Source organism: Schistocerca americana, chromosome 11, assembly GCF_021461395.2.
Source record: "Schistocerca americana isolate TAMUIC-IGC-003095 chromosome 11, iqSchAmer2.1, whole genome shotgun sequence".
Taxonomy (NCBI): Eukaryota; Metazoa; Arthropoda; class Insecta; order Orthoptera; family Acrididae; genus Schistocerca; species Schistocerca americana.
In genome coordinates this window covers 148127510-148271688 of record NC_060129.1, presented here as the reverse complement: position 1 = coordinate 148271688, position 144179 = coordinate 148127510, and the positions used below count along the sequence as shown (strand labels likewise).

At 38.5% G+C, this 144179-nt stretch overlaps 1 protein-coding gene across 2 annotated transcripts; it reads left to right on the top strand.

The window, feature by feature from the left end:
* The first annotated feature begins 45612 nt into the window (after window positions 1–45612).
* Window positions 45613–104620, top strand: LOC124553944 (zinc finger protein 2-like). 2 transcript variants are annotated; one of them, XM_047127961.1, is made up of 6 exons: window positions 45613–45685; window positions 48162–48248; window positions 54455–54517; window positions 73896–73988; window positions 92346–92383; window positions 100883–104620. In XM_047127961.1, exons 2-6 carry the CDS (start codon window positions 48180–48182, stop codon window positions 102477–102479), a joined length of 1860 nt encoding a protein of 619 aa, XP_046983917.1. In that variant the 5' UTR covers window positions 45613–45685; window positions 48162–48179; the 3' UTR covers window positions 102480–104620. The 2 variants fall into 2 exon arrangements, with proteins under 2 accessions (XP_046983917.1, XP_046983918.1); XM_047127962.1 differs by having other exon boundaries at window positions 45662–45740.
* Window positions 104621–144179: the final 39559 nt, after the last annotated feature.

Sequence of the window (144179 nt, the reverse complement as noted above, 5' to 3'; positions counted from 1 at the left end):
ATTTCTTCAACTATTCGGACTTTTGGATGAAGTCATGAAGTGTTAAGTGTGTCGTGCAGAAATGCGGCTTACTAAAGTTCTGGAGTCTCGGACCAGGGACGGCTATATGTGGAGATGTCGTAAGGATAACAGGTCAAGGGAAGTGTTCGAATCCAATTAGTGGGATCGGGAGCTGCTGTTGAGCTATGTTGCTCAAGGGATGTATCTGATTCCAGAGTATATTGTGTTTAGTGGAATTTGGGGAGATTTGTGTTGTCGGGTTTTTGCGTCGTTTTGTGTGGTTTAGTATGGTGGTGTGTGTCTAAATTTGTTTATATTTATTTTGTCCCCACCCAAAAACCTCCAATTTCTCATACTTGTCCCGTTAGTTTCATTAGGTTTTCTGTGGAACGTGTTGGTTTTTAATTGTATTTCCATGTTAGTGGTCATGTTTACGGAATGACATCATAGGCGCCATATTGGAGTCATGGTGTATGGTCGTTTCCTCCATATTTGTGACATCATGGGTCGAAGCAGATGGGTGGAATCTGACGCTTCTGTATTTGTGACTGACAAGACAAGGCATGAGAGATCCGTTTCTGGGAAAAGGCTCTATAGGAAATTTTAGGCTGTGCAGGCCTCAGTGTGATCCCTAGCATATTCCTTCAAACCACATTGTTTCCCAATATTCTTAGCTGGTGGAGTCTCCTTACATTTCCTTTCCCCATAATACTCTGTATCAGAAAAATCTACCTTGCACACCTACAAATTCTTTCATCACCACCACTATAGTTTGTCGGTAAACTGAAGAGCGAGTGAGCGAGTCCCCACTCTGTCTACCCAGCTACGTCACAAGGCGTTTCTACAGGCTGTTTCACAACGTAGTACCGAACCTGCCGCGGCGCGCGCTTTAAATCTGTGGCGGTGCCGTGTACAGATGCATCTCGGCTGCGTTCAGTTTTAGACCATAAGAAATACAAAAAACGATACCTTCTTCCGAAACACAACATTATAGAGTAAATAATATTAAGATAAGAATGGAAAGCAGGGTTATGCTACAAACATAGAACTGAATGCCTGTTCATGTGAATGTATTGCATGTTCCTCTACTGCTATTCGTAAAACGAACCCCGTATAATGCAATCAATCTATAGAATTTGAGGCTTGTTCTTACTTTGTGTTTCTACTAAAAGGTACAAATTTTCTTTGAAGGACTGCATTGAAACTTAGCAATTTTTGCAACACCAAGAGTGTTTAAAAAATAAGTAGAAATTTACAATTTTGCGTGTTGTATTAGTCCGATTTGCACTACCTTTTTTGTCACTATCTTCGTAAACATGTCTCTAAAGTATGTGTACAATGTTATGCATATTGAGTATTTACACTGTCAGCTGTCAAAAAGGTTACATGTGTTTTGGTAGCATCAGCGAATATTTGTTTTGTATGAAAATAGATTAGAGAATCTGTATTTAATTTTGTTATCGGAATGGAATGAAGCGTATGAAACTTTTAGAAATGTTAAATATTGCTTTTGGTGAGCCTGTTATAAGTGAACCAAGGGCATACAAGTGGTATAAACATTTCAAAGCAGGCCTTAAAAAGCAGCGGTTTTACAAGCATGGATGAGATTAAAAATACACAGTTCAGAGACCTATTAACTACCCCGAAGAAACTGTTCCTAAATAATTTCGGGAATTGCAAAAAGCACTGGCACAAGTATATAGTATGTAATGGTGAATATTTTGAAGAGGATAACATTGCTGTAGATTAACAAATAAAGTTCTTATCAAAAAATAAAAATTAATACGTGAACGCATCTCACATGTCAAGCTATTTGGTTAGAAGTCCAGAATCGATGTACATGTTTCGAAGAAAATTTCAGCAGTGTTTAGAATAGCTATTGCCCACAAATTTCAAGCAATATGTCTCAGTGTCAAATGAATAGTGACCGAGATAGAGATTTAATGTTCCATAAGCATCAAAGGTTTTACGTGATTTTAAAACTGTCTATAACGATCGGTTTCCTCCCAAGGTTATTAGTTTTCCATCGTGGCGATTCCACTAAACAATGCCGCTTATTTTCGCGTTCCTTCCTTGTGCGTCCTATTGGACGAGGCTAACGTTTACATAAATTGCATCCCTTTGATTGTGACTGGTACTATTAGCCAACAGTTCTTCTTGGGTCGCCTCTTTAATGTACGATGTAATAACATTAGAGACGATCGAAGGCTCGTTACTCTGCAAATACCTCCTCTTCCTCATATTCTGCACATTTTCTTGCAATGCTAGACGATTATCCATTACTTCGAAGTATATCAGTAATTATACATAGTGAACTGACTGGGACTGGCAACTAAGATAATTCGAACAGAAACGACGTATATCCCTGCACGCCGATCTACACCTCTAGACAGATAACGGGCAACAGAGGTCCTACTTGTTGCAGACTTTCGCAGTTGATGCTAACAAAAACCTGTCAAGGCTACTTTTATAACATGACATCGTCTAGCGCGGGTATACATTTGTGTTTTCACTGCTTCTAGAGAAACTCTCAAGATGAATGATTCAGAGAAAATTACATTTTTTCAGTGTCACAGGAGTGTTTTGATCTAGCTAAACAAAAAAAAATTAATTACAGCACTTTGATGAAGAAAGAAATTAAGGATATATTTTCAAAACAAGCTCAATGAGGAGAGAATTTTCTGTAAAATGTTGATGGCCACACACTGGAAACTTCAAAATCCAGCTATTCTCAGAAAAACTGAATCAAGAAGTGAGCTCTACAGTAACTTTAGCATGTTTTAATTTGCCAGAAGCTGACAGTGACATTCGGCTATAATTACTTTTTTTATGAGCACCAAATCCATAGGCATATGTTGTGTGTTACAGATGTGTCATATTTGAGCCCACGCAGTATAACTCTGTGATTATATTAACATTTAAGTAATTTATGTGATACCAAATATTTGGAATGGTAATTTGAAGATCTACTGGTTAAAGAGTATTGCAAACATTCCATAGTTAAAACTGTAACACTCCTTTATTCTTTTAGTATCAGCATTACTACCATTTCCTTCTGAGGGTTGTAAATTATGCTACCAACTACACTTTCATTTAATAGTATTTAAGCTCCTCAAAAGATTTCAATAACAATTTTTGGTCTCATAGCAATTCCCTGTATTTAATAGATTCTGAATACCTACCGACAAAACAAAAACAGAACAAGAATGGTAATATTGCTAACAAGAACTCTGAGGGTATAAAACCAAAAAGTTGAGCAATAGCAAAAATAATACACCAGGAAAACAATATTGTAGGTCATGAGTTTAAATTTCTCCATCAGGCACCATGACAAATAGACTGCTAAATATTGTTTTTGCAATAAATCCACATATATATCCCTTTTGTCTGAGAAAGCAACTCTGGTCAACTTAAAAATTGACCACAATTATAGCATCTGATTAATTCGTCTAGCAAGCCATACAACTGATCTACAGCAGTAACTAAATCTGCCCTCTAGCAAGTAAAGTCCTACACATATATTACTATATCATATCCATTGATAATACCACTTTCTAAAAAAACGAACAAATCTAGACATTAACAACTCACCAAACCAAATCTCAAAGTAGACAGTTAATTCATAACAAGTGATTGCTAACGCCACAATAATTCAAGAACATGTGACAATTTGCTAGTAGATAACAAACCTGTAATCATTAACTACTAGCATGCCAACACCACACTACCAATAAGCTACAGAAAGTTTGAAACAAATTAAATATTAGAGAGCAGCATCATATACAAAACACCAATCCATTGCAAATATGTTGCACAGCCAAACGTTACAACTTCATTTGGTCAAGAATCAAAACCAACAGCCAGTACCAAATTTTTTCCGACAAACAACAGGACATGTCATCTGCGTGTTTACACACCACTTTGCACAGAGAAATTAATGAAACAATGGTAAAAATACAAAAACCTGTTTACCAAGGAGCCTGGTTCAGTATATACTTCATTCTTCTCTTTTTTCAGCCAACTAGTTCCCTTGCAGTCCATGATTGCCCTCCTAAGCCACCGAGAAACAAGAAAGCAGACGTGATTTGTTTACATTGTTACTATTGGACATAGTGCACAGGCAGTGTTATCTGGCTGCAGCAAATGAGTCAATGCATATGGAAAATTTAAAAATGGCTGAGGAACAAAGAACCTGATAAAAAACTGATTTACAACTTGTTGGTTATAAGGACTCTGAAGCCTCACTGTCATTAATGGAAAACAAAACTCTATTTGAGAGAAAACAAAAACCACACACAATGGAAACAAATGACTTTAAGTTACTGCTTTTACTTAGTAGCATTTGTTTGTTGTATACAATCCTATCCTGAATATAGTAGCTGACATATCGTGCTTTTTCCACATAAATTTCTAGCTGTCATGTGAAGCAACTAAGATGAAGTGAATTTACCAAACAAATCTATTTACTGTAGACAATTTTACGTATGAAGAATAAAAGATTAAACTGAGTCTCAAGCTATATCGAAGCTTGTCAATCTAGCCTACAAATTCCTTAATATATAGAATAATCTAAGAGGTTTATAATTATGTTCTCAGCAATATATGCAAGGACAGAAAAGAATTATTTCTCAATCATACTGGCTGCACTTTCAGTCAATCTATAAACCCATATTTGCCCACGGTATTTAGAAAAGCACAGCATGAAAATCCCTCTCTGCGGACAGTACTTTCTTTTTTTTCAGTCTGTTTAGTATGTATTTTTAACAATTGTTTCCTTATACAGTCATCTATATTCAACGTTAGCAACCCAGTATAGAGCAACGCTGGAATCTTTACCCAGTCACTTAAAAACACGCACTGCTGCCTACACGTTGCATAGCAAAATAAATGATTCTTGACTGTCAAGATTTAACATCGATTAAATTCGTCTAACAAGACTTACCGAAATTACTTTCTCATAAGAGTACCTATGACAATGTTCTGTGGTGCTGTGATGCTTTTGTCGGTGGCAATTACACATACCCTTTAGGCCTTATAGAGTGAATTATATTTCCCATATCTTTCCATAGACTGAAACTGTACATTACTACAAACAGCAGTTAACACTATTTACTAAACTACGGAGCACATAGGCACATTGAAAAAAATTCATGAAAAACAACACAATGAATCCTCTCTACAGCATTCTCTTTCATCCCAACGTAACCAATCCCTGGTACTCTGTATTAACATGTGCTTACGAATCTGATGTATCGGCAGTACAACTGTTTGCGCTACAACCCGGGCGAACCACAGATCAGATTACAGTAAACTCTTACTCTTCCTAGTCGTTCCTTTACAAATATTGTTACCGAACATCGCATGCACAACGCAAATCAATATAACGATATGAATGCAGAGGGTATGTGAAAATCATGAGGGTCTTTTTTCGTCAATCACAAAGTATTTCATTTGGACCTTCACTTTCTCTAACTACCACAGCATACAGACACTTTTCCGGTAATTACAGACAACCAAAAATATCAGGTGGTTCTTTTGCTAATTCACGGGAAGCATTTAGCAGTTTTATCGGACGGGATGAGAACAGCAAGCACATTACATACACGTCGATCTGGTATTTTTCGTAATTGACGAACAGCACAGGCACGTAATGTGCACTAATATGTTTGTCTAGTCACTAGTCACCTCCTGCTCACAATGCGGAAACACAAGCTCACTGAAAATAACAAGTGCTTGGTTCTGATACACATAACCTGAAATAATTACTTATGAAATTCTAAGGTTACCTCAAATCATAACCAGAGGCGCCAATGTTGATACAACAATTAAATGTGGAATAAACTTATGGTTCAAATGTGTCCAATAAATGACATTAAACCAATGTAATAATTGTATGAACAGTTACTATAGCATTATTACAAGGCATTGGCAAACTACTTCATTCGAGGCAATTAGCTGTAATGATAATAAAAATTAAGTACTGACTTAGTACCAGACTCAATATGCGTCGTTACTTGATTACCTGCCTCTATCATCAAATCACTTAAATATTACAAGGAAAATGCAACGCAGTTCCCTACAAACGCGTGATGTGAAGTACTAAACTTTAGAAATTACAGCCATCTGCTGCTGTGGTCAAAGTCATTAAATGGCGAAGAAAGAACTTACCACAGAGGTCGTTCTAACATTCTTGGAATCAGAGCTGCATATCTGCTAGGAAGGGAAATGAAAGTCGTTTGTTGGTTAATTTGGGGGAGGGGACCAAACAGTGAGGTCATCAGTCCCATTCCATTAGGGAAGGTTGCTGAAGGAAGTCGGCCGTGACTTTTCAAAGGAACCATCCTGGCATTTGCGTGAAGTGATTTAGTGAAGTCACTGAAAACCCAACCAGGAGACCTGGACTCGCGTTTGAACCGTCGTCCTCCGGATTGCGAGTTCATTATGGTACAACTGTGCCACCTCGCTCGGTCATGAAAGTCATATGGGAAACTATATGTTTTTTATTACTTTTTCAATAGTAGCAAGTATCGTTTCAAAATCTATAAATAATTGTACATTATTTATGGCTACTATGGTCACACAAATTAAAAAAAACATTATTCATCCAATCGGCAATATAACAACTAAAACAATATTGTGAAAAATACATCCCATACTTACTAAATTTTAAAAATAATACTACTAACGAAAACAGAGACTCATGGCTTGACGTGTAATGTGGAGTGTATGATATGTCAGCTTAATACTGTATTAGGAACCATCTACCAGACTTTAAACAAATTCAAATAAAGCAATGCTTTATACAATTTTAGCATTCACAGAATCCCTCGTTCCTAACTTCATAGCAAATTTGAGAAAGGGAATTTTCGAGCTTTATCTTTAAAATATTGCCGGTAAATTGAGATTCAAGTACAGAATAAAAAACAGTTGAACGATTAATTAAAAATACAGAGAAAAACCAATCAAACAAGTTTGAATGGATGGTGTCCATCAATTAATGGATAGATTACCTGTAATTAATGGAGAAGGATTAGATGGGAATAAAAAGTATGATAATGAAAAACTAGGAATAATTTAAGTGATAACAAATAAATTTAGTGATTTAATTATTAAAAATCTAAGAAGAATTCCACTTTTAATTAGATTTTGAATGATCTTCCTCACACATTTTGGAAAAGTGAAAAATATGGAAAACGCTTAGTAAACAATTTGATTAACAAATTACCATTTGAAATGCATCTACTAAGCTATATGTACTGTGGTCCTGGACCCAAAGAGATGAAAGATTAGGTAGAGACAATCCAGGAATAAATGAATTAGATGAAACTTCCAAAGAGTATGACATCGCCCATCACAACTGTAAATATTTAGAAAAAAGACATGATGCTGATAAAGAACTTCATTTAAATGCAAAAGAAAAAATACACACTTCCAGCGCCTCATTAGGTCAAAAATTAGTTGCAACTGCATTTAAAGGGATAATGTATGAAAAAGTAATATTAGGTGTGAGCTTAGTTGTGGTTGAAAATGGTTGGCGAGTGTAAAAAATGTTGATCCTCATAAATTTTTATCTATATAGATGAATAAATTGAGCATTGATTATACTTTGCTGTCTAATGGCAAAACTAAACCGAAATCAGTTAAAGTTAAGCTAAATAATGAACAACTACATAGTATTGATCAACTTTTAACTGATCCTCAAGAAAGATAGATTAAAAAGCTGGTGGAAATTTACATATTACATTAGGTATTCCAGTTGTGAAAAATATTATCAAATAACTAAAAAAAAAGAAAAATGGCTCTGGAGAAACGAAACATGAAGTTGGATTATTACCATTTCTGCTTCCTGCATTACTGTATTTAGCTGCAGCTGGCTCAATAGGTGGAGGAACTGTTGCTATAGCAAACGCAGTAATAAATAAGAAGAAAGTTGAGAAACAATTGGAAGAACAAAAACATAATTTAGGAATGAAAAAGAAAGGGACAGGAGTAAAAAAATTGCAAAAAATGTCCCATATGTGGTCATAATGATTTAAGTAATTTCGATATCGAGGAATAAGTTAAACAATTAAAAATTAATCACTTTGTTGGTGTATTCATGACTGATGAATTACCAAGTTATCCTTGAGCATATGAAACTGGAATGGTTAATTTAGATACATCTGATCATGTTGGTATTCAACAGACCTTTTATTAGAAGAATAAAGGAATAAAATTTGTTTTTGATTCGTTTGGTGGTAATGTACCAAAACAATTAGTTAACTATTTGGAAAAAATGATCTACACAATATTAAAAGAAAACAAAATGTTAATGACGTAAAATGTGGTCATTTCTGTATATTTGTGATAAAACTATTAACAGACAATTATAAGTGTAATGACATTTTGGCTTTAATAAATGGACATTTTTGGAAATAAGTTACATCATATAGACAGTCGAGAATTTTAAAGCAATCAATGATTTTCAAACAAATATAGAAATGAAAATTATGGAACAATTAGCATCAGAATGACAAAAAATTAAAATCATCATTAGAGTTGTTACAAATCAAATTTAGAGATATTCAATAAGTAGACACAAAAATACATAATGATCAAACATCTTCACAAAGAATTACACATCATTTTTAAAGTAACTATAGGTTATGTTACTTTTAAAGGTAGAATAATTATGAATATAAGTGATACAAATGTTGTAACAGGTGTCGTGAACAAATAATATTTACAGGATGAGTTATCGAATCTTGTTGGAAAAACAGGATACACAAGTATTGTAATACACCTGAATAATTATATCAGTTAAACAGATTTTTATAAAAATATTAATCAACTTAATAAAACTGTTCTGTCAAATTACTTTACTAAGATGGAGACAAAGCTTTTTCAGATTATTTCCCAGAATCTCTATACATATATGAGTTAAGTAATGTTAATCACAAAGAAAATTATAAACAAATAACTGAATTTATATTTATACTGTAGGCGAACAAAGAATGCACAGATATGAAACTCACTGGCAGATTAAAACTTGGTGCCCGACCGAGACTCGAACTCGGGACCTTTGCCTTTCGTGGGCAAGTGCTCTACCATCAGAACTACCGAAGCACGACTCACGCCCAGTCCTCACAGCTTTACTTCTGCCAGTATCTCGTCTCCTACCTTCCAAACTTTACAGAAGCTCTCCTGCGAATCTTCCAGAACTAGCACTCCTGAAAGAAAGGATACTGTGGAGACATGGCTTAGCCACAGCCTAGGGGATGTTTCCAGAGTGAAATTTTCACTCTGCAGCGGAGTATGTGCTCATATGAAAAGCCTTTCTTTCAGGAGTGCTAGCTCTGCAAGGTTCGCAGGAGAGTTTCTGTAAAGTTTGGAAGGTAGGTGACGAGATATTGGCAGAAGTAAAGCTGTGAGGACCGGGCGTGAGTCCTGCTTCGGTAGCTCAGATGGTAGAGCACTTGCCCGCGAAAGGCATAGGTCCCGAGTTCGAGTCTCGGTCGGGCACACAGTTTTAATCTGCCAGGGAGTTTCATATCAGCACACACTCCGCTGCAGAGTGAAAACCTCATTCTGGAAACATCCCCCAGGCTGTGGCTAAGCCATGTCTCCACAGTATCCTTTCTTTCAGGAGTGCTAGTTCTGCAAGGTTCGCAGGAGAGCTTCTGTAAAGTTTGGAAGGTAGGAGACGAGATACTGGCAGAAGTAAAGCTGTGAGGACCGGGCGTGAGTCCTGCTTCGGTAGCTCAGATGGTAGAGCACTTGCCCGCGAAAGGCATAGGTCCCGAGTTCGAGTCTCGGTCGGGCACACAGTTTTAATCTGCCGGGGAGTTTCATATCAGCGCACAATCCGCTGCAGAGTGAAAATCTCATTCTGGAAACACCCCCTAGGCTGTGGCTAAGCCATGTGTCCACAGTATCCTTTCTTTCAGGAGTGCTAGTTCTGCAAGGTTCGTAGGAGAACTTCTGTAAAGTTTGCATGGTAGGATACGAGATACTGGCAGAAGTAAAGCTGTGAGGAACGGGCGTGAGTCGTGCTTCAGTATCTCAGGTGGTAGAGCACTTGCCCGCGAAAGGCAAAGGTCCCAAGTTCGAGTCTCGGTCGGGCACACAGAGAATTATTGTTGTTGGTAAGAATATTAACAAAGATCTGAAATTTGATGATTTTGATATCACTGTAAGTGTATCTGATAGGCTATATGAAATAGATAAAAGTAACCAATCAACAGTGGTGTTTAAGTGAAATTTTCTTATTGTAAAATTAACAAACAGTTATAACTGTTTCTGCAGATGTAAAATTAATAATATTTGCTGAAAGAATTTAAATCTTCTACCATTTGAAGTGTAAAAAATTCTCTAAAACACATGATCCTCACAGAGTCACCGCTAAAAATGTGAAACAGGGTTGAAGATCTTTGTACACTATATAACAGCAAAAAGAGTAAATTCCTTAAAAATTTTCGTAGGCGAAAGGGAGAATGAATCGATCACCCATGAAAACATTATCAATGAACTACAAAAGCCTATGAGAAAACAATTTAAATGAAGAAATGTAATTCATCGTGGTATTGATAGTTTATGGCAAGCTGATATAGGCGAAATGGATTCAAGTAATTTGGAAGGTATTTCAGAAATAAATGAAGGATATACATTTTTGTTAAGTATTATTTTCTAAATATGCTTGGTGTATTCCAATTAAAGATAAACACTTTTAAGACTATAATGGAGTCTTTTGAAAAAATATTTTCTCAAACATCAACAAAAAATTTACAAACAGATAACAGGAATGAAATCTATAATAAGAAAATATGAGGAAAAATTTGTTCTTACTAGTAACTATAAATGGATAGAAATGGTCTCCAAATCAGTTATTGAATGTGGTATCACAAAACATTTAACAGTAAAAATGAATCCGATAGAAGTTAATGAAGAGTATTATGAGCTGACTGTTGTTGCAGCTCATGAAAAGTCGAAATTTGAAAGAGGTGATAAAGTTAGAATCAGTAAACCTAAAGAAATATTTGAAAAAGGATACATTGCTATTTGGTCAACAAACCTTTTTCGAATTCAATCTGTTATTAATTCTAAATCAATCATATAGCAATCAAGAGAATTAAATGATGAAGATCCTAAAGGAAATTTTTATCAACAAGAATTGATGAAAACAAAATATAGAGATTTCTATCTTGTTGAAAAAGTTTTGTAAAAGGATGTAATAAAGTATATGTTAAATGGTTGGGATCTGATAATTCATACAATGGTTGGGTAAACAAAAATGATATTATCTAATAAAAATCTTTATTCATAAAATGGAGTTCCTTAAATATCATAGTAAGATATATAAAATTATATTGTTCAGTCTGTGAAGAATTAACATTAGAGTTTCTAATTGACAAATTGTTTGTTTGGCCTACTTTAAAATTATTAAATAAGAAATATCTTTTTGAGGTGACCTTTAAATATAACCATTTTTAGTTTTTTGTTTAACCTTGTCAGTAAAGAATATCATATTCATATTGAATTGCTCATGTTTTAATTTTTATTTATAATTCTTTCCTTACATTTTTTGATTGACAATTGACTTCTAAAATATATAGCTAGCTGTTCTTTATCTTTATATTTTCCCATATAGTCATTTGTAGTTTGTATTCATCATATTGTCTAATGAAGATAAAACTTCACTAGCTACCCATTTTATAACTTCTGGGCCTCTTCTTTCTCAGAAGATAAAATAAAAATGTAAACAAAATTAATTTATAAATAATTGATATCCTTTTAAGTCTGGCAAATCCCTGGTGCTGGAAATATCTTCACATTTTATTTTATCATAAACATCTATATGTTTACAGACTATTTAGTGAAAATACTTTCAATGCGTTCTGCAATTGCAGCAGTTAAACGTATTCTACAAAACAAAATATCACTCATTTGTAATGTAGTTTCAAAATAATGAGATTTTGATGTACAAAGTATTTCTTAAGTAGTAAACCCATAATGATCCTGAGTCGGCTGTTCTGTTAAATATAATACATTACTAGGTCGACTCACAAAATGGTTATTAGTCAGTATTCGTAATTTTCCTTCATCTTCAGTGTTAATAATAACATTTAAATAACAATTTGTACACAATACATTGTATAGAACAGGTTTACGCATATGATCATAATGTCTAAGATAGTAATTGTGTGGTTGGTTCAGTGATATTAATTTATAATTTACATTCATAATTTTAATTCTATATCGTAATTTATGTATTTTATCAAATCATGTCCAAGTGATGGCACTCCAATTAAAATGTCTTTCAAATTCTTTGTTTCTAGTAAATAATTTATAAGTGGTATTTGGTACAGATTTCATTACAGTGTTATCATATAAACAGCTTGGCCATCTCAAACCTTTTAATACTATTGTTTGTCCACCATACTGCAAGTCTCTTTTAGATACAGGTACTTTTTCGTCAATACATGCAGCTCGGTCTGCACAACGACGATTATATATTTCACTGTTCAGCCCAATGACTATAGCATTTGTTCATCAGGTAATGACTGCAATCGTTGTTCATTTCAACTGTCCCTTATACACCTACTCGCAACTAATCTCTTTATTTCAGCAATGTCTTTACCTTTAAACAAGGTTTCATTACATTTATCAACAATAACACACACTTGCTTGTTGTGGCATGCAATCTTGTTGTTCTGATTTAATTAAAAAACATTCATTGCAGCATTACACTTTCTTGCAATAGCTGCAATTCATTAAAAATAATTTTTATTAATTCATAAATATTATAAATATAAGTGGCTGCAATAATAATGAAGTAACTTGCACTTTCATTCTTTCTAAGTGTTATCCTAATGAAGATATATCTGTATTTAATAGTCAAGTAACTTAAAAAATTTGAATTCTTTAAATTATCTAAAAGGTAATGAAACCTGTATTGTTTATGAGTACTATAAGAAACAATTTAGTGTCTAAAGTAAGGATGTGGATTATAGGTTTATTGATTTAATTAGGTCTCCTTTCATTGATTTAAATATTTCAGAGTCCGCCATGCCAGACCTTGCAGTTCAATAATGAATTTATAGATAAAATTTCGTAAAATATTCCTTCCAAAACTATTTTCATATTTTTTACAAATTGAATACAACTTTTTCTATATAAATGGCGAGTCAAAATATTCTAAAAGTCAATGAATTCAAAGAAAGAGCTGAGGAGCTGGGAGTTGATGGTTTGTCTACATTAGAAATCGAAAAAATTATTCTATTGATTAATTATACTTTCGAAAATTTACGTTTTAAGGAATAATATAAATTGTATTCAACAACAACTTAAACATATAGTAACAATATCATTGATTATATTAAAAATGAAAATCCATCCAATGTATTTCAATGGAATTAGTATCAAATTATTACAAATTACTAGAAAACTTTTTGACAGAAGATCAACATAAATTCAATTGTCAAAATGCATTACAAATTATCAGAAGATTTTAATAGCGAATTTCAAGATGAATCAAAATTAACTTCTACATCAAGTGAAAAAAAGATCTTATAAGAGAATTTCAGGATTAATTAGATGGGGAAATTGAGTCATATCAAAAAGAAGTGTCAGAAAAATACATAAGAGAATTTCTAGTTAAATTGGATTGCATAATATATCAGATTTTCAGAGTTTACTTCAAGGTCTTATGATAGAATTTATGGATAAATTAGATTGAGACATTATATCACATCATTAAAAATTGTCTGAATATTTTATGAGAGAAGTTCAAGAAAAATCATAATGGAAAAGTTATATCACGTCACCAAAAATCTCCAAAGATTTTGTGAGGGGATTCGAAGAAAAAGGAGACTAGAATAATGTATCAACAAGACAATTACCTGTAGATTTTATAATAGAATCTCAAGATAAAGTTGTTTGGGATTTTTTTATCTGAATCATTCTTACAAATCAATAAAAAATCCTTATGAGATAATTGATCAGTCTGAAGATAGTGAATTTTCTTTAAGTTTAACTGTGGAAGGTTATCAGTCTATAAAAACTAAATGTAGTCGTGTGTTGCAGAAATAGTGTGTTGATGAATGTTGATGGGAAAAAATTCAAGTCTATTTTGTAGAAAAGTTATTAAAAAGATGAAATTAATTTTGACAGAGCAAGAGCTAAAGCTGTCTTTAGACTGCAGACAGCTAAAGCAGTATTCCGTTTGTCTCTTAATCAAGTTAATTCGTTCATAAATCAACTGTTATTGACGGTAACTATTAAAACAAGTCTGACAACAAATAATTGTTATTGTTTCATTCATTTGTTGATACAAATTTATTGAATTAGGATTATAATTAAGTTTTAAAATTTCTTCAAAATTTCGATGTTTACCTTCCATTCTGTACAACTGTTTGTGTAATTTTTATTAATTAAATTTTAAATGTAATAAATGGGTTGTTGTGGTTTGATAGCTTCATGCATTGTTAAAATTTTTGTTTTGTTGTTGTATGCATTGTCACTAACATTCATTATAATTATAATTCATATCTTTAATTAAATTAATTATAATGAAGTAATATGAGTAAATGGTACTGGTATATTGTTAGCAAAAGTAAATGGCTTCATAAGACAGTCCTTCGACTGCCCTATTGGTTGAGCATAAAATTTAAATCCTTTTTCTATATCTTCTAGTTTTTCTTGTATGGAAAGCATTTTTGATCTAGTTAGCAAACAATATGCTAAATGGAAGGTAGTTCACCATAATCCTGTGGCCTTGATCTGTATCTTCTCTAATTTTGCATTGGCAATTCAAACAATGTTATTGTATTTATTAAATAATAGTTTTAATTAAAATAATAAAAATTTACCTAAATAAATGAAACTTCCAAACAGTAAAAATGTTGTAAAGTGGATAAATCAACTGATAATTTTTATTCACACAAGTGTACAAAGGACAGGCATACACATATTTGTAAGGAATGTGATAAAATTCTGAAAAGAAATATATGTAAGAATGAGTAAGTTCTTCTTGAAGAAATTATATCTAACTATAAGAAACTTTCAAGTGACAAATATTCCAAAAATATTATTGTCAATGAAAAAATATGAAGAACCACAAAGAAGTTAAAAATTCTACTTGTTTTTACTTTAACATTACATCTAGGAACAAGCTCTCTAATGTAAGATTTGACAACAAGAAGATAATAATAAAAGAACAATGGTGTGTAAATGTGGATAAGAAATAATTAACAGCTATCTAAAAAAATCATTTGACAGCCAAACATAACAAATCAACTCAAGATTAAATTTAATTTTGCTAATCCCGTTTTTCACTAATTTAATGTTTCTTTATACTACATAAAAGGAGTGATTTATAGACACCCAAATATGTGATCATTACAAATGGAATAATTTGAGAGGATATATCAGGCTAAGGGAAGCTGTTTTAATCACCTTTATTAATGAAAATCACATACCTAAAGCAGGCTCTGCAATTAATGGCAATCTTTGGCAACAGCTGCTGTTTTATGAAATTGGAAATAATGATGAAATTTTTGGAAATGAAGAATCTAAATCACTGAAATATTTCCATTTTATAATAGTGAATTTAAGAAGTAGAGACAAAACAACAATTAGAGATCTAGTTGACACAGCATTTAAAAGCAGATTGCAAAGTATAAATTCTAAAAATAATATAATCTCAGTTGAGCCTAATCATTTCTTAAATGTGGCAATACCACAAATTATAAAAATAGTTAGAGAAAATTTAAAATTATTTAATGTTTTAAAAATAAATTTTAATTTATCTTGTGATGACAGACTGCAGACAAATGATAAACTTTAGCAACCTGAACAACAAAAACAAAGTAGTACTAGCATTATCAACAAGGATTTGCTTAAAAAATTGAATTACCAGAAAACATAAAAGAAAAATAAGCTTGCCTTAATGTACAAATAACGATCAAAAGTGTTTTCTGTGGTGTACGAAATCTGCATTATATCCTGTAAATAAATATTCGCAAACGGTTACAAAATATAAAAAAAGTCAGTCTTGATCTTGATCAAAACTAAAAAATTTTGAATTTCCTGTGGTGTTTCACAACACTAAAAAAACTGAGATTAGAAATAATTCATTTGATGGAAAATATCGAGTGTTTTCATTCAAAATTACAAAAATTAAGAAAGAAGAACAGGTAAATTTATTATATTTTAAAATCAATGGAAAGTGGGAAACTCATATTATTGTTGGATTAAAGATTTATCTCAACTCGTTTCGGCCCATATCTCAAAACATAAAGAACAAAATTTATTTGGAATATGTGCTTACCCCATTTCAGCAGTGAAGAATCCATTAGATGGAAACAAACCAAACTGCTTAGTTAACAAACCAATACATGTATAATTACCTTAGAAAGGATCATTTGTAATCGGAACACACTGAAAGTTCCAGTTGTTATCTAGGCAGATTATGAGAGTATATTAAAAAAGGTGATCAACTGTCAACGAAATCCAATAAACAAACTGAAGATTTCTATGAAGACACGAAATCGATGATTGATCACTTTGATACAAGTGACTATCGATCAGATAATATATGCAATATTCCACAACTCAACGAAAAAGTGTAGGAAAACTGAGAGATGAATGTAATGGAAAAATAATATAAGAATTTTTACAACTGAAAGCAAAACTGTAAGCATATAAAGTTGATGATAAAGAGAAAAAATCTAAGGGATTCTAGAAATGTGTTGTTAAAAATAAAACAAGTTTAGAAGAATATAAAAACTGTTTATTCAGCAGCAGAGAACAATACAAAAGATGAATTTGTCTGGAGCCAGACCAGAAATCTGTTCGGTTAAGGTAAACATTGAGCACTGAGTCCTCATGATTATAAAAATACGTTCTGGAAAATAGGATAGATACATTATCATATTTAAATTCTTCATTATTATCATCATCTGTATACTTTCCATATTCCTAATCATTATCTTCTTTCAAAAAAAAACCCCTTAATTCAGGTTTATTATATTTCATTTCTGCTACATATTCAACAATATGAAGTGGTGTAGAATTTTTATTGTTGTTTTCTGAGTCCATTTATAACATAAAATTAACAGTAAAAATATGAATAAAAATTTGTCTTCATAAATGGAGACTTTACTGAAGAAGCTAACAATAGAAAATTATTATACAGTGCCTTATGGAAACTGGAGTTGTTCTATCACTTCTAATATAAAATAAAAATCCTTAGTATATTGAAAATAGTATATTTATAAATGGTATAAATTTATTAGTAGATTTTTATTGTAATCTCTTTCATCAAAATCTCTAGCTATTTAGTGAGAAACTTTTAAAAATAAATAATTGACTTTAATATTATTTTGTAATATTTTTTATTGATAAATTATAATTTGCTATTTTTTTACAGTCGTAAAAAGAGAGAATCTGAAATTTCTATTTCTTCTCATATCTCTATATAAATCCCTTATAACTATCAAATCTAATTTTGTATTCTCCTTCTCCAAAAATTTGCTTCAATATATCAATACTGTTAGCATGGTCCTGACTTCTCAAACGTTCTATAATTAAAGGCGATTTAAAATATTTTTCTACAAATATTACATTCAACTTGTCTCTCTCCTGAATGATTTTTTCTCTCAACAAAAATGTCAAATTACAATTTCTCCCTTACATTAGTCATGTTTGTAAGATTAAAAACTTATAAACTTACTAAATTTTTAATTTATAAAAATGAATATTCTACTGAAGAAGTTTAATGACGCAAGTTATTGCAATTTGTTTAAAAAGATAAGAGAGCAAGAAGTAAATGAGCTGTATTACTGTATGTTACAGTATATTTAAAAACTCAATATGGGGAAAAAATTGGTGTGAAGCTTAATAAAGGGTTTAAAATCATTTTGCCTGATAGATACTCAAAATTTATTACTGGTTGGAACTTCCAGTTCCTGATGATGCTACTATTAAACTGATGTATAAAGGAACGAAGAAGCCAAAAAATAATGATTATGAGTTCCATGATCTAAAATTTTTATTCAGAATCTGACTGTGCATTACTTTACTTCAAGTGTATTTGAAAGTACATTTTGAACTACCTTACTAAATTTATACCTGTGAATTTGCTCTCATATGATGGCATGAGCGCGTAAATTGCGTTTATGTGGTTTTTTAATATGAAAATGCCGTTTTCTGTGTGCATATTTGCCTTTTGTTTTATTTAAAAAATAGGGGCTTCTGATTTTTTACGTTATTTGTGTATAAAAGTCCCTATTTGTAAAACTGCGCTTGTGTCCCAATATACATCTATTCACAGGCGTTCATAACCAGTAACAAGAGTCTTGAGCTCTTCTGTGAATGACCTTGCAGCAAAACATTGCAGCAATCTATGGGAAGTATAAGTGTTTATACGAGCTCCTTTTTGGGGTGTAAGGGGAGATGAGGACATGGATACACAGTGATGCTCTCCTGCACACTGCATTTGGGTGCTCAGATTTTTGTGTTTTATTGCTCCTAGAATTTTTGCTGAGGCAGAGCAGTGGACATTTGAGACATTTAGGATTAGAAACGTTGAAGGTTTCCGATATTTCGTGTAATGAGCCCAGGAGACAGTCAGGACCACTTAGTTTTCATATGGGTTGAAGTTTAACCTTATATTCATTCAGTGTCCATTTTGAAAGTGCACGCATGTCGATATTTAAATTCTCCACAGCTGTTTTCTAGTTTACTAGTTTTGCACTTAGATATAATTGGAGGTCACCACCATACATGTGGTATTTACAGCATGACAAAAGTGATGATACATCATTGACATACAATGAAAAGAGTACATGACCTAACGCCGAACAGGCGGGGGAGGGCGGGGGGGAAGGGAAGGGATGGGGGGAATACATGTTATTGCCTAACACCATTGTCGCATTATAGTGCTGGACACAAGATTTTGGGTGTGAGTAATCACTGCACTGCACTGGGCCAGAAAATTAGACACTGAGTTTGCCAAGTAAAATATCGATGACAACATCGAGAAAGGCTTTACTGAAGTCTAATAAGCGCTTGAGAGTCGCCTCTTGTCTATCTTTGGCAAGCTTGATATCTAAGTGGGGTGACAAGCTGCGATATTTATGGGAACCTGATTGGTATTCCACTAGAAGGTTGTTTGTAATTATGTAGAGGGTTGGCTGGTTGCAGACTACGTACTGTGAGGTCTTGGACAATGTTAGAAGGATTGAAATTGGTCAGTAATAAGAGGGCGCTGTGGCAATGTACTTTTTAGGTGGTGCCTTTACTAGTCTCTGTTATGAAGCCTCAGGTGAAACACATGTGGTTAAGGAGTGGTTGAAAATACATAACGGGCAGTAGTGGCTAGTCATTTGGTGTGTGATACCATTGTGCCCAGTGGATGCTGTTCTAATACATTTGATTGCTCTTTTTGCAATATTGTAAATAACATGCTTTACACAGAATTTTTCATTACTACTGTCATTTATCCCCATGATTAATCAGTAAGTAACATTTTCGTTTGGGGTCAGCAAATCGTCATTCTCCTTTTCTACAACGCAATTTTCGATTTCATAAATAGTGACCGGTAGACAACTATTCGCTTTACCACGCACTCAAAACCAGTTGAGGTACTGGCGAGGTCTATATTTTCTCCAGCTGTCCAATTACTATGACTTTTCATCCATATATTTGAGGTTTCATTATGCTTTTACACCTCACAACTCACAAAATTATAAGTAAGCCACATTCAATGCACCAGCGCACATTTAAAACTCATTGTAGACGATGGAAAATCGAGATATACTTTTATTTACTGCCCACAACACTCTGACAGCGTACAAATTAGCTGAATTTCATGACAGTGCACAATAGAGACCTTCGAGCTCAAATGTAACACTTATTTCCAGTAATAATTAAAAAATTAAGTGAAGACAGCTGTAGTTTTAATGATGATGTCTTCTTACTTCTACTGAAAAGTACTCATGAGCTGCCACACAGTACAAATGAAGACCCCTTCAGCAGATGAAAAGAAATGTAACACAATATGCTACTTTCAGTGAGTGTGTATGAGTTGTAGGTAATTATTTGAATTTAGAAGAAGTAAGCTTTTGTCGAGTATGTTTTCTTGTGCAACTGCTTTATTCCATAAATAGCCATTTGACGTTTATGAATATGTCCATTACAAGTGATGTGGAAACTAGGGATTGACTTTTCCATTCCCTAGGAAGACATTTCCGAGACAGAAATCTCACCGCTGATGGGTTTTCAGGTGGATGGTGTACACGTATAGTCTAGTAGTTTCATCATTCACTCGATCAGTAGCTTCATCTCACTGCATTATAGCTTGTTAGTATCGCCCAGTGTTTGTCTTCCTTCCCTGGGAGCTATACAGTGTTCTTAAGCACTAAAATCTCTAATATTCTCGTCATAAAATATAAATTTAATTTTCGATTTTTCATGTTACTAACAAATTCTGCACTTCATTTAATTTTTCAAATTTCATGTCATTATGAAGATATTTCTTCATTTTATGCATATTTGTGCTTAACATCCGTTTACAATACAAGAATTCATTCTTTTAATGCTGGCAGTAACGAACGAAAAATGCAAGTGCCTTGAGATAAACCACAAGACTATATCAGTATATATAGTAAATAAATTCATGGTTTATCTGCTCAGCTCCGTTATAGCGTCACTTAATGTTGTTAACTTGTCCTTGTTATGGGACTTGAAATGAACATATCGATACTGTAAGAAATGGACCATTTATTTGTGAAATACCATGTGCTGATCGTTTGAATTCCTTTTTGAAACTAAAAGAAAATATCAAAGTGCAAACTCCAATTGTTTCAACAAATGCTAAAAGATTTCCTAAATACTAACATTTCAAGAACCTCTGAATCCTATCATCCACTGTTATAGCCCTAAGATGGTTATCCAACAGTTTTCGTACACAACGTGAAGGACAATTTAAAATCAGAGATGGTGACATAGTCTGTATTAAGCTGAGTGAAAGTCCAAATCCACACAAGCTGTTTATTGTGTTTTCCACTGTATGACGACCGTTTTCATATCATGAAGGTATACCTCCAGGTTATATCTGCATATAGAATGAAACTACAAAAGTAAAAGCGTTAATAGTCAACATAACCTATTGATCGAAGTAAACAGTAAAGCGATGTACTCACAAAACTAATAGTTCATGTGCACCAATTCCAAGGTACAAGTGCGCATAAAATCATGTGACTCCTTCGTAAAACCTTGGATGAAACAGCAGATGGGCATCCGATCCAAACCATACAAGATCAGTAATACACTCCAAAACACATTCAAAAGACGGGCAGCAGATGACGATCTTCATATGATAGGATGAAACCTATGAGCAAAAAACATTGCAGAATAAACGTAATGTAAATTAAAACACACCTCACAGTGTCAGTAGGGTATAAGGGAGGAGAAACCTGCGAACGTCAAAATGCTTGGGAGAAACAAACAATTGAGACACACATTCCTTAGAACTCGTCACCATACTAATATATGTTGGTAAATGTCAAATTAAACTACACGTTACAGCACTAGCCACACACTGAATACTGTGAAGCCAAGCACACGCCATCCCATTGCATCTTGAAGATTCCGACGTCTAGTGGTAGAAACCAAAATTAAAAGGACACACAGACTGGACCTTGGAAATCACAACAAAAGGGATCTCAGAATTAAATAACTATTCTCTACAACACACAGAGAATATTAACTATTACACTTATGAGAAGTAAGATACGCTTAAAATTGCTTAGAGCTAAGGAAACCCAAACACCTGGTTACAGCCACAACCCTACTGAAGTCCTAGCCCTGGATAGCAAAATATATTAAACCAATAAAAATATAAAAAATATGTATAAAATGCCTGAAAATATAAGAGATATAAAAATATAAAAAAACAAAATATCTAAAATGGTGTTAAGTAATACTACACCAGGTTAACATTAAAATCGACCTCTACCCTTTTTTAGTTTATGGGTGCTGTAAGAATGGATGATTTTTGGCATGGCTGACGTTAGACTACCAGAGACCGAATGGTTATCAATTTGAGTATCTTAAAATAACTCTGACAGGCCGAGTGACACCCATAGCCACAGGTATAAGATTATCAGTTCAGCACTACATGAGAGATTTAAACACCTGCACTGGAAAGATAGTGAAGACATGGAAGCCTAATTAACGTTCATGGATTTGTTCCATGTGATGGGTCCATTACTAGCGATGCCTATAACGCAACATAGGATACTAACAGGATAGAATACTCCAGAGCATAGGAAGTCACACAGCATCCAAAAGCATTTACAACCATTGATGGAGGAATTCACCTGCCAGCAGTTAGCCAATGTAATCATTGAACACAATGATATCCCTGAGGTGTGAGTATTTTCATCAATCTCAATTATCACCAGATGGTACCAAGAACTATAGATTCTGTTGCGAGTGTGACTACCTAAATGGAAGGACTGTCCATGATGCATATAACATCCCTAAAATTAAGCAACATTTCACAATTTGGGCCAATCTAGACACTTCTCAACCATGGGTTTGTAGAGTGACTACCACCAACCTAAAGCAGATCGAAAATATTGGCCAACAGCAGCCTTTTCATGTGGGCATTGGCAGCATCATAGGATCGCATGGCTGGCTACATCGAATCAGTCAGAAGATTCAAGGAAAAAAGATGCTATTTTGCCTAAAGAATGCGATGGCTAAATTGCTTAGACTCTCGGACAGAGTGTTTCAGAAACTGAAACATAAAAAGAAGTGTGGTCTCCCTTGATGACATAATTGTATTTTCAAAGGATATGGAAGAACACGAGTCAACTAGAAAAAGTTTTTAAAAGACTGCAGGTACCACATCTGACACTTAGTGCCCATTAGTGCCGTTTCACTAAAATGGAAGTAAACTATCTCAGTTATGTGATTAATCAGGAAGGAGTAAAACATGATCCACATCTAATATCAGCAGTCTGAGACTTTCTGGCTCTGCAAACTAAGAAACAAGTACAGTCATTCTTAGGTCTCTGCAATTATAGAAATTTTTGACGAATTTTGCACAAACATCCAAATCGTTGAATCGTGTATTGGGAAAGAAAGGAGTCAAATTCGAATGGTCAGCAGTGTCAAGCCGCATTTGAGAAACTGAAACAATCGTTGATATATGTCCTGCCTCAGTATTTTCTGAATTTGAACAAGTGTTCATCCTATCATGTGATGTGATCAGAACAGCAGTTGGTTGTGTTTTGAGCTAGATTGTGGATAAGACGATACTCCCAGTGGCTTATGTGTCAAGGCAGTAGAACAAGGAGAATGTAACTATTCCACTACAGAGAAGGAAATACTAGCTGTCATTTATTGCATTATCTACTTTCAGTGTTATTTGTATCGACAAACGTTTAAGGTAGTTACGGATCATACTTGCCTTTAGTGATTGTTGAGAGTGAAAGACACTTCCAATACGTTGACACAATGGGTGACGAAGCCAAGTGGATTCAGTTGTAAAGTGCTGCATATACATGGGAAAAAGCACACAAATGCAGACACACCAAGCAGGAAGACTGGAGCTCTGCAAGCACTAGATGAAAGTCTCTTACAATGGCAAAGGCACAACCAGCTGTAGTAGACTGTCAGGCATTTAGGTCGCACCACAGTTTGATACGCCTGAAGGTTTGTTATGCAGAAGAAGTACGAAATGCAGAGCACACATGGTGGTTCCCACACCAAAGAAATATAGTATTATGACAGGCACATGACCATGACTACCAAGGTGGACATATGACATCAGACAGGTGTGAAACTGACAAGGTTTGGTGGACCACCAGAAAACAAGATGCTCTACAGTAGATGAAAGACAGTGTGCAATGTGCACAAAGAGCAAAGATTGGTGGTGGTGTTAAAACCTTTTGAAATTCTGGGTTTGGATACCTGTGGATAATTTAATAGGACGGCAGCAGGAAATAAATATATTCTGACGATACTAGCCACTTTTCCCAGTTTGTAGCAATGGTAGTGATTCCAGACAAGTGTGCATGCACATTACGAAACGGATAGGTACCTACTGGATACAAACATTTGGCATTCCCAATGCTATAATTGCAGATCAGTGTACAAATTTTGTGTCAGGTCTGTTGAAGCAGTTGTGTTGCCAGCTTCATATCAGAAAACTGTGCACTAGCTCTTTTCATCCTCAACAAATGCGCCTACTGAGAGAGTTCATCGCATAGTTTTTAGAATTTTGAGTCATTATGTAAATAATCAGCAAGGTAATTGGGACATGTGTCTTCAATACGTCTTCTCTGCGTATAATTCTAAAGTACACACAGGAACATGTCTTTTACCATTCGAGGTGAAATGTAGTAGGAAGGTGCCATCTCCTTTAGAGATTTGGAAACTTAAATTAGGTTCTAATGAGGAATAGGTGGACATGGTCGGGAAACAGTTAAGAGAGGTTTGGCAGAAGATCAAATGAACAAAAAGAAAGGCACTTGAACATCAAGAATGGATGGGGAAACTTACTGCATAACTTCTGCCATATTGAATGGGCCAGTGGTGATTAGTGACAAACCGTTATACAACAAAGTGCAGAACAAAGAAGTTTTTAACTATCATACTTTATATCAAGTGATAGGGTTGGTATACCTGAAATGTGAAGATGCAGCTTCCAACGAAGACATCTATTATTTATGCCTGCCAAGTCGAACCCCTGAGTGGAGTGATAGATAATTTGTTGCAGATTCCATCACTGCAGGGGCTACACAACAAAATGTGTGTGAGGGCAAAGAAGCCACTATTTTAAAATGATCAGGTTACATGCAGCACATCAGATACACTAAGACTGCATGATAGGTAAACAGTATTTAATTTCTTTAGTCTCGATATGTATTTTTGTCTTCTTGCTTCTGAAAAACAATAACTTATCACTGCATCAAATTCCAGTTGAATGACTATAAAAATGCAGAGCATACACTGTACTACAAAAATGACTGTAGAGATAATTGTTGCTTGATACTTCATTGTATTGTTACGGATCGTCATTCTACCATATTTCTAACATTAATTCCGAAGATTTCTTAATACTGTTGTACTTCAAACCATTATGGAATGACAGTATTATATACTTTTCTTAGTGGGCTAAAGCTTCCACTTTGTTTTTGTTTCTTGTTTGTTAGTCATTTTTAGATGAACACAGGAGAAAATTCGAGGACAATTTTTTCTGGCTGGAGGGAATGTAGGCTGTATAATAATGATGTTTGATTTAAGGTTGTGTATAATAATTACGTATCATGGTATTATTTATGGTTATCCGGCATGCTCTGATGATCTGTGCCAGAAGACGCTGACCCTGAGGGTCGTTGGTTCGATTCTGAGATGGAGCATGCCACACCATGTTGTAGCCGCTTGTTAAGAACGCAGCGACGCGCTGCAGAGTGTCCCAAGCATGGCACTGATGGAAGAATACGCCACCTGGCGCTCTGCTGCAACACGAGCCATCGCCGTATCAGTGGTCACTGGAATCTGCGTGCTACAATCCTGTGCCGCTCTGCTGTCGCAAGGAATTGAGCGAGTCAGAACACATTGTATTACTCGGTTTGTTTAAAGGGTCTCATGTCTCAATAAATGACTGATAGTGGCACCACCAATGTTTCACTCACACCTCACCCACTGAGTCAAGGAAAGAGCGCATCCACCGCCCACAATGTGTCACTTTCCCTCCCGCCGTCCCCGACAAAATAATGACCTTTGCTCTCCTCTGTCACTGATGCTCAATATCTAGTGTCACAAAAGCCCAACCCACTACAGTAGAAAGGTCACGTAGTTTAACAGGTATGACCAGCCACCCATAATAAAAGATGATAAAAGTACACTACATGTATGAATATAATAGCTGTCACATGTTCATTATAACTGCCTATGTGTCATGAAGAAAAAAAGGCTGGAAGGATCCATAGGCAGAGAAGGCAGAGTATGTGTGTGGGAGAAAAATTTGTCTGAAGAAATCAATGGGGCATCTGAGCAGAGAACTGCAAATACCACAGTCAGCTGTCTGGTGTATTCTACAAGAACGTCTGCATGTAAAGGGGCATTAGAACATGATCCACCAGACAGCACATGTGACAACCATCTGGCAGTAGAACGAATGGAATTGAGAGAATTAGCAGACACATTATCTGCACTCAGAAAGAGATTGCAGTTCAAAACTCCTGTGAATTGTGCATGAACAAATTTGGACATGTACATTAGATGGCAACAACTTGCACGTACTCAGAAGGGAGTACTCCGAATATCAGTACGATTTCTGTTTGTTGTTGTTTATGGTCTGCTGTTGTTGACGTATGTGGTCAGCAGCAATAGTGAATTTAAAATTAGTTGCTACTTTAGACATTTGGCTGACCGGAGGGGAATGTGACATCCTTACCCAGTGCTGAGGTAACACCAATGGCGAGCTGGCTTTACCTACCACGCTGCCAGCGGTTCGGCTGGTAAGGTGTCCCTGTTGCCACACCATGAATAAACAGTACCACGTGATGTCATGCATTAGATCTATCAATGTTTGTCAGCTCTCGTTCTAAAGTCTTATTTCCTGGTGTGGAAGTATTCTGTAGTCGTGAGGTACTATATTGTTGCCACTGCATTAATAACAACAATGCAGTATATCTGAATACGTGATTTTAAGTAAAAGTATCACCCAATAACACGTTCACTGGCTGGGAAGATAACGTTCTGCTGGAAAACATTACTAGGAATTCGACAATAGTAATGGACGAAACGCCACACTGCTCAGCTGAGATGCATAAAGCTCCAACAATGCAGTGGAGACAAGTGTATATTTTGCTCTGGGTACAAACAACTGTTCCTTGAGATAAAACTAAACTTAGCATGTATAAGGCGAAGTTAGTGTAATTGTAATGCTGTAGAAGCCAAAATCTTGCACTACCAGGTCGACGAACTGGCTAATGGTAAAGGGAGTATTTTAATCAGACTTCCTCCTTATCATGCACATTTAAATCCGACAGAGAACATGGGCTTAAGTGAAAAGTAATGCGACAAAAACAAGAAGAAGTTTATGTTCACTGAGGTTGAAATACCAACAAAAGAACCCACTTCAAATGGTACATGGCAGGATTGATCTTGAGATGTCAGCCATACCAAGAAGTTGTGTTGAGGAGACATTGATTCATGAAGACTGTAATAAGTTTTGAGAAATGTGTGTCTTCTCTTGTTGCCATATTAAAATATTCTTCCTTTGAGAAAACACAGTAGACTTTAGAAATATTCATCTCACTAAGATTCTAATACATACCAGTAAACGCATCACAAAAAAGCCCTTTGTTTGAAAAAATTGAGGTTGTTGTTGTTGTTGTCTTCAGTCCTGAGACTGATTTGATGCAGCTCTCCATGCTACTCTATCCTGTGCGAGCTTCTTCATCTCCCAGTACTTACTGCAACCTACATCCGTATGAATCTGCTTAGTATATTCATCTCTTGGTCTCCCTCTACCATTTTTACCCTCCACGCTGCCCTCCAATTCTAGATTGGTGATCACTTGATGCCTCAGAACATGTCCTACCAACCGATCCCTTCTTCTAGTCACATTGTGCCATAAACTTCTCTTCTCCCCAATTCTATTCAATACCTCCTCATTAGTTATGTGATCTACCCATCTAATCTTCAGCATTCTTCTGTAGCACCACATTTCGAAAGCTTCTATTCTCTTCTTGTCTAAACTATTTATCATGCATGTTTCACTTCCATACATGGCTACACTCCATACAAATACTTTCAAAAACAACTTCCTGACACTTAAATCAATACTCGATGTTAACAAATTTCTTTTCTTCAGAAACGCTTTCCTTGCCATTGCCAGTCTACATTTTATTTCCTCTCTATTTCGACCATCATCAGTTATTTTGCTCCCCAAATAGCGAAACTCCTTTACTACTTTTAGTGACTCATTTCCTAATCTAACTCCCTCAGCATTACCCGACTTAATTCGACTACATTCCATTATCCTCGTTTTGCTTTGTTGATGTTCATCTTATACCCTCCTTTCAAGACACTGTCCATTCCGTTCAACTGCTCTTCCAAGTCCTTTGCTGTCTCTCACAACATTACAATGTCATCGGCGAATCTCAAAGTTTTTATTTCTTCTCCATGGATTTTAATACCTACTCCGAACTTTTCTTTTATTTCCTTTACTACTTGCTCAATATACAGACTGAATTGCATCGGGGACAGGCTACAACCCTGTATCACTCCCTTCACAACCACTGCTTCCCTTTTGTGTCCCTCGACTCTTGTAACTGTCATCTGGTTTCTGTACAAATTGTAAATAGCCTTTCGCTCCCTGTGTTTTACCCCTGCCACCTTAGGAATTTGAAAGAGAGTATTCCAGTCAACAGTGTCAAAAGCTTTCTCTAAGTCTACAAATGCTAGAAACGTAGGTTTGCCTTTCCTTAATCTTTCTTCTAAGATAAGTCATAGGGTCAGTATTGCCTCATGTGTTCCAAAATTTCTACGGAATCCAAACTGATCTTCCACGAGGTCGGCTTCTATCAGTTTTTCCATTCGTCTGTAAAGAATTCGTGTTAGTATTTTGCAGCTATGACTTATTAAACTGATAGTTCGGTAATTTTTACATCTGTCAACACCTGCTTTCCTTGGGCTTGGAATTATTATATTCTTCTTGAAATCTGAGGGAATTCCGCCTGTCTCATACATTTTGCTCACCAGATGGTAGAGTTTTGTCAGGACTGGCTCTCCCAAGGCTGTCAGTAGTTCTAATGGAATATTGTCTACTCCCGGGGCCTTGTTGTGGCTTAGGTCATTCAGTGCTCTGTCAAACTCTTCACGCAGTATCATATCTCCCATTTCATCTTCATCTGCATCCTCTTCCATTTCCATAATATTGTCCTCCAGGACATCGCCCCTGTATATACCCTCTATATACTCCTTCCACCTTTCTGCTTTCCCTTCTTTGCTTAGAACTGGATTTCCATCTGAGCTCTTGATATTCATGCAAGTGGTTCTCTTTTCTCCAAAGGTCTCTTTAATTTTCTTGTAGGCAGTATCTATCTTACCCCTAGTGAGATAAGCCTCTACATCCTTACATTTGTCCTCTAGCCATACCTGCTTAGCCAATTTTCGCTGCCTGCCGATCTCATTTTTGCAATTTTGTATTTTCTCCTTTTGTCAATTAAATTCAGTATCTCTTCTGTTACCCAAGGATTTCTACTAGCCCTCGTCTTTTTACCTACTTGATCCTCTGCTGCCTTCACTATTTCATTCCTCAAAGCTACCCATTCTTCTTCTACTCTATTTCTTTCCCCCATTCCTGTCATTTGTTCCCTTATGCTCTCCCTGTAACTCTGTACAACCTCTGGTTCTTTCAGTTTATCCAGGTCCCATCTCCTTAAATTCCCACGTTTTTGCGGATTCTTCAGTTTTAATCTACAGTTCACAACCAATAGATTGTGGTCAGAGTCCACATCTGCCCCTGGAAATGTCTTACAATTTAAAACCTTGTTCCTAAATCTCTGTCTTACCTTTATATAATCTATCTGAAACCTTCTAGTATCCCCAGGGTTCTTCCATGTACACAACCTTCTTTCATGATTCTTGAACCAAGTGTTAGGCTCTGTGTAAAATTCTACCAAACAGCTTCCTCTTTCATATCTTAGCCCCAATCCATATTCACCTACTACGTTTCCTTCTCTCTCTTTTCCTACTGTCGAATTCCAGTCACCCATGACTATTAAATTTTCGCCTCCCTTCACTACCTGGAATAATTTATTTTATCTCATCATACACTCCTGGAAATTGAAATAAGAACACCGTGAATTCATTGTCCCAGGAAGGGGAAACTTTATTGACACATTCCTGGGGTCAGATACATCACATGATCACACTGACAGAACCACAGGCACATAGACACAGGCAACAGAGCATGCACAATGTCGGCACTAGTACAGTGTATATCCACCTTTCGCAGCAATGCAGGCTGCTATTCTCCCATGGAGACGATCGTAGAGATGCTGGATGTAGTCCTGTGGAACGGCTTGCCATGCCATTTCCACCTGGCGCCTCAGTTGGACCAGCGTTCGTGCTGGACGTGCAGACCGCGTGAGACGACGCTTCATCCAGTCCCAAACATGCTCAATGGGGGACAGATCCGGAGATCTTGCTGGCCAGGGTAGTTGACTTACACCTTCTAGAGCACGTTGGGTGGCACGGGATACATGCGGACGTGCATTGTCCTGTTGGAACAGCAAGTTCCCTTGCCGGTCTAGGAATGGTAGAACGATGGGTTCGATGACGGTTTGGATGTACCGTGCACTATTCAGTGTCCCCACGACGATCACCAGTGGTGTACGGCCAGTGTAGGAGATCGCTCCCGACACCATGATGCCGGGTGTTGGCCCTGTGTGCCTCGGTCGTATGCAGTCCTGATTGTGGCGCTCACCTGCACGGCGCCAAACGCGCATACGACCATCATTGGCACCAAGGCAGAAGCGACTCTCATCGCTGAAGACGACACGTCTCCATTCGTCCCTCCATTCACGGTTGTCGCGACACCACTGGAGGCGGGCTGCACGATGTTGGGGCGTGAGCGGAAGACGGCCTAACGGTGTGCGGGACCGTAGCCCAGCTTCATGGAGACGATTGCGAATGGTCCTCGCCGATACCCCAGGAGCAACAGTGTCCCTAATTTGCTGGGAAGTGGCGGTGCGGTCCCCTACGGCACTGCGTAGGATCCTACGGTCTTGGCGTGCATCCGTGCGTCGCTGCGGTCCGGTCCCAGGTCGACGGGCACGTGCACCTTCCGCCGACCACTGGCGACAACATCGATGTACTGTGGAGACCTCACGCCCCACGTGTTGAGCAATTCGGCGGTACGTCCACCCGGCCTCCCGCATGCCCACTATACGCCCTCGCTCAAAGTCCGTCAATTGCACATACGGTTCACGTCCACGCTGTCGCGGCATGCTACCAGTGTTAAAGACTGCGATGGAGCTCCGTATGCCACGGCAAACTGGCTGACACTGACGGCGGCGGTGCACAAATGCTGCGCAGCTAGCGCCATTCGACGGCCAACACCGCGGTTCCTGGTGTGTCCGCTGTGCCGTGCGTGTGATCATTGCTTGTACAGCCCTCTCGCAGTGTCCGGAGCAAGTATGGTGGGTCTGACACACCGGTGTCAATGTGTTCTTTTTTCCATTTCCAGGAGTGTACATTTCATCAATTTCTTCATCATCTGCAGAGCTAGTTGGCATATAAACTTCTACTACTGTAGTAGGCATGGACTTCGTGTCTATCTTGGCCACAATAATGCGTTCACTATGCTGTTTGTAGTAGCTTACCCCCACTCCTATTTTTTTATTCATTATTAAACCTACTCCTGCATTACGCCTATTTCATTTTGTATTTATAACCCTGTATTCACCTAACCAGAAGTCTTGTTCCTCCTTCCACCGAACTTCACTAATTCCCACTATATCTAACTTTAACCTATCCATTTCCCTTTTTAAATTTTCTAACCTACTTGCCCGATTAAGGGATCTGACATTCCACGCTCTGATCCGTAGAACTACAGTTTTCTTTCTCCCAGTGGGCATCAATTTCCTCACCACAACAAAAGCAATGTTTATTAAAATCAAATACCTTCTTGTATGATCGGAGATTTGAAGCTAGCTGAAAGTGAAGTGCACTCTTGTCAGAGGAGCACAAGAATGCAAACATAATTAGATCTTCTTTGAAAATATAAATAAACAAAAGGCGCTGCGACATTACTCCCAAGAGATGCTCATATTGGAAGACAGAATGGATGCTGCTTAATTCAAAACATTTACAGCTGCAGGCTACTTCACCATTAGGTGGTTTTAAATTTTCGTGTGGCATATGGTCTGAAATGACGATAGAGCAAACTTTAATGAGGACAATGAAAGCGAAAGGTGGCTCAACTCACGGATGTCGGTTTTCAGATTCTTTGCTTTCAAACTCGACTTCAGGGATGGAATCCTTACAGGAGATTTGTAAAGAAATGAAAAATTCTCTGGTATATCATAAGGAAGAAGCGAGCAACATGTAGATTTAAGAGCTTCACGCACAGATGGAAATGTAGCAGACAATGACAATCTGAATAATTGGCTGTTATCCATCTTTTTCAAAATGTAATGTGATTACGTCAATAAACAGTGGAGTAATTGGTGATGAATGGGTAAACTTTCATGAGTTATTAGTAGAGGAAATCAAACGGATCACCTGAATTAAAAGAGAGAACTTGAAAAACATCTTATTTCAACGGAACACCAAGGTGCCTTACAACACTTGCGTCCTGCACTATGGCACTCAAGATAGGGAAGAGGAGGATTTATACCATAAACCCATTAACATTATTTTACAGACTATGTGTTACCAAGCAATCTGATAAAGATGTGAAGTTCTGTTCCTCATTTGAACTTTCCCCATACCCCATGTCGTTGTTCACAGAAGATGGTCTCAATAAGGGTACCAAATCATATTGCTATGATGCATTCATACTTCTCCAACAGAATGAAGTACACAAAATAGAAAGCCTTGTTGTGAATGGAGGTCACCTGCACCATAAGGTTGCTTGGCACGTCAAAGAAAAGATTGGAATCATCTATATGAAATATTTTGAGGATGGAGATATTAAAATGCAACAGGCAGAAGAAGATGTGGATTCATTAATTGTGAAAACGGCTATTTCCCAAGTTGCTGAGTCTGACAGTGTGGCAGTCGTGAGCTTGTACAGTGACTTGCTTGTTCTCCTAATGGGTCGACAAAACAACTACAACAACTTGTGCTTCCATAAACAGGGAAGAGGGAAATTAAGCAGGAGTGTGGTACTCCAGTAATTCTTTCACTTTGTACCCTGCATCTGCTTTTTCAGTTATGCCTTACAAGATGCGGTACCACACCTTCTACTGTTTTTGGCGAATGAAAAAGGAAATTAATAAGCCTTATGGAGCAACAGCCACACATCAAAGTGCAAGGTGCTGAATTCGTTAACACATTAGTCTCTCGAGACATTATAGCACAGGTAGGAGAACGGCTGACGTTAGCACTGTTTGTGAATTCCAACTGTGTGTCTTTCTATGAGCTTTTCGTAAAGTCTTCCCAGAGAAAATCTCCCAAACTTGAAAGGCTACTGGCAGCATCGGACGCAGCATGGCGGCACTCATTGTGATCCCACCATCAGGTTCAGTCTTGACTGGGGAAGAAAACCGATCCATGACAGCTGGGCTGGAAGGAAAACTTATCAGGCTTGTTTCCCATGGCGATGAGGAAAGATGCGGCAGCACTCGCGCTACTGAAGATGGTTTCCTACACTTGCAAAACAGGATGCACAGCAATACTTGGATGTCGCAAATATGGACAGAACTACTCCTCCAGATACAAATACTGTTTTGGTTTATCTTGCGTGAATGCCCCAAAAATTGCGTTCAACAGGGCTGAAGAAGAGGTCGAAGATAACTTACAGGACAAGGAAGTGGTGAACGTGTCGTAATGGATCCTGAAGATCGGACGCTGGACCGGTAACTGCTGCAGTCTCCCAAACGACCTCGATAGAACTGAAATTTGATGCAATGTGAACTTCTGTTATTTAAACTGTGCTTCTTTAAATACTCTCATGCCCTTTTATTTGTTCATTTGCACATACTTGTGTATTACTCGTATGTAAACAAAAACTGGCCATTACTACATACTTGGTTTTCATTTTAGGAACCCACTCTCACCAATAAAGTGATGGATAAAAATGAATAAAAATACACACGAATGAAGAAACATGAAAAGATGTACGTAGAAGCACATATGTGCTCATTAGAGAGCCGTCTTCCCACGGGAAATTCATTTCTTTGAATAACTTTGCTTATAAAAAAAAGAGATACCTTTGGGTTCAATATTATGAACACTTTATAGCGCCAAAAACAGCAAAACTAGATGCTTTCGTAATATGAGATTTCATGCTTTACTACTTTGGTGACGTTCTCCATTTGGAGTAGGCATTTTTGAGTTACAGGAGTTGAAGACGACTTTTTAGACCAGTTGCTGAAAATGAACGAACTTTGACAACTTACTGCAGCCAGATTGCTACACCGATATTGGCATTTACATAATCATTCGATGCAAAATTTAATGCTCCTTCATTTTGGTAATAGTAAAATTCTGAGTAGCATCCATAGTGACCGAGTAATAGGTGAAAACCCGAAAAAAGTACCAAAATTCCGTGGTTTTCTGTCCACAAAAATTGTCCAGAGGGTTTTAGAGGTCGAAAACTTGGATTATACATGCTCTCAACTATATGCACAAAATGGAAAAATTAAATATTCTATCCCAGCTTTTGCAAGCAAAAGCACCCGGTTACTGGACTAATACAGTTGAAATTGCGGCAGAATAATGACATAATGGATTATTAAACTAAAAACTAAGTGCAAGTCAGGTCAATAGTTTGTGGAACAGCCGAGTCCCAGTATAGAGATAAACTTGTAACGTCTTTACTTGTACTGTTACAAAACCTACGGCAGTTCTCGTTTCACAAGTTATCTATGGTTCTCAATAATTACATTATTTCATTCAAAAAGCCTGGAGTCGCTTGAATATCAAGGCAGAAATGGAAGTTTCACATATTAATCATATACTCTCGTGCTATGATTTGCCAAAATCTTGTTTCGATATCTCAGACCATTTGTGACGTACGAGGAAGTTTTCACTGACACACGAGGTCGTGATGGAGCTCTTTAAATACATTCTATTTTCTCGAGACGGGAAACAGACAGCGATATACTTCCAAGTTTAAAGAATGATTCAATATATTATCTACATTTAATACACAGCAACATGTAATCTGACAAGAATCAAACACAGATTCATAGCGGTACCTATTTTTCACTGCAAACTAAGAAATTCTTGCGTAGTTCACCTACTAGCGAAATATCACAATAAATATGACCATTAACGAAATGCTAGGTGTTTCATCTTGAAACTGGCGCATTAAGTTATAAGATACACGAGAACGAGCGTTTACTACCGAATAGTTTCTTTAAAATCGTTTCAGAAAGATCGCAGATTGTCTGGCTTGAGCGGCAGTTAAGGGAGCCTAACTGGTTCTGCGCAGAGTAGGTCTGTACTGGCATTACACTGGGGTCACCTGCTCACCCGCCCAGGACACACCGGCAAGCTGCACTTCTCTCCACTCGCTCCATACTGAACTGTTGAGGGTCGCAGCTTATTTTAAACGCACTTGAACTTCAGGTTTCCATAGTGTAAATTTACCACAGTTTTCAGCGATTAAATTTTCATAAATGTAATAATTAAACAAAAGCTATATTTTGCCAACAAACTTTCTTTTACACAAATTGTTACCGGAAAAGAGTCTTTGTACTGATTATTTCGTATCCTGCAAATAGAAAGAAATAAACAAGCATTTTGTGGTATAAATCATGTGTTTGGTAAGGAAACGTGTCTGTGTGGTCATCACAACCCACCGTATCATATTAAAGTCATCGGCAAACGTTTAGTTCTGAGTAATTAAGTATATAACATTATATCTGTACTTTCGATTTCTATGCGTAGTGCCATAATTGCTGAAAGGTCATGTTTGATTTGATTTCATCTTTTGCTATATTTCAACATGCCAGGAACGAGAAACTGGCAAGAGTAGGTGAGAGTGCTCGATTAAAAAATGTGAAAAAATGATTAAATGGTTTAAGTCTTACTTCTGACTAGATGAAGGTGTCTCTAACATTACTGTATCAAATGTTTTTTATTTCAGTCTCTGATCACAATATCAATTCTTTAGACGATCACCGGTTTCAGTCCGTAATGACCATCCTCAGATCTTTTTTACACCATGCCCTAAAGCGATAAGGCCATAACGGCATCATCAAAACATATAAATATAATCAGCACTGCATCATCACATGGATCTAAAATAAGGTGTAGAATAGGCCACATCGTCCACATAGTGATTATTGCAACTGGCTACTCATATTTATATGTTTATATGTTTTAACGACAGCATTATGGTCTTATCACTTTAGGACATGGTGTAAAAAAGATCTGAGAATGGTCATTACGGATGGTAACCAGTCATTGTCTAAAGAATTGATATTGTGATCAGAGACTGGGATAAAAAGCATTTGACATCATTGCATCACTGTTTGTGTACGCGATTATGTCACAATGGTGAAATTACTATATCAGTTGAGTGAATTACTTCCTGTATCATTGACAGCCGATGTCGAAATAAGCCGCCCCATTCTCACGAAGTTCCAGAATTCCTGCAGATCTGCGTCAGTTCCTTCATCAGTAGGGAATACATACCATCACCTTCCTCCCTTTTTCCCAGCCTGGTTTGAATCTAACAATATCTGGCTTGTGCTCATCATTATACTGCCCTAATCCTAAGAGTGACAAACACTGCCTGTCCAGTAGTTCCAAAAACAACTGCATCCTCCATGTGCATAATGCTGTAACAGCACAGTTCAGACAAACATGTTCTTGTGATGCCATATGTCATAACTTAAAACAAACAGTTAAGCCCATAATTGAGAACAGATATAGTTCCATGATTGTTACATAAGAGAACAACAATTACTTAATAAATAATAATGACGAGAAGTAGAAACAATTATTTAGTAAATAGAAACTTCGAGTTCTCAGACATTTTTAATTTGAATGAACACCTTTACAAGAAGTCAGACAGCCCACCTCAAGATTTGCGCATAATTACCATCTAGTGTGAATGCCTGGACTCACACCAGGACTATTCTGTCTGCATCATGTAATCAAGTGACGTTAACCAATGTACACTTGGGGCTCTGCTGCATAGGCCTAGGACTACATATTAGGTACATCATGTAATACAGGCTTAAAACAATACTAGCTACAAGTGACGACTTCAAGAGACTACAAGTGGAAGACACTTTTTGATAATGTTGGTTTTCAGTGATGAAGCCACATTTTGTGTGTCTTGAAAGGTCAATCAACCACACAACATTACAGAAGAAATTCGTGGTTCACCTAACATTAACGTCTTTTGTGCCATGTCCTCTTCAAAAGTTTACAGACTAATTTTATTCCTGGAGAAAACTGTGACTGGTTTCGTGTACCTACACACACTGCAGCTGTGGCTTATGCCAGAAGTACAGCAGGCAAGTGAAGAGTTCATTTTGCAGCTAGACAATGCTCCACCTTACTTTCGTGAAGACATTTATGGTTATCTCGATACCAAACTGCCTCAGTGTCGAAATGCACATCGTGACCCTCTTCTCCAGTGGTCCCCACGGTCACTTCTCTTAGCTTCATATGATATGTTCTTATGGGGTTAAGTCCAAGATCACGACGTTCCTGCTTCCATTGCCACTTAATTTGGAAGAGTTGAAAGGAAGGATTAATATGGTCGCTGACAATGTAATTGGTAATATACAGCGACACTGCCTTGGACAGATTTAGAAGCATAGAGAACGTAACATTATGGCATAAAATAGAAAATTCGGTTTAAAGTTCTTTAGAAGGATGAGAAATGCACTTAACTCTTCCTGAGACTAGCATGAAAGAACGTGAGAAACCAATTTTTGAAAAATTGGATTTGGCTTGTATGCTACACAGTGATAAAAAAATTTCTCTGTATTCCTGTCTGATAGTAAATACATAGCAGATAATGTGTATATCTGACACTGAAAAATTTCACAGGAGTATTAGTCATGAGCAGCATGACACCAGTAAATGATGTACTAGAGAACTAGACAGCCTTAAGGTACTGATAATTTTTTTGAGCAGCTCAAGCTAATATGAAGAGCCTAACACATTTTTATTCTTTCATTTTTCTACAGTGCGTTTGTGGAGAAAGACGTGTTGCCCTGAGAGGCATGTGGCAGAGACCAAGTGAACTAGTTGTGACATGTTTACCACAAGCAGCCAGAGATGCTAAACACCACTATGAATTTCGAGTCACAAGGTTCCAACAAGTCCTTCATTCTTTATGTAAATGTAAACAATGGCATAAGTGTGCACTTTTGCTATCCGTTATGACTTTTAACAACTGACAAGCATCAAAATAGTGCTGTGTTGGAAAGTTCCACAAGGTGCATTTTAGCTGTGTATGTTTTTACTTGTGACAAATCTATTTGTGATGAACTTTTTGACAAACCTGTGTGGAATGTGGAATCCGATTTCCACTCAAATGTGAATATCACATGAGTGATGAATGCACAATGGAACATGATGTAGACCCTAACAAGTTTTTAAAGATCTGAAGGTGACAAACTTAGCTGTTGAAACTGGTCAATAAAAAACAGTTGAGATTTAAATCTGGCCTATAGAACATTTTTTTAAAGTACATAGAGATCTCTGATTCTCATTTCTCATTATAAGAAACTTCAGAGAAGTTATGTGCCAGTTTAGGCTTAGGGAACAGATGTATAATGAGCAGGTTGCTGGAAATATGGGGTGAAGTATCACAAAGGTGCCATCAGAAAACAAATTTTGTGAACAAACAAAACAAAAATTTTGTACACCTGCTTGAGATGTATTTATGTAAAAACCGATAACTGGCTGTAGTACTTTTTCAATACAAGGAAACTTTTGAAAGTGGAGTCTTCTTAATTGACATTATCAAATTAGAATAAAAAGTGATTGATGAACTTTTGACATAGACTTTCTTCTACCAGTATAAAGCTTCCAGTAGACGCTCAAGTTAATAAAACACACAGACTCTGAGAGGAACAAAGCACAAACTGAGTGTGACTTTACCTTCTGGATTCCTTTTATTTCTAAACTAATTTGTAGTATAAATGTGAAAATGGACAGTTAAATATTCATCTAATGCACTTTGCACATTTCTTTAACACAATTATTTTCTTTCTACATTCTAACGTTTCCTGTCATTGTTAGCAGCTTTTTTAAAGAGGACATTTAAGTTTCATTTATCTTCATATTTTTTTCCCAAGGATCGAAGCTCCATGTGACTTTTCAATGTAAATACGTACATTACTTGTAACAATTATTAACAAAAGGTTTACATGAAGTAATTGTATTTTGAATGCTATTAATCGCTTCCTGAAGCAAAATTAAATCAATCGAAGAATAATTATAATTACCAACAGATGAAACTTCATACAGTTTCTGTTATGCCACTTGCAGTGGCGTCACTTTGGTTGCAAGTCACTCCTGCACCCCATATCAGTTAAATATGAGCCAATATTAAAGTTACTCTATAACGAATTTGGAATTATGCTTTGTGCAGGTGCACTTAAAGACACTCTGATACAATTCATTTGCACTGTTAAAAACTACACTTAATCTCTCTAATATCGTTCATTTTCTTTATTAAAAACTACACTTAATCTGAAGTTATACTGTCACTGCAACCTCCTTACGTCCTTCCCCAAATCCACTAGGTCAGTGTCTAACGCTTTGTACTCTGTAATGGAGACACAGGGCATCTGTTTACACTCATATTTAAATCGCCACCACCTTGGGGAGAACTAGCCATTTTACACCTACTTACTTGAACATGGTAATTACAACTTTTCTGTCAACATTATGGATATAGTTCGACAGGAGTTAACACAGACTTCCCTAAATGGGAAGCAGTCAGGTTCGAGAATGGCGTATGTAAGAGCTACAAAAAGTACTGGCCATTGGAGTGGGAAGGATTGAAAGCACTGGCCATTGGAGTGGGAAGGATTGAAAGCACTGAAACTACAAATCACCTTCCATTAACTATACAATAATATTTACTTACTTAGACAGAAATCTTAACTGTGCATCATATAATGGAACATCATAAACATTCTTTAATAAAAGAGAATATATCAACTGCAATATAATACTACAATGTTAACAACAAACCTGCGTTTCTTTCAAACTATTAACTGTATTTTAGTATGTATATGACGTTGTCATATCACACACATCACACACAAGACAAATTTACGAAATGGAAACCAAATTACAGCGATGGTGCTTTGAAATTCAGTCAAAAGGACGCTGCCAAGATTAGATTAGATTAGAATAGATTAATACTAGTTCCATGGATCATGAATACGATATTTCGTAATGATGTGGAACGAGTCGAATTTTCCAAAACATGACATAATTAGGTTAATTTAACAACATACTTAAGTTAATATAACAACTTTATTTTTTTGTGTTTTTTTGTTTTTCTTTATTTTTTATTTTATTTTTTATTTTTTTAATATTTTTGTTTTTTTTCTTTTTTTCTTAATTTATATCTAAAAATTCCTCTATGGAGTAGAAGGAGTTGTCATTCAGAAATTCTTTTAATTTCTTCTTAAATACTTGTTGGTTATCTGTCAGACTTTTGATACTATTTGGTAAGTGACCAAAGACTTTAGTGCCAGTATAATTCACCCCTTTCTGTGCCAAAGTTAGATTTAATCTTGAATAGTGAAGATTGTCCTTTCTCCTAGTATTGTAGTTATGCACACTGCTATTACTTTTGAATTGGGTTTGGTTGTTAATAACAAATTTCATGAGAGAGTATATATACTGAGAAGCTACTGTGAATATCCCTAGATCCTTAAATAAATGTCTGCAGGATGATCTTGGGTGGACTCCAGCTATTATTCTGATTACACGCTTTTGTGCAATAAATACTTTATTCCTCAGTGATGAATTACCCCAAAATATGATGCCATATGAAAGCAATGAGTGAAAATAGGCGTAGTAAGCTAATTTACTAAGATGTTTATCACCAAAATTTGCAATGACCCTTATTGCATAAGTAGCTGAACTCAAACGTTTCAGCAGATCATCAATGTGTTTCTTCCAATTTAATCTCTCATCAATGGACATACCTAAAAATTTGGAATATTCTACCCTAGCTATATGCTTCTGATTAAGATCTATATTTATTAATGGCGTCATACCATTCACTGTACGGAACTGTATGTACTGTGTCTTATCAAAATTCAGTGAGAGTCCGTTTACAAGGAACCACTTAGTAATTTTCTGAAAGACAGTACTGACAATTTCATCAGTTAATTCTTGTTTCTCAGGTGTGATTACTATACTTGTATCATCAGCGAAGAGAACTAACTTTGCCTCTTCATGAATATAGAATGGCAAGTCATTAATGTATAATAAGAACAACAAAGGACCCAAGACTGACCCTTGTGGAACCCCATTCTTGATAGTTCCCCAGTTTGAGGAATGTGCTGATCTTTGCATGTTACGAGAACTACTTATTTCAACTTTCTGCACTCTTCCAGTTAGGTACGAATTAAACCATTTGTGCACTGTCCCACTCATGCCACAATACTTGAGCTTGTCTAGTAGAATTTCATGATTTACACAATCAAAAGCCTTTGAGAGATCACAAAAAATCCCAATGGGTGGTGTTCGGTTATTCAGATCATTCAAAATTTGACTGGTGAAAGCATATATGGCATTTTCTGTTGAAAAACCTTTCTGGAAACCAAACTGACATTTTGTTAGTACTTCATTTTTACAGATATGTGAAGCTACTCTTGAATACATTACTTTCTCAAAAATTTTGGATAAAGCTGTTAGAAGGGAGATTGGACGGTAATTGTTGACATCAGATCTATCCCCCTTTTTATGCAAAGGTATAACAATAGCATATTTCAGTCTATCAGGGAAAATGCCCTGTTCCAGAGAGCTATTACACAGGTGGCTGAGAATCTTACTTATCTGTTGAGAACAAGCTTTTAGTATTTTGCTGGAAATGCCATCAATTCCATGTGAGTTTTTGCTTTTGAGCAAGTTTATTATTTTCCTAATTTCAGAGGGAGAAGTGGGTGAGATTTCAATTGTATCAAATTGCATAGGTATGGCCTCTTCCATTAACAGCCTAGCATCTTCTAATGAACACCTGGATCCTACTATATCCACAACATTTAGAAAATGATTATTAAAAATATTTTCAACTTCTGACTTTTTGTTTGTAAAGTTTTCATTCAATTTGATGCTAATACTGTCTTCCTCTGCTCTTGGTTGACCTGTTTCTCTTTTAATAATATTCCAAATTGTTTTAATTTTATTATCAGAGTTGCTGATTTCAGACATGATACACATACTCCTGGATTTTTTAATAACTTTTCTTAATAATACAGTAGTTTTTATAATTTTTGATAGTTTCTGGGTCACTACTCTTTCTTGCTGTCAGATACATTTCCCTTTTCCGGTTACAAGATATTTTTATACCCTTAGTAAGCCATGGTTTGTTACAAGGTTTCTTACGAGTATATTTAACTATTTTCTTGGGGAAGCAGTTTTCAAATGCATTTACAAAAATGTCATGAAATAAATTATATTTTAAATTGGCATCAGGTTCACGGTACACCTCATCCCAGTCTAACTGCTGTAGGCTTTCCCTGAAATTTGCAATTGTTAAATTGTTGACTGAACGTACTACTTTGGAGGACTGTTTAGTATTGCTGAATGGAGCTATGTCATATATTGTAACTAGCTGTGCACCATGATCAGAAAGACCATTCTCAACAGGCTGAGCATTTATCTGGTTAAACTTATCTTGGTGTATAAAGAAGTTATCTATCAGTGAGCTGCTATCCTTTACCACCCGAGTAGGAAAATCAATAACGGGTGTCAAATTGAAAGAACCGAGTAATACTTCAAGGTCATTTTTCCTATTACTCTCTTTCAGAGAATCTACATTGAAGTCCCCACAAATAATAATTTGCTTCCCCCTGTCTGTCAGATACCACAACAAGGAGTCCAAATTTTTCAGAAATAGATGAAAATTTCCTGATGGGGACCTATATACAGTTACAATTATAAATGTGCCTTTATTTAATTTAAGCTCACAGGCACATGCTTCTATATGTTTCTCTACACAAAACTTTTTTGTTTCTATACTATTTGCACAATGATAACTTTTGACATATATGGCAACTCCTCCTTTCTCCATATTTTCTCTCATTACATGTGCAGAGAGCTTATAACCACATACATTTACCTTATCCATATCAGTAACAATGTGATGCTCAGACAGGCATAGTATATCTATTTCATTCTCAGCTTCTAAATCTTCCAAACAAACCAGAAGCTCATCTACTTTATTCTTTAAACTCCCAATATTTTGATGAAATATACTTACATTATTTTTAATTATACTTTTATGAGAACCTTTCCTTATACTAACATTTGCAGTACTCTCCTGTCTGAGTTTCTCATTGTGCTTAGGCCTAGTTCCTATACCAGTGGTCACATGGTGTTCAGAGAGGCAGATTATGTCAGTTGGGTTGGGTGACTTTAGTTCATCAATGCAATTACCTAGGACTGAGATACAAATTGGTGGAGATAAAATTTCTGGCGATTGGTGAAAATTTATAATTGATAGCTGTGATTGGTGATCCAATGTGCTAGAATTGTGCTGTTGAATTTCTTTCCTAAACTGAAGATTTGTTTCAATCCTGACCTCTCGTAGAACTTGACATCTTTCTGTCTTACCTATCCTAAAAAAGGTGCTGCTCCAACACCTGTAACCACTGGTATTTTACCATTCATGGCAGTGCCTCCCCCCCTTAAATTTCCTGCTATTACCCCAGCCAGTTTCCCCTTCCCTTTCCTGTTGAGATGTAGGCCGTGCCTGGTATAGTCCCACCTACTGAGATAATCAACAGGAACCACACCAATATGAGCCCCCGCACCCGACACAAGCAGCCGTTCCAACTCCAAATTAACTCTCCCAACAGAAGAGTTCAAATGAGGCCGGTCATGGCGTCTCAGGACAGATACAAATTCAACATTGGTGTGTCTCGATGCCGACGCAATCTTTACCAGGTCACACTCTATACTGTACCCAGGATCTCTGTCGATGCTGTTCCCTGGCCCTCCCACAATAACCACGGTGTCTTCCCTGGTAAATCCTTTACAGAGTGAACCTAAATCCTCTGTCATCTGATCCAGACTAGCACTTGGTTTGAAAAAATTTGTGACCTGGTATTCTGGTCCTAATTCCTCCTGCAGAAGTTGGCCTACACCTCTGGCATGAGAACTGCCTAACAACAAAACTTTCTTCCTTTTCGATGACTTTCCTACATTCTTTTTCAATTTCCTATTGAAAGTTTGTTGTGTCCTGTCTACACTTACCTCTGCTTGAGGCTCATCAGTTTCTAACTGAAGCAACAGGTCAAACTTATTTTTGACATTCACCACAAAACTGTCAGACTTAGTTCTAGGCCTGTTCCTTCTGCTACCTGTTGCCACTTCCCACCTCTCTTTGCCCTTCTCCCTCCTTAACCTGTCCAGATCTTCCCAAGCCTGATCTAGCTCAGCCTGAAGGGCAGCAATTTTCCCCTCCTGTTCCACTATCTTCCTATCTCTGCTGCAAATCCTACATAACCACTGATGAGCCGGATCCACTTTCCCAACACCCACGCCACTGCAGTCCCCCCAGTGAAAAAAACTACTGCATCCATCACACCAAACCCCGGAACTAACAATTCTACGGCAAGTCAGGCACTTCTCACTCATGGCAAAAATAATACTTTAGCTAGAATAAATCAATTAAATTACCGAAAATCAGAAAATGACGCTAGTCAGTGGTGGGAATGGTAAGTGGAGTCACAAAGTAGAATGGAGTTGAACTTTTTGTTGCAAGATAAATGTTGCTTAATTTGTGTTGTGTAACTGAAAACTGTGTGTTTACACATGCAACTGCGGGGTCACTCCACTATTCCATCATCTGGGGTGTCATATTAGTTGCACATGTGCACTTGGCTTAGATCATGAACGATGATTTACTACGAACTATTTCACGTACAGCACTATTAACTTAAGAAAACTCTCAGACATGCACTTTTGTTCATGTTGATATGCTCTGAAGTTAGGAATGAGGGATTCTCTGAATGCTAAAATTGTATAAAGCATTGTTTTATTTTAATTTGTTTAAAATCTGGTAGATGGTTCCTAGTACAGCATTAAGCTGACATATCATACATTCCACATTACACTTCAAACCATGAGACTCTCTGTTTTCGTTAGTAGTATTATTTTTAAAATTTAGTAAGTATGGCATATTTTTCGGAATATTGTTTTAGTTGAAGTTTTGTTATATTGCCGATTGGGTGAATAATTTTTTTAAAAAATTGTGTAACCACAGTAGCCATAAACACTGTACACTTATTTATAATTTCGAAACCATACTCTCAACTATTAAAAAAATTAATGAAAAACATATAGTTTCCCATACGACTTTGATGACCGAGCGAGGTGGCGCAGTTATAGCACAATGAACTCGCATTCCGGAGGACGACGGTTCAAACCCGAGTCCAGGCCTCCTGATTGTGTTTCCAGTGACTTCCCTAAATCCCTTCACGCAGATGCTAGGACGGTTCCTTTGAAAAGTCACGGCCGACTTCCTTCAGCAACCTTCCCTTAATGCAATGGGACTGATGACCTTACTGTTTGGTCCCCTCCCCCAAATTAACCAACAAACGACTTTCATTTCTCTACGTAGCAGATATGCAGCTCTGATTCCAAGAATGTTAGAACGACTTCCGAGATAGGTTCTTTCTTCCGCATTTACTAACTTTGACCACAGTAGCGGATGGCGGTAGAGTTTAGCAGTTCGTATCATGCTTTTGTAGGGAATTGCGTTGCATTGTCCGTCTAATATGTAAGTGCTTTGATGAGAGTGACAGGAAATCAAAAAAAGGCGCATATTGAGTCTGGTACTAAGTCAGTACTTAATTTTTGTTATTATTACAGCTAACTGCCTCGAATGAAGTAGTTTGCCAATGCCTTGTAATGATGCTATAATAACTGTTCGTACAATTATTATATTGGTTTCGTGTCGTTTATTGGACACATTTGATCCATAAGTTTGTTCCGCATTTAATTGTATGAACTTTGGCGCCTCTGGTTATGGTTTGAGATAGCCTTAGAATTTCATAAGTAATTATTTCAGGTTATGTGTATCAGAACCAAGCACTTGTTACTTTCAGTGAGCTTGTGTATCCGCATTGCGAGCAGGAGGTGACTAGTGCCTAGACAAACGTATTAGTGCACACATTACGTACCTGTGCTGTTCGTCAATTACGAAAAAGACCAGATCGACGTGTGTGTATGTATGGTGCTTGCTGTTTTCGTCCTGTCCGGTAAAATTGCTAAATGTTTCCCGTGATTTAGCTAAAGAACCGCCTGAAAGTTTGTGTTTTCTGTAACTACCGGAAAAGTGTCTGTATGCTGTGGTAGTTAGAGAAAGTGAAGGTCCATGTAAAATACTTTGATTGACGAAAAAAGGCCCTCGTGAATTTCACACACCCTCTGCATTCATATCGTTATATTGATTTGCGTTGTGCATGCGACCTTCGCTAGCAATATTTGTAAAGGAACGATTAGGAACAGTAAGAGTTTACTGTAATCTGATCTGTAGTTCGCCCGGGTTGTAGCGCAAACAGTTGTACCGCCGATACACGAGATTTGTTAGCACACGTTAATACAGAGTATCAGAGATTTTTAATGTTGGGATGAAAGAGAATGCTGTAGAGAGAATTCATTGTGTTGTTTTCCATGGATTTTCAATGTGCCTACGTGGTCCATAGTTCAGTAAATAGTGTTAACTGCTGTTTGTAGTAATGTACACGTTTAAATCTGTGGAAGGATATGGGAAATGTAATTGACTCTGTAAGGCCTAAAGGGTATGTGTAATTGCCACCGACAAAAGCATCACAGAACATTGTCATGGGTACTCTTATGAGAAAGTAATTTTGCTAAGTCTTGTTAGACAAATTTAATCGGTGTTAAATCTTGACAGTCAAGAATAATTGATTTTTCTATGCAACGCGGAGGCAGCAGTGTGTGTGTTTTAGTGACTGGGTAGAGATTCCAGCGTGGCTCTATACTGGGTTGATAACGTTGAATATGACTCTATAAGGAAGCAGGGGTCGACAGAAGCGTCCGATCCCACGCGTCGGCTTTGACCCGTGACGTAAGGGTGTTGTGTGTGACGTCATGACGGCGCGGAGTTTGGTTTGAGTGTGGCTGTCTCCAGTTCTGTTTTATCTTGTTTTATTTACTTTTCTGATCTGGTCGTTCTATCTCGTGAAATTTTTTTTTTGTAATTTAAAAACACTTATTACTTACTTTAATTATGTTTCCTCCAATTTCTGTTTTAGTTTATTATATTTATCTTTCTGATCTGTTCGTTCTATCCCGTGAGATTTTCTTTTTTTTTAAGACAAAGAACACCAATCAGCTTCTGAAGCATCTTCATCTTCTATGGGTTGCAGGGGTTACGACCCCTGGGGAGGTGGGTGGGTATTCATGCATGGCTGTCTTCACTTACACGTTGTAGCTACGCAAGGCGTCTAAATTTGTTTATATTTAGTTTGCCCCCCACCCAAAACACCCCATTTCCCGCACTTGTCCCGTTAGTGTCATTAGGCTTCTTGTGGAAAGTGTGTGTGTTTTTGTTTCCGCCATATTTGTGACGTCATGGGTCAAAGCAGACGGGTGGGATCGGACGCTTCCGTATTTCCGTCAAGAATGATTTATTTTTCTATGCAACGCAGAGGCAGCAGTGTGTGTGTTTTAGTGACTGGGTAGAGATTCCAGCGTGGCTCTATACTGGGTTGATAACGTTTAATATAATGACTCTATAAGGAAGCAGTTGTTAAAAATACATACTAAATGGACTGTAAAAAAGAAAGTTCTGTCTGTATAGGTGGATTTTCATGTTGTGCTTCTCTAAATACCATGAGCAAATGTGTGTTTATAGATTGATTGAAAGTGCAGCCAGTATGATTGAGAAATAATTCTTTTCTGTCCTTGCATACATTGCTGAGGACATAATTATAAATCTCTTAAATTGTTCTGTGTATTAAGGAATTTGCAGGATTGATTGACATGCTTCGATCCATTGTGTGTGGTTTTGTTTTCTCTCAAATTGAATTTTGTTTTCCATTAATGACAGTGAGGCTGCAGAGTCCTCATAACCAGCAAGTTGTTATTCAGTTTTTTTTTATCAGGTTCTTTGTTCCTCAGCTATTTCTAAATTTTTCATATGCGATGACTCCTTTGCTGCAGCCAGAAAATACTATGTCGAATAGTTACTATGTGAACAATATCACTTCTGCTTTCTTGTTTTTCAGTGGCTTAGGAGGGCAATCATGGACTGCAAGGGAACTAGTTGGCTGAAAAAAGAGAAGAATGAAGTATATGCTGAACCAGGCTCCTTGGTAAATAGCTTCTTGTATTTTTTACCATTGTTTCTTTAATTTCTCTCTGCAGTGTGGTGTGTAAACACGCAGATTACATGTCCTGCTCCTTGTCAGATGAAAAATTTGGTACTGGCTGTTGGTTTTGATTCTTGACCAAATGAAGTTGTAACTTTTGGCTGTGCAACATATTGGCAATGGATTGGTGTCATGTATATGATGCTGCTTTCCAGTATTTAATTTGTTTCAAACTTTCTGTAGCTTATTGTTAGTGTGATGTTGGCATGCCAGTAGTTAATGATTACAGGTTTGTTGTCTAGTAGGAAATTGTCATATGTTCTTGAATTATTGTGGTGTTAGCAATCACTTGTTACAAATTAATTTTCTACTTCGAGATTTAGTTTGGTGTGTTGTAAATGTCTAGAGTTGTTCCTTTTTTTTAGAAAGTGGTATTATTAATGGACACGATAGTTAAATATGTGTAGGACTTTACTTGCTAGAGGGCAGATGGTTTAGCTACTACTTTAGATCAGTTGTATGGCTTGCTGGACGAATTGATCAGATGCTATAATTGTGGTCAATTTTTAAGTTGACCAGAGTTGCTTTCTCAGACAAGAGGGATACATATGTGGATTTATTGCAAAAACAATATTTGGCAGTCTATTTGTCATGGTGCCTGATGGAGAAATCTAAACTCATGACCTACAATATTTTTTTCCTGGTGTATTACTTTTGCTATTGCTCAACTTTTTGGTTTTATACCCTCAGAGTTCTTGTTAGCAATATTACCATTCTTGTTCTGTTTTTGTTTTGTCGGTAGGTATTCAGAATCTATTAAATACAGGGAATTGCTATGAGACCAAAAATTGTTATTGAAATCTTTTGAGGAGCTTAAATACTATTAAATGAAAGTGTAGTTGGTAGCATAATTTACAACCCTCGGAAGGAAATGGTAGTAATGCTGATACTAAAAGAATAAAGGAGTGTTACAGTTTTAACTACGGAATGTTCGCAATGCTCTTTAACCAGTAGCTCTTCACATTGCCACTCTAAATATTTGGTATCACATAAATTACTTAAATGTTAATATAATCACAGAGTTAAACTGTGTGGGCTCAAATATGACACATCTGTAACACACAACATATGCCTATGGGTTTGATGCTCATACAGGAAGTGATAATAGCAGAATGTCACTTCCAGCTTCTGGCAAATTAAAACATGCTAAAGTTACTGTTAGAGCTCACTTCTTGATTCAGTATTTCTGAGAATAGGATTTTTAAGTTCCAGTGTGTGGCCATCAACATTTTACAGAGAATTCTCTCCTCATTGAGCTTGTTTTGAAAATATATCCTTAATTTCTTTCTTCATCAAAGTGCTGTAATTAGTTTTTTGTAGCTAGATCAAAACACTCATGTGACACTGTAAAGATGTCTTTTGCTCTGAATTATTCATCTTGAGAGTTTCTCTAGAAGCAGTGACAACACAAATGTATACCGATGCTAGACAATGTCATGTTACAAAAGTAGCCTTGACAGGCTTTTGTTAGCGTCAACTGCCAGTCTGCGTCAAGTAGGACCTTCCTCACCCCCCCCCCCCCCCCCACCCCCCACCCCACTTACCTTTCTTTCTATGAAGTTGGTGTGTCTAGTGTCTTGCTCATATTCAGGATCTTCATTCTTCTAGTAGTATTGTAGGTCTTCCATTGATCTCAAAATGTAAGCAGTTGGTAAAGGCAAATAGTAGCAGATTTAGCACACATGCATTTGGTGTTACAATCTTCTCTTATCACTTCTTTTTGGAACAACTGCAGAAGTAAGGACTACGTTCCACCTTCATATCATGTGTTACATCTGTATTGTAAATGTATCTGTTTGTCCACTTGCTCAAAGCTATGTAACTGAGCAATTGCTGTTCAAGCTTTTCATGTGACGTATCTGAACTGGTCCAATGGTGACAAGCAAAACTTGGTTGCCTCTGTTATGTTTTCCAAAGAACAGAGAAAGTAAAATCAAACATGGAAAATGTCAGGATAGAATAATGATATACAAAGGATACATTCCTACTCAACACATTTGAGAAGGGCTTTGGTTGCAGGTAGGTAGAATGAATTGACGGCTAAATATTTAAGCTTTTGGACAATGTCATTTATATGAAGTTCAGAACACTAGGGCAAGGACATATCTAATGCAAGCAGAAATCTGTTGGAGTTAGTGATGGTGTAAAGTGCTGTGGGGTGGGAAGTGAGGGATAGCAGATGGTGTGCTGCCTGTGGGATTGGTAAAGGACATGGGGGGGGGGGGGGGGGGGGGGACAGTATAGGGCTGCTAGGTGTACTGTTGGGATGCTGTATGGGCATGGGGGGGGGGGGGGAGGAGGAGGAGTTGTGGGGTAGGTGTGTGCAGTGCCCAGTGCTAGAATGAGAGCAGGGAAGGGAATAGGTGGGGTCGATCATACAGACTAGTGAACGATGAGGCTGGGGGGGGGGGGGGTTATGGGGATGAGTGATATGTTGTTGGAAGAGCTTCCATTTGCACAATTTAGAGAAGCTTGTTATGTGCATGCATTTTTTAATGTGCTCACAAAGACAGAATCTCTGCTCTTATGGGACACCATCTTCAGCCCGTTACAACCTACCCTACCACAAAAGACATCAGTCATTTCCTTTATGGAATATCCACTGTTACTGTTCCTTTACCACTCCGCACCCTGCTCATCGTCAGCGCTATCACCCTCTATGATTACATCCCCAAGACCCAATGCTTAGTCACTGAACAGTACCTTTCCCAGTGTCTGTCTGTCTCCTAACCTACAGCCCTTCCTGATCACCATGTTGAACTACATTCTCAGCCACAATTCTCTATTGTAGGCATTGCCTACAAACAAATGTGCAGTACATCAAAGGGCATTTATATGGCATCATATTCTGCTAATTTATTCATAGGCCACCTCGAGAATTCCTTACTAAACACCCAGAATCACAAACCCTTCACCAGGTCAAGATTTGTTGATGACATTTTTGTGATCTTATTGGTTTGCTTGTTTGATCTGATTAGGTCCATCAGGCCCTATATTAAACTGGAACACAGTTTTACAAATATAGTACCCTTTTTATATCATATTTTTATGAACCTAAGTTTTAATGACAGATAGTATTACAATGATTTGGGTGTCTGAAGTAGCAGTGTCAGTGAATAATACTATGAACTAAAAGTTAATACTGGCAGTACTTCCACTACTGAAGTTGCTACCACTATTGGTGCTGGTACTGGTGGTGATGAAAGAATTTGTAGGTGTTCAAGGTTGATTTTTTTTCTGATGCAGTGTGTTATGGGGAAAGGAAATATAAGGAGACTCGACCAGCTAAGAATATTGGGAAGCAAGGTGGTTTGAAGGAATATGCTAAGGATCACACTGAGGCCAGCACAGCCTAAATTTCCTTTCGAACCTTTTCCCAGAAACGCATCTCTCGTGACTTGTCTTGTCAGTCACAAACACATAAGCGTCAGATTCCACCCATCTGCTTCGACACATGACGTCACAAATATGGGGGAAACTACCATACACTATGACTCTAATATGGCGCCTATGATATTACGTAAACATGACCACTAACATGAAAATACAATTAAAAACTAACACACGCGTTCCACAAAAAACTTAATGAAACTAACGGGACAAACATGGGAAACTGGGGATTTTTGGGGTGAGACAAAGTAAATAGAAACAAATTTAGACACACACCACCATACAAAACCACACAAAATGGCGAAAAAACTGACAACACAAAACTCCTCAAATTCCACTAAACACAATATACTCTGGAATCAGATACATCCCTTGATGTACATAGCACAACAGTAGCTCCCGATTCCACAAATTGAAATCAAACGCTTCCCTTGACATGTTATTCATAAGACATCTCCACATAGAGCCGTCCCTGGTCTGAGACGCCAGAACTTTAGTAAGCTACATTTCTTCGCGACACACTGAACACTTCACGACCTCATCCAAAAATCGAATAGTAGAAGAAATTTTATTAGAGACAACACACTGTCCCCTATCATCGCAGACAACCAAAAACTGTTGACCTTGTCAGTCATCCATACCTACCAAGGACATAAAAAAAGCAGTTCACCAAAATTCACACATGACGAACAAAAAAATAACGTCGACATAAAACCAAAATTGTTAACTCCCTGAAAAATATTCTGCTTAAAGCACAGTCACTACAAATACCACACACGAGCAACACTACCACGCAAATGAACCCCATATGCTACATAACACATTACCCATAAAGACACCACCAGAGAGCACCATTGATCACATCAAAACACCTACAAACATGCAACTCTCACAAACTAAATTCCGCACCACCATGATGTCACACACAACAGCCTTACATCACAGCTCAAAGCCGACAGGTGGGATTGGATGCTTTGGTTGACCCCCATTTCCCTGAAGCAACTGAATCACATTCTCTGCCAGGATTTACCCTGCCACTCCAGCCCTGCTTCCAACCTCTTGCCTCATGTCTCATATCCCTGAAACAGAACTACATGCAGGACATACATGTTTCCTCCAGCCCTGTCAGATGTCTCCAACACAAACACAGGGCTACCTGTGAAAGCAACCGTGTGATTGGCAACTACCGGCCTGCAACCACTGTGCTGTTCCCTACATAGGCATGACAACTAACATGCTCTGTCTGCAGGAGTGACCACTGCCAAAGTGTTGCCAAGAGAGCTGGACCACCCACTTGCTGAAAGTGCCCCCAGCATGATGTACTTACATTCAGTGACTGCTTCACAGCTGGCACTATGTGGATTCTACCTTCTAACACAACGTATTATTTCCTGTAACTCTTCTAGACTCAACCCATGCTAGTCCATGTCCTCTACCCATACCCATATCCATTTCCCTGCTCTCACTTTAGCAAAACACACACACACACACACTCACTTCTTTCCTCCCAGTGAAAGTACTATTTTTCCCTACTCAATTTCTCTACTCCCCTTCCCCTCCCACAGAACAGCTTCCCAAAACTGCTTTAGCAACCCATAATGTCTCTGCCACATCCTTGCATGCTATCACATAGAACACATTATCTTCCCCCCACCCTTCCTCCCCCCTTCACACTGCTATCCCTCTCTCCCTACCCTGTGCCTCCTCATACCTCACAACCCACCCTAACAGATTGTTGCTCAGGCCAAAAGTAGATGGTCATGTCCCAGTTCCTGGAGACAGTGGCCATGTGTGTGTTCCTTTGAATGTGTTTTCTATTTCAGAAGGGCTTTGTCCAGAAGGTCAGGTTTTTAACACTCTTTCATTGTACCTGTCTGAGAGCCAGTATAGAAAGTAAATGTGCCAAATTTCATGTTGATGGGAAAGTGAACTGGGAAAAACACACAAACCAAATCTGCAAGAAAAGTCCTCAAGATTGTTCTACCTCATGTGTAAACTGGGAGGAGTGTTTGGTTGTAACACTCTCTGTATGTCATATTTTGGTTCCTTTGTCAGATACATGTTTATTGCCCTGATATCAGTAACACTAAAAAAAAGTCCACGTGATAGGCTAGGCGGAACATATAGTGCTGTCTGTATCTTGTTTACCAGGCTTAGAATACTAACAGTTTTTGATATCTCTATGACTCTGCTGTTGGCATCTGGAAGAATGTTAAAGAATGGGTTGACAGAAAGCAGTTCATGAGCAAGATACTGTAAATAATACAAACATCCACATCCCAAGTCATAGGCTAGCAAGAACAGGAAACTCTCACAAAGTGAATGGCCTCAAAACCCACGTTACAATTAGTTGTGTGATGTGGGTATTGTTGATTGCAATATTAAAGATTCTAGTTGTACCCACTGATTTCACTACACTACTGTTTTTTTTATATGATGCACATTTCTTATAAAATAGTTAATGATAAGTAAATAATGATTATGGGAGTAGGAAATACGATTGAAAATAGAAGCATAGGAAAATGAAATGCAAGATGCAAATAAATTTTCAAATATGTTGTCACTGATCATTCATATAACTTTTAGATCACTACCATTGAAATGCACCTTACTGACTGTCACTGAGAAGGCCACTTTCTGAAAAGAATGAGCCATTTATTCTGTAGAAGTGTCGGACTTAAAATGTGATACTTTTTGTAATATATGTAAAATTGACTTCTTAAACTCCTTGCTGTTTTTTTTTTTACTGTTCACCACAGGTACAGTTACACACATCGATCATGAAAGTAAAAGAAGAATGGGATGAGCAAGTGGACCAACAGGTAATTCTAGAATTTGTGTGACTATGAAACTAAGCAGTGTTAATGTTGTGGCTCAGTTTTGGTGAATATAATATAGATTGGCTTGATGTACTTGCCCATGATAGTCTAACCTCCAGAAACCCGTTAATCTCTGACTGTCGCTTACTACATCCATCTGAACTTGCTTCTTGTCTTCATGTCATAGTCTCCGTTTACACTTTTTACCCTCACATATCTCTCTATTACCAACTTGACTCAGAATTTGTGCTAGTAACAGGTCCCTTGTGTTAGTGACATTGGTCCCTATGTTCCTCCCTCATTTGTTTCGCCTACCCATCAAATCTTCAGCATTCTTCTGTAGCAGATTTCAGATGCTTTCATTCTCATCTTCTCTGAATTGCCTATCATTTATATTTGACTTCCATGTAAGGCTGCACTACAAATAACTTCAGAAAATACTTCCTAACACTTAAATATATTAGGTATGAACAGGCCTCTTCATTAGCCACATGTTCCTTGATATTGCTAGTCTGCACTTTATTTCTTTCTTACTTTGGCACCGAGCGAGGTGGCGCAGTGGTTAGCACACTGGACTCGCATTCGGGAGGATGACGGTTCAATCCCGTCTCCGGCCATTCTGATTTAGGTTTTCCGTTATTTCCCTAAATCGCTTCAGGCAAATGCCGGGATGGTTCCTTTGAAAGGGCACGGCCGATTTCCTTCCTCATCCTTCCCTCACCCGAGCTTGCGCTCCGTATCTAATGACCTCGTTGTCGACGGGACGTTAAACACTAATATCCTCCTCCTCTTACTTCGGCCATTGTCAGTTATTTTGATGCCCAAATAGCAAACTTTGTCTACTACATTTAGGGTCTCATTTTCTAGTCGGAACTCAACATTGCCCGATAGCTAGATTCCATTGCTTTTATTGATGTTTGTCATACAATCTCTTCTAGTGATACTATCCCATTTTACTCTTCCAATTTTTACCTCCCACACATTGCTTCATTGACAATTTCAAGATGCCTGTTTTGTTTGATAGAATTACGTTGTTCTTGGTAAACACACAATTTCCTTTCCTTCATAAATTTCTTCCAGATTTCCTTCATGTCTTCCTCGTACAGAGTGCATGTCAGATATAGGGTACAAGCCTGTCTCATTTCCTACTCAGTGCTTCCCTTTCATTTCTTTTAGAAACTCTTGCAACTGGAGCCTGGTTTCTGTGAAAGTTGCAACCAAACTTTTGCTTCCTGTCTATTTATTCTGCTGCTGTCCAAATTCCAAAGAGTGCAGTCAACTCCACATTCTCAAAAGCATTTTAGTAAATCTGCAAAAGCTGTAAACACAATTTTGTCTTTCTTTAATTCGTCTTCTAAGGTAAGCCATACAATGAGTATTGCTTCGTGTTACATGTTTCTGGTACCCAAAGTGATCTTATGTAAGGTTAACCCTCTAAAAGCTTTCCCATTCTTGCAAGCATGACATATTAATGTGATGGTCTGATAATATGCACACCTGTTAGCACCTGCCTTTCTTCAAATTTTAATTATTACATTCTGGTTGAAGTATGACTGTACATCAGATTTCTCATATCTTGCACAGAAGTGGAATAATTTTGTCATGGATGGCTTTCCCAAGTATCCCAATAATTCTGAGGGGCATCAACTGCAATGGCCTTGTTACTAGTTCTCTCTTTCAGTGCTTGCTGTATCAAATTCTGCTCATATTATGACACCTCCAGTCTTGTCTACAACTACTTCCGTTCCCCTTTCTAGAGCAAGTTTGTTCCCCTTTGCCTTACAACCATTCTTGTTTGGCTATATTGCATGTTCTGTCAACACCATTCCAGTAATGTCTGTATTCCCTTTTGTCTGCATAAATAGCTGCATGTTTGTATTTTCTCTTCTCATCAATTAAATTCAGTATCTCATGAGTTGCCTTACTTTTTACCTATGTTTCCCCCTGCATTCACTGTTTCATCTCAAAGCTGCATATTCATGACATACTGTATACTTACCCTCTATGTATTACTTGTCGCCTAATGCTGATTTTCAAACTATCAGTGAGTTTTGGTTCATTCATTTTATCCAAATCCCATCTACTTAAATTCTACTTTTACCATTTCTTCAACATTACTGTGCAGTTGATAAAAACAACTCTAGCCAGAGTCCACATCTCACTGGAAATGTTTTGTAGTTTAAAATCTGCTTTTGAAATATTCGTTTTTGCCATTAAATAACCATTTGAAATCTTTTGGTGTCAACATGTTATTCCACATACATAAACGTCTTTCATGATACTTGAAACAGGTGTTCGCAGTGACTAATTCATGCAACGTGCAAAATTCTACCAGGTGGCTTCCCCCTTCCAGTCCATTGTGCCATTGGATGTTCTCTTGCTATTTTCTTATTCATCCTGTTCCTACTATTGAATTTAATTACTTTCTAGAATTGGTTTTGATCTTACTTAGCTATTGAATAATTTTTTCTCATCAAACTTTTTCCTATTCCATTCTTCTGCTGGTCTAGTTGCCACACAAATTTCTACCACTATTGCATCTTCCTCATGCCTATTTCAGCCATGGTAATTAATTGACATTGCTGTTCATAGTACCTTACTCATGTTCCTATTTTCTTACTTATTACTAGGTCACTCCCTACATGACCCCTATTTTATTTTTTGTGGATAATCCTGTACTGACCTGACCAGAAGTCCTGTCCTTTCTGCCACTGCACTTCAGTTTTTAATACAACTGAACACAACCTATCCATTTTTCCTTTCAAAGTCTCTAATCTTCCTAGGCAACTGCTGCTGTCGTCGTTGTTTTCTTCTTCAGTCCAGAGACTGGCTTCGTGCAGCTCTCCATACTAACCTACTTTGTGCAAGCTTCTTCAGCTCAAAGTATGTACTGCAACCTACATCCTTCTGAATCTGCTTCGTTTATTCATCTCTTGGACTCCCTCTATGTCTTTTACCCTCAACGCTGCACTCCAATACTAAATTGAGGATCCCTTGCTGCCTCAGAACATGTCCTACCAACCGATCCCTTCTTCTTGTCAAGTTCTGCCACAAATTCCTCATCTCTCCGATTCTATTCAGTGCCTCCTCATTAGTTGTGTGATCTACCCATATAATCTTCAGCATTCTTCTGTAGCACCACATTTCAAAAGCTTCTATTCTCTTCTTGTTTAAACTGTTTGTCATCCATGTTTCATTTCCATATAAGATTACACTCCGTACAAATACTTCCAGGAAAGATTTCCTGACACTTAACTCTATACTCGATATAAAAAAATTCGTCTTCTACAGAAAAGCTTTACTTGTCATTGCCACCCTCCATTTTATATCCTCTCTACTTCAACCATCACCAATTATTTTGCTCCCCAAATAGGAAAACTCATCTACTACTTTGTGTCTCATTTCCTCATCCAAATCCCTCGGCATCACTGATTTGAGTAAATTCTATTATCCTCATTTTTCTTTTGTTGATGTTCATCGTATATCCTCCTTTCAAGACACTATTCTTTCTGTTCAACTGTTCTTCAAGGTACTTCACTGTTTCTGACATAATTGCAATGTCGTTGGCACACCTCAAAGTTCTTAGAATGAGATTTTCACTCTGCAGCGGAGTGTGTGCTGATACGAAACTTCCTGGCAGATTAAAATTGTGTGCTCGACCGAGACTCTAACTCGGGACCTTTGCATTTCACAGGCAAGTGCTCTACCATCTGAGCTACCGAAGCAAGACTCACGCGCGGTCCTCACAGCTTTACATCTAGCAGTATCTCGTCTCCTACCTTCCAAACTTTACAGAACTCTCCTGCGAACCTTACAGAACTAGCACTCCTGAAAGAAAGGATATTGTGGAGACATGGCTTAGCCACAGCCTGGAGGATGTTTCCAGAATGAGATTTTCACTCTGCAATGGAGTGTGTGCTGATATGAAACTTTTGGATTTTAATTTCTGCTCCAAATTTTTCTTTTTTCGTCAGTGCTTGCTGAATATACAGATTCAATAGTATCAGGGATAGGCTACAACCCTGTCTCCCTCCCTTCCCGACCACTGCTTCCCTTTCATGCCCCTCGACTCATAACTGCCATCTGGTTTTTGTACAAATTGTAAATAGCCTTTTGTTCCCTGTATTTGACCCCTGCCACCTTCAGAATTTGGAAGAGAGTATACGAGTCAACATTGTCAAAAGGTTCCTCTAAGTCTACAAATGCTAGAAATGTAGGTTTACCTTTCCTTAATCTGTGTTCTGAGATAAGTTGTAGGGTCAGTATTGCCTCATGTTGTCAACAATTTCTATGGGATCCATGATTTATCCCAAGGTCAGCTTCTACCAGTTTTTCCATTCATCTGTAATGAATTGGTGTTAGTATTTTCCAGCCACGACTTATTAAACTGATAGTTTAGTAATTTTCATGTCTGTTAACACCTTTGTTCTTTGCGATTGGAATTGTTATATTCTTCTTGAGGTCAGGGTATTTTGCCTATCTCCTACATCCTACTCACCACATGGTAGTGGCTATCAGTAATTCTAATACAATGTTGTATACTTCAAGGGCCTTGTTTAGACTCAGGTCTTTCACTGCTTTGTCAAACAGTATCATTTCTCATTTCATCTTCATCTACATTCTGTTCAATTTCCATATATTGCCCTCCAGTACATCACCCTTTTATAGATCCTCTATATAATCCCTCCACCTTTCTGCTTTCTCTTCTTTGCTTAGAATTGGTTTTCCATCTGAGCTCTTGATATTCATTTATTCATTCAAGTGCTTCTCTTTTCTCTAAAGGTCTCTTTAATTTTCCTGTAGGCAGTACCTATCTTATCCCTAGTGATACATGCCTACTCTACTAAGGTATGTAATACTCCACACACAGACATATAGACTGCCTGGCCAGCTTTTCCTGATTACATTCTTCTGAGTAGTCTCTGCCTGGAGATCTGAAAGGGGGACTAGTTTACCTCCTGAATATTTTGCCTAAGATAATTTTGTGCAATAGAGCTGCATGCTGTTCAGAAGAAAAACACACACAACTACAGTTACCCTTTGCTTTCAGCAATTTGCAGTATTGGCACAGGAATCTGGTTAATGTTACAAGGCCAGGTCAGTTGATCATCCAGACCATTGCTCTAGCAACTGCTGAAAAGGATTTTGCCCCCTCTTGAGGAACCATGTGTTAGCTTGATTTCTCCTCAGATAATACTTACCTGTGTTTGCACCTAACACTGTTTTCAGTATCGTTGACATGCAAGCAACCCTGTGTCAGCAGTGTCCATGGTTCATTTGGGGTGGGGCCTGTGCACTGTTGTTTGAAGTGCTGTCTTTAAGCAGGAGAACTAGTTTTAGCATGTATATCTGTAGAATTACTTCATTATCTATATGAATATAACAATTCTGTGAGACTGCATTGGTACCCATACAAACTAACAGATGAAAACTGTTGCTATGTCTCCGATTTGAGGCTGTAACTCCTAGTTTCAGGATCAGTTACTTCAACAATTATCCTACCCAAGCATGCCTCCAGGGCTGCCAAGGGGATGTCACTTGCGTGTCCTCATAGATTTTCATCTTAGGTTCAGAATTTGAAGGTCAGTGACCAGCCAAATATTTTGTATGACACAGTTCTCCATAAAAGTAGAAACAAGGAATGCATTTGGCAATTGGGTGATTTGTGAGTGCTGGTAAGTATAAAAAAATTTATTTATGGTTGTCTGTAGCTGAATGCATAGGACAATAGTATAATAATCATGAAATTGGTGGTTCAGATCACACTAAGTGCTACCAGTTCTTTTAGTTTTATTTACATTCCATATGTAAGACGAATGGTAATTTTAATTCATGCTGAATCATACTTTTTAATACTTATTTTTAATTAAAAGTTACATAAAAATGCAAGTTCTGTTGAGAAATTACATTTTGGTACAAAAATGAAGAGCATCAAATGGAAAATAAAGAAATCTAACATAAATTCATCAAAATATTTCTTTTAATATGTCAAATGATGAAAAAATATGTAATTTTCACCAAACCATTACAATTCAGTATTTGTTAAATTTGCAGTTTTTAGTAGTTTTGGAAGTTTTTAAAAAGTTGTAGTTCCTACTAAGAGATTCGAACCAGGAACTTCCCCATTAGGGCACTTTTATGCTATACTCTAAATTATCAGCAGTTGTGTTAATAAATAGGAAATATTTTGTGGTAGACAGCACTCAGAAATCTTCTGATGTTAAAGTAAAATTATTTTAGTTGTTTGGTAACTGCATAGTGCTGGTTTAGGAAATTGATTTTCCAGCACTAAACTCCAAATACTGTAAATCTGAAAGAAATTGAAGAGGATGATCTGCAAGATCCCCTTTTCTGTCAAGTTCTTACTGTCACAGGGATGTGTCCGTAATGCTTAAGGTGACAGCCCATAAAATGCTAGAAATCCAGGTTTAACTCATCAGTGCAGCCCAAATAAATTTTTACATCTGTTGTTACGTAGACGATTCTCTAATATTAGGCAGTCATTAGATTGCAGTGTGAATGTTACTGATTAGCTTAAATCTTCTGGTATTCAAAATTGCAGCAGAACTGTGAGTGAATAGAGCAATCAGTGACTGTAGGATCCATTTTAATTATTGCAGAGGAACTGTTTTCTTTACAAAATCATATAGGAGAACAAAATTACCTGCTGTTTAGGTCTTTAGCCCCAAACATGTTTCCTGTGCCTCTTCTTACAATCTGAAATGACCTGTGCATTTTTCTATTCCCTTGAAAAGCCCATGTTCCATAAAGTAACAGTTCCATTGCCAGAGGTGGCTCTGCAACACCCACTTGTTTTGTTTAATTTGTTGGCTGCCCCTTTAGGTCTAGTGGTCTACTGTGTAGAATAAGTTATGTTTTTCTTTCTCCCTCTTGTCCCCACCTTAGTCAATTATGTATCTGTCGTTTTAGTATCTATGCTGTAGTAAAAAATTTGAAATGCATTTTTATGTTCTATAGTGGAGAAACTTCATAAGGCAAAGCATTGTAATTATGTCTTTTCTGTTACTGTCTTCTGTTTTGCTACCATGTGCATTATTGTCACCTATCATTTGTAGAGATGTCTTTGATCCCTTTTCTAACATTTTTGTTCAGATGTTCTGGGGTTTTCGTTTTTTGTTTCATGTTTTGCAAGATATGATCTTGCTTAGAAATTAATGGAAGGCTTCTTATATAAGCTGTCTTGGTGGTTCTCATATGTTCAACTTTCGGTTGGCCGTGGGGATTTGGGGATTTAGCTTCATTTGGGTTTGCTGTACAGGTACTTGCTGTCATGTAACTATGTAATGTTAACATTTTCTGGTCCTCACTGTCTTCCACAACATTCCCCATGCTGTTTGTATTGGCTGTTATGTCATGTCTGATCACTTTACCAGGTTTGTTAGGGAGAAGTATGTTCCTGTCTTTCAGAATTTCTTTTTAACAGTAGCAACCTGTGATCCTTCAGTAGTCCAGTGCTCATATTCCAATCTCTGTATTTAGAGAATTTATTATTTTTGGCATGTCTAGTGCTAACAGAACAAATATTTTCCTTTTGTGTGGGTTTTCTAAACAGTTAGAGGTTAATTTAGGGAAAACATGTTTTGTAGATTTTTCACAGGAATCTTTGTTCTCGCAGCTGTGCTAATGTCACAGGACATGATTTTGAGATGAAAGAGTTCAGATTGTCCTCTGAAATTTAGATCTACATTTTCCATGGATTCTCAAAATCACCTAAAGGAAATGGATGAACAGCTCCTGATAAAAGGCCATGGCTCATGTTGTCTATATTTGCTCAACCTCAGGTCATGTTGTACATTATTGATGTAATTTTCCTCCACATCTTTCTCCCCATTTGAATGCATGCATTGACCAGTATATATATCCTGTCACTGCAGTATGATACAGGAATTTGATTTGTATACAATATTTACCAGACTATTTCTTAAGCATTAATGTACTATGGTGGGTGGATGTTGGAACTCAGATGGTCATTTTTTCCACATCACAATTGACACTTTAAAATTATTTTTTCCTCACATTTGATACTTACCTGCATGCAGATTTCAAATTTCAGTTACATGCAATGAGATAAATGCATATTTATTTCATTGTACAGTACTGATTTTTCATGATGATGATAAATGTATTACTGCCTGTGCTCTGTGGTGCATCTTCCTAGTGGGTCCTCTGTATGGAATATCAGATTTTGTAGCTAATTATTTCTAGTTTTCCTTCCAGTGTTGTGTGTACAATCCCACTGTTAGTTAATGAAACTCCGGATCTTGTCTTGAATGCTTACACACTTTCCTAAGAGTAAGAGGATTGCGTATTGAATGGGAGTGAGGTTACAAATTCAAGTGTTTTGGGTTCAGTCCCAAGCATCACATGTAACTTTTTCACATGGAAATTGTATATGTGGAAAACGAGTTTCCATTCCAGTGTGAAGCTCAAGGTCCTCATGTAACTTACTGTGTCAGTGAGTTCAGAAGTTGGAGGAAGCCAGTGGCCTACCGCACCCAGTAAGACAATGCCTAATAGAGCACTAAGGTGTTAATAACTACCTCCAGGTTGTTGAAAGCTTTACTTTTACCTTGGGTTTCATTAGGTTTTGTGACATTTGACTTGTATTTTCCTCAGTTCCAAAATTAGGTGACCCAAACTTAGATCTGCATTTATCTATTTACTGTCTTCACAGGTGGTTTTCTAACCTAAAAATCCATTCTGCATGTAGCCTGCTACGTGTTTCGTTTCCTCTTGACCATAGTGCCCTCATGGGCTTTGCAGAGGTACCCTATCATCTTCCACTGAATAACACAGGTCAGAAAATATGGAGCTGAGATCATCATAAAATCAAAAAATATTCTTATTGGAGCCTTCACCTTGGCACAGGCAGAGGGGAGCTAAAGTAAAGAAGTAGAGCTTGTGAGTGGAGTTCTACAAAATGGACATGAAATTTTGTGGTGCAACAAAATTGCTTCATAGGTAGAGATTTGCTGATTAGTCAACCAAACTCACCGGAACATAATTCAGTTGCAAATGACAATCTATCTGTATGTAGAAAAATATCGAGGATGATACATAACCCAGAAACATAGAAAAATTAGGTAACAGTGAAAAGACATAAACTGTTAGGAGATCTAATTTTGTTAGGATCATTATTACTTGAAACATGTAGGTAAATAAAAGTACCCACTGATGAAGGCAGAAAAGTGCTGAAACATATCTGGGCATTTATAAACAAGTTGTTTGCATAACAGGTGGATCTGAAATCCCAGCAGTTGTAGTCTATATTACCCAAACTCGCCATTGGAACACCACATCTTGGATGGAACCTTGGCAAACACAAGATATTGACATGCCTCTTATGCCCTGTACTTTTACACTCAACACATTATTTTGTTTCTGTAATCTTATTACATAAATAGCTTCGTAGTTGCAAGTAGCATTTGTTGGAAAGATTATGTAGGGATATGCATCACTTCTGCATAGTGGCATGCATCACTTCTCCATGGTGGCATGTATCACCACATTTCTTAATAGTGGTGTGTATCACTACACAAGGCTGCTGTGTGCCGGAGTGTCTCTCTCTCTCTCTCTCTCTCTCTCTCTCTCTCTCTCTCTCTCTCTCTCTCTCTCTCTCCTGACACTGAATTTCCCAGTGAAGAGCAACCCCTCACTGCTTGGTTGGATATTGCAGTGAGGCATTCTTCAGGCCCAAATATGCAAGTTGGATTAGTTTGGGTGTCCACTCAACAATGCTGAGCACATCATGTCTCTTAACAAGGCAAACCGGAATAATCTTGCAGCCAGTACCCTCCCTTTCCTTTTGGCTGAAAACAAACCAGCAAGGTCAAGAACACTAGAAAGTTTATAGGCCTGTAGCATCTTCATTGGAACCAGGAGCTTCTGTTGTTCCTTAGTGGAGACACGGTAAGTGCAGGTACTTTATATGTACATTCATTACTTTGAAATGGCTTTAATGTGCCCCCATTAATAACATAGTTCCTCAAGTCAACAACTCCAGTGGACAGGTTTATTAGCTAAACTTTACAAACAGTGGTCCATGTACTGCACTTGTTTATGGTAGAAAGTAGATATTTGTAATGTGTCTCTGGATCGGTTTGGTGACAGCTAATAGGAAGATATTACATCATAGACAATGCACAGCTGTCAACCAGCTCATTCGTGCCATTAACATACAAACTAATCATTTTGTGGATGGTCTTTCCTTCACAGCATGCTTTTGACCCATGATAACAATTCTGTTAATGTTATATAATCATGTGTGTATACAGAACATATGTGCAGCTTTAATTTTGAAATTTTATTAATTTTATCTGGTATACAAATCCTGGTTTTGGTGAGTGGTATTGTCTGCATAGTTCTACTTCATGTTCTCCTGCTGCTTCCAAAAGGTTCTTGTATTGGGGTGTAGAGCAGTGTTTCACTGCCTCTCTTCAAATATTATTAACAGCTTTCTCTCAGAGATGAAATCTAGGTTGTGACAGACTGATATATAGCCTTCTGAGTTTTAGGGTAGCCTGGAGACTGACGCCTTTCTTTTCCCTTATTTCCTGTTTTTGTCCACAGTCCTGCAGGATACAAATCAATATCGGAAAGAAAAGTGCAAAAATAATTGATGTGAACCCAGTGTTACATTATGTGTTACATGTTTTTGTTTGGTCCCTGCAAACAGGGTTTTTCCATAGGAGCCCTGATTTTTTTTTTTTTTTTTTTTTTATCCTGTATTCTGAAGCCTTCTGGGATCTATGTTGGTGGCAGTGTATCATTCTACAGTCGATTGCATAAGCTGGTTATCTGAACTTTCCCACTAGCAGTTTACAAGAATATGTTCTTTCCATGGGAACCTAAAAGTACTACCCAGTTCCCTTTACACAGGTCCCACTACCTGTGTAGCCACTTCCTGTGTATAGTGGACCCCTGACCTATTAAGCAGAATCCAGAAACCCACCACCCTATGTTGCAAGTCAAGGAATCTTCAGCCAACGTGGTTGCAGAACCATGTGGACCCTTGATTCGGGCCATCCACTGGCCTCTGTACCCAAGGACAACAGTTGGTTATGCATACGATGCTACAGATGGCGAGCTCTGCCTTCATCTCACAACCAAGACTTGGTCTTTACTACTAGCCACTACAGCTAGCCAATCAAAATCAAAGCATCTCTTCCAATCCAATCCATCTTTTTAGTTCCAACATGAGCCACTACCTGCACTTGGCAGCACCCTTTGTTCTTCATGGTACCTGGAAGCACCCATTCCCAATCTAGGATAATCCCTTCAAAAATTCCTCCTTATATGTGCACAGTGCACACTGGATTCCTTCCCCTTCTTGGCACCTACATTCCCTGATATTGGTACTCCCAACTACCAGTAAATCCACCCTGTGTGAATGCCCAGACCTTGTGAGCTGAGAGACTTGCTCTGGAGAAGAGGAGTGCCTTCATCTGGCTCAGCCACAAATAGCACCCAGAATTTGTTTGTTGTATTATCTGGGGTGGAACTCTGAACAGCCCCTCAGAAATTCTTTTGCTGGAGCTACCTATCACTCAACCACAGGTGACAGGTCACCTCCAGTGCAGGCAGTTCCAAGGAGGGCCACAGTAGTGGACCAATCGGGGAGTGTGTGGGACATAGTAGACATCTAGTCTTCCATAATGATGCCAATTGGCAACAGCCTCAAGCAGTGTGACCAAAGCCAACACCACCTGGAGCTGTTTGCTAAGAGTCACGAACTAGGCTCAAACCTGAACAGAGCAGTCAGCCCCTATTCATATCAAAGATGGAAAAACTGCACACTACCCAGTTATTAGGATGCTAGACTGTGCCTGGTAATTATTCAGACATGAAAGAAATTAGAAAGTAAACTATATCCACACAGATAACTGAAAATAAGTTGCTGCTGTTTGAGGCTTATAAATACAATTTGCAAACAAATGGTGTACTCATTTTATCTGCAGCAGCACATAAGATTGGCACTCTGGTGGTCCAGCCAAACTGACCCAGTCAAAGCAAAGCAAAAACAAAAAAATACCAGTATGATAAAAGTATCAATAAAAGTGTCAGTCAGGTACTCCATGCCACACTGTGGAACGAACAGTTCTCAAGATACAAGACAAACACTAGCCCTAACTGGGACATTTGCGACTTGATCAGTTATAGCAATCAACACCATCCAGATAAGATGCCTCTTTCTTCCAGATGCTGCACCAAGCTCACTTGGTCCCTGCAAACAGGGTTTTTCCATAGGAGCCCTGATTTTTTATCCTGTATTCTTAAGCCTTCTGGAGTCTATTTTATAATTTATCTCCTTTAAACCATTTAATGACATTGGTCCTCTGCTCAGACCTTACTGTGTCAGTGCAGCACTCTTAATTCCTGCTCTTCACAGAAAACTGTTTCACTAAAAGCCCATAGTCTCACTTGATAGCCACGCTGTTCACTCACGTTATGGTTTGTCAAATGATAGCATTTATGTCATAGTGTCAGACAGTGTATAGTGTCAAATTTTGCACTGGGGTGTCCAAAGTCGGAACTGATTGTTTCCAGTGTAAACCAGTTCCCCATTAATGCAGCTACCAAGTTTTGCTTTGATATGATCATCAAAGTCCACACTGAACCTGTGCAAGTAGCTGCTCTTTAATTACAACCACCTGGTGCTGAAGTCCCATATGTATCCCTTCCATATGTGTCTTGTCAAAATTAGATATATTGCAGATTTCTTGAACACATTTAAACAGTCATTCTTCCTGCACTCCATGTGTGAATAGGATGGGGAAAAAGTCAGTGGGATGTTACCGCTGCCATGCACATCACAGTGGTCTGCAGAATTAAGATGTGAATGTAGACACACTCACAGTTAACAACATTAACATTTCCAAAATATATAAAAAAACAAATTCTACTAATTTGTGCCATTTAACTTACGGCAAACGTACATGCTCGCCAGGTAGGACTAGCAAATTTTTACAACTCTCCTTTCAAGGCAACAATTTCTACCCATAATGAAATGGCAGTTAAACACACTAATAACCAACTACCAGTATAAAACACACAAACACGTTGAGTAAAAAAAAATTGGCAGTAAACAGCTCTGTACTGATTGTTGCCATCAAGTCTGTGGAAAGTGGTAGTTGACACTGAACAATAGAAGATGTGAGGTCCCCCACACCAGAATTGTAGAACTCCACTTTTGGTTTACATGATAAATCGTACAGATTTAATGGTTGCTGTACAGTATGGGATCCTTAGTAGATAGGATGAATGGAGGGTACCGAGAAAGTTCAAAGAAGGAAAGCTTGTTTTGTATTATTGCAAAGTAGTGAGAAAAGTGTCATGTGTACATTATGAGTTGATGTGGTAAGGGGAAGAAAGGCGTTTCTCTTTGTATTGAGTTCTTTCCTCAAAATTTCAATCACCAGCTTTTTTCCTCTGAATGCCAAAATATGTTTTGACACCCAACTACATCAGGAGAAATGATGATAAAATAAAAGAAATCAGGGCATACACAAAGGGAATTGGTAACTTATGTGCCCAGATAATCTCAGCACTACTAGATCAGTCTCTGGCCATTCATACACACACAAGTAGTCTCAAGGGGCAGCATGAGACTTTCATCTGTATCTCCTAACTGTTACTGACAATTAGCAGTGCAGTTCTTCACATGCCACTACTCTGAAGGGAAGGGAACTGTAGCCGTGTGTGTGTGTGTGTGGGGGGGGGGGGGGGGGGGGGGGATGTGGAAGGTGGAAGTGCAGTCTACTGATTGCACGTACAGCAGACATTCTTTTAGTAGTACACTCAAAGTGTAGATTCTAACTCAGCTGGAGATGTTGTGTTGTATTATTATAGGTGAATGGAAGGGAAAATGGAAAAAGAGTGAACAGCATCTACATCCATGTCCTCATAAAAATCCATACTCTGGAATCTGCTGAGAGTTACATGGCAGATAGTACTTCCTACTGCACCAGTAAGTAGGGCTTCTTCCATTCCATTCACATACAGAGTGTAGGAAAATTGTTGTGAAATTGACTATGTGCATGCTGTAATTAGTGAAGTCTTGTCCTTATGCTCCCAGGGAAGTGATATGTAATAGGATGATATATATTTCTAGATTCATCACTTACAGCTGGTTCTTAAATCTCTGTAAATAGTATTTCATAGGATAGTTTGCATCAATCTTAAAGCATCTGTGTGTCTTGTTTCTTAGCATCTGCACGACACTGTAAATTGTGAAAATTTGTGCCGCTCATCTTTGTATATGTTGAGTATTCTGTGAAAATCATATGTGGTGCAGGTGCCACACACCTGAGCAGGCTTCTAGTATGGATTGTACAAATGTTTTATAAGCAATCTCCTTTGTGGACTGTTTTCATTTTACCAGTATTTTACCAGTTAACCAAAGTGTGCTATAGAAGTGCAATTTTACATTTCTGAACAGACCGATGGCCTCAGCAGTTTAAATCACTTAGGAATTCAATTCAGCCCCCCCCCCCCCCCCCCACACACACACACACTATATAAATAGATATATGTTTTCTGGACATTTACAGCAAGTTCACAATCTCTGCACCACTTTGAATTCTTATCCAGCTGTGACTGACCATTCATGCAGCATTTTCCGGTATAGGGCGACAAAATATAAACAGCATAACAAATGACCTGCAAGCAGCAAATTCGAATTCCTGGATTTTATACAATAATTAAACTGTGCCATCATGATCCAGTACAGGTGACTCTCTTTCTGCCTTAACACTGCATAATATGAACATGAGAGAACTACAGAGAAATGTGTTTGATACCTTATGAGATAGTAAAATGCTGATTTGTTTTATATGCATGGGAATCTTTTGTGGCTATTTAACACAGTGAGACCATTAATTAATGTGAGAGAGGGAGAAAGTTGGTTATTTGAAAAGAATTTTTAACAACACATAAATGAGGGGAAGAGCAATTGTATGTGTTAAGAATGTCATAAGAAATATTTAATATTGGAAAATTTTTTCAGTTCTCACAAACATCTCTAACCTCCAGGAAGTGAGAAATTTCAGTCACTGGGCACTGGTTGCAGATCAACCAGATACTTCGTTCATAATTGTTTGCACCTCATGAATGCATTATCATCATTGGTATAATGAATGGAAACCACCATCTGCATCACTATTTTCTGTAATAAAGATGACCAGTTTTCATGGGAATTGCAGATCAGCCCCGTATAAAAATTGGAAAAGTAAGAATGAGGCCAGGCAATATAAATATTATGCGAGTATAACACTATAAAAATAGTGATAATGTTACAAGAAATAACATCAACGTTCTGATGATTCATTAATTCACTGACAGCAACATAATTACACAGCTTTACAACATGCTTTCAACAGTAGGCAGCAACAACATGACACATTTACCAATCCAGTCCCTTTCCCACCAACACTGTCACATTTACAAACTAAGTACTTCTCAGCCCCGCTTTAAGGCTTGTGCTTTACACTATAGCTCACATAATACATGCAGTGAGCATTGATTTAATAATCTGAACATAACACCACTATATAGGGCAGGACCGGCCAGAAATTCTGCACGCGTGCGGTGCTCCTGCACATGGGCAACTTCCGGGTCACAGCGTGCACGCCGCAGCCGTCAGCGTTCATGTAGTGCATGTTTCTACCCATAGATTTCGCTTTATCCACTTGCTAGGATACTCTGTACTAGCGCATTCTAGTGCTCTTTCCACAGCTTGCAAGCCAACCATGGGAAGGTATTTCGTGGATTAAACATTTAAAATACTGTCACAGTCTACTCATTGATGTCTAGTTTTATGTTAACAGTTTAACCCAGTAAGACAAGTAATACAGTTAACAACCGTGGGTTTTTATTAAGGCAGCTTGACTGACGGCAGGTAGATACGAGTAATGTTTTTGATCTAGTATTTAAGAAAGAGAGCACTTAGTGACTTGCAACGAACCTTATTCATGATTTCAAATAACATTAAACTAATGCAAGGTTTCCTATAACTAATTCTCGGTGCCCTCAGTCACACCCACATAATTTCTGTCTCACTGACCTCCGAACAGAATGATAACCGCAGACCTCTCGATCACCTGTAATTTCAATACCATTATTGCTACATCTTTCATCAGCTTCGTCTGAATTCTGCATAATAACCAACAATTCGATGAATGTTACGTTTTATCGACTTCAGCTGAGCGTAGCCCTTCACACATTAAAAAAAACCCTAAATGTAAGTATACATTGGAACAATCGGTTTAATGACCAACTTCCCTGATACTAACGTAACATGGAGCAGAATGAGGCACTAATGCACAGTTAGTAAACAATCATTTTTAAGTATGAAAGGAATAAATCCAAACACGTTTATCACTGGTCATGAGAAATGATAATAGAGATGATGTGTCTCATCCATTTTCTTAACGACATTTAATTTTGCTTGTCGTTCTTCACTCTTGAGTACACTACACTCGTCTTTGTGATATGTATTGTAGTGTCTTTCAATTGAAAACTTACGCTGGTCGCCTATTATTCGGTGGCATAGCAAACACTGAGTTTTCACCAACGGCTACAAAAAAGAATTGCAGTTCCCAGTCATTTTAAACAACAGAGAACATAGATCTCCCGTCCTTTGCTTTTTCACAGTACCTGCCATTTCTCAATACTTCTCTGTTAAGGTTACGGTTACCAGGGGTAAACGAGACTGGGTATGTTGCGCTCTTGCTTGTACCACATAAACAGGGAAGTGGAGCCGCCGCCGTTCAATTAGGACACATGTCTAATAACAGATGTCGCTGTTGCACACGTGTGCAAGTGTGCAGCACTTCCGCATGTCTGCACACTGTGCAGCGTTTGGCCGACCCTGATATAGGGTGTTTTCTCCACCATTTACAAACAGGGATTGATTGAGGAGAGGATACAAACCAGAAAAGGTCTTATGTCCAGAAATGCATGATTTCCATGCTAGAGACCATTTGTTAAATCATACATTGTTACAGAGATTGTGGTCTAATATGTACCGTACCATCCAGCCAGTCAGTCACAGTCATTCTATGCATTGTTTCTCATACATCATGCTATAGGATCCTCTCCTGCCATAGTAATTGTTAATGTGTCATGTCAACTGCATTTGATATTGAGCAAGGAACTTTATTTTCTATGCCAGTAATTCCTAGACACTGCTGGACCTTTTTATTCAGTTGTGTACTGTTCCATAAGAAGGGAATGAAACAAGTGTCATTCTGGCTTGCTCTAGCTAGATAATTACTTGAATCAATTTATGCTAGACATCGCTAGGAGTGGCATTGTGACTGGAGTAATCTAAAATAGGGTGAATACGGTTATGAATCAGAGCAACACGTATGAACACCAGAGCAATGATAGGCAAAGTTATTACTACAATCGTCTGAAGTATATACCCATAAATTGACGAAACAAACTTTCAGCAAAGTGTTATTGAAATGTAGCTTTCCTTGTGCTTTACTTCATCCAAAATCAGCGTATCTTTGTTTTCATTTTGTCCTTTCCGAAAATAATTCCTAATTGTTCTATGGGCTCTTTGTTAATTTCACATGAGCATTTGAGATCATTTAATTTTGGAGATGTTTCAGAAGGTTGTTGCAACAATGCGTGCTTCAAACAATGTCTATATCCTTTGAGCTACTATTTTTCAAGAGCATGCTATCCAGAATAAATTCATTGTCACATCACATAATGCATTCTATTGCTGTTTTTAAATTGGCATTTCTTTAACATACTGACAAATATGATTTTCTGCTTTTACTAAGTTTACAATGATCTAGGACATTTGTCTGAGCTATCTTATGGTTTTCATCTGAGACTTGTTTTTGGAAGAGATTGATTTTGGCATTTGCTGTCCTTAATTTATCACGTAATCTGACAATTTCCAGTTCCTGGCACATGAACATTGTTGTAATGTGATTACTACTCTGTCCAGTACTGATCAGCTCCCTACGTTTTCCTCAGCTGAAGAAGCACTGGCAGACATTGAAACTGCAGCTTGTTTACTGTCTTCTTTCAACAGCTTCCCTTAAGCAAGTGCTTTACTGAAGATTTTCTTTTGTGTAATATTTTCGTTAGATATTTCAGTAAACTGGGAAATACACGATGAACCACTGAGCCTCTCTGGTTTTGAGAGACCACCCTTGTCTTAAAATTTCAACTTGTTTACTGGTGATAAAGATTTGTTGTTCCTCACTGAAATGTGGATCACACACAAAACAACTGCCAGACTGTGTTTCTGAGGAATTGCCGTCAACCATTTTTAAATTCTACTTTAGTTTTTGGAGACTTACAAAATATTTACCCTTAGTTTCTCTTCACCCATATCGGTTCACTGGATCAGAAAACGTGGACATGTTTTGTTCGTTTTCTTCTATAAATACCAGTAACTATAACTCTCAGCACCTCCTTATAATCACAGCCTTCAACTCTTAACCATTCACTCAAAAGTCCATAAACAATCTTTCGAAATAAGTTGAGACAGAAGTAACAAACACCATCCAATTCCATGTGCACTTAAGTCTCAAGTGACAGTGCTAGTCTTAGTTCTTGAGTATATGAAAATGGTACCTGTTCTTTCGGACAGGTACAAAAGAACAGATACCATCTTCATATATATAAGGCTCACTGGTCATTTGACAATCTTCTTCAACACAGATGCACAAAAAGTGCCCGTACTCTTACGGGTATGGGCAAAAAGCCGCAAGTAATGAGTATAATGGGCAGGGGCACTATGAGTATAGCGCAGGACAATAGGTTGGAAATGTGGGTCTCAGGGTAGGCATGCCAGAGATAAGTCCCTGCAGTCACACTATCCTCTGTGTCCTGGGTGGCTCAGATGGATTGAGCATCTGCCATGTATGCAGGACATCCCAGGTTTGAGTCCTGGATGGGGCACACATTTTCACCTGTCGCCGTTCACTTATATCAATGCCAGTGTGCAGCTAGGGGTATTCATTTCATTGCAGTTCTTGGGCTTACCACCTTTACTGTCCTATGTTAATGCACAGGGAGTAGCACACTCCCTCTTCTTCTTGGTACGGGCAAACTGTGAGGTTACCAGATGAAGGATAAGGGTCAGCAAGCACTATGAAGTACACTATGTACTGACTGATTATATGTAAAATTAGTGCAGTATGGCACTGTGTGAAATTACAGTGATACATGTTGGCAGAATAGCTGCTCAACAACTATATTTTTTAAATTTTTGTGTGTGTACATGATAAAATCTCTGAAAATTTGTATGATATTCATAAAAAAAGAAATATTAGGAGCCATGTCATAAGTACAGAAGGGTACAAGCAGTTTTAACTGAGTTTTTTCTTTCTTTCAGTGTCTTGAAAATAACTTGGGAAACTCTTGGCCAAATGATTTTATCAAGGAGGATCCTGAACTAAATTTGGATCTGGGTGAAACTGAGAATACTGTAAGCACTCCCATCTCTGATTCATTGCATGTAGAGTGATAAAAATGTATTTGCGTAATTGCTTAATGTAAGAAATGCATTACTGTGGGACAGGCACAGATTATGAGTTTTCTTGACATAAGTGCAATTAATAATTTTACAGTACTCTTGTGCTATTCCACTTGATGTGGATTAGCAACTGTTACTTGCATATTGTTCTGAGTAGAATCCAAACAGAATTTGTAACAATATGTTTAACCATGTTTTCAGTGACCCTTCTGGATGTTAAACATTTTGTATAAGTGTAAACTCTGAGAGTGTAGGTCATTTGAAAAATATTCCTCCTTCGATTAACTTATGATTAATGGATTGCAGAAGAATACATTGGACATGATTCATCTTTTCAGTGAATCATTGATATTTGTCAGTTTGAACCAAAAATTTTCAAAGGTGCCAAAGGTACAAAGTGTGATACTCTTTGTATGTGATAGATCATCCTCGATGCATTGATCTTAAAATAGTTACAGTATGGCTACCTCAATGGTATATGTTGAATTACTTACAGATTTGTCAGTCACAGAAAAACTCTTGAACCCATGCAGATAAATACTTGTATTTCGTCACAACAGAAGTCATAGCAGATCCAAATAAATTATCTTCTTGCCACAACCTACAACTTTGATAAGGTCTGCTTGTATGAAGCATAAAATTTAACCCAGTAAAATAAAATGTTGTGGTATTAATTTTGTCCACCTTGCGTAAGAGAAAGTGGATGGTTAGATTCATAAACTTCTCACAGGAATAAAACCTAACAAATATATAAGGAAGAGGACTGAAAAACCTAAATCAGAAAACATACTATGCAAGACACTTCATGGTGCATGGCGGTGGGTATGCTCCACCACTATCAGTCATTTCCTTTGCTTTTCCACTGGCAAGCAGAGTGAGGGAAAAGCAACTGTCTGTTGTCTCCATACAAGCCCTAATTTCTATTGTCTTGGTGGTGTCTGTAAAGGACCATCAGGCACATTGATGCCTGGTGATTGTGCAAGCATACCAGTTAAGGAAACAATTTATCATGCTAGGGACAGTGAGTATGGTATTTAAAAAAAGAGATAGAATCTGCCATAACTGGTTCCTGCATCACATTTTCTCTTCCCAAATTAAGCATTTGTTTGTTAGGCTTCATTCTGTTGTATATGCATGGTGCAATAATAATTTTCTGTGGGGCACAGGCATAGTAGTTTTGCATATGGAATTCAGTTTGGAGAATGTGTTCAATATTGAAATCAATTCATTTAGCAAATATGTTCCTTTACTGTCACTGCTCTGATATTTTCCCACATTACATCAGTCCACAATAAGAGGTAAATCGACATTTTGGACTATTAACTTAGTTTTTTGGCATTGTGCTTAATAAAATTTTCCATTAGTAAACATGCCTCTGCATCATTTCCAAGTTGCTGCCTTCATGCTATTATGTGGAAAATTAATATGGAATGCATAACTTTAATTCCATTTTGTCCATTATCTTTACAATCCACAGTGCAACAGAAAAAAGGTATTTGTCTATGTTTACAAGTTCGCCATACATGACTATACTGCCCAACAGCAACCTTACATAATTGATTTCCTCCCATTGTTACATCAAAACTCACTATTTATGGTACACATCAAAATTCACTCGTCCAGAATATTAAAATTACTAAATCCTATTAATCATTTTCAGTTTCAGTATACACAAACAGGTGATTTCATTAACAAAAGACATTAGATGAAAAAACAGTAAACAGAAAAATAAAACTGTCTGTCTCTGACAGTTCTGGAGGATACACAAAGTGTGATGCATTATATTATAGGCAAATAGTAGTATCCAAATCAGACACACAAAGTTTCATTATGTTTCCCTTAAAATACACACTGATCAACATTTACATCTGCAGTGAGCCTCAAATGCCAGTTCCCTAAATCGTCTCGACATTGACTCTCGAAAAGAACATCTTCCCTCCAAGGATTCCTGTTTGAGTTCCTGAACCATACCCATAACATTTGTGTGCTAATCAAAGCTAATAGTAGCAAATCTAAAAGCATGCCACTGAACTGGTTCAGTGTCTGACTGGTGGGATGTCATGCATATGTTCCAACAAGAAAATTATAGAAAACAGGAGTTCAATAGAGAATATATGAAAATGGTGAGATAAAGCTGGGAGAATGAGATCAAAAACACTACCACATAAATTAAACCGGCGAAGAACCTACAAAAATGAAATTTTCTTAACTCCACTTTATGTGAGTTTCAGATATACCATGTTGTTATAGCCAATAAGGATACAAAAATACTCTGTGTAAGAACAAGAAAGGATTTTTTTTACTGATTTCAACGTCTCCTGCATATAAGAAACACATACGAATAAATCACTCATCATTAATCCATTAACACTCGTATTATGAGTAAAAAAATTTTCAACAAATTATTCGTTCATATACCATGAATTGTAAGAAACTTGCAGACATACTAAAAATCATTATGAAATTAAGCTAATGACAAAGGAGGAGAGAACACAGGTAGTAGAACATTGCATATGATCAGTGTGTAGTAGATGCGAGGGAACAAGCATTGAAAATTTTAAATAGTTACAAACCCCAGAAAATGGCAGGAATTCTTGAAAGTATAGAAAAGAATGTTCAAGGCTATAAAAAGGAGTGTAAACTGGGGTCACTTGAAACCAACAAAAAATAACAATTTTAGTCCATTACTTTCACTCAGATCTTGACTGTGTGCCTCTGAAAGAACTAGATTTTGGAGGCAAAACAATTCAGATTAAAAATCATCCGTTGAAAAACTGAAGGAAATCAGTACTTTGGAAAATAGCAAGTCATCTACAGAAGACATAAACTCATAGCAGAAGTATCGAGATATGGATACTGAGCAACAGTAATCTCACACAGGCAACTGGCAGAATTATGTTACACATTTGAAAAAGTGAAAAAAAATTACTGAAGAGTGGAAATGTGCGTTAATTGATCTTCTTCACAAAAATGAGATAAAAGTAGTCTGAATAACCGCAGGGAATTTCGCTGCATCCTGTTACGTCCAAAGTTCTTTAAAAAGCCCTGTGAAGTCAACTGGATGAACAAGTAGGCCCATTAATAGTTGAGTATAAGGCATGATTTTGCAAAAGGCAATCGTGTAGAGAACAGATACGGGAACCAAAGTCAATTTTGCAAAGATGATGATTTGTAAATACTGTGGCAACTTATGCCAAGTGTCAGAAAGGCTTACGATTTGATAGGAAAATCTTGATTCAGTACTTCAGAGGAATTCAAAAGGGACAGGAAAACAGTGGCAGCTATCCAACAGACATTAATGAGTACAACCCTAAATGTTAAATTGACCCCCTCGAATTTAAAATAATTCTGAAAAAAGTTATGAAGACATAGGTGAAGGAGATAAGGGAAGCCAAATTGAAATTAAAAAAGAGCAGAGAATCAACATGAGGTGTATGGCTTTAGTACACACTCACTATTCTAAGAAACTCTAGAGAAGTCAAACTTGACCTTGAAAAGCTTCATAAAATGTCACAGAAAACGGTCTAAAATTCATCTGTGAGAAAACTCTGTATTGGACAGGAAGCCTACAGATAATCTCTCCATTATAACATGGTATGAGGAAGTGTCACAAGATACATACGTTAAATATCCAGGAGAGATCATCCAATTAGCAAGACATTATTTATTTATTTATTTATTTATTTATGCTAGTCTGACAAGAGCCATCAGGTTCTCTTTTGTATTGGACCAGGGTTTCACAAGTATATCATAGTTACCTAAGAAACAACAATTTTAATATGACAAATAGTATTAAAATGATTTGAATATCTGAAGTGGCAATGTAAGTAATATTGACTATAAACTAAAAAAAATAATAATGACAGTACTAGTAGTATTACAGTTGTTGCCACTAATGGTTGTGATGGTAAGAGTAGTAACGACGACAATAACAGTGGCAGGTATAAAAGGGTTTGTAAATGTACAAGATAGTTTCCTGATATAGTGAGTTCCATGGAAAGGAAATTTAAGAAGCCTTCACCAGCTAAGAATTCTGTGAAAAGGGGAAGATCTGAGTGGCGCATAATTATATGCTCACATGTCGGTTCAAAGTGCAATTTAAAGCAGCCAAACCTGGCTACTTCAGGACGTTCGTAGAGGACGCACATTGGTGACTTTCTGTTAATGGATGTAATCTCTCTGAACATATTCCTCTTGTTTATCTTCATGATTATTGGATGTGTGTAGCACATTATGTGATAAATCGGAGCATGTGTATGCCCTACTCCACGCAGTTGTCAGTTACATCTGTTGCTTCTTAAAAAGATGTAGTCTTCTCAATTTATGGAACTTCTGTACATACTTGGTTTGAGCCATATCTCTGACGGAAGTATCATATGTACGTCCATGTCTTGAAATATGTGACAGACTTTGTTATGATGAGGTGGCAGAGATCGAACATTAGCGTGAGCAGTATGTAGTAGTAGTAGTAGTAGTGACTTTAGGCCGGTGAACAAAGCATACCAGACTGCATTGTGGTAGGGGAGCAAGGTTCATTGAAGTGAAAGTGGAAGATATCTCCCGGAGGAGGGAGGTTTTGTGGCCAAGGCCAGCAGGCTTTGCACTGGTCAGTGAATTGTCAACTGAAGACAGGAGGAGAAAGTTACTGAACAAAGCTAGAATAATCTATGCACAACAATACTGAAAGTGAGATAAACTGAATGAAAGCAGTGTCTTATTATTGGTCCTAATGATTAGTAACCAGAGTAATATGATGTTAAATTATTAAAGTAGAAATGACAGTAAATTATCATCTGAATCAGTCTTGTGAGCATTTTGAAGTAATAGTGAATTAATGAATATTATTGATGTTAGAGGTATGATAATTGAGCAGAAAATTAGTACTAAAAGTAATCCTAGACAAATAGAGAATAATAAGAGGAGAACCTGTTTTAAGTATTATATTAGTAAAACAAATTGTTTCTTTGCAAAAAAGGACGTGAAAGTAAACACACTAAATTAGAGGCAACAAGAGTTGACAAATTTTTTAGGTTCTAAAGTCGCTACAATCAAGCTGACCTGCATTGCAGACTGATTATTCCTATTTTAGGTCTTCACCATTATCCTGCCATCATTTGCCCACACGTTTTGCAGCTGAAATCTTGAGATCACACTGTTCAAAATCTTCAGTCTTTCGAAAGTGAGATCCTTGCTTATTGTCAAACTAACTACAGGAGTTTCTGGCTCAAAAGCTTCTCAGCTGATGCGGAGTCATTGTAACAGAAAATCTGTTTTTGTCAATGCAAAACTACTACTCTAATAACACCCTGCTGCAGAAAGTACTGTGATTCATGGTCACACAAAAATGACTGACTGAGAAGCAGGAAAGAAAAATTCTCAGCACAATATTTGGACCAGTTTTCTGTGAATGAATTGGGATAGAGAGACCCTTAGGAGAGATCTATAGATAGACAGAAACAGTAACGGACACCTTTAGATATAGAGGGATGAAATTCTGTGGATGCATCACAGGATGACCGACGACAGGTTCACAAGGCAGATATTTGAGGTAGCAATCACTAGAAAAAACAGTTCAAAATGGGTCATAGGTACAGAAGAAGTTGGACTGTCACAAGATAACATAATAAGACGAAAAAGAGTCTAGTAAGACTATGAAACATACTTAAATAGCAACACGAGGAAAACGGAAATGGATATAAATATTTGGAAGACCACAAGAGAGACCACAGAGGACATACACCATGTGATCAAAAGTATTCAGACACCTGGTTGAAAATGGCTTAAAAGTTCGTGGCACCTTCCATCGGTAATCCAGGAATTGAATATGGTGTTGGTCCATCCTTATCCTTGGTGGCAGCTTCCACTCTTGCAAGCATACGTTCAACAAGGTGCTGGATGTTTCTTGGAGAATGGCAGCCCATTCTTAAGAGTGTTGCACTGAGGAGAGGTATCGATGTCAGTCGGTGATGCATGGCATGAAGTCAGCATTCCAAAACATCCCAAAGGTATTCTAAAGGATTCAGGTCAGTTCTCTACGAAGGCCAGTCTGTTACAGGGATGTTATTGTCGTATAACAACTCCACCACACGCCATGCGTTATGAACAGGTGCTTGATCATGTTGAAAGATGCAATTGCCATCCCCAAATTGCTCGGGAAGCAAGTAGGTGCTTAAAACATCAATGTAGGCCTGTGCTGTGATAGCGCCATGCAAAACAACAAGGGGTTCAAGCCCCCTCCACGAAGAACATTATGACACCATAACACCAGAACCACCTCCGAATTTTACTATTGGCACTACACACACTGGTAGATGATGTTCACCAGGTATTTGCCATACCCACAGCCTGCCATCAAGTCACCACATTGTGTACCATAATTCTTGACTCCACACAACGATTTTCCATTGTTCAATTGTCCAATGTTTTCACTCCTTACACCAAGCGAGGCGTCATTTTGAATTTACCTGCATCATGTGTGGCTTATGGGCAGGTGCTGGATGGTGAAATATAAGTTTTTTCACCTCCCACCTAACACTCACAATAACTGCAGTGAATAATGAAGTTGTCTGGAATTCCTGTGTAATGGTCTGTATAGATGTCTCCCTGTTACTCATTACAACCCTCTTCAAGTGTCGACAGTTTCTGTCAGTCACCAAACGAGGTCAGCCTGTACGCTTCTGTGCTGTACATCTCCCTTCACGTTTCCACTTCACTATCACATCTAAAACAGTGGACCTAGGATTGTTTAGGGGTGTGGAAATCTGGCATACAGACACATGACACAAGTGATACCCAATCACCTGACCAAGTTCGAAGTCTGTGGGTTCTCTGGAGTGCCACATTCTGCTCTCTCATGATGTCTAATAACTACAGAGTTTGCTGATATGGAGTACCTGGCAGTAGAAAGCAGCACAATGCGCCTAATATGAAAAACCTATGTTTTTGGGGGTGTTTGGATATTTTTGATCACATTGTGTATTTAAAGAAATTGGGAAGGATGTAGAAATAAGAAAACTTTAAATTTAGATACAATCTCTTAAATGTTTATGTATGTGGTGGTGGTGGTGGTGGTGGTGGTGCAATCTGGAAACGTCCCATAATTATCAGTGTGAGGAAATTAGCGATCGTCAGGGCAATCTGATTGTCAGTAGACCTTGCAGAAGTAATCTGCAATAGCAGCTTCTACTTTTTAATATGCAATGTGTCACATTCTGCAACCCTCGAGACTATATGATTTGTAGAACACAATGTGTGGATCTAAGAATGAATGAACAAGTGAACCAATGAATGAATAACCTTCACACCCTCTCTCTGGCCAGGATATAGGCTACAGTGTGATTTCACACTGAAAGAGAAATCAAATATACAAAGAAAATAAAAAAATTAAGAAATGCTTTCAGCACATGAAAACAGACTAAGATTACCCTATGCTACTGAAAGGGAAGTGATAGCTGTGTAACCAGAACCTGTGTAGGTTCCAAAAGGCTATATCCTGGACACAAATAAAGATATAAATGCAGGATAAATTTATGTTTAGAGGTATCGCTATAAAGCTTTTATTTCCAGAAGAACCATTCAATTTATCAAGAGTACATCTTCTATACAGCTGAAAGGAAGGGGAAACTACAGCCGTAATTTTTCCCGAGGTCATGAAGCTTTACTGTATGGTTAAATGATCGTGGCGTCCTCTTGGGTAAAATATTCCGGAGGTAAAATTGTCCCCCATTCGGATCTCGGGGCAGGGACTACTCAAGAGGGCGTTATCAGGAGAAGAAAACTGGTGTTCTACGGATCGGAGTGTGGAATGCCCGATCCCTTAATCGGGCAGGTAGATTAGAAAATTTAAAAAGGGAAATGGATAGGTTAAAGTTAGATATAGTGGGAATTAGTGCAGTTTGGTGGCAGGAGGAACATGACTTTTGGCCAGGTGAATACAGGGTTATAAACACATCAAATAGGGGTAATGCAGGAGTAGGTTTAATAATGAATAAAAAATAGTAGTGCAGGTAAGCTGCTACAAACAGCATAGTGAACACATTATTGTGGCCAAGATAGACATGAAGCCCACGCCTACTGCAGTAGTAAAAGTTTATGTGTCAACTAGCTCTGCAGATGATGAAGACATTGAAGAAATGTATGATGAGATAAAAGAAATTATTCAAGTAGTGAAGGGAGACGAAAGTTTAATAGTCATGGGTGACTGGAATTCGAGAGTAGGAAAAGGGAGAGAAGGAAACATAATAGGTTAATATGGATTGGGGCTAAGAAATGAAAGAGGCAACCGCCTGGTAGAGTTTTGCACAGAGCATAAATTAATCATAGCTAACACTTGGTTCAAGCATCATGAAAGAACGTTGTATACATGGAAGAATCCTGGAGATACTCGAAGGTATCAGATAGATCATATAATGGTAAGACCGAGATTTAGGAACCAGGTTTTAAACTGTAGGACATTTCCAGGGGCAGATGTGGACTCTGACCACAATCTATTAGTTATGAACTGTAGATTAAAACTGAAGAAACTGCAAAAACGTGGGAATTTAAGGAGATGGACCTTGATAAACTGAAAGAACCAGAGCCTGTACAGAGTTTCAGGGAGAGCATAAGGGAACAGTTGATAGGAATGGGGGAAAGTAGTACAGTAGAAGAAGAATGGGTAGCTCTGAGGGATGAAGTAGTGAAGGCAGCAGAGGATCAAGTAGTTAAAAAGACGAGGGCTAGTAGAAATCCTTGGGTAACAGAAGAAATACTGAATTTAATTGATGAAAGGAGAAAATATAAAAACGCAGTAAATGAAGCAGGCAAAAAAGAAGACAAACGTCTCAAAAATGAGAACGACAGGAAGTGCAAAATGGCTAAGCAGGGATGGCTAGAGGACAAATGTAAGGATGTAGAGGCTTATCTCACTAGGGATAAGATAGATACTGCCTACAGGAAAATTAGAGACCTTTGGAGAAAAGAGCCATTTGTATGAATATCAAGAGCGTTGATGGAAACCCAGTTCTAAGCAAAGAAGGGAAAGCAGAAAGGTGGAAGGAGTATATAGAGTGTCTATACAATGGCGATGTACTTGAGGACAATATTATAGAAATGGAAGAGGATGTAGATGAAGATGAAATGGGAGATAAGATACTACGTGAAGGGTTTCACAGAGCACTGAAAGACCTGAGTCGAAACAAGGCCCCGGGAGTAGACAACATTACATTAGAACTACTGACGGCCTTGGGAGAGCCAGTCACGACAAAACTCTACCATCTGGTGAGGAGGCAGAGTACCCTGAGATTTCAAGAAGAATATAATAATTCCAATCCCAAAGAAAGCAGGTGTTGACAGATGTGAAAATTACCGAACTATCAGTTTAATAAGTCACAGCTTCAAAATACTAAAGTGAATTCCTTACAGATGAATGGAAAAACTGGTAGAAGGCGACCTTGGCGAAGATCAGTTTGGATTCCGCAGAAATGTTGGAACACCTGAGGCAATACTGACCCTACGACTAATCTTAGAAAATAGATTATGGAAAGGCAAACCTACATTTCTAGCATTTGTAGACTTAGAGAAAGCTTTAGACAATGTTGATTGGAATACTTTCTTTCAAATTCTGAAGGTGGTAGGGGTAAAATACAGGGAGCGAAGGGCTATTAACGATTTGTACAGAAACCAGATGGCAGTTATAAGAGTTGAGGGACATGAAAGGGAAGAAGTGGTCGGGAAGGGAGTCAGACAGGGTTGTAGCCTCTCCCTGATGTTATTTGATCTGTATATTGAGCAAACAGTAAAGGAAACAAAAGAAAAATTTGGAGTAGGTATTAAAATCCATGGAGAAGAAATAAAAACGTTGAGGTTTGCCGATGACATTGTAATTCTGTCAGAGACAACAAAACGTGGAAGGGCAGGTGAACGGAAGGGATAGTGCCTTGAAAGGACGATATGATGAACATCAACAAAAGCAAAACGAGGATAATGGAATTTAGTCGAATTAAGTCGGGTGATGCTGAGGGAATTAGATTAGGAAATGAGACACTTAAAGTAGTAAAGGAGTTTTGCTATTTGGGGATCAAAATAACTGATGATGGTCGAAGTAGAGAGGATATAAAATGTAGACTGGCAATGGCTAGGAAAGCGTTTCTGAAGAAGAGAAATTTGTTACCATCGAGTATAGATTTAAGTGTCAGGAAGTCATTTCTGAAAGTATTTGTATGGAGTTTAGCCATGTATGGAAGTGAAACGTGGACGATAAATAGTTTGGACAAGAAGAGAATAGAAGCTTTCGAAATGTGGTTCTACAGAAGAATGCTGAATATTAGATGGGTAGATCACATAACTAATGAGGAGGTATTGAATAGAATTGGGGAGAACAGGAGTTTGTGGCACAACTTGACTAGAAGAAGGGACCGGTTGGTAGGACGTGTTCTGAGGCGTCAAGGGATCACAAATTTAGCATTGGAGGGCAGCGTGGAGGGTAAATATCGTAGAGGGAGACCAAGAGATGAATACACTAAGCAGATTCAGAAGGATGTATGTTGCAGTAAGTACTGGGAGATGAAGAAGCTTGCACAGGATAGAGTAGCATGGAGAGCTGCATCAAACCAGTCTCAGGACTGATGACGACGATGACGACGACGATGACGACGACGACGACGACGACATCATCTTCTATATGCATGCATGTATAATGTGGTATGTTTCACAATTTGGTGTAATTTCAGTGTTTCCATTCACCTTTGACAAACATTCAGTGTCCCCTCCACTGGACACGCAACAGACATCGAGGCAATAGACTTGTCTCATACTTATTGAAGCACATTTGGAGATCTTGTGCTCAAAGGTGTTTTTTTAGTGAACCTTAAGTCGTTGCATGGCAAGACAAATGGATGGAGCCTTCCACAAACCCCGACAAAATGACATACTGCAAGATCAGACAAATTTCAAGGTCAGCAGCTGAATGTGAGACGTGTATGCCCCTTATGGCTGATACCTCAGTAAGGCAGCTTATTGTTAAGAAGTGCTCTTTCATGCAGGTGCCAGTGTGGTGATGCTCCATCCTGTTGAAAAATGATTTTTTTTCCTCTGGATAGTTTCCTTTGCATCTAACTCGAAACCTTTTGTTATTACTATTTATGTCTACATTTCATGTGTTGCAATGTTCCTTGCTGTACTGATCATATTACTAATTAATATCATGGAAGTCTTGCTTCATTAAATTACATAATTTGAATAACAAATCATGACCACCACCAAGAAATGGTTTCTGTTTACAATTCACAATACATTACTTTTATCTTTGTTATTACTCATTTTCAGTGCAGTTGTTACTTTTAAAAAACAATTGACTGATCTAGTTACCTCAATTCAACTTGCTGTCAGAGATGACTCAGTCTTTACTGTTAATATGAAATAGTTTGTTTAATCCGACACGTTTCTCATTAGGTGTCATCTCTGGGTTTGATGACTGAATTTTTGAATTATCCATGATGTTAAAGGTCTTCTGCTAGGCTCCAATAACAGACTTGTTTTACTGCTATTGTAGTTGTCCACATTCTGATTGCTTCTTCATATGTATTCATTGTATACTGGCTCTTCATAATTCGGCACCTGAATTTATCTGCAGTTGTATTAACCCCTCCCCTCCTATGAAATGTATGAAAGCACATTCATTCATTTGAAGAGGACACCATCCTCATGTTGACCTTGTTGTTTATTTCCTATTTATGATAATATATGAATCTTTGTCATTTATATGCCTATAAAATAACAGCACTTCATGTAATAATTCCTATCACTTTCATGTCATGCTGTACTCCTTAGTTTCCTCTGTGGATGAAACTGATGTGACATTTAATGAATTTGATGTTCCATGCAGTGAGCTATCTCAAGAGAATGGCATAATATTCAATGCTGCAGTTGTGAAAAAATACATTTAATAGCAGTTCAGATAGAAATGTTTTCAGTTCTTTTCTTTACCAGTTTCATCAATAAAAATCGGATGATTTTTTACATTTTTCTCTGGTACTTCATCTTACTGTATGTGCATGGCAGGTGAAAGGTGTTTCAGGCTTTCAATTTTGAAGTATCAAGTAGGAAATTTTATTTCAAATGAATCAATGTTTTTATAGTTATTTACACAGCTGAAACTCAAGTGCTGAAATGAAGTGTTAATTTTACTTACAATTTTCTTCGGTTACTGGTACAGTTATGTAGTCTCTCTTTGATAATACTGCCCCCAGGGGCTCAGAATTCATTTGCTGAGTACAGGCTTGGTGACCCCGGGGTCCTGAGCTGGGGACTGGTCAGTGCCGCCAGTATCCTGTCACCGTAACCCCCGGACATGCTTCAGCGACCACTGTATGGCGCGGCGGTGGAATGTTGTGTGCTGCGGGGAATGGTAATCTTGGCTTGACCGCCTGGATTGTGAGGAAGGCCAACCTCTATAAAAACCCCTCAATCTTCCGGTGTGCTCCGCGCCTATGAGATGCATGGCTGTTGAGGTGGAACAGTCGCAAGCGGGCAACCTCTGGGGCACCTGCCACACCCCAGTTGTATAAGGCTTACTCAGGCACGCGGGGCTCTGTCTGAGCAGACCTTTAGTTCCCTAGCTGCTCGTGGGACCGCAATGGACCCTTCGACCTCTACATTTCCCCCTACCAGTGGCTTGGGTGGGCCACTGGTAGGAAAACACACCCCATCGAAGAAGCGACTTCGTGCTGCGAGTCCTCCAGCGCCTAGTGTTGATAGAGATTTATCAGACTGTCGTAACAGAGCACATGCTGATAATCAGAATGTGTTTTTGATTATTAAACGACGGAGGGTAGCTTTGAGAGGGTTTCTCCCTTTTACATCCACAAGGGTCTTGAGGGAATTGCAGGAACACTTAAATCTGTGAAGCGACTGCACAATGGGACTCTGTTAGTTGAGACATCTAGTTCCCGTCAAGTCGGTTCTCTTCAGAAAGCAACCTGTCTCGGTGAGTACGCTATCGAGACCGAGCTCCACTCCACTCTGAACTACAGTAAGGGTGTTGTGACATGTAGGGACTTGGTGGATATCCCCACAGACGAGTTAAAATCTGAATGGGCTGATGAAGGTATTGTTGACGTGCAGCATATTATGAAACGAGTCGATGGGGACCTAGTCAAATCCAACTCGTTTATTCTCACGTTCAGTTGCCCACGACTCCCAGAGCATGTTAAAGTGGGGTTCTTACGTTTGCCAGTAAGGCCATATTTCCCCAACCCAATGTGCTGTTTTACATGTCAGCGCTTTGGCCATACTACGTTGGGGTGCAATGGGATAGCCACTTGTGGTAAATGTGGTCAGCCTGCCCATGAAGGAGCTGATTGTTCATCGCCTGTGAAGTGCGTGAATTGCTCTGGGCGTCACCCTGTCAGGAGCCGGGTCTACCCCATCTATCTCGACGAACGGAAGATACAGGAGATTAAAACATCTAAGCGCATCCCCTATGGTGAGGCCAAGAAGCTCTTTAAGGCCATGCAACCTCCTGTGTTCACTACATCTTTTGCTTCCGCTCTGAAAAAACCGGTACAACTGACCACTGTTGTTACGCAAACGGAGGTTGCTAGTGATAGCACTAATACCTGCATTTGCCAGTGCAATTGTGCTGCTGTGGTTGTTTTGCAACCTGCGGCTCTCCCTGCAACGTCGGACAAGGCTGTGGTTGCTGACATTGGGGTACTTCCTCCCTCTCCCCATATGGGACCTTCTGCCCAGGCGAGTAATGCTCCACCTGTTGACAAGGCTCTGCATTCTAAGCCCCCCAAGACAAAGATGCCGAAGCTGAAGGTTTTGCCACCTGAGGAGACTAGTCAGGGTCGGTTCGATGACGAGGCCATCGCACTGACATCTCCCGTGCGTCGTCATCGGAGTTGATGGACATTGACGTCGACCGGGGGCGATCTTCTCGCCCCAGGAATAAATCTCCGGCCAGTACGGGCTCTCCTCCAAAGCACAGAGGCAGGGTGAGAGTTCAGCCCCCCTGATCACTGGCTCCCATATTACAGTGGAACCTGAATGGGTTCAGGACACATGTAGCCGAATTACAACTCCTTGTACGAGAGTGCCCTTTGTGCTTATGTCTCCAAGAGACACATTTTCAGGCCACTGATGCTCCTTCTTTACGGGGCTAGACCGTCTATTGGAAAGATGATCTGACGGGGGAAAGGGCAAAGGGTGGTGTTGCGGTTTTTGTCCGTGACATGTACCCCTCATCTGAGCTCCCTCTCGTTAGACTTGCAAGCAGTTGCAGTTGACCTTCTTGTGGGTCGGAGGCTCACAGTATGTTCACTTTACTTACCACCTCAGGATGCGATGGACTCTTGAGGCTCTCGCAGACCTTATTAGCGAACTCCCCCACCCATTTCTTCTTCTGGGAGACTTCAATGCTCATAATGTTTTAAGTCAGGTGATGCTGAGGGAATTAGATTAGGAAATGAGACACTTAAAGTAGTAAAGGAGTTTTGCTATTTGGGGAGCAAAATAACTGATGATGGTCGAAGTAGAGACGATATAAAATGTAGGCTGGCAATGGCAAGGAAAGCGTTTCTGAAGAAGAGAAATTTGTTAACGTCGAGTATAGATTTAAGTGTCAGGAAGTCATTTCTGAAAGTATTCGTATGGAGTGTAGCCATGTATGGAAGTGAAACATGGACGATAAATAGTTTGGACAAGAAGAGAATAAAAGCTTTCGAAATGTGGTGCTACAGAAGAATGCTGAAGATTAGATGGGTAGATCACATAACTAATGAGGAAGTATTGAATAGGATTGGGGAGAAGAGAAGTTTGTGGCACAACTTGACCAGAAGAAGGGATCGGTTGGTAGGACATGTTCTGAGGCATCAAGGGATCACCAATTTAGTATTGGAGGGCAGCGTGGAGGGTAAAAATCGTAGAGGGAGACCAAGAGATGAATACACTAAGCAGATTCAGAAGGATGTAGGTTGCAGTAGGTACTGGGAGATGAAAAAGCTTGCACAGGATAGAGTAGCATGGAGAGCTGCATCAAACCAGTCTCAGGACTGAAGACCACAACAACAACAACAACAACAATGTCTTATGGGGCTTTTCAACTACTTGCCCCAGGAGTCGCATTCTGGAAAGCCTCATGATGTCTGAAGAACTGTGCATCCTCAACTCTGGTGCTCCCACTCATTTCTGTACTGCTTCTGGGAAGCCATCAGGAGGATTTCCGGGAAAGGCAGCCAACTACCTGTCACAGCATTGCTGCATCAGGGAAGTCTTCTCACGGCGCTGAGAGACATTGCACAGACACTGGCCATGCATTTTGCGGCATCTACTGCCGCTATTAACTGTGATCCAAATTTCTGCCGCTACCGCACTGCCATCAATAGGTGTCACTTGGACTTCCGGTCTCAAAATTCTGAGCCCTGCAACTGCCCCTTCACAATGTGGGAACTGGATTCGGCGCTGTCTGTGGCTGATGATACTGCGCCTGGTCATGATCAAATCTGGTACAGCATGCTGCAGCACTTGTTACTGCCTTCCAAGGAAGTTCTCCTGAATTGTTTTAATGTGATATGGTTATCCAGCACATACCCTGACTCGTGGCGGGAGGCGATTTTGATTCCCCTCCTCAAACCGGGGAAGGACCGAACGCATCCCAGTAGTTATCGGAGTATTGCTTTGACGAGCTGTGTCGGGAAGACGTTGGAACACATGGTCAACCGTTGCCTGGTTTGGCTGCTCGACCAGGCAGCTCCTTAGCCCCTCTCAGTGTGGCTTTCAGAGGTGTCGTTCAGCTATAGATAACTTGACCTTGCTTGAGGCAGCCATCCAGCAGGCCTTTCTGCGTAACCAGCATTGTCTAGGTGTATTCTTTGACATTCATAAGGCGTATGACACTACTTGGCACCGCCATATCCTCAATCAACTCCATGAGTGGGGCTTTCATGGCCGTCTCCCCATCTTCATTCGGTCCTTTCTTTCCCACCGCCTCTTTCGATATAGGGTTGGTAATGTGCTGTCTGATTCATATGTGTTCCTCAGGGAAGCGTTTTAAGTGTCACCCTCTTTGCCGTCGCCATTAACAGTATCACGTTCACTATCCGGAGTCCTGCCCAATGCTCTTTGTTTGTGGACGATTTTGCTGTTTTCTGTTCTTTCTCCAGTCTTGCCACTGCTAGTCAGCAGTTGCAGCTTACGATACAGCGATTAGAGGCATGGACTGCGAAGACGGGTATTACCTTTTCTGCAGACAAATGTGTGTGTGTTCATTTTAATCGTTCTTGATGTCTTTTTACCTCCCCTGAATTGCGTCTGAGGGACACCGTTCTTCCTTTTAGCGACACTGTGCGATTCCTGGGCCTCACTTTTGATTCCAAGTTGTCGTGGTTGCCTCACCTTAAAGACCTCAAGGTGCGGGCCCTGAAGGCACTGAATATTTTGAAGTGTCTGAGCCATCGGTCCTGGGGAGCAGATCGGGCGCGTCTGCTGCAGTTTTATAGGGCTTTCGTCCGATCGCGTCTTGACTATGGTTGCACCGTGTATGGGTCAGCAAGGTCTTCGTATCTGAAGATTCTTGACGCAGTACACCATGAGGGTATCAGGCTGGCCACTGGTGCCTTCCGTACCAGTCCCATCCCCAGCCTATGTGCTGAGGCAGCGGAACTGCCGCTTGCCATCCGGCGGAAACTCTTCATGGTGCGACGGGTTTCTCAATTCCTTGCCTGTCCTACCTCCCCTGCTTACCCTACTGTTGCCTGACTGCTTGGGGAACCTCTCTTTTCCAGTCGTCCCAGGGCAATGAGACCATTTGGGATTCGTGCCAAGCATTTGCTCGAGTCCCTTGGTGTGGAGCGTGTGGCCCCCCAACAACAAGGTTTTACTCGCCTGCCTCCCTGGTTGCTCCAGAGGCCCATCGTCCTTATAGACTTGTCGGAGTACCGGAGGAGCTGCACTCCTGTGTTTGTTTTTACCTCCTTATTTTATGATATTTTAAACCAGCATCCCGACCATGTACCAGTATTTACGGATGGCTCTATACAGGGGACTGTGTTGGTTCTGCTGTTGTTTTCCCTGATCGAGTCTTCAAGTTACGGCTTCCTGCGGCGTTTACCATCTTTGATGCCGAATTGTCTCCAATCTTGTGGGCATTGGAGCAGATGAGATGTGTTCCCGGTCTTAAGTTCCTCATCTGTTCTGACTCCCTGAGTGCCCTTCAGACCATGCAACACTTGTACCCAGCGGATACGGTCGTCCAGAACATCCATGATGCCCTACTCCACCTGCAACGGCAGGGGAAGGTGGTTTCCTTCTGCTGGGTGCCGGGGCATGTGGGTATTGGGGGAAACGAACTGGCGGACGTGGCTGCCAAAGATGCATGTTCCCTCCCTCACGTTGTTGCATGTGCCGTCCCCCTCCATGCTGTTACCTCCCTCCTGCGTTTTCGTGTTCTGCATCAGTGGGAAGAGGAGTGGCTGGCAGTCGGTGAAAATAAGCTGCGTCTGGTCAAGGCCACCACGCGGCCATGGCGTACATCCTACCAGTCATGCAGTCGGGATGAGGTTCTCCTCACTCACCTCCGCATGGGGCACAGTCCCTTAACACATGGTTTTTTACTCCGGCAGGAGGACCCTCCAATCTGCAGTGCTTGTGGCGTCCAGATTACTGTCCGCCACATTTTACTTGACTGTCCTTTATTCTGTGACCAGAGGGCGGTGGTTTCCTTGCCACCGGATTTGCCCTCTATTTTACAAGATGACGTAACGACTGTAGTTAAGGTCTTACGGTTTTGTGTCCTGTCCAATTTGTTGCCTCGGATTTTAGGGAGAGGCTTTTAATGTGCTGCTGGGTGACTGGCTCACCCAGATTTTAGTTAAGAGGTATGCCAGTCACGATTACCTCCTTGTTTCCCTTCGGTTTCTGTTCTCTTTTCCTTGTTTCCCTTCCTTTTTAGTGTGTTCCTTCTCCTCTTGTTTTGCCTCTGTATGTGAGGATTTGGAACTGCGTCAGGTCTCTGTCTTTTAGCCATTCTCCTTGTTCGCTGTTCGTCTTAGTCCCTTCACTGCATGTGTTCCTGTTTCTTATGCGTTTGGGCGCTGATGACCACGCTGTTTAGCGCCCATAAACCTCAAAAACACACACACACACACACACGCACACACACACACACACACACACACACACACACACACACACACACACACACACACCATTTGATAATATTATTTCCAAGTATTGTTTGGAACAATCAGCTGTTAGTGGGTGGTAACACAATTTTATTTGTTTACTGTTTCATCAATTTTAAATCTCCAGTAATTCTTTGTAATGTTTCAGGTGGCAGCTTCATTAAGAAATGCATCTGATAGTTTAAGGTACGTTTTTATTATTCACTGCAGAATTTTTTTGAGCAGTATAAATTTTTACTTACTCCATGTGAAAGGAAAACAATCAATAACCCTTGGGGACCAAAATACAGAAGTTATTTTTAAAAAGTTCTATTTTTGGAGTTCTATTTCTTCTATACAGGGTGGTCCCGAATTCATGGTACAAACTTTAATGGTAGGTGCAGGACATTGTAACAAGGATATATTGTATAGGAATGTATAGTCCCAGGTGACGCGGTGAGGCGTAAACAGGGGAAATAACGGCCGAAAGGAAAACGAAAGATTTTATTGAAATCGTTGTTGACAAGTGTCATGTTTACAGTAAGTGTTCAAAATTGCGTCCACCATGAGCGATACATGCTTGACAGCGTCGGTGCAGCGATTGGCGTACACGTTCAAAGATGCCTGGTATTTCACGCACACCTGCAGCAGCTACAGATATGCGAGCAACGAGATCCTCATCTGAGTCAACTGGAGTCTCATAAACAAGACTCTTAAGATGTCCCCATAAAAAGTAATCGAGGCAAGAGAAATCAGGAGATCGGGGTGGCCAAGGGACTGGTCCACCACGCCCAATCCATCTAGCACCAAACGTGGCATTCAGGTAATTCCGTACAGCAGTGCTGAAGTGTGCTGGCGCTCCATCGTGCTGAAACCACATGCGGTTACGAATGGCGAGCGGAACATCTTGCAGCAGTTCTGGTAACACTTCTTGCAGAAAAATAAGATAGCTTTCGCCACAGAGTCGCGTGGGTAGTAAGTATGGCCCAATCAAAAAGTCGTTCACAATACCAGCCCACACATTAATACCGAAACGTTGTTGATACGCATGTGGACGCGTTGCATGTGGATTATCTGTTGCCCACACATGGGAATTGTGCGCATTAAAGACACCCTCGCGTGAAAATGTCGCTTCATCTGTAAATAGCACATGACCTACGAAATCCGGCTGCAACGCACATTGCTGCAACAACCACTGGCAGAAGTTCACGCGAAGAGGATAATCTGCCGGATTCAATGCTTGTACTTTTTGAAAATGGAAGGGGTGTAAGCGATTTTCATTTAACACTCTGCATACAGTCTGATGACTCACATGTACGTCACGCGCAACAGTTCTTGTGCTTGACTCGGGTCTATCAGCCACTATGTTCAAGATGCGTTCTTCCAGTCTTGGAGTGCGTACAGCTCTTAATCGACCAGCGTCATGTCTGTTGACGTCGAACGTACCTGTTTCACAAAGTTGACGATGTAACCGTTGAAAAATTCTATGATCCGGCATTCGTCGATTAGGATACTCCGCGCGATACATTCGTAACGCAGCTCTGGCGTTACCATTTGCACGGCCGTACATGTAATGCATGTCTGCTTTTTCTGCATACGTAAAGTCACCCATCGTCTACGGCAGCACAATTGTGAATGGCGCTTGTCCCTACTGCGATACATCATGTTCATCTACTGCCCTCTACCGGCAGTGACACCAACCGATCACTCCATTTCTCTTTCCCCTGTTTACGCCTCACCGCGTCACCTGCGACTATACATTCCTATACAATAAATCCTTGTTACAATGTCCTGTACCTACCATTAAAGTTTGTACCATGAATTCGGGACCACCCTGTATATTTAACATATATAGTATATACAGACTAGAGCAATATTATGCATGTTATCAGAGAAAACACTACTATATCTACTATTCTGTTATTGCAGAAGATTAAAAAGTAGCTTTGCAATATAACACCATACATCAGTCCTATTTACAACATTGGTTTGCAATAACAACACAAACGGCAAAAATGAAAATGCATTAAATACTGTACTGCAACTTGAAAAAATTACACTTCAATAATATTCTAATAGTAAAAATCTAGTATGTTGTGCTGTCACAGAAAGAAACTAAAATGCTTGCTAACATCATGGCCAGCTGTAAAAACTTCTGTAAAATGAATGATCAGGTCAGATGTTGAAGCAAAACTTTCTAAACTGTCAAAGGCATTTAACACTTCATGGTGGGTAGGCAGAATGGTCTTGTCCTCCTCACATTCTTGTGATGTATTTTGCACCTCAGACAGAAATGTTTGTACATCAGGTTCAGTATTTGAAATGTGTTGCAAAATATTCCATTGTCAGGCAAAGTGATATTGCTGTTCCAGGCATTGCTAAAACACTTCTGTAAGTGTTATGAGGAAACTGATAGAACCGATTCCCAGCTTCTTTTGCACCCAATGCTACCCAAATTGTTGTTTCCATCTAGTTTTGAGCAATACAGATTGTGCAAGTGGCTTGCGATACAATGTCTTCATAGCAGCAGTAATGCCTTGATTCAAAGGCAGAAGGCAACTTAATGTATTTTAAGTAAAAAGTGAACATTTACATTAGTTAATATTAAAGCAAAAGAAACCATTTATTATTAACTGTCAATCCAAGCTTCCCAATAGTGAGAGTAGGTGCAAAGTAAAGCATTAATTACATGTTCTTGAAACATATCAATTTCTCAGATTTACTGATGACCCAAGATTGTTGTTTATCTATGTCATATGAATTACAGACAAGTACAGCAGTTAAACGTTGTTTACTGCTGGCCCCTCCATGCCACATGTCCCCTTTTATTTTGTGGGTTTGACTTGGCAGAAGTTGTACAGAAATCGTAGCTGTGTCCGCATTGCTGGCAGAAGATACAGCAATCTTTTCTCTCACTTGGTCAAATTCATGCGACCGATGGTTGCTCCTTCATCAATTTCATTCATTTCATTGCCGATCACTCAGCATGAAATTAGGCCTCTCTTTTGGAACTTACACAGGCAACAAGAATAACAACTGAAGTCTGTTTTGAATGTCTAAATTTTCTGCAGTCTCATTTGTTGTTGACTACAGTTCCACTCAGATACATTGGAAGTGCACATACAGCTGAACCACTATAAAAGTTCTGCATCTTCATACATAACTCTGTGAAGTCACTTTGATTTGCACCTGGAACCCAGTGCAGCAGAATTAAGAACTCTTCATTTAAGAAGTGCAGATAATGTAGATTTGCTGAGTCTAAGCTTTCTGCCAATTGTGCTGTTTTTCAATACACCATGGTCTGCTTCCTGCAGAATTTTTAGTTTCACTTGCTGATCTATGCTGTGTGCTTCCTATTGCATGACAACCCTTTTACTGCTTGGAACTCAATGTTACTAATACTGGCCCTATTTAAAGAATGTAAAAGCACATCTCAACATGGAATGGCACTTGGTGATGGAATCTAGTTTTTCACACTGTTAGTGTTATAATTTTTTTCCTTGTTGATGGTGATTGTTGAGCAATTTTATGCACAAAGGTCAGCTAGAGAAACATTAGGATAAAACATTGACAGTTCAGGTCTAATGAAAAATGTAATGATGCAACAGACTAGAAAACTGTTTGCAATTCATGCCGACTGAAATTTTTTAACCAGTAAAACGTATAATACCATGTACATCACTGCCCGTACCAATATTTTGCTAGTGTTAATGAAATGTTCACCTTAAGTGATTTCATGTTAAGCATGATGTTTGACATGTACATTATTGTTCATTATCATTAAGTAAAAATATTAAAAACCAGTAGAGTTAGTAACACATTCTATAAAACAGCTGGTTTGTGTATCTTTTCCTTAAGAGTGTACTTCTTTTATACAAAAAATAAACAAAAGTGCAGGTGAAGTTTCAGCAGCTGTATAGTGCTAACTATTCTAATTGAATGTGACATGGAAGTCATAGAAATTCAATGTGATGGGTACAAGCTAATGTCCTGCCATGTAGAACAAGTAAGAGGAAAGGATGAGTGTTATATTTCCAAAAACTAGAGTCAAGTTTCAGCCCCTTCAGATTAATGAATGTTGGGGTGAACAGGTCTTTGAATACTGTTTCAGCAATGTGGCTTGGGAAACATAAGCTTGTTGTATTGACAGTTTACAGGCCACCATCATGATCTTAAATTTCATAAAGCAACTGTAGGCAGCTTTAGTAGGACCATGAAGACTTAATTGGTGAGTCGTCTTTTGAGACTTGAGAGAAGCTACTAACCAAGGACACCTAGAATCGCCAATGTCTGCATTTGGGAAATGTAACACAGTAAAATTCCCCAAAAGAACTTAATGCACACACTGAAAACTTGGCTGATTTGGGAGCAAAACTGATAGTGATCTATCTGGCCATCACATTAAATGAATATTGATCAGTTGTGTTCAAATCATAGGAGGAAAGTACTGTCATCACAGAATTAGAGTGAAATTACAGGGCAAATGTTGTCAATAGGTATACAATGCACACAGTGTGGATGGAGAATTAAACTTTGTGTTAATAATGTTCCTAGTAATCTTATTCTCTAAAAAAACCATAATACTGAATAGAAGTAAGAGCAAGAGACAAATAACTCCCTGGACTTAATTATCTTTCGCAAGTTAGAGAGAGCTCTACCTACTTCGAAAGACAAGAAACTGTGCATAGTGAAATATTCTGGTATACTGTCTGTAGTTCACTATCATATCTTCCTTTGTGTTCAGTAAAGGTCTTTGTTCCTGGCACAATATGTTCTCATCACAAATTGTGGCTATGCTTTTCTGATGTTGGAACTGTAGTATCCACTTGACCTGTTGTATAGGAAGCCTGGGCTCATGAGGTTGCAAAATCATTTTTAGGAAATAATTTAATTCTGCATTTATTGTGTATATCCATGGTAAACATTTACCATTTTTCACCAAGTAAATGCTCAAAGATGAGAGTGGCTGCTATGTCTAGATATACATCTGTTCCTTGAAAAGCACTGTGAAGTAAAACATTAATATCTATGGTTAGACCTATTTAATATGCATCACACACCCTTCAGCAATGTTTTGAGGCGAGTCACACAGTTGTTTTGAAAGCATCACCTTTATAGCATGATTGGATTTCTGTGGTATCCTAGCAATGGATTCTTTGGTATCATAGCAATGGACTGACTGCTGTACCTACAACTGAACCAATGTGTTGATTCCATTGGTATCTCCACATATAGCTACACTCACGAATTTATGAGAGTAGCGATAGGACACTGTGTTTTTCATTTTTGTGAAATACACTATTTTAATCCTAATGTTTGAAGTTAGTTGGCAATGCTTACACCAGTTCAAAATTCTATCTAGATACAAGCTGACACATTCTTTTAATTTCTTCATAATTGACACAGCTGGTAATTATATGTGCCTGTACAATTGTGGATAGTTTTGCCATTTTATCTGTCTTGCCTATGGAACTGAGTCAACAATAACTAAAATGGTAAGCTGCAGTTAATAAATATAATATTAAACTCAAGTTCATCAGGGTTATCATGTGTAACTGCTCATGTAACGAGCCTTGACATGATGCCGTAAGTCACAAATATCACAAGCTTTGTTGTGGGATTTCACTGTGTCATTTAAAGGACAAGAACTCCATGAAAAATAGCAGAAAGCTGCATATGTATCAGGAACATAAGCATTGCAATTTGCTGTGTCATTCACTTTTGTATGGGAAGGTTGTTCCAATGAGGCATCTTGGTATATTCAGTGTTGGAACGTCCACTAGCAAAGTCTTCAAGAACACATTTGATGGTGGCTTGGGGGTTGCGGCAACTGATAGGGGTGTTACTTGATGTTCTACACTATCCCAACAGAACAAGGTAGAAAATATTTGAAATCTAAAGCCACCACCACACTCATTGGAGAAAAAACATACAGGAAACAATAACTGTCAAAATAATGAGACTTGATACTTTCAGAGCATCAGCTACATACACCCTATCCCATGAATCACATGTAGACTCAGCCCCTGATGCAAACTTTGATGCTTTTGTGGTGGAACCACCAAATTCCACAGCAAAAACTCTCAAATTGTCATCTCCCTAATGCCATGTAGTAATAACACAAAAGCTTATCATTGGTTTAATTACTCCTATACTGCAATGGAACATTCATGGTTTGATAGCACATGTAGAGTAAATGAAACTTTTTAGTTGTAGAAGATCACTGTATTTCACGTGAGTCGCTTCATAAATGTTCCAGTACTCACATGCTGTCAGGGCACAGTATCTGACTGGTTGACACGGGGGTGGGGGGGGGGGGTGTAAGGATTGGTGGATGGACAACCTGTTATTTGCTGTGTGTGAGGCATAAGTGAGGGCTGAGATCAGACACTAGCTGTATGAATTCGTAGGGCAGTTATTCAACAATAACAGTAGATTTTGTTTTGACTTGCCAAGATCCTCTTTGCAAGAAGCATTGCTAATATTGTCCTAAAATACACAAATCATTTCATTTGTAGGAGATATTAATGTCAGTAATACGCAGGTGTATTGCCAGCATCTTGTGGTGGGTTGTGAGATAAGCTATGTCTTCTGAATACAAGTGCTAGAATTTATTTCAGCACAGTTACTTATTTTCTCACAACTTATCTCTAAGCCTGCTTCATTATAATTTTAACCCACACACATGGGCATGTCAAAAGGTCATTTAGGTGAGTACCACTTAGACCAAACAGAGGATTGTTTTACCATCTAATGATATTCAAAAATTGCTTACATCTTGCCAGACCATGATTATTGCAAGGTAGATTCACCACACTGTTGGAGCACTTGTCCTGTTGTGGAAGCAAGTGTCAACTCACAGTATTCACCTCCTGCCAAGCTTGGTGATAGTTCAAATACTGTTCATCTACAGTGAATATTTAGCCCAGAACAGCTGTCTATATAATTTCTTTCATCAGCTGGCTCAACAGAAATATGAGTAGCAACGAGGAGGATTCATTATTGTTGTGATAGCCCATAAAACTGCTGTATCAGGCAGGAACAAATCTGAACACCAGAGGGGAGAAAAGGAGATAGATCAGACAGTGTGGATGTAATCTCACAAGAAACCTAGATATTACTTTTTATTTTCAAGTAGTGCAACATAACAGCTGAACTAGTAGGAAAACTTCAGCTTTATGTGAGAAAGCAATCTTGCCTCTTCTACTGAACCCAAGGGAAAATGATACATTGCACAATAATTACTGTAATGTCGCCCTCACCAACTGTAAGCCAAATTACAACAAAAAGTTCGATCAGCATGTGGCATACCTGGTCTGTAGAATCCAAGAAACTGTGCACTCACATCCAGCGCACATGTGAAGGATATTGCTCCATGCTGAGAATGCGAATGGCTTTCCCTAATCCGATAATATGTTGGAAACGTGTAATTGTGGCTGTGTACTATTTGTATGTGTGTTCATGTGTTCATAGGAGTGTTTGGGGAAAGTCAGTGCCTGCCATCTATGCCATCTGTAAGCTTTGAAAGTGGGAGGTGTTTCCAGCCACTTTAAGGGACACCAGATATCTACTCTTACAATCTGTCCTATGTGGAAGCAACTGTATAAGGAATATACCTACATAGGGCATACACAAAAGATGTGATCATTTTAAATTCAGCATACATTACTGTAGTCAGTGGGATATAATATTCTACAATAACTTAGTGTCTGGAGATACTAGGCAGAAGCCTATTTTACTGTGAGTTTCTCTTCAAGAAAGATTTCTGCTGTATGGCGTTAATGACAGAGCGTATAACTGTTCTGTGCAATGTAGTAATTAACTGCAAAGATTTTTATTAATCACAAAGAAAAAACTTTTACTGTAGTCTGATTAAAACTACTTGATAGCTGATGTGTCACTTGCCACTGCAGTGTTGCTACATCCACTATCAGCTACTGCTCGGTTATAGGCAACACACAAACACAGCTGATTTTAAGTGACCTATGACTAAACTGTGGCAGATGACAGGTTTTGTCCTTGAATTTAAACTCGTGTCCTAACCTTACCACAACTATGTGATCTGCAGTATACCCAAGAAAACAGTGATCAACAATCTGTAGCACAATTGAGATCATGATCATTTTGTTCAGAGCATGTAAGGCTAGGCCTCTATGAGCGAACTCAAGTCAGAAAAATTTCTTAATATGTTTCTTTGCATAGCCATCTTCTGCAGCAGAATTTCAGTTTTCAACGAAAGCAAACTAATTTCTTACTGTCATTGGTTACTTGAAACCATAAATCCATCAAAAGCAAGACAATCAGAAGCAGCAATCAGGATAGAATAATATGTGCATGCTCCTATGCACCCACAGCCATATCCACACTCAAATTACCTCATTGGGAAGCTCAAAGATGTCCATTTCCATTGTGATGGAACGGGGTAGCTGCAGGTGGAATTGTTGGACCCAAATATCACACAGGTAGACCATGCACCTACTGGCATTACTTGCTCTCAAGACTTTGGTAGAATGGACTGTACAAAATTCTATCGTTCTGGCCGAATGTCATTAGGATTTTAAATCACTTACATTTACTGAATAAGTTATATGTGAAGCCCATACATTTTTAACTTTCTGTTTATAGTACCTGATTTTGTGGATTGTGAAATACTGTTTTTTTGTATCATGTAAATCAACATTTCACACCTCTTTCCTCCTTCCTCAGTTTAATTCAAAGTGCTGGTGACAGCTGCGACATTTCATATCAAGAAACATTACATCAAGGAGTAGTCAATGACAAGCTGGAGATAGATGCAGAGAAGTCAACAGATTTCAGTATGTCTTATAACTATACGAAAATACGGACTTCGCAAGAAGACAGCTTATGTGGCACGAGATTAAGTTGCAGCATCAGGGAAAAGGAATTCCATAAGTTTATCTGTAGTTTCTGCCTACAGGGCTTCCCTTCAAAATACAGACTCATAATGCATATCTTCATCCACATTGATGGTGTGCAGGCACCTGCATATGTGTGTAAGTCATGTGGTGAGGTATTTCCCACTGATGACTGCCTGAAAGAACATTTGAGAATGAGTGAGGGTGACCAAGCATTATCTGCTGCCAACAGTGAGAAACCTGAATGCAGTGATGACCATGAAAACAATATCTCCTTGGAGTGTGTAGGAGAAGGAATTGTGGAACAGACTGAGAAATCTTCATCCAAGGAAACCAAGAAAACTGTAAAGAAATCCTTTAATGACATACATAATACAGGTAATGTTACAAAAGCTGCAGAGAAACTCGAAAGATTTCATGACTATGGAATTTTATGTACAAGTGATAATGCTAATGTCCACACTGTGCTAAATGCAAAGAGAAATCACAAATGTGATGTTTGTGGTAAATTGTTTACTCTGTTAAGTAATCTTAAGAGACATAGCTTAATACACTCAGCAAAGAGACCCCACGAATGCGATGTTTGTGGAAAATCGTTTACTGAGTCGGGCACTCTCAAGAGGCATTCATTAATACACACTGGTAAGAGACCCTACAAATGCACTGTTTGTGGAAAATCGTTTACTCAGTCTGGCAATCTCAAGGTACATGAATTAATACACACAGGAAAGAGACCCCACGAATGTGATGTTTGTGGAAAATCGTTTACTACGTCGAGCCATATGAAGAAGCACATTTTAATACACACTCGTACGAGACCTTTCAGATGTAACGTTTGTGGAAAATCTTTTACTCAGTCCGGCAATCTCAAGGTTCATGAATTAATACACAAAGTAGAGAGACCCCACGAATGCGATGTTTGTGGAAAATCGTTTATTCAGTCGTGCCATCTCAAGAATCATGTGTTAATACACACTGGAAAGAGACCCCATGAATGCGGTGTTTGTGGAAAATCATTTACTCGGTTGAGCAAACTCAAGGTACACGAATTAATACACACAGGGAAGAGGCCCCACGAATGCGGTGTTTGTGGAAAATCGTTCATTATTTCGGGCAATCTCAAGGCACACGAACTAATACACACTGGTAAGAGACCACACGAATGCGGTGTTTGTGGAAAATCGTTTGCTCGGTCGGATAATCTCAAGGTACATGAATTAATACACACTGGAAAGAGGCCCCACGAATGTGATGTTTGTGGAAAATTGTTTGCTACGTCGAGCAATATGAAGAAGCATATTTTAATACACACTGGTACGAGACCTTACAGATGTACTGTTTGTGAAAAATCTTTTACTCAGTCTGGCGCTCTGAAGGTACATGAATTAATACACACGGGAAAGAGACCTTATAAATGCAGTGTTTAAGGTAAATAGTTTCCTTAATGGAGCAGTCGCAAGGAACAATAGTACACACTGAACAGAGACCACACAGATTCCATGTTTGTGCCAAATCGTTTTCATAACTGGGTCATCTGAAGGCTAAATTAATACACGCAGGAATGATCCTGTACAAATGTGATACTTGCATGCAAAATACAACTTATGAAGTACAGAATTGCAATTTTTTGTTGTAAATGCTCCATGCTCTAATTATCTGGCTACCACAAATTGATGCATTGAGAGAGATCTTTTACTCATGAGTAGAAGTTCCATGCAATAGGCAGGACCCCATATTCAAGAGAATGTACCAGTATGTTGCTAAATATTTCAAAGAAGCTGCCATTTCAATGTTCATGAAGCTGTATGCACTACCCAGGCGGCGACAAATATTTTTATTACATACCTATCACTCAGGCTATTCAACTCAACAATGGAGAAATATAAAAAATGTCATGATTATGCAAACATGTTACTGAGGTAAGCCTCCTTAATGGTAATGCTATTTGTGTGATCAATAATCTGCACACGTGTGAACTTTCTATGCTAGTTCTACATTAGGAAATAGCTGACAGTGGCAAGTATGCAAAGATAAGGCAAAAATTATAATCTGTGTAGTAGTGTTGTGATTCACCTTCAGACTGCAATACAACAGTAATTCTGTACGGTATGGAGTCATTAATTCTTTGTTTTCCAGCAGTAAATTGGAGTTCATGTGTACATACATCTCACACAGTTCTCATTAATTGTAGGCTATCGGTTTGTTGCAGTGTAGTTCGTGTGCATTAGCATCCCACATTCGTTTCATCATGATCTGATATGAGACAAGCTTGGCCGGAAAAACAACAGTGTGAGTGCTCATGCTACTCAAACCATTGCATTGTGATTCTGACCTTGTGATTTGGACAGTTATCCTGCTGTAAGATGATGTCACTCTCAGGAAATACATGAAGCATTAAGTGATGCAGATGTTGCAATAATGTTAATGGTCTCCACATCTGTCATCGTGCTTTCAATTATGACCAGCTATTTCTTGGCACCTCATATGAATATCCCCCATAGCATGACATTGCCTCCACATTCCTCCACCTGTTGTGTGGTGCATGTATTGAACAATTGTTCATCTGGATGATGGGATGTCTGGGCATGACCATTGACCTGGTCCACAAGAAATGTTACTTTTCTCAACGTGTGACACATCTTTATAGGTATGCAGTCCAATCTCAATTATCCCATTTCTATTGATATTGTAACCGCCAATGTTGTTAGATCAACATGGGAGTACAAAGTGGTTGTATATCTTGGGGCCTCATGTTGAACAGTGTCTGCTGAATAGCTTGAAACTCTTCAGCCTGGTCAAGCATTTTCTCCTGTCTACACAGATTGTCATCTATCCCACTGTACAGAGCAGCTAGGTTCTGATCTCCTTGTTCTAGATAATGCATGGGCATCCTACAACCTTTTGTCAATTTGTGGTTTCACCATCTGACAACGATGTTCCATAGAGACTCATGATAGAAGCGTCTGAGCAGTCAACCAGATTCGCTGTTTGTGAGATGCACTTACCCAGGCACCAGGCAAAACCATTTGCTCTTTGGCCAGATTATTTATGCCACTTTTTTTACACATACCGTAAATAGAATGATTACCCATTCATGTCTGGTTATAGTTTCATTACTGTGTGACATAAACACAGTGCCACTGGGTAGGACACACTCCTCCTAGGGAAGTGGGCATAATCATTTGGATCAACAGTGTATCTTGACACAGAAGGGTCTTTTGTGTAGTAATTCAAATTTTCATGCTTTGTTAAATTTTATGCGAATGCACTATTGTCAGTTTAAGTGACACATTTCATGTGAAAAATATTTTTATTTCAGAGCTCTGTACATAATTCTGAGTTAACAAAGATTAATTTTATGCCTCAAATCTTTTAATTATTTCTCTATTTTTAAATATCATGTAACTACTGTACAAACATCAGTGGGAAAACTGTCATCATGTAGTGTCAGATAATAATTCCAATTGTTTGTATAAAAACAAGGACACTTGAAAGAACTCAGTGTGGTTACTAGAATATGAATTTAATCCAAATGCATAATTTTTATTGTAATAAGTTAATTTATTAAATGTGCTTTCTTTCTAATTGCTTTGTTTTAATTTGATTATTTTAGCTGCCTTTCATCTGCTTTAAACATGATTTCATAGTGTGTATTTTCCATAATTTCTCTGAGTAAATGTGAGGTTTTCAGAAATTTTCACTAATGCTTGGTTTGATATATAATGTTTGTTTGTTTGTCAGTTTTTTCGATTTCCTACCAATTTCTTTTTGGTGTAAGGTATTTTGTTTATTAAGTTTTGTTATACTTTTAATAATTTGAAACAGTTGTTATTAAGTGATAGGCATTTTTGAGTTTTGCGACACTTTCAGCTGTGTGGCTTTTTACTGAAATGAGAATGTATCTGGCATGATAGTTCTTGCAGGATAATAGTGTGCTGCTATAGGGGCTGTAATACTGCAGTGGTTTTTAAATATTTAGGGAATGCTGATCTATTTATAGTTAGTGGGATCCTATTCTCATACACACTCGATAAGAAATTTTGGTTGTGACTTGGCATGAAATTGCATGGATTTGAAATTCTGTCATTCTCCTTATAGTAATGTTGTTACACTATTGTCGAGCTACTTGATTGCATATTTGGTACTATGCTCTTTGTTAATGGTCTACTTCAATCATGACAGAAAAATATTTTGTTCTCTCAGTAACGCTTGCTGAGACAAAAATCGTTACCATTATTATTCAAGTAAGATCAGAGCCTTGAGTTCACAAACTTACAATGCTATACTCACATGAAGCTTAAATTCTGGATTGTAACTCTTCTATTTTAAGTCTCATCACTGAAAATAAGGTTGTGATGATTCTGAAGCTTCTGAATGGAAATTAAAGTATCCCACAGTGATGTATTAAAATGGGATTTCAAATAATAGAAGGAAAGAACAACATTGACAACAGTACTTTGTCAAAATAAAGTGCCATTAATTGTTGTAATGTGCTATTTATATAATAAGACCAAAACAAATGTCATTATAAGTAACTGGTTATTACTGCTATCATCATATGATGTTCCTGACCACTTTTAGATGTTTTCTGCTGAAATATATCTGGCAAATGCCGTAAAGGCTGTAATGAATACCTTCAGATTATCACCATTGCACTTAAAGCTAATATGGGTGGCATTTGTCAACCAAAAATTCTTAGGAAAATCATTTAGACACGATTATTGTTGCCTTGCACTTCTGTCCAAAATGGTTCTTTTTAAAACATGTATTGTTAGACATCTGTCAAATACTGTTAGTGTTCACTTGATTCCAAACTGAATCATAAATCAAAGTATGATTCTAAATATTCTGTAAGCAGAATTTGAGTACTTTTTGCTTGAAATTACGTGAGCGGGTTGAGTTTGTTGGAAGATGATACAGATTTCATTTAAAGCTAAAAAAGCTACTTCTCACTAAAATATAAAATTGTGAAAATAGTTTGCAGATTCATGCTACTTATTTGGATTCTGTGTGTAAGTATTCCTGCTATTAGATTTTTTTATGGTTTAAGTTTAATGTAGCTATGTTTACTAAGGGTAAGTTAACTAATGTGCCACATAGGACTGCAGGTGTGAGTCACTCATACATTTATACCCATAAATTTGTATAAGATGGAACTAAGCAGTTGCACATTGACGCAGTTTCATAGCTTTGGTTACTGCACATGAGAGTGATCTATGCAATTCATACATTGTCTCATAAAGAACAGATTGAGATACACCAGTATCCCCCTGTGGTGTTTCCATTAGTTAAGTCTATTTAATTATACTCAGGTTAGTCGATTTTCAACAAATATTGCCATAAACCATGCTATGGGACATTTCTTAAGTATTTGAATTACTACAAATAATTATCTCTTCAGAGTTAAGGCATCATCTAATAATGGGGTACATGAAAGGAGCCTCCCTGAAGATTGCAATGTTTTATGATAAATACAGAGACATGAACTGCAATCAGGTGTACCCTGGGCAATGTCAGAGTTCAGCTCAGAATGACCTGGTGGCTAATCGTTTCACACCAGAAGTATTAGAGATATCAAATCAACGCTCGTTTTTGGACCAATGTTGACTATAATATCTGTGAATATTGAGGGAATACCTCAATGCAAGCAACAACTCTTGCAAGACATGTGCCACACTAAGCACTGTGATATTTTGTGTGTTCAAGAAATATATAGGGATATCCAGCAGAGACGTCCTTCTGTTCCTGGAATGAAACTGGTTGTTGAAACACAACATGCACATTATGGAAGCGCCATCCTTATAATACCCAACATGTAACATTTCGAGTCAAGACATCTGTAAAGGAACTTGAATAGCGTAAAGTTATTGTTAAAAACGCACGCCACGCGATTTGTTAAGATTTGGTCGGTCATAATAGTAGTAACATGCTTTTGAATACAATTAAAATATAACGGCGATACCTGTTTAGCGTTATTGGAAATAATATGTAATAAATTAATGAGTAAGGTAGCCGATCCTATAAGAAGAGGTAAAATTGGGCATATTAAGGTGTTTTGCTTTATATCGACTAAGCCGATGACACGGCGTCTTTTTTTTCCGTTTACTCTTAGAAAAAAAAGGAAACAAGTAACGAAGTGCTAATTGTGTGTTGTGAAAAATATAGGGGCGAATTTTAAATAGCGACAGTGTATAATCAGACTAACAAATGGACATTCAGTTACGCAAAATAGCGGACAGTGAAATGTGGTCATTAAATTGAGTACACCTACAGGGCGGTCAATTCCGGGATAAATCTATTCGCATCTCACGAGGGACGCGGTATTGAGACCGGATTTTTTTATTATATCATGGAGAGCGGGCTTCAGTTTATAAAAAGGAGAAAAGCTGTATCATTATCATTGACTGTTGGTGTTAAGCAACCAAAACTGTTCATCAAAGGGTTTCGGTGAATGAGTGGTGAATGCGAAATGAAACTGTGAATGAAGTTATGTTAAATAAAGCAGAAGAGACAAGACAGTTTGGTCGTATCTGTTATTATTCCATAAACCGTAACATTTATTCTCGTTGTACAAAGCCTTTATAGACGATCGTTATGACAATTTGCTTTGAAGGGATCTCGTTACGAGTTAAGTTTTGGGGACCGATCAACGGGGGATAGTTCGTAGATCTTAACTACTGCAGCTATTCTGGAATCAGGTGCTACCGTGACCGTTGTGTGTTGTCAATGGCTTAAGTTCATCATATCTCATGCTCTAAGATCGACGCGCCTTTCCTCTTGGTATAACGGTGTCTCACGGTAACCACGACAACGCCGACGGCGAAGGAAGATACGGTAGAAGTGGCGCCACAACGTGCGGCTCGATCGAGGAGGATTGCTGCATCGAGTCGAGTGTCATCCGGATTCACGAACCCTAGAGTTGGAAAATATTGTAGCAGCCAGTGAGTCTGTCCAATGAAAGAGGTATTCTTCAATAATCGCTAAAAGTGAGCGATACTACCAGGTATGATTAAAATAACTGTATAATTATTAAAAAAAAAGGAAGTTGAGACTTGTGATTTCGGTAGATAAATATATATAAATACATAGTGAAAATAAGTGTATGTCTTGGTAGTGAATAATCATGTCAAAACGAACGAAAAGAATACATGATAATGTGCAGTTGAGTAGAGTAATGAGTAGAGAGAGAGAGGAAAGTGAAGAGGATAGGGATGATGCATCCCATGAGCTCAATGTGGGACAGGAGACATGTACAGATAATAATACAGTTATTGATTTAGAGCCATTAGGAGATTCAAATACAATGATAAGTAAGGTAAGCAGCGTGGGAGAACATAAAGATCTTGAGGTTTCGGAAGTAGATCAGCAAGTTGATCCTCAAAATGGAAATATTAATCAAAAAATGTTTGATATGCTGGTATCAATAAATACTCAAATGGGTGTAATGAATGGAAGACTTGGTTCACTAGAAAAAGATAATAAGCAATTAAAAGAGGACAATCAAAAGTTAAATGAAAAATTTGAGGCCAAATTTGGTTCATTAGAAGTTAAAATGGATTCTTTGGAAAGCAAACTGAACACCTTTGATTATAAACTGGAAAATACTAAGAAAGAATTAAAGGCGGACTGGGAGACTCAATTAAATGCGAAATTTGGAGAACTAGATGTAGAGTTTTCCAACACCTTAGAAAGGCAATATAATAATTTAATGGGAAAACTTCATGACGTAGAAAAGAAATATGAGGTAGTTTCGAAGAGTTATGATGGCCTGTCCAATAGGATGGTTAAGTGTGAAAGCAGCTGTTTCAATGCTAGCGCACAGATAGAAGAGCTTTCGAAACAAATAGTCGAGTTTGAGTCTGATGCTCGTAAAGGGATTGACAAGTATTTAGTAGATCAAACTAAAAGACTTGATGAAGATCTAACTGAATGGATAGAAATAAAAGGAAATGTAATTGTAGACAAGGTTAAGACTACTATTGGATCCCAGCCAAATGAAAATATCAATGAGCACCTAAGTAGAAATGATGAATTAATTAAGCTCTTCACTAGCGAAATTCAGAAAATAAAAGAGAAAATAGTTGATGAGTTACCTAAATGGCAAAAGGAAACCAATCATAAATTGGCGGAGTTAGAACGAAAGTCATGACAAAATTTGTTGACAGAGGACGAACGTTCGGAGAATAGGTCGAAAAACAACCGAACATGTGATAATACAAAGTACAATTGTGGTGAAAATTGGCATTGGGAAGTTGATGATTCGGTTGGTAAAGATGATGATTCTTTTGGTCAGCGAGGATATTTGTCTTCTTTAAAGGTGGAGAACAGCATTTTTAAAAGTAGACAATTCCCAACATTCTCCACTGAAAAGAACAACCTGCTTCCGAAAATCTTTATCAATAATTTCAAAAGAATATTTCCGCATAGCTGGTCAGAACACGACCGACTTCAATTTATAGTATCCAAAATTACCGGAGAAGCCGCATCATGGGCCGCTGAAGTAAGTGAAAGTTGCCATACTTGCGCTGAGTTTGAACAACTTTTTTTGGCTAAATACTGGTCGTCGAGTGAACAAGAGAAATTAAGAAAAGAGGGTTACCAACCTGAGTATTTTAACAGTAAAAGGAGTACTTTAAGGCAATATTTTGAAAAGTACATAAATAAGACACGTTATTGGAGTGATCCAATTTCTCACAAGGAAGTGATCAGAATTTTGAAGGGAAGGTTGCCCATAAATATACGTGAAAAGTTAATAAATGTTCCTGACCACGATGTAGAACAATTCTTGTCAGTGATTGACTCTATAGATTTGAATATGGAAGACGCAAGACAAATGAGTAGTAATCAAATGTCGACTCACACTCATAGTAATACGAATAATTATAATAATAATTTAACGTATGATAATAATAATGCCGAAAACCAGGTCAAACCCGCATCACAGGAGCATGGACAATCTTCATCCTATAGTTGCAATAAAAACAATGATTATAATAAATATAGAAGAGATACTTACTGTGCTAGAGGTAAACCTCGATATGGTGACGCGAATGTGCATAGTAGTGATATTAATAAGAGTAACAGGTACCCAAGTGATGAACCCAATTGCATTCGACCTTGGGAAGATAATTCGAAGCATAATGTTCATCAGCAGGATGGAACAAATGCCTCGAGTCCTCATCCAGCACAAGGAGTTATACCAATGGGCGAAGGAGCCTCCAATGTGCGACGGGGTGAATACCATAACTCGGATCATACTGTACGGATTGTGGAAGTTCATGAACCCCCACCGATGACTCAACGAGATAGATTAAACTAACACCAGTCACCAAATGCCTTCCTAGGATGACTGGAAAGGAGAAGGAAGGCAGGCATTAATTTGAAGTGAGAGTATTAAGGTACAATAATGATCAGGATATAAGGAATGAGTTAATTGAAGAAAAACCTGAAGTTACTAATAAATGCGGACAAATTTTACAGGCAATAATTACAACAAGTATAAATAATGTTGATGTTGAAATATTAATTGATACTGGAGCAACTATTAGTGTCATGACGTTGGACTGTTTAAAACAGATAAGCCGAGGGGTAAAAATGCCCACTTTTCCTATCACAGGATGTACCGTGTCTGCCGCGTTCAGCGCAAAAATGCAAAAAGTTATGAAACAGGTACGTGTTGACTTTACAATACAGGGGGCTCAAATAGAAAGTACATTCCTGGTTGTTCCTAAAATGACAGTACCATGTATCTGGGGTTTGGATTTTTTATGTGAGACCGGTGCAATCATTAATTTAGAGAAAGGTGAATGTATATTTAATTCCAATGGTAATGTTTTGACAACCACCCTGAGAAAGGGCCGAGTAATTCCAAATCAATTGTGTATGAATCTAATGGTAAAATATGTCAGTATTGATGATGAAAATGTGTATGATATATGCTTTATTGAATGTTCTGAAGAAATAATGGATAAAATGTCATTGCAGGAAAAGGTGTTAGAATCAGAATATTTATCTGTTATCCAAAGGGATGAACTGCACTACTTGTTGGAAGCATATCAGTCGATTTTTAGTAAACGTCCGGGTATAATAAAAGACTTTGAATTCCATATAAAGACGTATGCACATAAACCCTTTTGTCGTACTTCCTATTCTATCCCATGGACAAAGAAAGAAGTAGTCAGAAAGGAAATCAATAAAATGTTAGAATGGGGTATTATTGAGCCCTCAGATTCTCAATATTGTAACCCTCTTGTGGCGGTAATTAAACCCAATGGTGACATCAGATTGGTGTTGGATGCCAGAGAGATCAATAAGATCATTATACCTGCACAAACGCGACCGGAGAACCTAGAAGAGTTAGTACGAAAGTTTTATGGTGCCCGCTTCTTAACCTCTTTGGATATGCGTAGTTCATATTGGCAAACTAGAATATCGAAAGAATCTAGAAAATATACTGCATTCGTTTTTCTGGGCCGAAGTTACCAGTTTACTGTCATGCCACTTGGGTTGAAAATAAGTGGTGGTGTTTTCATATCGGCATTAGATACGGTACTGGGCAGAGACCTTTTGAATGAAGTTACTTTATATGTGGATGATTTGCTAATTGCTTCTGAAACTTGGGAGGAACATTTGGACTTATTAAGAAGAGTTTTTGCGAAATTTTTGGAATACGGAGTTACTGTAAATTTGAGAAAATCCAAGTTTGCTCATAACCAATTGAAATTTCTTGGACATATAATCACTCCTGAAGGGATAAAACCAAATCCTAGAAAGATGGATGCGATTAACAGATGTGCTTATCCAAAGAATAGAATGGAATTAAAGTCATTTATCGGCTTAGTCTCATTTCTTCGACGATTTTTACCCAATCAGTTAGGAAGCCAAGACTGTTTGTTACGGCTGTTAAGAAAAAATATCATGTGGGAGTGGAATTCCGAATGCACGTCAGCTTTTGATAACATCCACAATGCTTTGACTAATGCTCCACTGTTACATCATCTGAGACTTGATCAAGATTTTTATATTGCTGTGGATGCTTCTGAAACAGGATTGGGTGCCACTCTTTTCCAGATGGACAATCCAGAAGATATCACTACCATCAAGATAATTGGGTTTGCCAGCAGAACACTCTCTAGCTGTGAACGTGCATATTGTACTACTGAATTGGAAGTACTGGCTGTGATCTGGTCCCTTAGAAAGTTTCGCTATTTTGTATATGGAAAGAAGATGATTGTATTCTGCGACCACAAAGCTTTATCTTTTAACAGGAAGGATGTTCCATTCACGTTTAACCCGGTGGGCCTTGCTACTGCAAGACTATGATATTACGCTCAAATACATCAGAGGGAAAGACAACATCATAGCCAATGCTCTTTCAAGACTACCGAAAAGAAAGAATGACGACGAGTGTGAAGAATGGACTATTGACTTTAAAGTCATGAATTTATCAAGGCAATATTGTGAGAGGCAGATTTCACAGCTATCTCGAAGTCTTCCACAACTGCAAGAAGATGATAAATTGTGGAAAGCCATTAGGCATGCTGTTGAAAGCAAAACGCTAAGTCACTCTCAAGAACAGTATCAATTAAAATCCGGAATATTGTATCGGAGGAAGGATGAAGAAGATGTTTGGAAAGTTTGTATTCCAAATCAATATTTAGAATCACTATTATGGTACACTCACTTGAATTGGGGTCATTTTGGTTCCGCTAAATGTACAGCCAAAATAGCACAATACTGCTATCATCCAAATTTGGGACGTATAGCTACAAATATTATGAAGAAGTGCAAAATATGTCAGAAGGCGAAATCCATAAACTATTGTCGGAAGATAGAATTACATCCTATCATCCCACAACAAACTTTAATGTTGGTGTCATGTGATGTCTGTGGGCCATGTCCCATGACATGTGGACAGTTCAAATATGTATTGGCTTTCTATGATCTCTTTTCAAAATATGTGAAATTATATCCTTTGAAAAATCTCCACGTTCGACCCATGTTACACAAATTTATCAACAACTATATAACTGAGCTTGGCAAACGTATAATGATCTTGACAGACAACGCTGCTTATTATACAAGCAAAGTATGGAGAGACACTATGAAAGAACAAGGAATCCAGCACATTTACATCTCAAGATTTTACCCTTGTGGAAATCCGGTTGAAAGAATCTTCCGAGAGTTGAACCAATTTTTACGGACGTACATACCCAAACAACATTATAAATGGATCGATTGGATTTATGAATTTGAGAAAGTGTATAATGACTTACCACACTTATTGACAGGTTATTCACCTAACCAAATAGTATTTGGTGAAAGTATTGTGCCAGAATGGATGAAGAAATTACCTGCGATAGAACAAAAGATTACCAAGAAAGAAGATATGGTGAAGAAGGTCTACGAAAACCTGAAGCATCAAGCACAATTGAGAAAAACCCGTTTTGATAAAAATGTGAAGAAAGTAGTCACATATGATGTAGGGGAAGAAATTTTATTGAGAAATCACCCAAAAGCATCAACCAGGAAAAGACTGAATAAGAAATGGCAATATTTATATACAGGTCCATATAAAATAATGAAAATGCCTCATGAAGGGAGCTACCTCCTGGCAGATTGTGATACTGATGTAATTAAAGGCTTGTTCCCTCACATAGACCTGAAGAAGTATTATCAATAACGAGCAAAATATAGATTCAAGAAACACTGAATGATACCAAGACTACACTCAGTGGACTAAATAAAAGCACCAATGGATAAATACGTACTTATACTAACTTACAAAGAAAATTAAAGAATGTACCAACAATTTCCATGAGATACCTTCTTGGTATCAGCAACAATGACGACGCTGAAATACGATTTATCCTGTCACCGAACAGCGAGGATGGATGATTTAAAAGTGGAATTAAGAGGAAAAGAAAAGGACCAAATCCTCTCTGGTTAAACAAGTGGCCTGAAAAGGGTTTTGGCCTAGGATGCCAATCGTTGAACCCGGCTGTGATCCCTGCCTTGCACAGTCGGTTGAAGAACTGAGGGCTTCATCCAAGAAAAAAAATGTGGTGTGAATATGAAGTGATTAGTGCGAAGTGTTTCTAAGACAACTTATAAACAAATGTGGAATTTAGTTAAGGGCATTTTGTCTAGGCCCATTAACTCAACTTAAATATTGTAGAATGTATGTACTGACTTGTTGAGTGAATCTGAGAGTGAGTGTATTCGCCGAAACAAATACCCTCTCCTGTCACAGTACACGAAAAAAAAAAATAAGCCTGTTCTGTCTAGAACCCTCTTCAAGACATCACAGTCTGGAGGGCCGTGTAACATTACGAGTCAAGACAGCTGTAACGGAACTTGAATAGCGTAAAGTTATCGTTAAAAACGCACGCCGCGCGCGATTTGGTCGGTCATAATAGTAGTAACATGCTTATGAATACAATTAAAATATAACGGCGATACCTGTTCAGCATTATTGGAAATAATATGTAATAAATTAATGAGTAAGGTAGCCGATCCTATAAGAAGAGGTAAAATTGGGCATATTAAGGTGTTTTGCTTTATATCGACTAAGCCGATGACACGGCGTCTTTTTTTTCCGTTTACTCTTAGGAAAAAAAAAAAGAAAACAAGTAACGAAGTGCTAATTGTGTGTTGTGAAAAATATAGGGGCGAATTTTAAATAGCGACAGTGTATAATCAGACTAACAAATGGACATTCAGTTACGCGAAATAGCGGACAGTGAAATGTGGTCATTAAATTGAGTACATCTACAGGGTGGTCAATTCCGGGATAAGTCTATTCGCATCTCACGAGGGACGCGGTATTGAGACCTTTTTTTTTTTATTATATCACAGAGAGCGGACTTCAATTTATAAAAAGGAGAAAAGCTGTATCATTATCATTGACTGTTGGTGTTAAGCAACCAAAACTGTTCATCAAAGGGTTTCGGTGAATGAGTGGTGAATGCGAAATGAAACTGTGAACGAAGTTATGTTAAATAAAGCAGAAGAGACAAGACAGTTTGGTCGTATCTGTTATTATTCCATAAACCGTAACATTTATTCTCGTTGTACGAAGCCTTTATAGACGATCGTTATGACAATTTGCTTTGAAGGGATCTTGTTACGAGTTAAGTTTTGGGGACCTGGTCAACAGGGGATAGTTCGTAGATCTTAACTACTGCAGCTATTCTGGAATCAGGTGCTACCGTGACTGTTGTGTGTTGTCAATGGCTTAAGGTCATCATATCTCATGCTCTAAGATCGACGCGCCTTTCCTCTTGGTATAACGGTGTCTCACGCTAACCACAACAACGCCGACGGTGAAGGAAGATACGGTAGAATATCTGTGAATATTGAGGGAATACCTCAATGCAAGCAACAACTCTTGCAAGACATGTGCCACACTAAGCACTGTGATATTTTGTGTGTTCAAGAAATATATAGAGATACCCAGCAGAGACGTCCTTCTGTTCCTGGAATGAAACTGGTTGTTGAAACACAACATGCACATTATGGAAGCTCCATCCTTATAAGACCTGACCTTGAAGTCTGTAGAGTTCGTCAGTCAGATGATAACAATATTGAAATTATTACTGTTACGTAAATGTGGAGTCACATCATCATATAAACCTCCAGCAACAGATTTTTCATTCATCCCACCTGAAAATTTTATTACAGGGGAAGATTCTATTGTGATACATGATTTCAACAGTCACAGCCATGTTTGGGGGTACGCTCAAGAGGATCAAAATGGTGAGGCTGTCCTCAGGTGGGCTGAAACTTTTCATCTCTCACTCCTTCATGACAGCAAACTTCCTCATTCTTTCTACAGTGGACGCTGGCTATAATCCGTATCTGATTTTTGTTAGTGAAAGTATTTTTCATACCTCCACTAAATCCGTCTGTAAGCCCATACCGAATGCACATCGACCTATTATGTGTCAAGTGCTCCCACAAGTAAGATCTCAAGAAATCCCTTTCAGACGAAGGTACGTCTTCAAAACGGCAGATTGGCACGAATTTTCAAAATTATTAGCTGAGAAAATTGTACTACAGATCCTGTGATAGGTCAATATGAGAATTTTGTTAACGTCGTTAATGCCTCCTTCTGAGCATCAATTCTATGGGGATGCAGAATGAACTATATCAAGGGTATAACACCTGAAACGGCCTCTTTTCTTAAAGAATACTACATGAAGTTTGAAGAAGATCCTTTTAGTGAAGCCACATCTAGCCTTGCACAGAATGTCCTCTCTTTAATATCTGAGGCAAAGAGAGAGGAATGGATACAATTGATGGCTGAGTGTGACGTGAGTAAAAGTAGCCAAAAGGCCTGGAGGCTCTTACATCACCTGAGTAATGATAACACTCAGGTCAACGCATATGTTAATGTTAAACCAGATCAAAATGCTCACCAACTCCTCATTAATGGCAGATCAACTAAACGCAGAAATATAGAGAGGAAACAATTATTCAGGCAAACAGATCAAGAGTATAGTATCTTATTTCCTCCTTTCTCTCTCAAAGAATTGAATTCAGCCCTGAATAAATGTAATAGGGACGAGCAGCAGGATTGGATGACATTAGAGCTGAGTAAACCAAGAATTTTGGTCCCATTAAACTGCTTTGGTCACTGGAATTTATGGGCAACTGTATTTGAGAATGCAAGATCCCTAAAGTATGGCGAAAAGCAAGAGTAATTGCCATACCGAAACAAGGAAAGGATAGGAAAGATCCCAAAAATTATAGACCTATCTGTTTACTCTGTCACCTCTACAAGATACTGGAGAGGCTCATTCTTCAGAGAATCATTAGAAAGGTGGAGCCCCTTCTAATACCACAGCAAGCAGCTTTTAGAGAAGGGAAGAGCTGCACATCTCAAATATTAAACTTAACACAACATATCGAATATGGATATGAAAATGGTTCATTACAGGTGCTGTATTTATCCATGTATCCACAGCTTATGATACAATCAACCATTGGCTACTTCTGAATAAAGTTTATGATGTAACTAAAGACTTCACATGCATGTGCAATATTAGAAACCTTCTCCAGAATTCCAAATTATTTTATTGAATTTCAGGGCAAGAAAAGTAGGTGGAGTAGTCAGAAAAATGGGCTGCCACAAGGCAGTGTGCTAGCACTGCTATTATTCAACATCTATACCAACGATCAGCCTATCCCTGAAGGAACTTTAAGCTTTATTTATGCTGATGACTGCAGTATCACTACTCAGGCTGACTGTTTTGAAACTGTAGAAGATACGCTGTCAAAATCATTGGAAAAATTCACTGTTTACTACTATGAGAATTACTTGAAACCTTATCCTGCAAGACCCAGACCTGCGCTTTCCACATGAAGAATAAACAGGCAAATAGATCCTTTAATATATCCTCGGGTGTATTGTACTTGAAATAATTCTACTCACAAATATCTTGGAGTAATACTGGATAGAGGGCTAACATATAGAAAGCATTGCCAGAAACAAAGTGGCAGCCAGAAATAACACAGTGCGAAAATTGATAGGTACATAATGGGGTGATAAACCATGCACTGTGCACTTGTTCTATGTTGTTCCACTGCTGAATATGCATGTTCAGTATGGAACAAGTCCAATCATGCCAGGAACGTAGATGAGGCTCTAAATGAGTCTTGCCAGATTATCATGGGTTGCTCAAGACCTACTCCTGTGGACAAACTCCCATTGCCTCACTGGCATAGCTCCTCCTGAAATGAGACGTTAAGTAGCTGCAAGATATGAGAAAAGTAAGGCCACAACAAAGGAAACCCATCCACTAATTGAGGTTGAAATCAAGAAAGAGCTTCTTGACAACTATTGAGGCTCTCATCGAGAATCCACATGTGGCAAGGATCTTGCGATGGTGGGAGGAATGTCGGTATTTTGGAGAATGGATCGCTCCAAAGGAAGAACTTCCTCCTGCCTATTCGGAGAAGTAGTCAATATGGAGGTCTCTCAATAGATCACGATCAAACACAATGAGATGCAAAGCCAATCTTCAGACTTGGGGTTTCTCTGAGGAATCAGTTCTTTGACAGTGTGGTGTTGAGCAGACTAACAGGCATTTCCCCTCATTGTTCCTCATAACCAACCACCTGCACCGTGCATGACCTTATGAGACCTACACCAAAGTGTCCAATTTTTGGTCTCCTTTTGTGTAAAATTATGTCAACACTTATATATATTTTTAAAGTTTCTGTACTTTTGACATGATAAATAAATAATCTGACAATAGTAACATCAAGGGAAAAAAACTATATCATTTGGTTTTAATGCCCAGTGTAAAAAAGGTTATTCATATGTTAGTGGAGGACACATGACAAGACAGCTTTTGGTACAGTGATATTAGCAACGAAATAAACCTAGTAAAGTATCCTTTGGTGGTTAACCAGATGGAATGCCACAATCATAGCATTAACTCTCAGCAGTTTGTAGGTACAAAGATGCACAACATACTTAATACAAACCCAGTTTGATATTCCTTCTGACAAGAACAGGGAAAGTAAGAATATGGTGGAAAATATTAGTACTCTGTGTATGATAATTAGCAAACACTAAAAGGATGAGCTACAAGAGTTGTGCCTAAACAAAAAGAAAAACGAGTGAAATCCTAGCATGAAATCGTATCAGCATCATTTGTGGGAATATAGGAGCTGCTGCAGTGCAGAACACCAGGTGGATTGTGGGCAAGATAGTCGATGGTTGCGTGGTTGAGTGAGGGCCAATTAAGAGTCATAAATATAGTCAGAGAAGTCTGCAGTTATTGCAGTGCTAGTTTATATTGGGCCATCCAGGAAAAAATGAAGTTGCCAGTCTCGATAGCAACAGGGATGGGTCGCCTGATCTGTAACACAGATAAAACACAAGTGAGGCTGTTGTGGATGCCAGAAACCATGTCTGCTTTAGCACAAGTAAATAAAAAAAGACTCACAAGCATATCGGTCTAAATCAACTCCCCTGTACCAGCACGTGCACCTGGCTATTATGATTGAGCACAGAAGGTGGAACTGTAACGAAAAAAGAAAAGACAAAAATAATATCTAGGGATCCTTTTTTGGAATTGCACACAGAGTTGTACATTCTTAACCTTTCACCCTTTCGAATAGGCCACGGATGTAGGTGAAGGGACATTGTTAGGGACGTAAAATTACAGAGCAACCGAGTTTGTTCAGATCTGAGTTTGGTTTATATTACAGTAACGAAATAAAAAAAAAAATCTGTCCATAATAAAAGGTTTGCTGGCCATTAGATGTCCCAGGGTAGTTGTTGTGGTATTCCAGATCTGGCAGAACTGTTGAAGTGACACGCCCAGAAAAAGAAAATAGTTGAAACACTTGCACAATCGTAATGGGAGGGGTCTTCAGAAATAGTGTAGTAGTAGTAGTAGTAGTAGTAGTAGTAGTAGTAGTAGTAGTAGTAGCAGTAGTAACACAAATAAAAACACTGTGTTGATACTGAGGATAAATGTGGTAAGCAATAATTATTTCAGCTGTGGGTATCAAAATTAATTAGAAGTACAAAGTGCCAATATATTTCCCATGAATAGAATGATACTGTGCAAAAATTACAATATGTTCAAAAATGGTAGAAATTTGAAAATTTATTACCTGGTTGTTAGTCCACAACAGAATGAAATGAAAGGAGTAAAAGGGGACAAATTCAAAAACAAATGTGAAAAGTGTTTTAGAAACTAGTATTCCATATTTTGGGAGGCAGTAGTACATATCATAACAAGAAAAACTGTTTAGAAGACATGGGCTCCAAAATACTTACTGTACCTTAAGGGGGGATATAATGGAAAATGTAAACATTTATTTAAAAAATCATTACAGCCATATTTATTGATGTACAAATCTAAAATTTTGCATGTGTAAAACAAAAGAGATGGGTTTTAACGGTAAAATATAACAAAATATGCAGGAATAATATTTTGCCAGAAATTTGAATTTTTAATTTAAAATGGTCTTTTTTATCAAAAGCCCAAACTGGAATTGTAATCATGCAATTAATCTGAAAATTCTAACTTAGTGTTCTGAGAAGGTTATAAGACTGCTGAACTACAGTTATTTATTTATGGTACAAATTTTATTATTAACAAAGTTTCTGATATTACATATCCAAAGTAAACTTTTTTCTACATAGCAAAAAATCAGAATTTAATTGCAGGATCTCATAGTTTTTAGTTCCGGGGAGACAGCAACATGATGCAAAGAGTTCCTGAAAATTTCATAGCATTTGCGCATATACTTTTTGAGAAAATGCTTCTAATAACGTGAGAAATGTAAAACAGAGAAAATGAGGTTAAAAAATTTTCTTCTCATACTTCTACATGTAATAAGCTTACCTCAGTTTTAAAACACTCCATACTGATACATCCTCCAGATTTCTCTTCTCTCCTCTTCGAATCTCCCTGGCCTGTATTTGCAGGGCAGACACTGATCTGTTAGCTTTCTTGACCCAGCTCTCGTCGATGGTGTAAAGTGCTTTTGTTTTAAACACACCAGGTTCTATACCAGCTCTATTCATCACTTCAGTTCTGCTGTAACATAAAACTGCATCATAGACACCTATTTTGAGTACTTCAAGTCCACAGAATGTCCTTTTTGAGCATCTAATCCAAATAAAATTCTTGAGACTTTCGTTTGCGTTTTGTGTCTTTCCTTGAAGACACTTCTTCAATAAATCAGGGTTTGCAAGAAACATGAACATGAAAACTTTATAGCCTGGCAGAGAAGCCCTAAATCAATAAGTCTGAATCCTGTGGAATCGATATCAACATCATTCACCTGTAGAATTATCCAGTCCCATGTTTCGATGACGAAGCTGAGAGCTTATGTTCTTCAATTCGAGCTGCTTCCTCTTTTTTGTTGGTAAACTGATTTCCATGAAACCTCCATTTCCTAAACACTGTTTGTCCACCGCACATTATGCATAAATCTTGATTTCCATGTAAAGGTTTGCGAATTCAACCCACACCTACGAATATGTGTTAGTATTGTCAAAACGCAAATAAACCACATACAAGAAAGTTTTCAGGCAAAGATATAGATGTCAGCCGAAGATATCGAAAGAAAATAGCCTTCCCACTGACAAAAGTTCCACTGAAGCAAGCAGTTTCCCAAATGTTGGAAAAGGTGGGAGTGGCTGCCAGTGCAGAGTTAATCAGTTTAACAATTTAAAGGCATTTCTGAAGCTGCGATCACGATAAAATTCACACACAACATAGAGTAAACTGTTTAGATCAAGAAAATTATATTTTTTAAAAATCGATATTTTGGACCAAAATTCACTAGATCCCCCTTTTAGAGATAAGAGTATTTGTTGATTTTCGTACTGTGAAACATCTCTTCTCCTGCAAACTCTTTTTTCTAAAAGCTACCAAACAAATTGAACAGTCTACAGAAAGTAGTAAACAAATGAGTAGATTCAACGAATCAGACGACCATATTCTGTTATAGTGGGACAGTAGAGCTTCCAATGCATCTGCTAATGTATACAGCCAGCATTTGTGAGCCATCACTGAAGGAGATGTCCATTATGATATCCATTCACAGTAAGGCAAGCTTCTATCCATGTCTTAGGGGATCTTGGGTAACCACATCCTGTGGAGAAACTTTCGTGTGCGACAGATGTGCTGGCAGATGTTGATGATGTATGTCTGTAGTGTCTGAACATTGTTAATGACACGTCCATAGACCAAATGTTTCAAGTGTCCCCACAAACAAAAATTCAAGGGATTTCAGTTGGGGGATTGAGCTTGCCGAAGTACTAGGCCTCCTCATAAAATCCATTGTCCAAGTCGTGTTCTCATACATTCAGCAGAAATTGGGCTGGTGCTGCATCTCTAGTCATTGGTGAAATGCTACATTGTCTAGCAGTACAGACAAATAAATCGATAGGAATTGATGGTACTTCATACCAATCAACATGTTTGGTAGCACAAAGGGTGTGGTAGAAGAGCTGATGTGTTTCACAGTGAAGAAGATGAACAAGTTCTCATAGTTCCTACAGTACACATTTTGAAGTCCATATTGACTGTACATTTTTGTCTTGCTTTGATTCATACTACCACATCTAACAAAGTGGAGTACTTTTTTAACGCCCAGTATACAGCAAGATAAAATTATCTCACAAAAACGAAAAACAGAGATATGCTGTGTCAAAATCAATTGTGTGAGGCACACATGCTGCACTGTGGCTGAAAATAAACGCGCTTCATATGCTGCAATCAGAGTGCAGGCAGTTTTATATGATAATGTTCACCACCACTTGCATGGACAATATGAGGATTATAGCTGAGTGCTTTTTTACCATTTGCGTGCATTTTACCAACTATGTGTACTTCATCAACTAGATTTTTATCATGAAATTTATACATGCAGAGTGCCTTTTATGCTTTGGCTTCATGTAATGTAGCACGGCAATATTATAGCAAGTTCCAGAAGATCAGATGATGGCAACATAAGACTGCCATCTTGGAGCAAAACGTGTCTACACTGTGATGGTGGCATATGAAGTGTGCTCATTTTAAAACCTATGAAACTAGGTTTAAAAAGAGATAGCAGATCATTTATATAAAAGACAACTATAGCCCTAGCTGTTAACAAGCATGAAAAACTTACAAATGCTGTTATTAAATATTATGAACATTCTATCTCCCATAGTCACAACTACATCTTTTTCTCTAATTCTTGCTTGTCTTGTCCCATTTTAAGATGGGGTTGGCATTTTTGTTTGGTTTGTGGTAATGTTAGTGACTGGGGGTGACTGTGTGCCCTTCCTGATGCCACTATTCCCCCAGTATTGAGTCTGTATATCCTCTCTGTCTGTATCTAGAGTAAATTTCATGTGAAAACCTGAGAACATTTTGTTTTAAATTTTTGTTTAATGAGTAACTGAGGTAGAACAGTACTAACTGGCCTGTATTTACTTAATTGATTCTGGAAAATCACCTAAAAATCATACCCTGGTTACCAGCCCACCATGAGTCTAATTCAAAGTAGTGTTGGCTCACCTCCCCAAATCCTGTATGTAGTACATGAACATGTGTGACAATCTGGACAGACTGCACAATCAGAGGTATATAAATAACAGATAATGTAACTCAATAAAGATGTGAAGTAAATGGCCGGAACAACAGCAGCAGACATAGAAGAAATTGTAATTATTCGTTTCCACACATTATAAAAGAAATACTGTGTTTTTTTCTGTTTCCAAAAACAATCTTACAGAATTATAATGGCGGTAGCGGTAGCGTGACTAGAAGTGAACAAAGAAGTGTGTAATAAACTTAAGTTGTGTGGGTGTAAGGTAACAATGTCTGGTTTTCAGCCTGCAAGTTAATTCGTTAGCTAATGTATGTGATAGGGATCTTGTACATTTGTCCGAAAAAATAAAAAAGCATGAAGACTGCCATTTGCACAAAAATCCGAAACGGAGAGTAACCCAAACTTGCACATTATTTCGTTCTTGCCCTAAACTGTACTTAATTTTGTACAAAGTAACAAAATCACCCAAAAACAATTCTTTTTTCAGGCGAGTTGTGCATATTATTGTTATTATTATTATTGTTATTACTATTACTACTGTTCTTAGTATTTGCAGCGGCCGTTGTTGTGTAACTCTGTTGATACGCATAACTGTTATACAAAAAATACTATTAATTTTATAGTCTCACTATGTATATGAGTCGATAAATTTGTGAACACACAGAACTTATGATCACGAGCCACTACTGGCAACAGTGGTGGGAAACAGTTGTTCATTCAACAAACCTTACTGAACTTTAAACCTGAAAATATGTGATTATTTTCACTTGTTTTGTGAGATACTTTAACACAAGAATGGGATAAGATCTCTCACAACAGAACAGAATGTGTTTAATTTCAGAGGAGTGGAGTATTGTATTCACAAAAAGTTCTCAGAGTGTCTGGTGCAGTTGGTGCTCAGACATTAGCACGTATTTCTGAAATAGAATAACTGTTCAGGTATACTGAGTCCACTTGTATACCATGTAAATAAAAGAAACAACAAACGAAAAATGTGATACCCTGCAGGAAAACATCGATATTCCTCTGACAAGCAAACTTGTTACAGAGAACTGCTACACGCCTAAGATACATGGTGAAGCAATGGTGTATATGTACATGTAAACGAAGAATTGTTATCCTTCTAGACTGCTCCCAGATAAATGGCAGATTTCAAAAAGGAATAGATTGCAAGGCAATCTTGACACGTCCTTTTCACTCCCAAAGAGTGCTTGATGAAAGAAATACAACAAATCTGAGGACTATTACTGATAGCCAGAAAAAAAACTATGTTTCCAACACTACAGAGAATTCAAAAATAGTTGACAGATACTACCGACATTCTTATTATATATTAATGACTTGACATTCTATATTCATGAAGAGGCAAAGTTAGTTCTCTTCGCTGATGATACAAGTATAGTAATCACACCTGAGAAACAAGAATTAACTGATGAAATTGTCAATACTGTCTTTCAGAAAATTACTAAGTGGTTCCTTGTAAACGGACTCTCACTGAATTTTGATAAGACACAGTACATACAGTTCCGTACAGTGAATGGTATGACGCCATTAATAAATATAGACCTTAATCAGAAGCATATAGCTAAGGTAGAATATTCCAAATTTTTAGGTATGTCCATTGATGAGAGATTAAATTGGAAGAAACACATTGATGATCTGCTGAAACGTTTGAGTTCAGCTACTTATGCAATAAGGGTCATTGCAAATTTTGGTGATGAACATCTTAGTAAATTAGCTTACTACGCCTATTTTCACTCATTGCTTTCATATGGCATCATATTTTGGGGTAATTCATCACTGAGGAATAAAGTATTTATTGCACAAAAGCGTGTAATCAGAATAATAGCTGGAGTCCACCCAAGATCATCCTGCAGACATTTATTTAAGGATCTAGGGTTATTCTCAGTAGCTTCTCAGTATATATACTCTCTTATGAAATTTGTTATTAACAACCAAACCCAATTCAAAAGTAATAGCAGTGTGCATAACTACAATACTAGGAGAAAGGACGATCTTCACTATTCAAGATTAAACCTAACTTTGGCACAGAAAGGGGTGAATTATACTGGCACTAAGGTCTTTGGTCACTCACCAAATAGTATCAAAAGTCTGACAGTTAACCAACAAGTATTTAAGAAGAAATTAAAAGAATTTCTGAATGACAATTCCTTCTACTCCATAGAGGAATTTTTAGATATAAATTAAGAAAAAAAAGAAAAAAAAATATTAAAAAAATAAAAAAATAAAGAAAACAAAAAAACACAAAAAATAAAGTTGTTATATTAACTTAAGTATGTTGTTAAATTAACCTAATTATGTCATGTATTGGAAAATTCGACTCGTTCCACATCATTACGAAATATCGTATTCGTGATCCATGGAACTAGTATTAATCTAATCTAATCTAATCTAATCTTGGCGTAAACATATTAGGCTTCGAGTACGAAAAGCTTTTCAGTAATGATCTTGCCAGAAGAACAAAGATATAAAATACAAAGAGAAGACTACTTCTGTTATAAAACACCTTCAGCTTAGACGAAATTAAATTTTTTTAACGACAAACACAGAGCAAAGCAGTAGAGGAGAAGCAAATAAATTGAAACAGAAAGAATTTATGTTTTTCAGTGAAACATTATTAACTCTTTATTCACATAAAGAGAGAAATGCTATCGACAGGAAATCTCAAATGGATTCCATATTTCTAGATATCAAGAAAACGTTTGATACTAGTCCTCAGAAGACACTTCTAATTATACTGCATACCTATGGAATATTGCCTCAGTTATGCGAATGGATTCATGATTTTCTGTCAGAAAGATCACAGTATGTAGTAATCAAGGGAAAATCATCGAGTCAAACAGAAGTGATTTGCCACTAGGAAGTGCTACAGGCCCTGTACCGTTCTTAATCTACATAAATTATTTAGATGATAATCTGGGCGGCCCTCTTAATCGTTGCACACAATGCTGTTATTTATTGTGGAGTAAAGTCATCAGAAGATCAAACCAATTGCAAAATGATTCAGGCAAAATATCTGCATGATGGGAAAAGTGTGAGGTCATCCTCATGAGTACGAAAAGAAATCTATTAAATTTTGGTTACATGATAAATTACTCAAATCTAGGAGCTGTCAATTCAACTAAATACCTAAGAATTAAAATTACGAACAACTTAAATTGGAACGATGACATAGATAATGTTGAAGGGAAGGCAAATAAAGACCACATTTTATTGGCAGAAGACTTTGAAGATGCAACCGATCTGCTAAACAGACTGCCTACACTACATTTCTCCGTCCTCTGTCAGATTGTTGATGTGCACTACGGGATCCTTATCCGGGAGGAATGACGGAGGACATTGAGGAAGACCAAAGAATGACAGCTCGTTTTGTAGTATCGCGAAATGGTGGAGAGACAGTCATGTATACGGTAAGCGAGTTGGTATGGCAACCATTAAAACAAAGGCGCTTTTCTTTGCAGCGAGATCATTTCACGAAATTTCAAGCTCTGATATTCTCCCATGAATGTGAAAATATTTTATTGTCGCCAACGTACAGAGATAGAAATGGTCATCGGAAAAGTAAGAGAAATCAGAGAACATATAGAAATATTTTACTACGCACTGTTAGAGGTCGAAATGCTATAGAAATAGTCTGAAGGTGCTTCGAATAACCGTCTGGGAGACACTTAAGTTTGACTTGCAGAGCAATCACGCAGACGTTGATGTAGTTCTTCCATGTCCATTGTAATAACCAGACAAATATACAAAATAATCTTTCTCCGAACAAGGGCATGGATTACTCCCATAAAATTCTTTTTTAATTACAACCTAAGAAATAAGTGTTTTGAAAGTGATGCCCGAAGTCTTTTAGTTGTTATTTACCGCTATTTCGCAGGAACGTTTTGTAGTAACTAAAAACATCGTTCATCATCTACATATACATCTATATCCATATCAGCAAACCACTGTGAAGTGCACGGCAAAGGGTGCGACCACTTTTCAGTGTTTCTTCACGTTCCATTCACATATGGAGCGTGTGAAGAATGATTGTTTGAACACCTGTGTGAATGCTGTAACTGTTCTAATTCTGTTCTCATGATCCCTATATGAGAAAAACTTGGGTGAAGTCATCCGTAGTTTCAATGTAGAATCTGACAGGGATTGCATTGAGGCATAGAGCTTTTTGCAATTTTAACGATTTCAGTTCTTTCTCAACACCACTGACACTAAAATTTATTTCACTCATCTTCCAGTTGCCCAAGGATTAAATTGTGGCAGTTCTCCTGGCTTTTCCTTTGAAAAGGAACATTTGGAAATGGAGTTAAGGATTTCAGCTTTTGCTTTGCTGCCCTCAGTTTCAGTTCCTGTCTCATTCGCTAGGGACTGGACACTAACTTTGGTGCCACAATCAGCCTTTACTTACAACCAGAACCTCTTTGGGTTTTGTGAAAGATCATTTGACAATAATCTGCAAAGGTAATCACTGAGGACATTGCCCTCTTGATAAGGCAGTGTGTTTCATTTCAATATCTCCCTATCAATAGTGCTGTTCCTTGTTATACACCTGTTATGCAGTACTTTCCGTTTCTTTAGAAGTTTCGTTACAGTGACTGTATACCATGGATGATGCCTCCCATTACGAACTGTTGTACTGCGTACATATCTGTCCAGTTGTCCTTTGTACTTTGGTAATCATTCTTGCCACAATCGCATCATGATCACTGATACCAGTTTGGATGTAGACATCCTCAAAGAGGTGAAGTCTGTTTGTTCCCATTAGATACAATATATTTCCATCATGAGTGTCCGCCCCTGGTAGCTGAGTGGTCAGCGTGACAGACTGTCAATCCTAAGGGCCCAGGTTCGATTCCCGGGTGGGTCGGAGATTTTCTCTGCTCAGGGACTGGGTGTTGTGTTGTCCTAATCATCATCATTTCATCCCCATCGACGTGCAGTTCGCCGAAATGGCGTCATATCGAAAGACTTGCACCAGGCGAACGGTCCGCCTGACGGGAGGCCCTCGCCATACGACATTTCATTTTTCCATCATGAGTGAGGTTCCAAACTATCTGTTCTAGGTAGTTTTCAGAGAAGGTATTTAGTACTGTTTTCATGCCCACCACTAACAAAACTATAATTTTCCCAATTGATCCTTGAATGACTGAAGTCTCCATCAATGATTACATTATGACTGGGTAACTTACATAGAAACGAACTGAGGTTTTCTCTGAAGTTTCTGGTTACATCAGGAGATGAGTTTGGTAGACAGTAGAGAATCCAGTTACCATTTCATGTCAACCACTGATACTGAGTCTTGCCCAATCAGTCTCTCATCCAGCTTCAGTTTCTATCTCACTGGATTTCAGTTTTTGTGTACTGTGACAAATACATTGCTTACATTTCCCATTAGCCTATCCTTTAGATGTGCACTTAAATTTTCCCCAAAAACCTCATTGCTATCAATTTCAGGTTTCAAATGGCATTCTGTATTATGGAGGATTAATTGCTTTTCAGCTGTGCTCCAAATTCTGGTACTTTGTTGCGAATGCTTCAGCCGTTAACCACTAGGTTTTTAATGCTCTCGCCTGTGGGAGGCATTTGTTTCGATCATACACTGACACTACTTGTGGATTTACTGCAACTCTTGTTCTCAGGATTGCATAGAAGGTCGCCTAGTCTAAAAAAAGTTTTGTTTGCTCCCACATACAGTCAGCTACCTGGACAGCAGCCTCTGATGTGTAGTGCACACCTGACCCATCTAGAGGCACCCTACAGTTCTCAACACAATGGCGCAAGTCCAGGAAGTAGCAACCTAGCTTGTCACAGACCTTTCGAAGTCTCTCATACAGTGCTTCCACTCGGTGCGGAACCAATGATCCACAATCAGTTCTGGAGACAATGCTGCAAATTGTGAGCTCTGCTGAAACTCTGTGCACAAGGCTGATCTTCTCAGCATTCTCTATCAGTTGCTGGAATGATCCCAGTATGACCTCAGAGCCCATATAACAGGCTTAATTTATTCCAACATGTGCAACTATTTGCAGTTTCTTGCACCTCATTACCTCAATGGCTGTTGGAACAGCCTCTTCAACATGTTGAATGAGGCCTCCAGATACACACACTGGGTGCACCTCATACCCTTTCCTGTCCCTTGCTGCCATTTCCCTAAGGGGTACCATCATTCCCTGTAAAATTGAACTGCTAACAGTTAATACACCTCTACCTTTCATGTACCTCTGACTGACACTGGACAAAACAGGTTTCCCAAAAGCAGGTGAAGTGAGTCCCACTGCCTTAGTTTCAGTTTCAATTTCAGTGAAAGTCAGCACATCGAAATTGATATTTAGGGTACAAGTACAGCACCCTGAGTCCTCCATGGTCCCTGTTGACACTGTGGAGGAACTCTTCACCACACTGATTCGCAGCAGCTGACAGTCCTTTGACAGTAGTCAAGGCGATTTACAGCTGCCTACAAAAGTCAACCAGCTCATCCCATGTTTGAGAATAGCTTTCGCTGCGGGGCTGAATTTTGGTTGGCGCAATGTATTGCAATACAGTGAACAAATAACTTCAAATTAAGCCCGCTGCTTATCTTTTATGTCCATTGAGCTAAAATGTTACTAATTCCCGTAAGAACTGAAGCAAATATAGAAAACTATATTTCTATTAAGACAAGAGAGTAAACTTTTTAAGTTTAATTATAGCTACTAGGAAATTTGAAAATGGAGTTAATGTATGATAAATGTAGGTAATATGTACGTTCTTTAATAGAAAACTATATGTCTGCTACAGTACCTAAATCACAAACTTTGATTTACGACAGGTTACATTATGCACAGGACAAGTAGCTACTGAAAATTCCCAAAAATGCACTTTTATTTGCGTCGATATACGGTGAAATTTGGGGTGATCTACTCTTTGGCAGAAACTGTGAATGACAAAAGACTGATTTTCTACGAAATAAGTTATCCAAAAACACTCGCACCAGTAACTTGCGAAAATATAGTTTTGTAAGCGACTGAAATTTCTCACAAGTAACGTATTTCTCAAGTAATTATACAGTGCAGTTAGAGAAAGATTGTTTTCAAAAGAATAGGCTTACTGTTCTCAAAAATTTTATAAGTACAAAATTGAGTTTAAGCCCACAATTAACAATAACAGTAGGTGTTGATTGTGACACTCTTGAATGTTCGAATTTCACTATAGACCACAATACAAAATTTCACTATAGACCACAATACAAACGGGCATTGATACAATCAATACAAGATTATGCGGAACTGACGTGATCAGTAAAATATGCGAATCTAGAATTTCAACTCGGCACTTCAGTGTTACACAAAGGAAATTTCGGAAGTCGACTTTTACGTATAAATAAACGTGCTAACTGCACGGGTTTTTAAGTTAGCTGTTTCTGTGTCAACTTCTACCCTGGCGTTCTGAAGAAGAACACTGCAGCATGTGTTAATCAGTCGAAATATAGAGAAATGTGCAGCATCAACAAAGCACATCTTCTGCTTCTTCCAGCTAGCTAGATATCTGGAAGTGCAATATGAGTTAGGATTTTAAGGACCAGCTCAGAGGGGAAAACCTCTAGAGTGTGTGTGTGTGTGTGTGTGTGTGTGTGTGTGTGTGTGTGTGTGTGTGTAATTGCACGTAAATATTAACAAAAATTTATGAAGCAATTTTTATTAAATCATTTGAAGTTTGGCTTCACTGGCCTGTGTAAGATACCAGTGCAAGATATGCTTTTATCTCATGATCATAAAATTCAGTATCCTCATCTTAACGTCTGTAACAAAATCCGTTAAGGTTTTAAAAACTTTCACTATTGTCATCAGTGTCATCATCGTCATAAAACTCTTATGACAACATAAATTTGCACCGAGCGGGGTGGCGCAGTGGTTGGACACTGGACTCGCATTCGGGAGGACGACGGTTCAATCCCGCGTCCGGCCATCCTGATTTAGGTTTTCCGTGATTTCCCTAAATCACTCCAGGCAACTGCCCGGATGGTTCCTCTGAAAGGGCACGGCCGACTTCCTTCCCAATCCTTCCCTAATCCGATGAGACCGATGACCACGCTGTCTGGTCTCCTTCCCCAAACCAACCAACCAACCATAAATTTGTATAAAAGTTTAAAAATATCTTCAAAATATGTATCAACGTAAAACTTTCAGTGCACATCCCGTTCCTCCCAATCCACAGTACTCGCTGTAAGAGTGACAAGAAACAGTGTGTAAGTTGTATATTTTCAACTCAGTCATGCTGCTGATTATCAGGTGCGCAATACTACTTTAGAATTTGCCCACTTACTGTCAAATGCATTTAGCCTCAATGTAAATGAGCCATGGCTGGTTCGTCATATGCCTTGCATTAAACCTTGGTTGCTATTCTGTGCCGAGTCTCCTGCAGTTATCACGATCATGCTGTTATCATCTCTCTCTGCGAGTGGCAGCAGCAGCGTGTATCGATATTCGCACCCTTGTAGTATCTTTGGCCTCGCACTTATAGTTTCCGTCTGTCCCGCGCAGGCAGTTGGTTGGTTGACGTGGAGCAGTGAGGAAGTCTCCGTGGCGTCTGTCTGGCCGGGCTTGCTTGAGGAGTCCACATGCCGTCGGAGTGTGAGGTACTGTTGCCGTTGATACAGGGTCCGTGGTTCACCGATCCCGGGCACGAAAGTTGTGACTTTACTTAATCTATCAGCCAGCCCCAACTGTTTACATTCTGTCTTTGATTTCGTAGTGGGCTGTTGGGACATTCCCGCGAGCAACGACGTGTGTTTTCAAGTTGGCGAAATTCTATGCGCCCTCCTGTGTAGTTTAACTTAAATTGATTATTTTTTAATGGAAGTTCACCAGCAGAATCTTCTACCTTGTGGCTGTTAACAACCCTTTTTACCTGCCCTGGCCGTTGACGTAAACTCGGGCCGTGTATTTTCCTCGTCGTGTTGTGGCTGCCCAGCACAGTGTGTAGTTTGACAGTTGAAGATGTAATTCGTTGTGGGCGTCGATACCTTCTGCGTGTTCCATTGAACTCCCCATTGTGTGCTGGTTGGGTGGAGCGGAAGTTATCCTGTCGCTTGGTCCGTTGACTGTCTGTCAGTTGGGTTGCCGTCAGGTTGAGAATTGTTGGGCCAACTGCTTCTCTCACCTAAGCGAGCATTAGTGTTTGAGATCCAGGCCGACCCTTGGAAATTTGATGTGCTGTCTTTTCTTATTTGCCCTTCTTGTTTGTTTATGTATGGCTTGTAGCCGATTTTAAAGTAAAGTTGTTTTGCCCTTAAGGTGTGAGACTCTTTGGGCCTTCAGCAAGGTTTAAAATTTTTTAGGATAAGGCCTTCTGCCTTTTAAATTCAAATTCCTGTTTTGAGCCTTAAGTTATTGGCCCTCAGCCGATTTTAAATTAAAGTTGTTTTGCCCTTAAGGCGTGAGATTGTTTGGGCCTTCAGCCTCATTTAGAGAAATGTTTTAAGTTGAGGATTTCTGCCTTTTATTATTCAAATTCTTGTTTTTGAGTCTTAAGTGGTTGTCCTTCAGCTGATTATAAATTAAAATGGGTTTGCCCTTGAGGAGTGAGATTGAATGGCGCATTTAGCCGGGAATTAAGTTCTAAAATTAATGTTTGGCTTGCTCTGTTTTTAATGATTTCTTTAGTCTTGTAATGTTTGACAGATGAATAATGCAGTATATTCGAGTGCAACTGACAGAGACTCATTTTGGCCGCTTTCCACAAGTTAAACTACCTGTCCTGTCCTGCGGTTATAGCAGAGCATGGTTTCGCTTGTGTTTGTCATTCTGGTTGCTGTCAGTCTCACTTTTGTTCTGTTTTTGTGTTCTGTGGCACCATATTATTTTGGCTGTTACTTGTTTCAGGTATTATCGTAATGGCAGTCAGACAGTGTCTGGGATCCACGTGCTAAGAAAGGACCACCTTGTTTACGAGTTGGCAATAAGGCGCCAACCGTTTGAGGGCAGTGTTCCGGAATTAGTAGCCCGTATGCGCGCTGCCGTTCTTCATCCGGTTGACGTCACGTCAGCGGTGGTGGGTTTGTTTGAGGCTGTTACAGGCCTTGAGCTCACTATCTGTGTTTTGGATGGAACCCAACCTAGTGACAGTCAGTTGGATAGGGTGCAGGCACAGTTAATCATTTAACAAATCAGATAGCGGATTTAGGCACGTTAGCTTCGGTAGATCATCACTGGATATTAACTGTTGGGTTGGAAACTTGGGTGAGCATATTACAGTTTAAGCTTGCATGTTTGGAGTTGGATGGGAGGAGGATTAAGGATCAGGGTTTGCGCTTTCAGTCAGAGGGTGAGAGACAGCCCGGGGGTGGTACTGTTCCGTTCTCTCTTAAGTTAGATGCTTTATTTGCCAATTTGCCTAATCCTCTGGCCTATTTCTTCCGAGATATTGCTGAATTGGTTGTGGAGCGACTTGATCAGGTGGAAAAAATATTATTGCTACTGGTTCGCTTAGAATAACACATGGCTGCCTTTCGTGTTCCACACCAAGTAATTTTGTCATCGTTGTACTCATTAGCTAGATGCGACATGCAGAACCTCCTCTTACGAGCCATGGCAGAAGCGTTTTCCTTGCAGCAATTAAGGGAGTTCGTAATTAGGCAAAGGTTGACAACTGGAATTTCTAAACAGCTTGAGTGTCTTTACATTTGGGAAGTACAGTGGGGTGAGGAGCAGTTACATCAGTATGTCGATAGAGTACAGATAGCCTCTTCGGACTTGTTAATTGATTTATCTGAACAAGAGTTGGTCTCTATCGTTCTTAGGGGAATGCGTGCGGCGGATAAGTCGCATTTTGTTTTCTGCGAGAACAATGTATATCACGAGGTTAAGGGGTCGGTCGTCAGCCCTGATTCCGGAGTATCTACATCCACTGAAGCTATCAGAAGGGAACCCTGGCGTTGTTTCAGGTGCGACAGTACGGCGCATTTGGAGTGCTCTTGTGCTCATCCTCGTGCACCCAGAGCCAATAGTTGATGCCGGGCTGGGCCGCGAACTCGGGATCGAGCATTCAGACCTTGGCATACTCGTGTGGTTGCTCCCTCGTCACCGCCCTTGCCCTACGTTTGTTCTTGGGTAGGTGGCGAGTCAGTTTGTGCTCTTTTGGATTCTGGCAGTTCCTTTTCATTATTGAGCTTTCAGTGGTTTCCGGAATTTGGGCATCTTACAAAACTTCGTTCAGTCCCTTCGCCGGTGCAGAGATGTTGGGTTACCAATGGCCAAGTGTTGCCTCTGCATGGTTTGGTCCGGGGGAGTACATCGGTCGGCGATTTTTCCTGGCCTATGTCTTTAGCCTTGGTTAAGGATCTGGCGGTTGATCTAATTTTGGGGTGTGATTTCATCAATAAGACCAGTTTGGTCTTGGATTGTTCCGGGCACGCCTTTTCCTTTAAGTTTGCTCCTGAGGAGAAGTATGGCCTTTGCGAATGTGCTAAACCTATTGTGCATCGTACTGTTGGCGTGTTGGCTGTTGAGGCCGTAGCTAACGAGTTTGATCTGGCCCATCTATTGCACCATCAAGTTTCTCAGTTATGCAGTTTGTTGCACTGTTTTCCCCAGGTCCTGAGTGATAACTTGGGTTTTACTAACGTTGTTCATGATCATATCCGTCTGTCCGACAAAATTCCAGTTCGGCAGTCCCTATATCGCCTCTCACCCCCTAAGGTGAAGATACTCAAGGCTAAAATATCTCACATGCGCCAACAGGGAGTGATTAGGCCTACTACATCTGCTTATGCTTCCCTAGTATTCCTTGTACCTAAAGATCAGGGGCGCGATTTCAGACCTGTGGTTGACTACCGCCGTTTAAATGCTAAGGTTGACGTTAAATCGGTACCCTACCTGATCAGCATAATTCTTTTACTTGGTTTGCCGGCGCTAATTGGTTTACGGCCCGTGATTTGAATCAGGCCTATTATCAGATTCCCTTGGCTGAAGAATGTAAACATGTTACCGCATTTTGTACTGATTGGAACTTGCTTGAGTTCTTTTTGGGCTAGCCACTAGTGCAGCTGTGCTTACTCATTTGCTTGATAATATCCTTGGCATCTTGAAGCCAGTCTATGTGTATAATTATTTGGGCGACTTAGTTATAAATAGCCGTTCGTTTCAGGACCATTTGGAGCATATACAGCAAGTTCTTTTAAGATTACAGGAAGCCGGGCTGACCGTTAAGCATAGTAAGATGACGCTAGCAAAGCAGGAGGTATCTTTCTTAGGTCATATAGTGTCAGGTCAGAGTATTCGCATTGACCAAGAGCGAACTAAAGCCTTATGGGCTTTGCCCCCGCCTACTGATAAGCGGGGAATTCCTAAATTCATAGGCATGGTGAACTACTTTAGGCGTTTCGTTCCCAATTTTGCTCAGTTGGCGACACCCTTAAATCAGTTAGCCCGACGCCAGAAAGGCGCGCGTTTTGAATGGTGACCAGCCCAGGAGGCTGCCTTTGAGCACATTAAGGCAGTAACAACCAATCTTCCGGTTCTTGGAGTACCCGATTTTAATAAAGGGTTTGTTGTTCACACTGACGCTTCTAATGCTGGTGTTTCAGCCGTTCTCCTCCAGGAGTTTGAGGGAAGAGACAGCCATTAGCCTATGCATCTCGTCAGTTAACTGATGCTCAACTTAAGTACTCTGTCTACGAGTGCGAGGCTTTGGCCATTTTATTTGCGTTAGAGAAGTACCGCTTCTACTCTGAACATCAGGGTTTCCAATTAGCAACTGACAATCAGGTTTTGAACTGGGTGTTGGCTAGGCCGCGTAAAACTGGCCGTATTGCCAGGTGGGCAGTATGTATTTCAGCATTTCAGTTTGAAGTTAAACATGTGAGAGACTCTGAAAATATCCTTGCAGATGTCTTAAGCCGGATGTTCGCCGAAACTACACCTAGTAGGGAAACCAGCAGGTAGAGGGGGACAGTCTTAATTGTATGGTGTTGGGTGAAATTCCCCTCTTGTTTGAGATTGATGCTGAGCATCAGGATCAGGACCCTGTTTGCGCCCCGATTAAGCAACGTGTGTTAGCAGGAGAGATGTCGGATGAGTATGTTGTTAAGAGTGGTATTCTCTGTAAGAGGGTGGGCGATGCTAAACAGTGCAAGATCTGTTTGCCTGTAGCTTTGGTGTGCCCGGTTTTTCGTTATTTTCGTGATTCGTTGGTGGGTGGCCACTTAGGTACTTATTAAGACCCTCCAAAAAATCAAGAAGCGTTTAACTTGGCATGTGAGAGAGATGATGTCCCAATGTCGCTTGTGTAATGTAGCCAAACCCAAGAATGCTCTTCAATAGGGTTTGTTGAGTTCTGAACGAGAGTCTTCTCTGACGCGCAAGCTCTACATTGATTATTTAGGACCATTACCTCGTACTGAGAAGGGTCATCGATATGTGCCAGTAATTATCGATGCTTTTTCCAGATTTACTTGGCTCCTTCCGAGCCGTAACGTTACCGCTGCCAACACTATTTCACATTAGTGTTTGAGTTCCAGGCTGATCCTTGGAAACTTCTGAGCGCCATTTGATGTGCTGCCTCTTCTTATTTGTCCTTGTTGTTTATGTATGGCTTCTAGCAGATTTTAAATTAAAGTTCTTTTGCCCTTATGGCGTGAGACTGTTTGGGCCTTCAGCCTCATTTAGAGAAATGTTTTAAGATGAGGCCTTCTGCCTTTTGAAATTCAAATTCTTGTTTTTGAGTCTTAAGTGGTTGTCCTTCAGCTGGTTTTAAATTCAAATTGTTTTGCCCTTGAGGAGTGAGATTGAATGGCGCATTTAGCCGGGAATTAAGGTCTAAAATTAACGTTTGGCTTGCTCTGTTTTTAATGATTTCTTTAGTCTTGTAATGTTTGACAGATGAATAAAGTAGTATGTTTGAGTGCAACTGACAGCCACTCATTTTGGCCACTTTCCACAATTTAAACTATCTGTCCTGTCCTGTGGGTATATCAGGGGATCTCAGTAATATCGAATGAGGTTGAAAAGCGTAGAATGAAAAAGTGCAAATAATCTAGTGTGATGTCAGGAAGAGTAAAAATTAAAGGAACATCCCACAGAACTCAAATATTACATGACCATTAGACACACTGTCATAAAGGTCAACTCACACATGAGAGAATAGAACAATGTATTTCAAGATGGCATCCATAAAGAGTGTGAATGGGATGGAGCACTACAGCAATGTCAAGGTTTCTTAGAAAGAAATTATTGACACTCATGCAGGGTGGAGGGAGCAGGGCACAATGATGACGATGAAGACGCTGTCGTCATCTGCTAATACCACAAGTTAATCTACATTCACCATGCTTCAGTCATGTTACAGTATTGGATTTCATACATCTGCGTCTCCCTAGTTCTTATTTTATTATTATACTTTGTTTTCTTGGGACATTGCTAACTTTCTATGCTAAGTTGGCTTTTTTATTGAATGTTCTTCCATAAGACGGGCTAGATATCTGAATGCACAATACGAGGTAGGTTTTTCAGTAGCAGCACAGATGAAAAAAATCAACACGGAGTGCATGTGTGTGTGTGTGTGTGTGTGTGGTTCTGTAAATAAGAACAAAAATTTATGAATGATTATTTTACCAGTGAATAGTCAGCTCTATTGAAGAAAAAAATTCAGATATCTTTTACGTTATTTAGTACATCGAAAGAAAAGAAACAGTGGCTAAGGTGAAAAGACTCTGCATAGTATTCCAGTTTTGTTAGACATGTTGCTACATTTATAATTTCTTTAGCATATGTTAGTGTCAATGTTCAGAAACGTTTAGGCCACACTTTTTCTAGTAATTCAGTTCCCAGTAATTTAATGTGCAATCGTTGTAAAGAACTTCCTTTATGAATTTAGCTTTGGCCATTAATAATCTTATGTCGGTACCAATATCGTGAGTCTCTTTGGAGCAGAGGAGATTCTCTCTGGTTTCGGGCAGCTGGTGGAAATGGTAAAGACTGCCAGTCTTGCTTGTGGGGTTAAGGCGGAGCTCACCGTTTGCAGCATCGTCGACAGAACCGACTGTGGTCCTTTGGTGCAGACCTGAGTGGAGGGCCTGAATCAGAGGCTCAGGCGGCTCTGTGACCCTGTAGACAGCAGATTCCTTGACTTGCACCATCGAGTGTTGGGTTTCCAGTCTCCGCTCAATAGGTCAGAAGTCCACTACACACAGGAAGAGGCTACATGGGTAGCGGGGGTTGTGTGGAAGGGTCTGAGCGGTTTTTTAGGTTAGAAGGTCTCAGGGAACCACAGAAAGGGCGTCTGTCTAGAAGGGGACAGGTAAAACACAGTAAGTTAGTTGTAGAAACGATCGGTATTGTAGTTGTAAATGATCGTAGCTGTGTCGGAAAAGTACCAGAGCTCCAGGCCCTAATAAAAAGCACTGAAGCTGAAATAGTTGTAGGTACAGAAAGCTGGCTAAAGCCAGAAATAAGTTCAGCCTCAATTTTTCAAACGATCTAGCAGTGTTCAGAAAAGATAGATTAAATACTGTTGGTGGTGGAGTATTTATTGCTATCAGAAGTAGTTTGCCTTGTACTGAAATTGAAGTAGACAGTTCCTGCGAAATAGTGTGGGTAAGAGTTACACTTGACAATCGGACTAAACTATTAATTGGATCGTTTTACCGAGACCCCAACTCAGAAGATATAGCTGCTGAACAGTTCAAAGAAAACTTAAGTCTCATTTCAAATAGGTAGTTATAGTCGGAGGTGACTTCAATCTACCCTCGATATGCTAGAAAAATTATACGTTTAAAGCTGGTGGTAGGCATAAAGCGTCATCAAAAATTTCACTGAATGCTTTCTCAGAAACTTATTTTGAACAATTATTACATGAGCCTACTCGAAGCTTAAATGCTTGCAAAAACATACTTGACCTCTTAGCAACAAATAATCCTGGACAAATAGTGTGTATCGCGATGAATACAGTGATTAGCGACCATAAGGCAGTTGCTGATAGGCTGAATGCCGCAACACCTACAACCATCAAAAAGAAATGCAAAGTACGAGTATATCTGTTTAAAAAGCTGATAAAAATGCTCTAAACGCCGTTTTAAGAGACAGTCTTCACTCCTTCCGATCTGATCATGTAAGCCTAGAAAAGTTGTGGAATGATTTCAAAGAGATAGTTTCAACAGCAGTTGAGAGATATATACCACATAAATTAATAAGTGATGGTACTGATGCCCCATGGTGCACAAAACATGAAGTAAAGAGTCCTATCGACAGGGGATGTCAGATTGATTCCATATTTTTAGATTTCCAGAAGGCTTTCAACACCGCTCCTCACAAGCGTCTTCTAACCAAACTGTGTGCCTATGGAATATCGCCTCATTTATGCTACTGGATTCGTGATTTCCTGTCAGAAATATCACAGTTCATAGTAATAGATGGAAAGTCATCAAGTAAAACAGAAGTAATATCCGGCATCCCCCAAGGATGTGTTATAGGCCCTCTATTGTTCCTGATCTATATCAACGATATAGGAGCAACTCTCTGAATTTATAGTCAATTGCAATAGTGATTACGAACTAGTAGAACCAAAGTCTAAAAGATTGTTTCTTAAATATGTTATAGGTGAAACAACGGGTTCTGCCCGCAGTAAACTTATCATTAGAGATCACACTGAAACATGGTCAGAAGTGAGGGAGATTCTCACGGAGAATTACGCAAACATTAGGACATTAGATTTCTATGCGTGTAAAATCTTTAATAGCCTGCAAACAAGGGATGAAAGTGTGGTGCAATGGGGAGCCCGAGTAGATTCTATCCAGTTTTATTTCAGAGAAGCCATGAGGAGGGTAATGACGGCAGACAAAATTCCAGGCAGTTGCAATTGATAGGAGAATTAAGGAGAGCTGTTTTTATACAGGGACTCTTCAGCGAACGGATGAAGACAATAGTGCGAACACAGGGAGAGAGAATCACTTTGTCAGAAGCAATTGATTTAGCATCGATGGAAGACAGTGCAATCCACTCTGAAAAAAAAATCAGCACGTAGGATATCCAAAGCAAGTTAATAAGAAGAGGTGCTATAACTGCGGGAAAGTAGGGCATTTAGCGAGAGAATGCAAAACCAGAGTACAAATACATAAGTTCAGCCAGAACAAGGGGGCTCAATCCAAACCCATGAGAACTAAGCTGCCCATAAAGGAAATAGATGTTGGCCAATCGTGAGGAAATGGTTCTCACAGAGAATGTCCTCTGCCAATAAGGTGTATAAAGTGTAACCTCTTAGGATATCCCCCCCTTGTAACAGACGAAGCCTGTTACATCTTTCACATGCCGTCGCACAGGACACTATGCTAGTGAATGTAGTGAGAGTCATTGGACTAACATACGCCAATTAGAGAAGCCGGGAAACGGACCACGAATGTAATGCAGCAGTTTCATTACGTTGTGACAGGAATAGTACATACAGCAGACTACATTAGTAAAAATGATTACTTAGGATAGAGAGCAAGATAGGGCTGTTAGTGGACAGCACAGCGCACGTAAGTATAATTAAAGCTGAGGTTTTAAAGCAGAAAATAGAAGACACCAGAAAGGCAGTGACGATAAGGAGTATTGCAAATGAGGAAATTAGAAGTGAAGGACAGGATAGAATCAAGTTGCGGACGAAAAGAGGTAAAGAATATTACCACGAATTCCAAGCTGTAAGGACACAATGTATTTGTCATTCGAAGTGTTACTAAGTAGGGATTTACTAGAAAAGTACAGGGTAGTGTTAGATTATGCATGTAGAAGCTTTAAGTTACGGGATGAATGGTTAAAGGAAGCCACAGAGGACACTCTGTTATCAAAGCCAGTTCGAGTAGTAAGCAGAGAATGGGCCAGTTACGTGGCAGTTACCAAACAAGGACGAACGGGAGCGTCACCATTAGCAGATAAGCAAGGTATGTAAGGCGAAGGCCACGAGGACCGAATAGACATAGAGGGAATCTCACAGATACAGAGAGAGTGCGATGCATTGAAAGTGAATGTAAATACGGAAATTAAGAAATATGAAGAGGAAAGAAGAGAAAACGATAAATAAGGAAGGAAAACCGTTATTTAAAAGCTAAAGTGTATTTTGTGGAGAGTGAATTAGAAGCTGCCAAAAAGCAGATAGAAAAACTGAGAAGGGAAATAGCTCGTCCCAGGAAATCAGTTGAAGGTCAGGTAATTAAAATGAAGAATAGCACCGAGAAGACGGAAGAACATAGGTTCACAAGAGAGAAACGGGTACTTAAGGCCAGCAAGGGGCAATCAGTGAAATGTAGCCAGCAGGGACAACCAGTAAAAGATTTTAAGTATGATAAACGTATCCAGCAGGGGCTAGCACCGCGAAAAATTACGATCGGTTCCAGGGAGGAAAGTTAACAGTACAGAAGTGATTATCCCCAAGGCAATAGTAACAGTCCGAGGAGGGACTTGTATTACTAGTATGTTAAATACTCTTGAAGAAAAGGTACAATTAGGCATGCCAGAAGTGTTAACAGAAGAATTTCCGCTACCAAGTAGTTATAAAATTAGACAAGTGTCCACCAGAATGAAGAGCATAAATACGTCAAGGTTCAGCATGTAAAGAGAAAACATGCGAACAAAACATTTAAATAGTGAGGACGTAGTGGCTCTCGAGAGGATATGCGCCACATATAAAGATGTATTTCACTCACTTGGGAATGTATTGACTCATACTACATTAGTGAAACATAGTATACAGTTAATGCCAGAAGCAAAATGAATGATAGTAAATCAAAGGCTGTATAGAATACCCCAGACGCAGCAAGAATCGCTACAAAAGGAAGTAGATTAGATTAGATTAGATTAGATTTACTTTCATTCCAATTGATCCGTAGTGAGGAGGTCCTCCTGGATGTGGAACATGTCAGAAAAACAACAATACATGACAAATATTTACAACTAAAACAAATAAACTAATGTACCATTCCACAGGTCCCAAGTGGAATGATCGTCATTTTTAATGAACACTAAGAGTCATTTTACAAATACTAATGCACTGAATTTAAAATAAAAAACGTTTTTTATTTATTTATAAGGTAATAAACATGTAATACAACTACTGTAATACTTATTTACAATGAACACATTACTGCACTGAAATGGTGCAGAAGTTAGATTATACTTACACACACACACACACACACACACAAATTTTCAGTGAACACATTACTGCACTGAAATTGTGCAGAAGTTATGTTGTACTTATATACAAATCAGTTGGTTTTACTAAGAAATTCATCAATGGAGTAGAAGGAGTTGGCCACCAATAAATCCTTTAGGCTTCTCTTAAACTGAATTTCATTGGTTGTTAAGCTTTTTATGGCTGCTGGCAAGTTATTGAAAATGTGTGTTCCTGAATAATGCACACCTTTTTGTACAAGACTAAGTGACTTTAAATTCTTGTGAAGATTATTCTTATTTCTAGTATTGATTCCATGAATTGAGCTGTTGGTTTGAAAAAGTGATATATTTTTAATGACAAATTTCATTAAGGAATAAATATACTGGGAAGCTGTAGTTAGTATCCCTAGTTCCCTAAACAGGCTTCTGCAGGATGTTCTTGAGTTCACACCACATATAATTCTTACTGCACGTTTTTGTGCCCGGAAAACTTTAGCTTGGCTTGATGAATTACCCCAAAAAATAATCCCATATGACATTATGGAATGAAAGTAAGCATAGTATGCCAGCTTTTTCATTTTTATATCCCCTACGTCTGACAAAATTCGCATTGCAAACAGAGATTTGTTAAGACACTTCAGCAGTTCTGTGGTGTGCTCCTCCCAATTGAATTTATTATCAAGCTGTAATCCCAAGAATTTAACACTGTCCACTTCTTCTATCTTCTTGTCATCATATGTTAGACATATACTCTTGGGACACCCCTTACAAGTTCTGAACTGCATGTAGTGTGTTTTTTCAAAGTTTAGTGACAAAGAATTGGCTAGGAACCAGTGATTAATGTCCACAAATATTTTATTGGCTGATCTTTCTAAGACTACACTTGATTTGCTATTTATTGCAATGTTTGTATCATCGGCAAACAAAACAAACTTGGCATCTGGTAATGTTACTGATGAAAGGTCATTGATATACACAAGAAAAAGTAAGGGCCCCAAAATGGAACCTTGTGGGACCCCACATGTAATTAGTTCCCAGTTGGATGATGCCTGATAGACATGTATCAAGCTCTTTCCTAATAACACCCTTTGTTTCCTGCCAGAGATATAAGATTTGAACCATTTTGCAGCATTTCCTGTTACACTATAATATTCTAGTTTACTTAAAAGGATATTGTGATTTACACAGTCAAATGCCTTTGATAGATCACAAAATATACCAGTTGCCTGCAATTTTTTGTCTAATGAATTAAGCACATTTTCACTGTAAGTGAAGATAGCCTTCTCAATATCAGAACCTTTTAGAAATCCAAACTGTGACTTTGACAGTATGTTATTTGAGATAAGATGGTTATAAAGACGACAGTACATTACTTTTTCGAAAATTTTTGAGAATGCTGGTAACAGTGAAATTGGACGGAAATTTGATGCTATTTCTTTATCTCCCTTCTTAAACAGTGGCTTAACTTCAGCATATTTCAGCCATTCAGGAAATATTCCACTGATAAACGACTGGTTACACAGATAGCTTAATATGTTACTTAGCTCAGAATCACATTCTTTAATTAACTTTGTTGATATTTCATCATACCCACTAGATGTTTTTGATTTTAAAGATTTTATGATGGACATTATTTCTGTTGGGGTAGTGAGGGTCAAATTCATATTATGGAAATTACTTGAAATGTCTGGTCTAAGGTAATCCATAGCAGCATCTACCGAACCTGACAACCCCATCTTTTCAGTAACAGCTATAAAATGTTTGTTAAAAAGTTCTGCAACACTATACACATCTGTCACCAATGTATCATTTACTCTTAATGCTATTTGTTCCTCTTCAGGTCTGGTCCTACCGGTCTCCTCCTTCACTATATCCCATATTGTCTTTATTTTGTTATCTGATATGACTATCTTT

Excerpts from the sequence above, each read along its gene's own strand:
- LOC124553944 (XM_047127961.1), top strand. The coding sequence starts at position 48,180 with ATGGACTGCAAGGGAACTAGTTGGCTGAAAAAAGAGAAGAATGAAGTA. Across the intron at positions 48,249-54,454 it reads ATGCTGAACCAGGCTCCTTG|GTACAGTTACACACATCGAT; the intron begins GTAAATAGCTTC and ends TGTTCACCACAG. Across the intron at positions 73,989-92,345 it reads TGGGTGAAACTGAGAATACT|GTGGCAGCTTCATTAAGAAA; the intron begins GTAAGCACTCCC and ends GTAATGTTTCAG.